This window comes from Carassius carassius, chromosome 34, assembly GCF_963082965.1.
Source record: "Carassius carassius chromosome 34, fCarCar2.1, whole genome shotgun sequence".
Taxonomy (NCBI): Eukaryota; Metazoa; Chordata; class Actinopteri; order Cypriniformes; family Cyprinidae; genus Carassius; species Carassius carassius.
The window spans coordinates 8,481,429-8,625,178 of NC_081788.1; the positions used below are offsets into that span (position 1 = coordinate 8,481,429).

At 37.2% G+C, this 143,750-nt stretch overlaps 8 protein-coding genes and 1 non-coding gene across 11 annotated transcripts; 4 read left to right on the forward strand and 5 right to left on the reverse strand.

Moving 5' to 3' along the window:
• The first annotated feature begins 26,182 nt into the window (after positions 1 to 26,182).
• LOC132115529 (small nucleolar RNA U13) lies at positions 26,183 to 26,283 on the forward strand. Its single transcript, XR_009425511.1, has one exon. It is a non-coding gene; the product is annotated as a small nucleolar RNA U13 (small nucleolar RNA).
• A 1,493-nt stretch (positions 26,284 to 27,776) lies between these two features.
• Positions 27,777 to 31,140, forward strand: LOC132115107 (protein MAK16 homolog). Its single transcript, XM_059523508.1, has 10 exons — positions 27,777 to 27,958; positions 28,249 to 28,298; positions 28,414 to 28,523; positions 28,620 to 28,684; positions 28,757 to 28,908; positions 29,457 to 29,511; positions 29,712 to 29,786; positions 29,873 to 29,971; positions 30,477 to 30,542; positions 30,639 to 31,140. The coding sequence occupies exons 1-10, from the start codon at positions 27,944 to 27,946 to the stop codon at positions 30,849 to 30,851; spliced, it is 900 nt and encodes a 299-aa protein (XP_059379491.1). The 5' UTR covers positions 27,777 to 27,943; the 3' UTR covers positions 30,852 to 31,140.
• Positions 31,141 to 31,917: 777 nt separating this feature from the next.
• On the reverse strand, positions 31,918 to 35,557 carry tti2 (TELO2 interacting protein 2). The gene is made up of 7 exons (XM_059523509.1): positions 34,696 to 35,557; positions 34,181 to 34,367; positions 33,686 to 33,778; positions 33,419 to 33,603; positions 32,634 to 32,777; positions 32,325 to 32,481; positions 31,918 to 32,043 (listed from the first exon to the last, which is right to left on the reverse strand). The coding sequence occupies exons 1-7, from the start codon at positions 35,325 to 35,327 to the stop codon at positions 31,954 to 31,956; spliced, it is 1,488 nt and encodes a 495-aa protein (XP_059379492.1). The 5' UTR covers positions 35,328 to 35,557; the 3' UTR covers positions 31,918 to 31,953.
• A 1,176-nt stretch (positions 35,558 to 36,733) lies between these two features.
• On the reverse strand, positions 36,734 to 46,106 carry LOC132115109 (chromaffin granule amine transporter). Its single transcript, XM_059523510.1, has 16 exons — positions 45,934 to 46,106; positions 43,758 to 43,887; positions 41,929 to 42,253; positions 41,756 to 41,814; positions 40,645 to 40,728; positions 40,002 to 40,094; positions 39,762 to 39,851; positions 39,630 to 39,673; positions 39,454 to 39,514; positions 39,122 to 39,217; positions 38,663 to 38,741; positions 38,499 to 38,550; positions 37,803 to 37,866; positions 37,458 to 37,577; positions 37,173 to 37,306; positions 36,734 to 37,085 (listed from the first exon to the last, which is right to left on the reverse strand). The coding sequence occupies exons 2-16, from the start codon at positions 43,870 to 43,872 to the stop codon at positions 36,978 to 36,980; spliced, it is 1,524 nt and encodes a 507-aa protein (XP_059379493.1). The 5' UTR covers positions 43,873 to 43,887; positions 45,934 to 46,106; the 3' UTR covers positions 36,734 to 36,977.
• Positions 46,107 to 48,720: 2,614 nt separating this feature from the next.
• On the forward strand, positions 48,721 to 50,799 carry LOC132115110 (dickkopf-related protein 4-like). The gene is made up of 4 exons (XM_059523511.1): positions 48,721 to 48,857; positions 49,115 to 49,234; positions 49,364 to 49,448; positions 50,355 to 50,799. Exons 1-4 carry the CDS (start codon positions 48,753 to 48,755, stop codon positions 50,594 to 50,596), a joined length of 552 nt encoding a protein of 183 aa, XP_059379494.1. The 5' UTR covers positions 48,721 to 48,752; the 3' UTR covers positions 50,597 to 50,799.
• Positions 50,800 to 52,268: 1,469 nt separating this feature from the next.
• On the reverse strand, positions 52,269 to 55,099 carry ppiaa (peptidylprolyl isomerase Aa (cyclophilin A)). The gene is made up of 5 exons (XM_059523897.1): positions 54,942 to 55,099; positions 53,804 to 53,834; positions 53,639 to 53,727; positions 52,725 to 52,897; positions 52,269 to 52,642 (listed from the first exon to the last, which is right to left on the reverse strand). The coding sequence occupies exons 1-5, from the start codon at positions 55,008 to 55,010 to the stop codon at positions 52,510 to 52,512; spliced, it is 495 nt and encodes a 164-aa protein (XP_059379880.1). The 5' UTR covers positions 55,011 to 55,099; the 3' UTR covers positions 52,269 to 52,509.
• Positions 55,100 to 56,693: 1,594 nt separating this feature from the next.
• LOC132115426 (2-oxoglutarate dehydrogenase complex component E1-like) lies at positions 56,694 to 89,783 on the reverse strand. 2 transcript variants are annotated; one of them, XM_059523899.1, is made up of 23 exons: positions 89,667 to 89,783; positions 87,754 to 88,157; positions 82,549 to 82,737; positions 80,851 to 80,944; positions 66,101 to 66,216; positions 65,342 to 65,496; positions 65,039 to 65,185; positions 64,831 to 64,921; positions 62,047 to 62,226; positions 60,294 to 60,422; positions 60,034 to 60,213; positions 59,785 to 59,937; positions 59,593 to 59,695; positions 58,930 to 59,058; positions 58,691 to 58,841; positions 58,387 to 58,514; positions 58,121 to 58,299; positions 57,957 to 58,028; positions 57,719 to 57,844; positions 57,552 to 57,624; positions 57,160 to 57,323; positions 56,916 to 57,070; positions 56,694 to 56,827 (listed from the first exon to the last, which is right to left on the reverse strand). In XM_059523899.1, exons 2-23 carry the CDS (start codon positions 87,976 to 87,978, stop codon positions 56,707 to 56,709), a joined length of 3,060 nt encoding a protein of 1,019 aa, XP_059379882.1. In that variant the 5' UTR covers positions 87,979 to 88,157; positions 89,667 to 89,783; the 3' UTR covers positions 56,694 to 56,706. The 2 variants fall into 2 exon arrangements, with proteins under 2 accessions (XP_059379882.1, XP_059379881.1); XM_059523898.1 differs by lacking the exon at positions 80,851 to 80,944 and adding an exon at positions 80,430 to 80,532 and having other exon boundaries at positions 89,667 to 89,782.
• Positions 89,784 to 95,959: 6,176 nt separating this feature from the next.
• On the reverse strand, positions 95,960 to 137,497 carry LOC132115427 (disintegrin and metalloproteinase domain-containing protein 9-like). The gene is made up of 23 exons (XM_059523900.1): positions 137,019 to 137,497; positions 132,277 to 132,374; positions 121,486 to 121,544; positions 116,741 to 116,819; positions 109,676 to 109,752; positions 108,985 to 109,207; positions 108,682 to 108,747; positions 106,869 to 106,940; positions 106,583 to 106,752; positions 105,485 to 105,566; positions 105,184 to 105,317; positions 104,910 to 105,081; positions 104,534 to 104,626; positions 103,671 to 103,866; positions 102,556 to 102,661; positions 102,275 to 102,458; positions 101,993 to 102,073; positions 101,755 to 101,860; positions 101,477 to 101,618; positions 100,783 to 100,849; positions 99,340 to 99,369; positions 98,109 to 98,179; positions 95,960 to 97,565 (listed from the first exon to the last, which is right to left on the reverse strand). The coding sequence occupies exons 1-23, from the start codon at positions 137,098 to 137,100 to the stop codon at positions 97,505 to 97,507; spliced, it is 2,451 nt and encodes an 816-aa protein (XP_059379883.1). The 5' UTR covers positions 137,101 to 137,497; the 3' UTR covers positions 95,960 to 97,504.
• Positions 137,420 to 141,222, forward strand: nudt18 (nudix (nucleoside diphosphate linked moiety X)-type motif 18). Of its 2 annotated transcripts, none has more exons than XM_059523902.1 (4): positions 137,420 to 137,557; positions 138,342 to 138,514; positions 139,079 to 139,292; positions 140,273 to 141,222. In XM_059523902.1, exons 2-4 carry the CDS (start codon positions 138,353 to 138,355, stop codon positions 140,887 to 140,889), a joined length of 993 nt encoding a protein of 330 aa, XP_059379885.1. In that variant the 5' UTR covers positions 137,420 to 137,557; positions 138,342 to 138,352; the 3' UTR covers positions 140,890 to 141,222. The 2 variants fall into 2 exon arrangements, with proteins under 2 accessions (XP_059379885.1, XP_059379884.1); XM_059523901.1 differs by lacking the exon at positions 137,420 to 137,557 and adding an exon at positions 137,719 to 137,957.
• Positions 141,223 to 143,750: the final 2,528 nt, after the last annotated feature.

Here is a 143,750-nt window from a genome sequence, read left to right on the forward strand (position 1 = left end):
TTGTTAAAGGGCGTGTCCATGGCGCCATGACAAAATTTGATGTCTCGCCACAGCAAGAGAAGTTGTTGTAACTCAGGCATAAAATGTTCGATCTTCCCCAGACTCCGCATGTTCGATAAGAGTCCTGGCCTGAACACATCTGAAGGCCAACTTTCCACTATAATGATAGCGCCACCTGCTGGCAACAGAAAGATTGGCACATATATGGAATAAACATTGATATATTCCACTTATAATTATGAGTTTAAATGCATATTTCTCACCGTTCACCTATTTACTAAAGCCACTCGCTGCCGGTGAGCCCGGGTGCGAGGGCCCGTTCATCGCTGCTTGCAGCTTTAATTAGGGCCCGAGCACCGATGGTGCGAGGACCCTCTTGGAATTGCTCCGTTTATTATTATTATTATTATTATTATTATTATTATTATTATTATTATTATTATTATTATTATTATTATTATTATTATTATTAGGGCCCGAGCACCGATGGTGTGAGGACCCTCTTGGAATTGCTCTGTTTATTATTATTATTATTAGGGCCCGAGCACCGATGGTGTAAGGACTCTCTTGGAATTGCTCCGTTTATTATTATTATTATTATTATTATTATTATTATTATTATTATTATTATTATTATTATTATTATTATTAGGGCCCGAGCACCGATGGTGTGAGGACCCTCTTGGAATTGCTCCGTTTATTATTATTATTATTATTATTATTATTATTAGGGCCCGAGCACCGATGGTGTGAGGACCCTCTTGGAATTGCTCCGTTTATTATTATTATTATTATTATTATTATTATTATTATTATTATTATTATTATTATTATTATTATTATTATTATTATTAGGGCCCGAGCACCGATGGTGTGAGGACCCTCTTGGAATTGCTCCGTTTATTATTATTATTATTATTATTATTATTATTATTATTATTATTATTATTATTATTATTATTATTATTATTATTATTATTATTCTCCAGGATGAATCGCATTTTCGAGGGCCTAAACATACTCAAAAAGTCATGAAACTTTGCACACACCTCAGAACCGGCGAAAATGTACATCTGATATGGGTTTCAGAAGTGGGTGTGGCAAAATGGCTCGACAGCGCCACCTATACATGTTCAACGGTGTGCGCCTCGAGCTATGTTTCACGTACATGTATGAAAATCGGTACACACATGTAACTCTCCAATACCTACAAAAAAGTCTCTTAGAGCAAAATTCTAAACCCAACAGGAAGTCAGTTATTTTTAATATTATGAGCAAATTTTGTGTAATTTTTGCCATTTCCATGAGTTGTATTTTAACGAACTCCTCCTAGAAACTTATTCAGATCAACACCAAATTTGGTATGCCTAATCTAAAGGCCTTTGCGATGTTAAATTGCGAAGATTTTGAGTTTTCGTTAAAGGGCGTGTCCGTGACGGCCTGGCGAATTTCGATGATTCGCCATGAAAAATGAAGTTGCTATAACTCAGACATACAATGTCCAATGTGCCCAAAACTTCACATGTTTAATAAGACTCCTGACCTGAACATATTTATATGCCCATATTCAGTTATAGTCATAGCGCCACCTATAGGCAACAGGAAGTGACATATTTTGCACTTCGACAGACTACTCCTAGAAATTTTTTGACATCAATGTCTTTTTTATGGTCAGTATAATCTAAAGGCCTGTGCAATGTTAAATTGTGAAGATCTTGAGTTTTTGTTAAGGGGCGTGTCCATGGCGCCGTGACAAAATTCAAAGTCTCGCCATGGGAATAAAAGATGTTATAACTCAGGCATAAAATGTCCGATCTTCCCCAAACTTCACATGTGTGATAAAAGTCCTGGCCTGAACAGATCTGAAGGCCAATATTCCATCGGGTGTGGCAAAATGGCTCGATAGCGCCACCTATACACTTTCAACGGAGTGCACCTCGAGCTATGTTTCACGTACATGTACAAAAATTGGTACACACATGTAACACACCAATACCTACAAAAAAGTCTCTTGGTACGAAATCCTAATCCCAACAGGAAGTCGGTTATTTTGAATTTTCCCTGCAAAATTGGTGTTGTTTTTGCCATTTTCAGGGGTTGTACTTTAACGAACTCCTCCTAGAGATTTATTCAGATGAACACCAAACTTGGTCAGTGTAATCTAAAGCCATTTGCGATGTTAAATTGCGAAGGACTTGAGGTTTCGTTAAAGGGCGTGTCCATGGTGGCTTGACAAATTTCGATGTTTCGCCATAAAAAAGGAAGTTGCTGTAACTCAGACATACAATGTCCAATCTGCCCCAAACTTACATGTTGGATAAGATTTTTGACCTGAACAGATCTACATGCCAATATTCAGTTATAGTCATAGCGCCACCTATTGGCAACAGGAAGTGAAATATTTTACACTGCGACAAACTACTCCTAGAAATTTTATGACATCAGTGTTATTTTTGTGGTCAGTCTAATCTAAAGACCTGTGTGATGTTTAGTTGTGAAGATCTTGAGTTTTCGTTAAAAGGCGTGTCCATGGCGCCGTGACGAAGTTTGATGTGTCGCCATGGGAATAAAAGATGTTATAACTCAGGCATAAAATGTCCGATCTTGCCCAAACTTCACATATGTGATAAGGGTCCTGGCCTGAACAGATCTGAAGGCCAATATTCCATTGGGTGTGGCAAAATGGCTCGATAGCGCCACCTATACACTTTCAACTGAGTGCATATACACTTTCAATGGAGTGCGCCTCAAGCTATGTTTCACGTACATGTACAAAAATCGGTACACACATGTAACACACCAATATCTACGAAAAGGTCTCTTGGTACGAAATCCGAATCCAAACAGGAAGTCAGTTATTTAGAATGTTCTCTGCAAAATTGGTGTTGTTTTTGGCATTTTCAGGGGTTGTACTTTAACGAACTCCTCCTAGAGATTTATTCAGATCAGCATCAAACTTGGTCAGTTAAATCTAAAGGCCTTTGCGATGTTAAATTGGGAAGATCTTGAGATTTCGTTAAAGGGAGTGTCCATGGCGGCCTGACAAATTTCGATGTTTCGCCATGAAAAAGGAAGTTTCTGTAACTCAGACATACAATGTCCAATCTGCCCCAAACTTTGCATGTTAGATAAGACTTCTGCCCTTAACAGATCTACATGCCCATATTCAATTATAGTCATAGCGCCACCTGCTGGCAACAGGAAGTGACATATTTTACGCTGAGACAAACTACTCCTAGAGATTTTTTGACATTAATGTATTTTTGTGGTCAGTCTAATCTAAAGGCCTGTGTAATGTTAAATTGTGGCAATCTTGAGTTTTTGTTAAAGAGCGTGTCCATGGCAAAAATGACAAAATTTGATGTCTCGCCACAGCAAGAGAAGTTGTTGTAACTCAGGCATAAAATGTTTGATCTTCCCCAAACTTCACATGTTCGATAAGAGTGCAGCCCTGAACACATCTGAAGGCCAATATTCCATTATAATGATAGCGCCTCCTGCTGGCAACAGAAAGATTGGCACATATATGGAATAAACTTTGATATATTCCACTTATATTTATGAGTTTAAATGCATATTTCTCACCGTTCACCTATTTACTAAAGCCACTCGCTGCCGGTGAGCCCGGGTGCGAGGGCCCGTTCATCGCTGCTTGCAGCTTTAATTATTAGGGCCCGAGCACCGATGGTGTGAGGACCCTCTTGGAATTGCTCCGTTTATTATTATTATTATTATTATTATTATTATTATTATTATTATTATTATTATTCTTCTCTAAGATGAATCGCATTTTTGAGAGCCTAAACATGCTCGAAAAGTCATGAAACTTTGCACACACCTCAGAACTGGCGAAAATTTACGTCTGATATGGGTTTCAGAAGTGGGTGTGGCAAAATGGCTCGACAGCGCCACCTATACACGTTCAACGGTGTGCGCCTCGAGCTATGTTTCACGTACATGTATGGAAATTGGTATACACATGTATCTCTCCAATACCTACAAAAAAGTCTCTTGGAGCAAAATCCGAAACCCAACAGGAAGTCGGTTATTTTTAATTTTATGAACAAATTTTGTGTCATTTTTGTCATTTCCATGCGTTGTATTTTAACGAACTCCTCCTAGAGATTAATTCAGATCAACACCAAAGTTGGTATGCCTAATCTAAAGGCCTTTGCGATGTTAAATTGCGAAGATTTTGAGTTTTTGTTAAAGGGCGTGTCCGTGGCGGCCTGGCGAATTTCTATGATTCGCCATGAGAAATGAAGTTGCTATAACTCAGACATACAATGTCCAATGTGTCCAAAACTTCACATGTTTAATAAGACTCCGGACCTGAACAGATTGACATGCCCAAATTCAGTTATAGTCATAGCGCCACCTATAGGCAACAGGAAGTGACATATTTTACACTGCGACTAACTACTCCTAGAAATTTTATGACATCAATGTCTTTTTTGTGGTCAGTCTAATCTAAAGGCCTGTGCGATGTTAAATTGTGAAGATCTTGAGTTTTCGTTAAAAGGCGTGTCCATGGCGCCATGACGAAGTTCGATGTCTCGCCAAGGGAATAAAATATGTTATAACTCAGGCATAAAATGTCCGATCTTCCCCAAACTTCACATGTGTGATAATAGTCCTGGCCTGAACACATCTGTAGGCCAATATTCCATCGGGTGTGGCAAAATGGCTCGATAGCGCCACCTATACACTTTCAACATAGCACGCCTCGAGCTCCGTTTAAAGTACATGTACAAAAATCGGTACACACATGTAACACACCAGTACCTACAAAAAAATATCTTGGTACGAAATCCTAATCCCAACAGGAAGTCGGTTATTTTGAAATTTCCCTGCAAAATTGGCGTTGTTTTTGCCATTTTCAGGGGTTGTACTTTAACGAACTCCTCCTAGAGATTTATTCGGATGAACACCAAACTTGGTCAGTGTAATCTAAAGCCATTTGCGATGTTAAATTGCGAAGGACTTGAGGTTTCGTTAAAGGGCGTGTCCATGGCGGCCTGACAAATTTCGATGTTTCGCCATGAAAAAGGAAGTTGCTGTAACTCAGACATACAATGTCCAATCTGCCCCAAACTTCACATGTTGGATAAGACTCTTGACCTGAACAGATCTACATGCCAATATTCAGTTATAGTCATAGCGCCACCTATTGGCAACAGGAAGTTAAATATTTTACACTGCGACAAACTACTCCTAGAAATTTTATGACATCAATGTTATTTTTGTGGTCAGTCTAATCTAAAGACCTGTGTGATGTTTAGTTGTGAAGATCTTGAGTTTTCGTTAAAAGGCGTGTCCATGGCGCCGTGACGAAGTTTGATGTGTCGCCATGGGAATAAAAGATGTTATAACTCAGGCATAAAATGTCCGATCTTGCCCAAACTTCACATGTGTGATAAGGGTCCTGGCCTGAACAGATCTGAAGGCCAATATTCCATTGGGTGTGGCAAAATGGCTCGATAGCGCCACCTATACATTTTCAACAGAGTGCATATACACTTTTAACGGAGTGCGCCTCAAGTTATGTTTCACGTACATGTACAAAAATCGGTACACACATGTAACAAACCAATATCTACGAAAAAGTCTCTTGGTACAAAATCCAAATCCAAACAGGAAGTCAGTTATTTAGAATTTTCTCTGCAAAATTGGTGTTGTTTTTGGCATTTTCAGGGGTTGTACTTTAACGAACTCCTCCTAGAGATTTATTCAGATCAACATCAAACTTGGTCAGTTAAATCTAAAGGCCTTTGCGATGTTAAATTGGGAAGATCTTGAGATTTCGTTAAAGGGAGTGTCCATGGCGGCCTGACAAATTTCGATGTTTCGCCATGAAAAAGGAAGTTGCTATAACTCAGACATACATTGTCCAATCTGCCCCAAACTTCGCATGTTAGATAAGACTTCTGCCCTTAACAGATCTACATGCCCATATTCAATTATAGTCATAGCGCCACCTGCTGGCAACAGGAAGTGACATATTTTACGCTGAGACAAACTACTCCTAGAGATTTTTTGACATTTATCTATGATTGTGGTCAGTCTAATCTAAAGGCCTGTGTAATGTTAAATTGTGGCAATCTTGAGTTTTTGTTAAAGAGCGTGTCCATGGCAAAAATGACAAAATTTGATGTCTCGCCACAGCAAGAGAAGTTGTTGTAACTCAGGCATAAAATGTTTGATCTTCCCCAAACTTCACATGTTCGATAAGAGTGCAGCCCTGAACACATCTGAAGGCCAATATTCCATTATAATGATAGCGCCACCTGCTTGCAACAGGAAGATTGGAACATATATGGAATAAACATTGATATATTCTACATTTATTTATGAGTTTAAATGCATATTTCTCACCGTTCACCTATTTACTAAAGCCACTTGCTGCCGGTGAGCCCGGGTGCGAGGGCCCATTCATCGCTGCTTGCAGCTTTAATTAGGGCCCGAGCACCGATGGTGTGAGGACCCTCTTGGAATTGCTCCGTTTATTATTATTATTATTATTATTATTATTATTAGGGCCCGAGCACCGATGGTGTGAGGACCCTCTTGGAATTGCTCCGTTTATTATTATTATTATTATTATTATTATTATTATTATTATTATTATTATTATTATTATTATTATTATTATTATTATTCTCCAGGATGAATCGCATTTTTGAGGGCCTAAACATACTCAAAAAGTCATGAAACTTTGCACACACCTCAGAACCGGCGAAAATGTACATCTAATATGGGTTTCAGAAGTGGGTGTGGCAAAATGGCTCGACAGCGCCACCTATACATGTTCAACGGTGTGCGCCTCGAGCTATGTTCCACGTACATGTATGAAAATCGGTACACACATGTAACTCTCCAATACCTACAAAAAAGTCTCTTAGAGCAAAATTCTAAACCCAACAGGAAGTCAGTTATTTTTAATATTATGAGCAAATTTTGTGTCATTTTTTCCATTTCCATGAGTTGTATTTTAAAGAACTCCTCCTAGAAACTTATTCAGATCAACACCAAATTTGGTATGCCTAATCTAAAGGCCTTTGCGATGTTAAATTGCGAAGATTTTGAGTTTTCGTTAAAGGGCGTGTCCGTGGCGGCCTGGCGAATTTCGATGATTCGCCATGAAAAATGAAGTTGCGATAACTCAGACATACAATGTCCAATGTGCCCAAAACTTCACATGTTTAATAAGACTCCTGACCTGAACATATTTACATGCCCATATTCAGTTATAGTCATAGCGCCACCTATAGGCAACAGGAAGTGACATATTTTACACTTCGACAGACTAATCCTAGAAATTTTTTGACATCAATGTCTTTTTTATGGTCAGTATAATCTAAAGGCCTGTGAAATGTTAAATTGTGAAGATCTTGAGTTTTCGTTAAGGGGCGTGTCCATGGCGCCGTGACAAAATTCAAAGTCTCGCCATGGGAATAAATCAGAATCAGAATCAGAAAGAGCTTTATTGCCAAGTATGCTTGCGCATACAAGGAATTTGTTTTAGTGACATAAGCTTCCAGTAAACAGAGACAACACACAGACAAAAAAAAAAAAAAAAACCTTTACAGGAGATTTACAAATTGGCAAATAAATAGGTGTATAAACAATTGTGCTATAAATGATAATGGAATAGGATTGAGTGAGATGCAGGAATGTTCTAGGATGGAGGGGTAACAAATAAATATAAGGATATTGCACATTTTTGCATAAGTTTAAGTGGGAAACATTTAACTGTTCATGAGGTAGATTGCCTGGGGGAAGAAACTATTCTTGTGCCTTGCTGTTCTTGTATTTGCGGCTCTGAGGCGCCGGCCAGATGGCAAAAGTTCAAAGATGGGGTGACTTGGATGTGAGGGATCCAGAGTGATTTTCTGAGTCCTTTTCCTCACTCTGGATGTGTACAGTTCTTGGAGGGTGGGCAGGGGAGCACCAATAATCCTTTCAGCAGTCCGAACAGTTCTCTGTAGTCTTCTGATATCTGATTTTGTAGCTGAACCAAACCAGACAGTAATTGAAGTACACAGGACTGACTCAATGACGGCTGAGTAGAACTGTTTCAGCAGCTCCTGTGGCAGGTTAAACTTCCTCAGCTGGCGAAGGAAGTACAACCTTTGTTGGGCTTTTTTCACAATGGAGCCAATGTGATTGTCCCACTTCAGGTCCTGAGAGATGGTGGTTCCCAGGAATCTGAATGACTCCACTGCAGTCACAGTGCTGTTCATGATGGTGAGTGGGGAAAGTGCAGGGGGGTTTCTCCTAAAGTCCACAGTCATCTCCACTGTTTTGAGCGTGTTCAGCTCCAGGTTGTTAAGACTGCACCAGACAGCCAGCTGCTCAACCTCCTATCTGTAAGCAGACTCGTCACCGTCCTGGATGAGGCCGATGACTGTAGTGTCGTCTGCAAACTTCAGGAGCTTGACAGAGGGGTCTTTAGAGGTGCAGTCGTTGGTGTACAGGGAGAAGAGCAGAGGGGAGAGAACACATCCCTGAGGGGCACCAGTGTTGGTGGAGCAGCTGTTTGACATGAATTTCCCCAGTCTCACTAACTGTTGCCTATCTGTCAGAAAGCTGGTGATCCACTGACAGATAGAGCTAGGAACAGAGAGCTGGGTCAGTTTGGTCTGGAGGGTTGTTGGGATGATGGTGTTGAAAGCCGAACTAAAGTCCACAAACAGGATCCTCACATAAGTCCCTGTTTTGTCCAGATGTTGCAGGATGAAGTGCAATGCCATGTTGATTGCATCATCCACGGACCTGTTTGCTCGGTACGCAAACTGCAGGGGGTCCAGTAAGGGTCCAGTGATGTCCTTCAGATAAGCCAGAACCAGTTTTTCAAACGACTTCATGACGACAGACGTTAAAGCCACAGGTCTGTAGTCGTTAAGTCCTGTTATCTTGGGTTTCTTTGGAATGGGGATTATGGTTGAGCGTTTGAAGCAGGAAGGTACTTCACACAACTCCAGAGATCTGTTGAAGATCTGTGAAAAGATGGGGGCCAGCTGGTCAGCACAGGTTTTCAGACAGGCTGGTGTAACGCCATCTGGGCCTGGTGATTTTCTTCTTTTGTTTTTCTTGAAGACCTGGCGCACATCATCTTCACAGATTTGAAGAGCAGGAGGTATGGAGAGGGGGATTGCAGGAGGTGTTAATGGTTGTGTAGGGAGATGGTCAGAGTGGGTGTTGGGGGTTTCAAATCTACAATAAAACTCATTCAGGTCGTTAGCAAGTCGTTGATTAGCCTCAGTGCAAGGGGATGGTGTCTTGTAGTTTGTGATGGCTCTCAGTCCTCTCCAAACTGAAGTAGAGTCGTTGGAAGTAAACTGGTCTTCCAACTTTTTAGCGTAGGTCTTTTTAGCCACTCTAATCTCTTTGTTCAGTGTGTTCCTGGCCTGATTGTACAAGACCCTGTCCCCATTTCTGTAGGCATCCTCTTTGGCCTGATGAAGGTGTCTGAGTTTTACTGTAAACCATGGCTTATCATTGTTGAATGTTAAATAAGTCCTGGTAGGAATGCATATATCCTCACAGAAACTAATATAGGATGTTACGGTCTCTGTGAGTTCGTCCAGATCGGTGGTAGCAGCTTCAAAAACGCTCCAGTCTGTGATGTCAAAACAAGATTGTAAATCCTGCTCTGTTTCGCTGGTCCATCTCTTCACAGTCTTTACTACAGGTTTAGCAAATTTTAGTTTCTGCCTGTAGGTCGGTATAAGATGAACCAGACAGTGATCAGAACGTCCCAAAGCTGCTCGTGGAACAGAGTGATATGCATCCTTTATTGTGGTGTAACAGTGATCCAGTATATTACTGTCTCTGGTGGGACAGGTAACATGCTGTCTGTATTTTGGCAGTTCACGGGAGAGATTGGCTTTATTAAAGTCCCCAAGAATGATTAAAACAGAGTCCGGGTGTTGTTGTTCTGTGTCTGTGATCTGATCAGCGAGTTTCTGTAAAGCCAGACTTACTTGCGCTTGAGGAGGGATGTAAACACTAACCAGAATGAACGAGTGAAACTCCCGCGGCGAATAGAATGGCTTGCAGTTGATAAACTGCGTTTCTAGATCAGGACAGCACATCTTCTTTAATACAGTTACATCTGTACACCACCGTTCATTGATGTAAAAGCATGTCCCGCTGCCGCGTGATTTCCCCGTTGATTCTGCTTCGCGGTCCGCTCTGAACAGCTGAAAGCCCGGCAGATGGAGTGCGCTGTCCGGTATGGCGTCATTCAGCCAGGTTTCCGTGAAACACAGAGCAGCAGAGTGAGAGAAATCCTAATTTGTCCGAGAGAGCAGAAGGAGTTCGTCCGTTTTGTTGGGTAGAGAGCGGAGATTTGCGTGATGGATGCTAGGCAACGGCGTTCGAATCCGCGCTTCCTGAGTCTGACGAGCGCTCCCGCTCGCTTTCCCCGTCTGCGCGTCCTGAAGCGCTTGATCAGCGCCGCTGCTCCTCCGATAACAATGTTCAGTAAAACGTCTGTATAATAGAAATCCGGAAAAATATCATGTGGTGTGTTCTGCCGAATGTTCAGCAGTTCATCCCTGGTGAAACTGATCGTGTTTGTTAAACAAAAAACAGGAAAAACGAACAAAAACAGTACAAACACTGGAGAGCCAAGCACTGAAGCAGCCATGTGCGGCGCCATCTTGGATCTGTCCAAGATGTTAAAAGATGTTATAACTCAGGCATAAAATGTCCGATCTTGCCCAAACTTCACATGTGTGATAAAAGTCCTTGCCTGAACAGATCTGAAGGCCAATATTCCATCGGGTGTGGCAAAATGGCTCGATAGCGCCACCTATACACTTTCAACGGAGAGCACCTCGAGCTATGTTTCACGTACATGTACAAGAATTGGTACACACATGTAACACACCAATACCTACAAAAAAGTATCTTGGTACGAAATCCTAATCCCAACAGGAAGTCAGTTATTTTGAAATTTCCCTGCAAAATTGGTGTTGATTATGCCATTTTCAGGGGTTGTACTTTAACGAACTCCTCCTAGAGATTTATTCAGATGAACACCAAACTTGGTCAGTGTAATCTAAAGCCATTTGCGATGTTAAATTGCGAAGGACTTGAGGTTTCGTTAAAGGGCGTGTCCATGGTGGCCTGACAAATTTCGATGTTTCGCCATGAAAAAGGAAGTTGCTGTAACTCAGACATACAATGTCCAATCTGCCCCAAACTTCACATGTTGGATAAGACTCTTGACCTGAACAGATCTACATGCCAATATTCAGTTATAGTCATAGCGCCACCTATTGGCAACAGGAAGTGAAATATTTTACACTGCGACAAACTACTCCTAGAAATTTTATGACATCAATATTATTTTTGTGGTCAGTCTAATCTAAAGACCTGTGTGATGTTTAGTTGTGAAGATCTTGAGTTTTCGTTAAAAGGCGTGTCCATGGCGCCGTGACGAAGTTCGATGTGTCGCCATGGGAATAAAAGATGTTATAACTCAGGCATAAAATGTCCGATCTTGCCCAAACTTCACATGTGTGATAAGGGTCCTGGCCTGAACAGATCTAAAGGCCAATATTCCATTGGGTGTGGCAAAATGGCTCGGTAGCGCCACCTATACACTTTCAACTGAGTGCATATACACTTTCAATGGAGTGCGCCTCAAGCTATGTTTCACGTACATGTACAAAAATCGGTACACACATGTAACACACCAATATCTACGAAAAAGTCTCTTGGTACGAAATCCGAATCCAAACAGGAAGTCAGTTATTTAGAATGTTCTCTGCAAAATTGGTGTTGTTTTTGGCATTTTCAGGGGTTGTACTTTAACAAACTCCTCCTAGAGATTTATTCAGATCAGCATCAAACTTGGTCAGTTAAATCTAAAGGCCTTTGCGATGTTAAATTGGGAAGATCTTGAGATTTCGTTAAAGGGAGTGTCCATGGCGGCCTGACAAATTTCGATGTTTCGCCATGAAAAAGGAAGTTACTGTAACTCAGACATACAATGTCCAATCTGCCCCAAACTTTGCATGTTAGATAAGACTTCTGCCCTTAACAGATCTACATGCCCATATTCAATTATAGTCATAGCGCCACCTGCTGGCAACAGGAAGTGACATATTTTACGCTGAGACAAACTACTCCTAGAGATTTTTTGACATTAATGTATTTTTGTGGTCAGTCTAATCTAAAGGCCTGTGTGATGTTTAGTTGTGAAGATCTTGAGTTTTTGTTAAAGAGCGTGTCCATGGCAAAAATGACAAAATTTGATGTCTCGCCACAGTAAGAGAAGTTGTTGTAACTCAGGCATAAAATGTTTGATCTTCCCCAAACTTCACATGTTCGATAAGAGTGCAGCCTTGAACACATCTGAAGGCCAATATTCCATTATAATGATAGCGCCACCTGCTGGCTTCAGGAAGATTGGAACATATATGGAATAAACATTGATATATTCTACTTATATTTATGAGTTTAAATGCATATTTCTCACCGTTCACCTATTTACTAAAGCCACTCGCTGCCGGTGAGCCCGGGTGCGAGGGCCCGTTCATCGCTGCTTGCAGCTTTAATTATTAGGGCCCGAGCACCGATGGTGTGAGGACCCTCTTGGAATTGCTCTGTTTATTATTATTATTATTATTATTATTATTAGGGCCCGAGCACCGATGGTGTGAGGACCCTCTTGGAATTGCTCCGTTTATTATTATTATTATTATTATTATTATTATTATTATTATTATTATTATTATTATTATTATTATTATTATTCTTCTCTAAGATGAATCGCATTTTTGAGAGCCTAAACATGCTCGAAAAGTCATGAAACTTTGCACACACCTCAGATCTGGCGAAAATTTACGTCTGATATGGGTTTCAGAAGTGGGTGTGGCAAAATGGCTCGACAGCGCCACCTATACACGTTCAACGGTGTGCGCCTTGAGCTACGTTTCACGTACATGTATGAAAATTGGTATACACATGTATCTCTCCAATACCTACAAAAAAGTCTCTTGGAGCAAAATCCGAAACCCAACAGGAAGTCGGTTATTTTTAATTTTATGAGCAAATTTTGTGTCATTTTCGTCATTTCCATGCGTTGTATTTTAACGAACTCCTCCTAGAGATTAATTCAGATCAACACCAAAGTTGGTATGCCTAATCTAAAGGCCTTTGCGATGTTAAATTGCGAAGATTTTGAGTTTTCGTTAAAGGTCGTGTCCGTGGCGGCCTGGCGAATTTCGATGATTCGCCATGAAAAATGAAGTTGCTATAACTCAGACATACAATGTCCAATGTGTCCAAAACTTCACATGTTTAATAAGACTCCTGACGTGAACAGATTGACATGCCCATATTCAGTTATAGTCATAGCGCCACCTATAGGCAACAGGAAGTGACATATTTTACACTTCGATAGACTACTCCTAGAAATTTTATGACATCAATGTCTTTTTGTAGTCAGTCTAATCTAAAGGCCTGTGCGATGTTAAATTGTGAAGATCTTGAGTTTTCGTTAAGGGGCGTGTCCATGGCGCCATGACAAAATTCAAAGTCTCGTCATGGGAATAAAAGATGTTATAACTCAGGCATAAAATGTCCGATCTTCCCCAAACTTCACATGTGTGATAAAAGTCCTGGCCTGAACAGATCTGTAGGCCAATATTCCATCGGGTGTGGCAAAATGGCTCGATAGCGCCACCTATACACTTTCAACATAGCGCGCCTCGAGCTCCGTTTCAAGTACATGTACAAAAATCGGTACACACATGTAACACACCAGTACCTACAAAAAAGTCTCTTGGTACGAAATCCTAATCCCAACAGGAAGTCGGTTATTTTGAAATTTCCCTGCAAAATTGGCGTTGTTTTTGCCATTTTCAGGGGTTGTACTTTAACGAACTCCTCCTAGAGATTTATTCGGATGAACACCAAACTTGGTCAGTGTAATCTAAAGCCATTTGCGATGTTAAATTGCGAAGGACTTGAGGTTTCGTTAAAGGGTGTGTCCATGGCGGCCTGACAAATTTCGATGTTTCGCCATGAAAAAGGAAGTTGCTGTAACTCAGACATACAATGTCCAATCTGCCCCAAACTTCACATGTTGGATAAGACTCTTGACCTGAACAGATCTACATGCCAATATTCAGTTATAGTCATAGCACCACCTATTGGCAACAGGAAGTGAAATATTTTACACTGCGACAAACTACTCCTAGAAATTTTATGACATCAATGTTATTTTTGTGGTCAGTCTAATCTAAAGACCTGTGTGATGTTTAGTTGTGAAGATCTTGAGGTTTCGTTAAAAGGCGTGTCCATGGCGCCGTGGCGAAGTTTGATGTGTCGCCATGGGAATAAAAGATGTTATAACTCAGGCATAAAATGTCCGATCTTGCCCAAACTTCACATGTGTGATAAGGGTCCTGACCTGAACAGATCTGAAGGCCAATATTCCATTGGGTGTGGCAAAATGGCTCGATAGCGCCACCTATACACTTTCAACTGAGTGCATATACACTTTCAATGGAGTGCGCCTCAAGCTATGTTTCACGTACATGTACAAAAATCGGTACACACATGTAACACACCAATATCTACGAAAAAGTCTCTTGGTACGAAATCCGAATCCAAACAGGAAGTCAGTTATTTAGAATGTTCTCTGCAAAATTGGTGTTGCTTTTGGCATTTTCAGGGGTTGTACTTTAACGAACTCCTCCTAGAGATTTATTCAGATCAGCATCAGACTTGGTCAGTTAAATCTAAAGGCCTTTGCAATGTTAAATTGGGAAGATCTTGAGATTTCGTTAAAGGGAGTGTCCATGGCGGCCTGACAAATTTCGATGTTTCGCCATGAAAGGGAAGTTGCTGTAACTCAGACATACAATTTCCAATCTGCCCCAAACTTTGCATGTTAGATAAGACTTCTGCCCTTAACAGATCTACATGCCCATATTCAATTATAGTCATAGCGCCACCTGCTGGCAACAGGAAGTGACATATTTTACCCTGAGATAAACTACTCCTAGAGATTTTTTGACATTAATGTATTTTTGTGGTCAGTCTAATCTAAAGGCCTGTGTAATGTTAAATTGTGGCAATCTTGAGTTTTTGTTAAAGAGCGTGTCCATGGCAAAAATGACAAAATTTGATGTCTCGCCACAGCAAGAGAAGCTGTTGTAACTCAGGCATAAAATGTTTGATCTTCCCCAAACTTCACATGTTCGATAAGAGTGCAGCCCTGAACACATCTGAAGGCCAATATTCCATTATAATGATAGCGCCACCTGCTGGCAACAGGAAGATTGGAACATATATGGAATAAACATTGATATACTCTACTTATATTTATGAGTTTAAATGCATATTTCTCACCGTTCACCTATTTCACCGTTCACCGGGTGCGAGGGCCCGTTCATCGCTGCTTGCAGCTTTAATTATTATTATTATTATTCTTCTCTAAGATGAATCGCATTTTTGAGAGCCTAAACATGCTCGAAAAGTCATGAAACTTTGCACACACCTCAGAACTGGTGAAAATTTACGTCTGATATGGGTTTCAGAAGTGGGTGTGGCAAAATGGCTCAACAGCGCCACCTATACACGTTCAACGGTGTGCGCCTCGAGCTACGTTTCACGTACATGTATGAAAATTGGTATACACATGTATCTCTCCAATACCTACAAAAAAGTCTCTTTGAGCAAAATCCGAAACCCAACAGGAAGTCGGTTATTTTTAATTTTATGAGCAATTTTGTGTCATTTTTGTCATTTCCATGCGTTGTATTTTAACGAACTCCTCCTAGAGATTAATTCAGATCAACACCAAAGTTGGTATGCCTAATCTAAAGGCCTTTGCGATGTTAAATTGCGAAGATTTTGAGTTTTCGTTAAAGGGCGTGTCCGTGGCGGCCTGGCGAATTTCGATGATTCGCCATGAAAAATGAAGTTGCTATAACTCAGACATACAATGTCCAATGTGTCCAAAACTTCACATGTTTAATAAGACTCCTGACCTGAACAGATTCACATGCCCATATTCAGTTATAGTCATAGCGCCACCTATAGGCAACAGGAAGTGACATATTTTACACTGCGACTAACTACTCCTAGAAATTTTATGACATCAATGTCTTTTTTGTGGTCAGTCTAATCTAAAGGCCTGTGCGATGTTAAATTGTGAAGATCTTGAGTTTTAGTTAAAAGGCGTGTCCATGGCGCCATGACGAAGTTCGATGTCTCGCCATGGGAATAAAGTATGTTATAACTCAGGCATAAAATGTCCGATCTTACCCAAACTTCACATGTGTGATAATAGTCCTGGCCTGAACACATCTGTAGGCCAATATTCAATCGGGTGTGGCAAAATGGCTCGATAGCGCCACCTATACACTTTCAACATAGCGCGCCTCGAGCTCCGTTTAAAGTCCATGTACAAAAATCGGTACACACATGTAACACACCAGTACCTACAAAAAAGTCTCTTGGTACGAAATCCTAATCACAACAGGAAGTCGGTTATTTTGAAATTTCCCTGCAAAATTGGCGTTGTTTTTGCCATTTTCAGGGGTTGTACTTTAACGAACTCCTCCTAGAGATTTATTCAGATGAACACCAAACTTGGTCAGTGTAATCTAAAGCCATTTGCGATGTTAAATTGCAAAGGACTTGAGGTTTCGTTAAAGGGCGTGTCCATGGCGGCCTGACAAATTTCGATGTTTCGCCATGAAAAAGGAAGTTGCTGTAACTCAGACATACAATGTCCAATCTGCCCCAAACTTCACATGTTGGATAAGACTCTTGACCTGAACAGATCTACATGCCAATATTCAGTTATAGTCATAGCGCCACCTATTGGCAACAGGAAGTTAAATATTTTACACTGCGACAAACTACTCCTAGAAATTTTATGACATCAATGTTATTTTTGTGGTCAGTCTAATCTAAAGACCTGTGTGATGTTTAGTTGTGAAGATCTTGAGTTTTCGTTAAAAGGCGTGTCCATGGCGCCGTGACGAAGTTTGATGTGTCGCCATGGGAATAAAAGATGTTATAACTCAGGCATAAAATGTCCGACCTTGCCCAAACTTCACATGTGTGATAAGGGTCCTGGCCTGAACAGATCTGAAGGCCAATATTCCATTGGGTGTGGCAAAATGGCTCGATAGCGCCACCTATACACTTTCAATGGAGTGCGCCTCGAGCTCCGTTTCACGTACATGTACAAAAATCGATACATACATGTAACACACCAATACCTACAAAAAAGTCTCTTGGTATGAAATCCGAATCACAACAGGAAGTCGGTTATTTAGAATTTTCTATGCAAAATTGGCGTTGTTTTTGCCATTTTCAGGGGTTGTACTTTAACGAACTCCTCCTAGAGATTTACTCAGATCATCACCAAACTTGGTCAGTTAAATCTAAAGGCCTTTGCGATGTTAAACTGCGAAGATCTTGAGGTTTCGTTAAAGGGCGTGTCCATGGCGGCCTGACAAATTTCTATGTTTCGCCATGAAAAAGGAAGTTGCTGTAACTCAGACATTCAATGTCCAATCTGCCCCAAACTTCACATGTTGGATAAGACTTCTGCCCTTAACAGATCTACATGCCCATATTCAGTTATAGTCATAGCGCCACCTATTGGAAACCGGAAGTGAAATATTTTACACTGCGACAAACTACTCCTAGAAATTTTATGACATCAATGTTATTTTTGTGGTCAGTCTAATCTAAAGACCTGTGTGATGTTTAGTTGTGAAGATCTTGAGTTTTCGTCAAAAGGCGTGTCCATGGCGCCGTGACGAAGTTCGATGTGTCGCCATGGGAATAAAAGATGTTATAACTCTGGCATAAAATGTCCGATCTTGCCCAAACTTCACATGTGTGATAAGGGTCCTGGCCTGAACAGATCTGAAGGCCAAAATTCCATTGGGTGTGGTAAAATGGCTCGATAGCTCCACCTATACACTTTCAACTGAGTGCATATACACTTTCAACGGAGTGCACCTCGAGCTATGTTTCACGTACATGTACAAAAATCGGTACACATATGTACCACACCAATATCTACAAAAAAGTCTCCTGGTACGAAATCCTAATCCCAACAGGAAGTCGGTTATTTAGAATTTTCTCTGCAAAATTGGCGTTGTTTTTGCCATTTTCAGGGGTTGTACTTTAACAAACTCCTCCTAGAGATTTATTCAGATCAACATCAAACTTGGCCAGTTAAATCTAAAGGCCTTTGTGATGTTAAATTGCAAAGATCTTGAGGTTTCGTTAAAGTGCATGTCCATGGCGGCCTGACAAATTTCGATGTTTCGCCATGAAAAAGGAAGTTGTTGTAACTTAGACATACAATGTCCAATCTGCCCCAAACTTCACATGTTGGATAAGACTTTTGACCTGAACAGATCTAAATGCCAATATTCAGTTATAGCCATAGCGCCACCTGCTGGCAACAGGAAGTGACATGTTTTACGTTGTAACAAACTACTCCTAGAAATTTAATGACAACAACATTTTATTTTGGTCAGTCTAATCTAAAGGTCTTTGCAATGTTAAATTGTGGAGATCTTGAATTTTTGTTTAAGGGCGTGTCCATGGCGCTGTGACAAATTTGATGTCTCGCCACAGCAAGAGAAGTTGTTGTAACTCAGGCATAAAATGTTCAATCTTCCCCAAACTTCACATGATTGATAAGAGTCCTGGCCTGAACACATCTGAAGGCCAATATTCCATTATAATGATAGCGCCACCTGCTGGCAATATGAAGATTGGCACATATTAATGACTTTGACATATTGCAATTATGTTTATGACATGAAATGCATATTTCTCACCGTTCATCTTTTTACTAAATCAAAGTAGTAAAACGCTGGTGGTGAGCCCGGGTGCGAGGGCCCGTTCATCGCTGCTTGCAGCTTTAATTATTTTTATTTTTTATTTAACCTTCCGGGGGTTTTTGGGGGCCTTAACATGCTCAAAAACTCTTGAAAATTGGCACACACATTGAAACCTGCGGCCATCAGGACGTCGCAGAGACTGGGACCCGGGCGTGGCAAAGGGGCTCTACAGCGCCCCCTGGAACACAGTCAGAAATATTGAACCATAGCTCACACACACTTGCATATATTTATATGAAACTCAGTACACTTATAGATCTCATTGAGCTGAACAACTTTCACGCTCTATGTCATAGGCTCCGCCCAACAGGAAGTCAGCTATTCAGGGCTGTTTAAAAAAAGCATGCTCTGGAATTTGATATACTTGTCATAGGTTTTTTACTTGATTGCCACCAAACTCGGTCAACATGATCTCAAGACATTGGGGATGAAAAATTGCCAGGGGATTTTTGATATCTCGAACGGTTTGCACGTGGCACGGCGTTGAAATTTGGGCAAAAAATGAGAAACAGGAAATCCCTTATAACATCCACATACATTGCCTGAGTTTGATCAAACTTCATCGATTTGTTCGATGTATGATACCGATCGTATATATGTGACTATTAAGTGTCAACATTATAGCGCCACCAACTGGCAGCAGGAATTGTGTCATTTTCAAAATGCTTTGAATTCAGCATCTTATTTTTACTCGATTTGCTTCAAACTTCATCAGAATAATGACAAAACATGGCCGATGTAAATCTGTTGTGGGGATATTGATATCTTATATATTGTTGCCATGGCAACGTGTCAAACTTGAAAATTCTGTTATGGTGATTTTGAGGCAGATAACAACCTCAGATTTACATGAAACTCAAAACACATATCAGTATTATTGATAGCTAGACATTGGAAAAAGCTTTTAAAAGGCAGTGGAAAAGGCACTCTATAGCGCCACCTTTTGTCAAAAGTGGGGGGGTTAGTTTTAGCTACAGACACCAAACTCGGTACGTATATTGTTCTTATCAAGACGGACAACTTTCTAATTCACAGTCATCAGCTACGACCAACAGGAAGTTGGCTATTTTGACTTGAATATGGATTTTTGGGAAAAATTCTGCTGTGAATTAATGCATACTGCTCAGAGGAGAAGTACACTTGACACACCAAACTTTGTCTACGTGTTGCAAAAACAATGAGGAACTTAAATTGCGAACGGATTTTGGTTAGCTTGAACGGTTTTGTCATGGTGATTTTTTGAAATGACAGTAAAAATGGAATCATTAATTGTCTTGTATTTTTAAATTGCAGCTTCCAAATACTTAAAAACATTTTTTCATACAGAGATCAAATCATTCTGAGGACATATGCATAGTTTCATGACTTTACAACACTGTATGATTAAAAGAAAATTAAAATACTGTCAGACATCTCAACTCACTCTGTCCCTCTGTTTGAGGAATGTATGTGTGCTGACTGAGTGTGTGTGTGTGTGTGTGTGTGTGTGTGTGAGTGGGGGATTGGCATGAGCTGAGTGGCAGACAGACAGAGAGAGAGAAAGAAAGAAAGAGAGACTTAAACATATCTTTAATCACGAGAAAAAACAAACTGTATTTTACATTTTTATTTTTTTGTTGTTGTTGCTAATTGTGCTGTTTTCATTACAGCTTAAGAAATCTCTTAGGCCTTATCCTTTTCTGACAGTTTCAGGAATTAAAAAAAAAAATCTAAAAATACTTATTTGTGCTGCAAATAATAATTTCAAACTCATTTGATACTGACCTCTGACACCCTGTGACATGACATTTATTTGAATTTACATAATCTCATTGATGTAACAGTAAACTGTTCAGCTCACAGATGAAGACTAAGCTGTAATGCAAGCAAAACTATTTCACAAATGCTTATAGGTCAATAAAATAATAACAAAACACTTTTAAATTATTTAAGGATTTGGTAACACTTTAAAATAATGTCTCATTTGTTAACATTAGCCACATCAACTCTGGGGACCCACCGGTGGGTCCAATATTGCATATGCCTAATTCTCAAAAAATCAAAATAACAGCTCAAGTGGTTAGTAAATGCATTGATAACACGTCATAATAGCTGCACTCATTAGCTAAGCATTAGTAAATAGTCAGTTAATGCTTTATATAGCCTTCTCCCAAAATTAATAGTCATTAGTAAGCATTTTATAAATACAGCTATAATTAAATTGTTCATGGTTTATATGCACATTTATTTTGAGGAGATTAAAAGCTGTAATCTTCCTAAAAAAATAAAAATAAAAATAAATAAATAAACAAACTCAGAACTCAGAAATATTTATTTCAAGATGAAATAAAAGAAAACTGTACACTTGAATTTTTATATATAAAATTGCATAAGTTTATATTTAATTTTTTTTATCAAGTGTACAGCTGTACAGTTTCATTTTTTGCATCTTGAAAAAATATTTCCGTGTTCTTTATACCTCTGTGTTGTTTAACTTTTCAGTTTGGAAGATCAATGATTTTTTAAATCTCCTTTGTGAATGCTATAAATATATAAATAGCCCTCACTTTAGATGAGCTCACAAAAATAGATTGCTGGCAATTACTAAATATTTTATTAAAAACCTGACTTTATCATGAATTACAGCTGGAATATATGTCAATAAAGCAGTTACTAGCAAACTGACCAACTACTATCATGTGTCTAAATAATAAGATTTTTAGATTAGATTAGATTCAACTTTATTGTCACTGCACATGTAGGTACAAGGCAACGAAATGCAGTATATATTTATATATTTATACTAAAATAGTTCATTAATCATTTAATTTCACTTTCTTAATGATCTCATAAACCACTGTCAACTCCTTAATAACTGGTTTGTAAATAATGCAATAATTTATGAATGATAAATTGATCCTTAAAGCATGAAAATACAATGATTGAACTTTATAGATATGCTCAAAAACAAAATATTTATAGCTGTATTTATGAGCTGCTTAATAATGCCTATTAAAGGAGTGCTATTAGGCTTTTTCAATTTTTCAACTTTAGTTAGTCTGTAATGTTGCTGTTTCGGCATAAAAACAGCAGGTGGTGCAGGGGTGGTGCTAGCGCAGTGGATAAGACACATGTCTTTGGTGTGAGAGACCCGGGTTCGAATCCACTGTGAGACACCAATGTGTCCCTGAGCAAGACACAAGTCGCTTTGGATAAAAGCGTCAGCTAAGTGAATAAATGTAAATGTAAAAAAGTCCTGCAAATTTACAAAGCTGAAATTCCAATTCAAAAGGAGATATTTTATTTAACAAAAATCACTTTTTAAAAACTACAATGAACAAATTGTTTGGACTACAAAAAGCATTTTCTGGGATTTGCGATAACACAAATATTGACGAATGGGATGTGAAAAAAGACTGGAAGAGAAAAAAAAACTCTTTATATTCAGGTCTGCAGAATTATGAGGCACTGTTTCCTTTACTAAAAAACAAAATTATTAGATCCTCATGAGAAATATTCAAAATTAGATCACTACATTGATTGCAAAGTAAAGACATGACCACTGGACAGCAAAATGCTTACTGGGTCAGAAGGGTCAGAAAAAAAACAGTTGGAGAAGAACAGAAACATGTTAGCTGCAAAAGAATTAAGAATTAAAGTGAAGAATTAGATGTGAAACTATCGTGGAGCATTTAGTCTACAGCGCCACCTTTTTCCAGAACTGCAACTTTCCTGGAGTCTACAGAATTACATGTTGTCAGTTTCTAAGAGACTTTGCTTGGGAAAAAAATCCCAAAAATGAATTAATTAGAATAGCATGAAGTATTGTGAAATACTATATATATTAAGACTTTATATATAGGCTTTATGAACAGATGGGTTTTGAGTGACTCTTGAAGGACCAACACCACCTCCTCTTGTACGACGCTTTGAGGAATATATCTTCCAGAATCTGGCATTAAGATTTAGGAGCTCATTTTTATTCCATCTCCTTTCCTGAAAAGTCTGTCTTGCAGAATTAACTAAGAATTTATCTTCAGATTAATTCTTAATTCTTTTGCAAATCTTTTTGTCATTTCTTCTCCACCTATTTTTTTTTTTTTGACCCCGCTGATCCAGTCAGCATTTTTTTTTTCAATGGTCATGTCTTAACTTTGCAGTTTTTGTATTAGGTTAGGGTTAGTGTTTGAGTCTGAGATAGAGCTCTTTTTTTGTCTCATTTCATTTGTAAAAGAAAACATGCCTAATAATTCTGCACACCAGAATATAAGGAGTTTTTCTCTTAGAGCTTTCATGGATATTTATATATCACTCATAAATGATTAAATAAAAAAATAATGGTAGTTATTAAGATTGATATGGTTTGGAATTGGTAAAATGTGCTTGGAAAAAATCACAATAAAACAATGCTTTAATGTGTAAGTTTGGAATATTAACTGACATGAATGAATTCTATATAAATATTGTTCATGTTAACATAGTTAATGTTTATAAATGAAATCTTATTGTAAAGTGTTACTAAAGTTATATAGATTGCTCTGTCAATGTGATTTCAAAGTCTAGATGATTCGGATTAACCCTTTAACTGCCATATCCCTTGACTGCCAGAGGGTTATTGTAAATGCATGTGCCCGCTGGGCACAGTTTACCTGATGCCACCGGGGTGGCGTTTGCACTGATGGCTTGAGCCCGCCATCGCTGCTTGCAGCTATATTTTTTGTTTGTTTTTTCCAATTATTAATGAAGTTTATTTTAACAAAGTTTAGGAGAAACATTTTCAGATAATCCAACCAATTAGCATCACAGGAAGTCTTTTCTCACCTCCATTCCCAGACGACAGCAGGCCAAATATGCTTATTCTCTCTATTATATAGACATATGTGACCTTGTGAATTGCTGTATAGTTCAGCTAACAAAATAACTGCCCGTTTTCATTACATTTGTATTATCATGTTATGTTTAATCATTTTAACATGTTTAAACAATAAAAAATGTACAATGTATTTATAAAAAGTATGTTTTATAATATTTTTACAGGATCCTCTTTTCCCAGACCCAACCATTCATCTGAAGGATGACAGTGGTATTGATATTTTACTGAAGATAAATATCATTTAATTACATTTAGTCTGGTAGTCAGAATTATAGCTGATTAAATAAAAATAAAGTGTTTCATGTTTGTTTTGGGATAGTGTTCCATGAGTCTTTGTCCTGAACAGTTTAAATGATCCTCCAGATCCTTCACGTTCTCAGGTTTTCTAGCATCTTTTGCATATTTGAACCCTTTCCAGCAATTAATGTATAATTTCAGATCTATTTTTTTACACTGAGGACAATTGAGGGACTCGTACACAACTGTTTCAAAAGGTAAACGCATTTATTGATTTTAAAGAAAGCAACACAATTTATTAAGAGACACATGTAAGGAACTACTTGAATTGGATCATCAGGGAAAACTTTTTTTTCTGAAAATCAGTATTAAAAAAGTATGTAGCTTCTGAAGGGCAGTACTAAATGAACAGATATGATCTTTAAACAACAACAACAAAAAAATTACTTATCCTGTTCAAAATATACACACCCAACTCTTAATGCATTGTGTTTTCTTCTGGAGCATCAGTGAACAATGTTTTCACCTTTTATTATGGTTGTGTATGAGTCCATTTTTCCTCAGAGTGAAAAGATAGAACTCAAAATTATTATTGTTGGAAAACCAAAGAATTTGTGGGACTTGGAGGATTTTTCTGAAGAACAGCAGGCAGTTGAACTGCTCTGGACTCATGTTTAAACACGAGTCAAAATGATAACACATTACATGATAATACAAATTTAATGAAAACAGGTGGTTATTTTGTTAATTCACAAGGTCACATGTCTATATAATAGAGAGAATAAGGATATTTGGCCTGCTGTCGTCTGGGAATGGAGGTGAGAAAAGACTTCCTCTGATGCTAATTGGTTGGATTATCTGAAAATGTTTCTCCTAAACTTTGTTAAAATAAATTTCATTAATAATTGGAAAAAACAAACAAAAACAAGCTAGTCAAAGTGATTTAGTAACTGAATAAAAGTTAACTTTAGTAATAGAATGGTATTCAAAAACTGTGTTCAAGTTACCTGATTGATGACTGTTCTTTAAATATTAAAAGTCAGGAAAAGTCATGTCAATAATATGTTTTTTTCTATTCAGATTTCTTGCATCTCTATTATTTTTTTTATCAGTTCAGATGAGCTTTATTGACATGAATTTTTCAAGAACAATTGTTCCCACAACATAAAAATATTTTTTTCCAAATCTTTGAACAGTATGCAATAACAGTATTATAAACATGAATTGGTATGAAGATTTATATAATTATTGTTGTATTGTACTGTATGTGTGTGCGCTCTGTGGTCACTAAGATCTTGTAAATAAGAAATTTAAAATTAGAGAGTAGAACATGTTCAACTAAATGTTCCTTATTTCATTCACTTCTTTCTCTTAGGAGTCAGTGAAGACGTTGTCCATCAAGTTCTTTCTAGTGATTCACATCATGAACAAATTATTTTTTGTGTGTGTTCAAGTTCAATTGTTGTAATATATTATTTAATAAAATATACACAATCTTAAATGTACCCCAGAGTCATCCTTGTGTCTTCCCTCTGTACTTGAAAATGTGGTTCATCTAGTGACTGAAAGACTGTCCTTGTTTATTTTACTTGAGTTATTACATTATGATACTTAGACCCAATAATTACTCAACATTCCTAGGAACCAGGTTTAATTGCAATAAAGAAAGTAGTATTTGGGTGAAATAAACCTTTATAAATCTCTAAAACTCTAGGTTGAAAATACTGCCTTGGTGGCACTTTTTTCGGTCCTCCAAATCTAGGGTCCTGGAAATGCGGTCCTGGGACTGCGGTTTTCTGACTCGGTAGGTGGCGCTATCACACAAAAAAAGGGTCCTAGAAATGCGGTCCTGCGGTCCTGAAATTGCGGCCTCCGGTATGCAGATGGATAATATTGCCTTTTACAGGCCTCCAGTAAAGGGTTAAAGAGCAACCAATGAAAAGTTCCCAGCATGCCCCTCTCATGAATATTATTAAATACTCACTAACATTGCGTTATATCATACATATTTATATACATACTCTTTTCATTACATTTATAAAAACTCACTTACATGACTCATATAGGCCATTGACAATATGCAATGAATGTTAAAAAGAAAAGTAAAGAATCGAGTTAGTCACCACCACGAGGACAGCTGTAGCGTGAACATGAACAGATCTCTGTGAAAGACAGTCGGCATTAAATGATTCTTCTGAGGAACATTACTAAATGATGATCGGTTTGTCACGAAATTTCGTGAAATGTGTTGCCGCATTGTTACGACATGAGCACATTGACCATCTGATTCAACTTGAGTCAAAAACAGTGGAGGGAATTTAACTAAATGTACACAGTGAATTATAACATTTACTTATAGAAAACTTTAGGTATTGATTGTGATGTGAAATTTTACAATCCAAACAGAACTTCTAATTAAAATGATAGACATCATGAATCGATGGCAATTCATGCACGTGTATTTGTAACATAGCCTGTCCGTCATTTCCACGTTAAGACATTACGTAGAGACGTTTTCACGTGGCAATTAACATCACGGAGTAAAGTGGTGTTCTGAACACCCAGTAAAAGGTACATAATCTGTTCATTGGGTTTTATTCGATGAAGCTTATTAATAAGTTTATTGTAATTTCCGAGTCCCAATTTGTTCAGCATTCGGCTCAGAGACAGTCATTAAGAATATAAGATAATCTGCATTAACAATATATATAGGCTGAACATGTCTTTGCACAAGTTTCACTGACTTCTCGTTTTTCAGCTCAGTACAAATCCGATCCACTCTGATCTACTGTGAAAAGATCCGATATAAAAACATCGCCGGTATCGCGAGATCGCTGCTCTCGCGAGAGAGACACAGTAGCGTATAGTGATGGGATTTATGGCTCTTTGAGGGGATCCGGATCTTCGCGATCCGTTCCTTTCAAAGAGCCGTTCAAAAGATGGCAATTCAAAAGAATTCAAAAGAACGGCTCTTTTGGCTCTTTTTTAATATTTAGTCAGTTTTAAGAAGCCAGCTTGGGGGCATCTCAGTTTATCCTGGAAATAATCACTGGGAGGAATGATGAGGTGAGATTTGTAGTCAAATAATTAAAACTCAGATATCACACACCAATATCTGAGTTTGAATTATTCAGAAATATTGATTATTACCTCATTTGTCATGTGTGGACTATATTCCATAGGGTTGCACAAATCCCTCTGCTTAGACAGTGACATCACTATTTTGGATTTACCTTTAGTACAAAGTGTGTGTAAAGCTACGTTGACTTATGTTATTCATACAATACCTACTCAAATAAACATCAAAAACAAAGCCGGCTGCAATGAATTTCTGTGCAAAACAGCTTTTACTGCAAACACTTTCACACAAGAACATTTTGATAGAAAACAAAAAATATTTAAAGTAGATAAAATTAGAATAAATAAAATGGAAATGTCTACATACTACTGTAAACTTTGCAAATAGGACATCAGCCCCTTCAAGTCAATGAACAATAACAAAGTGGGCTGCAATGAACATGCACAACTAATAACTAATATCATCACGCTATAAAGGGTTGGCCTGCGCTGGGTGCACCCCTCCCCCTATAACTGTTCTGTCTCGCGGAGGAGCTCATTTGTTTGCATCTGTGTGAAATACGCATAGGAAAAAAGAACGACAGAAAGAACGGCTCCCCTCCAGCCGCGACTCGGCTCCCATCGTTCATGTTTATGAGCCGTTCAAAAGAATCGGTTCGTTCGCGAACGTCACAACTCTAGTAGCGTAGCTCATGCATAGACAGTGAGCTCATGGTTTTAACATGGCTGCTCCCTGAAACTTCCATGCGGTATTTATTTGATCACAAAAACTTAACTGGGCTATCATAAACACTCGGTAGTTATTTATATTGTATAATTTTAGACCTGGAAGTTAAGTGATAAGTGACGACCGTCCGAAGAAGCCTGCAGAATGCAACACGACGACGTGAGTAAAGCGTGTTAAGAAAAACTCAGGAAAATAGCATATCTCTGTATTTACTGACAAACAAACAATACAGATGAATGAACTGTGATTTAGAATAAACAGGACGTGGTTGGACCAATAACAACTGAGAAGTAGTGTTAAAACAATATTCCATAGGTCCTAATGTTTCTGTTTTAGCAATAAAACACTGTCCGCTGTAAGCGTTTAGATTATATTACATTGGTCAACTACAAATGTGATGTTTTGCATATTTTCAACATCTTTGACACTGAATCATCTGTCTTCTACAGGTTATATGGGACCTCATCGGCAATAAGAGTTTTTGTTCCTACAAAGTAAAGTAAGTATATAATACTATAACATTATACACCACATTGTTCAGAGTTGTATTTTCTTCTTAAATGTATGTGGACGAACACGACAACTAACTGTTTGTTTTTTTGTCGTCGTTGAAGAACAAAAACTCAGCAGTTCTGTCGAAATGAATACAACATCACAGGCCTGTGCAATCGCAATTCATGTCCTCTCGCCAACAGCCAGTATGCCACTGTGAGAGAGGAGAAAGGTAAGGGTTTACAGCAAACATATTCTCTTCACTCAGTTTTCCAACAAAACGTCTCCGTATATTAATTTCTTGATCACTTCTGTCATGTTTCCTTAGGCCTGTGTTATCTCTACATGAAAGTTATTGAGAGAGCAGCATTCCCTGCTCGCATGTGGGAGAAGGTATGAGAAACCTAATCATTTGTTGTGATTCGCATTGAAATGTTTAATAACTCTCGGTTAACTCTTTTTCAGGTGAAACTGGATAGAAACTATGCAAAGGCTTTGGAGCAGATCGATGAGAACCTGATCTACTGGCCGAGGTTCATCAGACACAAGTGTAAACAGCGCCTGACGAAGATCACACAGTATCTCATTCGGATCCGCAAACTCACCCTCAAACGACAGTCAGTCTCTTTCTTGTTTGCTGTGATTCGGATTATTTTCTGCATTCTGTGCACTAGTGCTGTGGTAGTTGTATTCAGTAGTTGATTCCATTATGTTTTACTTTTCACATCAATTTAATTTACCTTTTTTTTTTTTTTGTAAGTAGCCTTGCTCTCACTAAGGGCTTCATTTATTTGACAAGTACAATTAAATTGTAAAATAAATGTACATTTAATATGACCGTTTTCTATTTTAATTTATTTTGAAATGTCATTTTATTCCTTTGTTAAAGCTCATTTTTCAGCCCCATTCCTCCAGTCTTCAGTGTCACGCGATCCTTCAGAAATCATTCTGATATGATGATCTGTTGCTCAAGAACATTTCTTTTTATTGATGTTGAAAACTGTTGTGCTGCTGCATACTATTTTTGTGGAAACAGACATATTGTTATGGTTAGGATTGTTTAATGAATAGAAAGTTCAAAAGAACAGCATTTATTAGATTTATTTTAATAATACCCAGCTTTCAGTATATAATCTCATGCATGGTGCTTTTTTTTCATTTCTAGGAGGAAATTGGTTCCACTCAGTAGAAAAGTAGAGAGACGAGAAAAGAGGAGAGAGGTGGGTGATGAACTGCTCATACATGCGTTCCTGAATATAACACTGCCTTTGTATTTTTTTGTTTAAGCCTTTATAGACCTACCTCTTTTTCTTTTTTGTCTTTTAGGGTTTTTTTTTCTTTAGATAACTTCACTTTGGATCAAATGTAAAGGTGAATTTTTGTGGTATTCACTCTTTTTCTGCCCCTCTCTTACCAACAGGAAAAAGCCCTTATTGCTGCTCAGCTGGAAAATGCCATAGAAAAAGAACTGCTAGACCGTCTAAAACAAGGAACAGTAAGTGCATCTTTGGCACATCTCTTTCCTGCTTTTGTATCAGATAAGTGATTTACATTTAAAGTTTTCATTTTTCCTTTATTTAGTATGGAGACATATACAACTTCCCCATCCACGCCTTTGATAAAGCTATGGAAAAACAGGAAGAGGAGACCGAATCAGAGGAAGAGGATGGTGAAGAAGAGGTATTAACTTTATTTTCCTGTCAACTTACGGTTTCCTAAAATGTCTGTTACAGGAAAAAATAATGGGGTCAGTATTCAGTAAGGTTTTTTTTTTTTTTTTTAAATGTTCAAGGCTGCATTTTTTTTGATACAGTAATATGAAATTAGCACAATGTGAATAAAATAACTTGTCTGTTTTTATATTTTAATATGCCAAAGCTGAATATTCAGCAGCTATTAATCTTCAGTGTCAAGCAATCCAGTAGAATCCCTGAAACTTTTAAATATAATTTTCAGAATAAAAGCATTTAATTTGAAATAAAAAAATCTTTTGTAACATTCTTTACTGTCAATTTATGTAATGCGCCTTTGTTGAATAAAAGTACTAAAGTATCCAAAACTGTTGAACTGTATTGTTTGTTAATTGAATAGATTTTGTGGTAAACTTCTGCAGGGTTAGATTGACCGGGTTAATATTAATAATTATTATTATTGAAATATTTATGTAGTTGGGTTTGTCTTTCAGGAATCTGGGACTAGAGAATTTGTTGCTGAGGATGAGTTTGAAGAGAGTGATCTCAGTGATTTTGAGGTAATATTTTACAACATGGTTAAAATCTAAATTACCTAGTTAAATAAGTTTTCTGTCTCAGAGTGAAATTATTTCAACCCTGACCATGCTTTACAGGATATGAACAACCTGAAGGTCAGCAGTGATGAAGACGATGAAGAGGAATCCACCGAGGAAGAGGAGTCTGAGGAAGAATTAGAGGAAGAAAAGACCAAGGCCAAATCAAAAGGAAAGGCTCCACTCAAAGGCCCAATCAGGAAAAAACGGGCCTATGTGGAGATTGAATATGAACAAGAGACTGAACCAGCTCAGAAAAGTAAGGCCACATAGAGACTGAACTGTTGATCACACAAGAGTAACTCTGCTGTGTGTGGAACATTTCCTAATCATGGAACCTGATCTTTGATATAACCCCTCTCTTCAATAACAGTGTACACTGGTGTGTGCGTCTGTACACTCCTGTCCAAATCTCTAATGTGGGATTGTGTAATGTGTACATTGACCCGTCTCATCTGTACTTATGCTGTTGCAAGCATAAGTGTTTTTTAAAAAAATGTTCCATTGTGTTCTTTTGGGTCAACTTTGACCCATGTTCATATAATAAACTTGATTTGAAATGGCATGCATGCATATTAAGTAACGTTTGTTAGTTTGACTGTCTGGTGTTCTGAAGGAAAAAACATTTTATAGTATTGATGTATTTGAATGCATGTTTTACTTGCATCGTCGTTTACATCTCATGCACCCACAATCATACACGCCAGACCCATAAAAAACATTGCTATTGTTTATAGTTCAACGGGCCTCAGTGTTAGTCACACAAATGCACATCCTTTCAAAGCACTCCAAAGAAAATCTATGGGAAAAATCCTAACCAAATGTATAAGCAAGGGTATCTTTTTTTTTTTTGTCCAAAGTGATCGTTTCATATGGCAAATGCCTCAAATATATCGGATATATACATCAGAAATGTTCTTTTAACTCAATTAATAATAAACATCCAGTGTGAATAAATCTTAACTTAATTATTGTGAGTAAAAAGCGCACTAGCACATCACCAAACATGTTCTGCTACAAGTGTCATCTGATACTAATGAAACATTTCAATTTTTTTTTCTAATGTTTGATAGCACTGGCATGTGTTACTGTAGTGAAATCAAATTGTGAGCAGACATTTTCTGATGGAGTGACAACATGCTGAAACCTTTGCTCAACTCGCTGAGCACACCTGGAGATGCTGACAGAGTAGTGAAAAAACCAAAAGAAAGAAAACCTTCATCAACACAGTTGTATGCTGTAAGCAATCTAACATGATAACTTGTATAATTTTTATTTTTGTAAAAATAAAACAAATGTCAGTTTGCCTGGATAGCCCACATACACAGTGTACAATGTTCACTTCACCTCCGAAAGTGGTAAATACTCTGACAGCTTATTGAGACAGTGGTGCTGCAGTGACTTTCTGGATACACTTCAACACAGGTTCAGAAACACAACTACTGTCAAGCTCTCTCAGAAGACTCTAGAAAAAGGTGAAATTAAACAAATGGAACAAATAGTAATTAGCTTAAAACTGCAAGCAATATGAAAGTACTGAGATGATTTTACCATTTCATAAAAGCTTTGGAAGCAAGATGAAATTCCCAATCAAGTCACTCATAAGGAGGCTTTTAAATCTGCCATTATTATAACTTTAACATTTACTTGTAAATATATAAGGTAACAGTTTTTACCCCTTTGGCAGAAATTCTTTCTTATATAACCACAAAAATCAGCAGAAAACATAGTAAGGTTCATGCTCACCTGTAGTTTTCCCTGTGAGCAGTGGTCGAGCAGCAGTAAACAGTGGGATGCTTGGGTCATGAGCTGCTCTTTCAGCTGAGTGTTTAACGACTCTGATGAGACGTCAACCAGAAACCTCAGAAGACTCTGAGCTAGTGAACTCATCCTCCTTTCCATGCTAGAAATATTCACACACACAACACACAAAGTATTAGCACGAAAACATCTGATATAAGCAAGAGAGGGGAAGCATGTAAAAACTGATGTAAAAAGTCATTTTCATGTAATTGCACTGAAGTACTGATGTCGTATAGTGCTATGAATGGTCACCGTGGCCAAACAATCTGTAGAGTTTTTTGCAGAGCATCCAGGATACTCCGTCTGGTTTCCTCCTCTGGAGCATCTGAGACCTCCAAGTATCCCACAATCACCCTCTCCAGCCTCTTCAGGTGACGAACGATTACTATACCCATCCTGTGAGATAACGACATGACAAATTGGAACATCAAAGGTGCTTATATTACAACAATTATGCTAATCAAGGTGGTTAAGACAATTCAAAATGAACAGCATGGCAATTAATATATTAACATAAAAATAATTTGTAAATGTTTATTTTTTCTGATACTCACTAAAAATAGATCCAGGCTATTGGTGAGATATTAGTTTTAAGGAAGGCTTTGCTACCCATAAGAGTAGCCCAATACAATGAAATAATGGCTGTCTGAATATTAATTAACATTAAAGGGGTAGTTAAATCAAAAATACTCAAACAGCACTCTCTCAAAAAGAAAAAAAAGAAAATATGGTAAGAAGACTTGGGTCTCTTTTACAATGTCTTTATAAACATTTTGAAGCTTGCAATATTGGTTATGTGGACTTTTCAAAGGACAAAAACGATGAGGAAATATTAAAAATACTGTGTATCGAAAGATGAACAAAAGATTTATGGGTTTGGATCGACATGAGACTGAGTAAATGATTATAATCTTTCATTTCTGGTATGCCATCAGCTGAAAATGAAAGCTATCATGAGTTGCATGTCTGATAACAAATATAAGCTAGAGTCACTGAATTTAAATCACTAATACTGACTTAAGTTACTTAGGCCTCACCTCTCAATAAATAAGACAAGATTTTTGGCATATACACGACGAAGGTCAAGCTTGTGCTCCATTTCCATGTAAGTTAAGATGTGACGCAGCACTTCGTCAAAGCGAGCTGGTTTGCGCGGTGAACCTGAGTGGACTGTAGGTTTCTCGAGGACTGACAGCAAGTCTAGAAGGCAGTGCAGCACAACCTGAAAATGACAGACAATAAGGTGAGATACATAATGAACACTAAACATCTGCATTTAGCATCTGCACAGGTGAAAGCCTCACCTGTATGAGTGCAGCTTCAGATGTGTGCAAGTGATTGAAGAGAGCATGATAGAGCACCTGAGCTCGGTTGAACTGCCTCAGATCAGCAGCTGGCTAAGAAAGAGAAGATCAAATGAACACGCATTTCAAATACAAAAAACACTGGCTTATAATGTCCTCCAGGATTTGATGTCTTTCTTATGAATATCAGGGGCACAATAAAAGTGACACAGAGAAAATGAATTCAGAGACACAATGATCTTTGAGGGCCAATGGACAATTAAAGACACAATGTTCAGGATTTAAATACAAGTATATATCAACTGCCATCAACTCATTTCATTGCACTTCAATGCATTCTGGGATTGCCCTTTGCATTCATATTAGCAGTGCATTTACGAGGTCTCATTATGCTGGTATGTAGGCAGATTTAGAGTCTGTAATTTTTTGAAGTTGTAGGAGCAAGTCTTTTGTAGACAGCTGTGGTGGACAAAATACTAAAAAAAAAATACTTACCACATTGAGAACAATGTGATGCAGGCAGTGCACTCCCAATACTTTGTTTTCTGTTTGATAATCATCAGATATCAGCAGAGATGGAGGAAACACCTTCTCCAAATACTCAGTTAAGCAGGGTCGCCCAACCTGCACCAGCACCCAGGAGAACACATGCTTCACCGCCTGGTTACGCTTCCAGCTCTCCCTGAACAAAAGACAAGCTTGAGTGCATTCAATACCAGATTTAATATCATCTTAAAGAGTGGTTTATGACCAATCAGTTGTGTAAACACTTATGTAGAAATGTTCTATTTCTGTAGTTTTTATTGCACAGAATCATTTTTATTATATATATATATATATATATATAGTCTTACATGATATTATGTCAATATATGATGTCTTAAATGTACTCCATAATAGGAGCTGACTCAGTCTACTTATAAAATAGCTTTGCAGAGCCAACTTGCTTTAAAATGTATATATTTTTTGCTAAGCTAAACAGCCAATGCTATGACTTTTTGTTAACTTACTTGGTTAGTTCTGGCTGCAGCGTGTCAAGAACTGGCCCTAGAAGTCCCTTCTGCCCCTCCTCAGGTCCCCCGGAGAGTAGCTCCTGCACGGAGCTGCAGTCTGTCAGAGACACCGCTGATGAGAGCAGCTCCCGGGCGCTTCTTCTGGAGGCGGCACTGGTCCACGGCTGGTCCTGCAGGTGCGTGATGGAGAAAACACAAAAGGTGGGGGCGAGTGTGCGAACCAGAGACCTGACAGCTGAAGTGTTTTGATCCTCCAGCGCTTTCTGAATCTGCACAGACAACGCGAGTAACACGGCACTAACAGCCCGAGCTCTGGCCGGTATGTCCGCGTAACTCTTGGCACATAAAGTGCCGCTGTCTGTGTCGCATGGTGGCAGGGCAGCGTGGCGGATGAATGAGTTCACCAAGCCCAAATACTGTTGTCGTAAGTAAGCGTCGAGCTCGGGAAAGAGGCGGTCGAGCGGAGCGCGCGCGAGCAGATCTGCGGTCTCCTCCAGGATGCGCTTGCGTCTCTCCGGCGCGTCTTCCGCCTCGAAGCGCTGCTGAACGCGTCTGAGAGCAGCGAGCACGGAGCACGAGCCAGCTGCATCTCCGATTCTCATCTCCTGAAGAGCGTGCGCCACGTCCATCGCGCTGCTTTAAAACATTCACAGACACATAAAGATCACGAGACAGAAGTGATAACAGCGGCTCCAGACCGCTGATCTCTAGAACACGGCGTTGACAGCTCTAGTCTGTTTTGGGAATCATTTAAATCATTCAGTTTTACTTTGTGAACTAAAACCATAATATTTCCTCAAAAACCTGAATTCTTCTTCCTCTTTGTTTAGTTTACCGGTGGTTTGCATCCAGGTGCACTACCGCCCTCTTCTGCTCCGGTTGATAAAAAGGTTCAAATAAAGTTTAATCTATTTCCTCTTTTTCCCACTAACTTTTATATACGTAGGCAAGGCTACCACACACACACACCATGCTCTAATTATCCATCAAATCCGGTTTTAAACTCCTGCTTCTCTTAAAAATGTCATCAATATACTACTCGGTGTCCTCTTTACTGTGCTCAGTAACCCTTTTAAGATGATCTCCTTCGCCCTGATCTCCCTATTCTTCATTGCTTGCCTCTGTGCTTCGAATCCCTTACTTAATAATAGCAATAACTATATTATATTAAAAATAAAAATCTCATGTGGCTGAAATATGAAATATGAGTTTTTTATTATTTTTTTTAATTTTTATTTATGTGTATATTATCAGTTTTTAATGCTTGAACACTTGCTATATATATATATATATATATATATATATATATATATATATATAGTATTTCAAAATTGGCCTGTCAAAAATCCTTATAAGTCATTGACCCATTCAATGTAAAGGACGTTTCCAAAGTTCACGAAGTCCAAAGTACATTTGTAAAAAAAAAAAAAATCCTTTATAATATTATTGACATAAAAGGCCACATAAGTGTACTTATAGAGAGTACACTTTCATGACTCTTTCACATACTTAACACACAAAAATGTGCTTTACAATAATTTCAAATTAAAAGTTTTACTTTTTTATACATTTTAAATAATTACTTTTTTAAATAATCTTTTGTCTTGCTTTAAAATAAGTACTGACCATCATACTGAAGCACATGTAAAGTACTTGGTTATTATTTGAACTGTAATGTATCATTTGACATTATATTATAAATAAACTTAAACAGATGGCATTCAGGTTTCAATAAAAACGGTTATTAAGTTAAATTAGGTTTCAAGTTATTGAAATAGAAGCTATATCAATTAAATCATCCATCACATGCCTTTCCCTTTGTCTGTAGAAACTAATCTTCTGCCCTGGAAATCAAAATCATTACATTCAATAATATTTGATGCATATCAAAAGGAAATTAACGTTGTGTCACAAGAGGCACAAAAGAAGTTGGCATGCACTCACAATGGATTATTTCTTCAATACTGATGCACAGTTCTTCCTTCACATGCACAAATCTTACAGCGTTTGACACATCACAATGAAAACAGTCAAATCAAGTTGATGAATTAGGCTTGTTTATTTCATTCAAACTCATTAACATGATAAGAGACAGGATAAACAACACTTTACAAGCATACAAGTACAAAGAAAATTACGTCACACTAACCACTTGTACACAAAACTGTGATCATAAGGATAGGGAAAGTAGCCATACTAGTCTTGTTAAAACTTTTAAATCAAGGCTTCTCGTAGGTCCTGATGATCTGTTGGCAAGTTCCTTTATAAGTGTGTTTGCATCACTCTTCAGTGTCCTCCTCACTTTCATCACTCAGAGGGAATTCTCTGTACTCGCGCTGTGTATTGTAGCTCTTCACATGCATTGGACACTCCTGATTTATTATAGCCTTGAGAAACAAGAGTCACGTGTCATTACAAAGCATTTATCAAACTACTGATTAAGACATCCATTTAGTCACACTTGTGTTTCTTACCATCTTCTCCTCCCGAACAGCAGGATTTTTGAGGAAAAAGCAAAGGGGTGCATACAGGATGTTGATAATGCCGATGATCACCATCAGATTGGGGAAGCCTATGGCTCTTACTATGGCCCCTCCAGTTGATGGACCTGCAGCAGGAATGCACCAAGAAGGAAAAGATTCAGTTTGTCAAGTTTTGACCAGAAAATATATTTAAATTGTGACATTTTAATACTAAATTGTACAAAACATGTCTAATAGTAAAAATGTATTCCAATAAAATGCAGTAAGAGCAGTTACCAACAGCAAATCCAATGCAGAGTGCCACATCAGCAATAGCATACACAGTTCCATAGACAGACATGTGCCGGATATCCACTAGGTATCCCATTATAGCCATCATAGATGAATCAACCATTCCTAAAAGCACAAACAATTAAAGCAGAGTTGCATATGTCATACAGTGTGTTATGCATCTGAAAGACAAAGTCCATTCCAAAAGGAAAAATCTGTCTTTTTACTCTTCTGTGGAACACAACAGAAGATCATACAAGTTTGGAAACAGCATGAGGGTGAATACATTTTTTCATTTTGAGGGGATCTTTCCTTTTAATATTGCATGATAAATAATTGAATAATATTCACCAATAGCAAATCCAAGTCCTCCATTGGGACCAATAAGCCCATAGATGTCTTTGGCAAAGGGAACCTACAACAAATTCACATAATGTTATAATCACCACAGTCCTTTTCTATATAATTTACTGATTTAAAGTTTGGGGTTGGTAGATTTATTAATTTTTTGAAAGAAGTCTCTAATGCTCACCAAGAATGCAGTTATTTGATAAAAAATACAGTAAAAACAACAATATTGTGAAATATTATTACAATTTAAAAAATAACTTTTTTTCTATTTTAATATATTTAAAAATGTAATATATTCCTGTGATGCAAAGCTGAATTTTCAGCATCATTACTCCAGTCTTCAGAGTCACATGATCCTTCAGAAATCTTTCTGATGTGATGATTTGATGCATTTCTCATTATCATTATAAATAATAATAATAATAATATTAATTGTCAGTATTATTTGATGAATAGAAAGTTCAAAATAACTGCATTTATTTGAAAAATAAAAGATTTGTAATGTTATATGTGTCTTTACTGTCACTTTTGATCAATCTAATGCATCCATGAAAAAATAAAATGATTAATTTCTCTCTTAAAGAAAAACGTACATTTTGAACCATATTGTATTTGTTTTGTACATAGTTCAAGCAAGCATAAGCCAAGCTGTAATTTGCAATGCAACATGATTTTAAGAGAGTTTGTGATACTCACACAGAGCAGACTGATGCCGACTATAAGCATGCCAATCATGGAACACAACCACCTAAATCAGAGAAACATTTCTAAATCATGTAGCCTTTTGTCTCTTTAGACACAGCTTTTGTACACATGCTTTTCAATTCATTTATTTTGGGACATGCTAGAAAATGTATTACCTTCCCATTTTATTGGCAAGTATACCAAACAGATTGGTCCCAATGAGGTAAGAAACACTGGCTGGTAGGAAAGCCATACCTGCAATACAAGTGGCCATGATCAGCTCAGTCAACAGAACCACAGAAAAGATAAGCAAATAAAACACAGTCATATTGTTTAAGAGGGTCCAAAGAACCATCAAAGAACCTCTAAGTGGCTTCTTCAGACTCAGTATCATTTGAGCAAAAAAATACACAAGTATACCACAGAACTTCTCAAGAAGCTACATGTTTTAGTCCTCCCTGAGGAGGTATCTATCTAATGACAAAACGGTTCTGAATACTTTTAAGTGAACTACTTTAACACTACATTTCTGTGACAGAGGAAACAAACAGGAATTAAATAAACTTACTCAAATAAGCAGGAAGCAAATTTGTTTCAATCACATTTTAATGACTTGGAATAATCTAGTTTCTTACCAAGCTGCCATTTTGGCGAGCACATGGTTTGCATCATCCAGATGGGAAGAGTGGGCTCTAAAATAGCCACCCCCATGTTTGCAAAGCACAACGACCCTGTAATTATAGACAGGAACCATAATCTTACTCATCATTCACTCAACACAGCCGCTCACCCGTTTCATTTACAAATCGTTTTAGCTGTTCACATCAAAACATTCGGCCGTGATTATATGGAGGCATATGTGTAATTACAGAAATAGTTACTACACCTCCACTACAAATTTTCGAACTGGTTTAACTGTGGGCAGGATTTGAGGATGTATTTGATTTTATTTGATTTACACACACACCTGCACTAATGAGTATGTAGGGATCCTTCAGCAGGGTGAGTAATGGTGTTCCTTCCACGCTCTGAACAGAAGACACACCACAATCACTCAAGCTCCTCAGAGTGACACTAACCCAAGCTTTTCTTATCCTTTATTAACTTTCAGAACTCACATTTTGTTAAATGAACACTACTCACCCCTGGAGATATTTTTGAGGGCTGAAGGATGCAGAGCTGGAGTGCTGGTGTTGAGATTGGGTATTGAAAACAGTTTGATGACTCATTGTAATGAAATGTCTCAATTAATTACATTTTTTACTAATATCTTACCTCCATCAAACAGAGCCAAGAAGGCAAGGACGAGGAAGGGAGAACTTTTCCCAACAAACTCATACATGACACTGCCGAATGGCGCTCCAACTGAAGAGAGTACATTTTGCAGCGTTAAAATTGTCATTTGTTGCACACATTTGGTTAATTTCATAGGTATTGTTGATGATTTCCTGTTGTTGATGTTATATTGTAATGTAAAGCATATTAGAGGACAAATGTAGTACTATATAAACTTACTGAGCACTCCCATGGCAAGTCCTCCCAGTGCGATTCCCATGGCAATGCCTCTCTCATTGTCATCTGTGTACACACTTGCTAACATTCCCAGACCTACAGAATCACACAGTCATTTCTATCATATATACACTACAGCTTTAAAGTTTGGGGTCAGTAAGGTTTTTCAAGATAAAATAATACTTTTATTAATCATGGATGCAATTAATTAATCAAAAGTGACCGTAAAGACATTCATACTGTTACAATAAATGCTGTTCTTTTACATTTTTTATTGGTCAAAGAATCCTGAAAAAGATATCGCAATTTGCACAAAAACTGTTTTCAACATTGATAATAATCAGAAATATTTTTTGGGAAGTGAGTCATCGTATCAGAATGATTTCTGAAGGATCATGTGACACTGAAGACTGGAGTAATGATGTTGAAAATACAGCTTTACATCACATGAATAAATTACATTTTAAAGTATATTAAAATAGAAAAAGGCTTAATGGTTATAATGAGTTGTAATAATAGTTCACATTATTCCTGTTAAAAAAAATAATAATAATGATCCCAATTATAAACACATTTTTTCAAATCTACACATCCAATATTCAGTTCATTATGTCAAGAATGCTAAATCACAATTATACCACTATACCTGCCACGGAGGAAAATGATGATCCAATTCCTTGCAAAGAGCGTGCGAAAAACAGCAGAGCGTATGTCCCGGAGAAGGCAAACACTGCAGAGAGAGCATTCAAAGTCAGGGTCTACCTCACTTCATTTCTAGCCAAATAAATTAAAACGAACAAAAATATATTGAAAATCTCACTCGGTGGCTCACAGTAATGTCTTCAATTAAATTTATGAATAATCATTTTCATATTGTTGTTACAAAATATTTAATCCTGCACAATAATGTTCATATTCAAAAGTCAACATTTGATTATATTTTGTTAACGTTTAGCATGATAAACACTGAACAATTTTCAGTTTAAAATTTGGGTCCTCAAGCAAAAATATCTGAGAACCAACATCCTGTCCTCATTCTGAATCATGTCCTCAGTTACTTTATCAAAAACACTGCATATTCATATGCATGATTTTCATATTTTAATCAGCTAGCAAAAGCATGCTAACTGAAGAGTACACGATTTGACAATTTTTTATCATTGGCACATTATTTAGTTAAATATACTGTTCATTAACTCACCTTCATGTTGTTCCAAACCTGTTTAAGTTTTTATTTTTTATTGCTGAACACAAAGAAGATATTTTAAAGAATTTGGGTAAGAAAACAGATCCCCATTGACTTTGATAGTTAAAAATACTATGGACTAAATATAATACTATAGTACTAAATATAATAAGTCAGTGGGGTCCAGAAAATGTTTGGTTACCTACATTCTTCAAATCTTTTATGTTATGCAGAGTGAAATGTACAGGGTGAGTAAATAATGAAAGAATTTTCACTTTTTTGAGTGAACGAACTTAACCCCTGTTCACTATAAGATCAATAATATGCATTTAGAAAATGGACTGGATGAATTTCAATTTCATGCAGACTTTAATAGTCATAATAAAATAGTTCAGATGAAACACATCATAAAATAATGAGGTTTCTAATCATGCATTGAATAGAGTTACCAATTTTTCACCCAGTGGCATAAATCTGGCTGGATTCAATGAGCAAACTGAGCAATGATCCCGGCCCTGAGAAAAACTGCACCAGTCACTTTTTATGATTTACACTGTATAATGTGACTTACTTATTGTGGAGATAAACATGATGACAAACCCAGCAAACATCGGTATGTGATATCCAATCCTATGAAAAAGGCATGCATCAGACAGCTGAATGAATTCATTCAATCCTTTATTTTCATTATGTATTGACTTAAGCATACTCGTTTTAGATGATCTGCTCAAAGCATGTTTGTACCTGTTAGTCAGCGGACCCACAAACGGGTTGACCATGAGCTGCACCAGTGCTTTGGAGGCAAACAGCAGGCCTACCCTCACATTCTCCTCTTCCAAAAACTCACTGTCCTCTTTACACCCGTGTGGCTCTGCAGAACTGCTGTTGAGCCCTGAACTTCCATTAGCGCCGGAGGAGACGGTGAGATTGGCAGTGCTGATGGTGTAGGTGTTGTTGTCGTACAAGGAGAAGATGGAGCTGTAGGTGGGCGGCGCCTCAGAGGAGGCAGCAGAAGGGAGCTCTTCTGTCTGGTGCTCTGTGGCATACAGGAAGGTTGGGATGATGGGAACTGGGGATGATGAGGGGTGACATAAGGATGGGAAGAGTTAGAGCTGGTACCTGTGTGCATGTTTGCGAATAAACCTTCTCCTCCGCCTGCTGCGGACTGTATGAGACAGAGGTCAGGACAAATGCAAGCAGGTAAATGTCATGGGCACTATGAGAGCAGAGTCACTTGCCTTCATACACTCATCCTGCTGTACCTTCCCTCTTAGGTTTTGATTTCTGTATTATGTTTTAGCCTATACAGAATAGACTTAAAAGGAAGTCAGTGAGGCACATAGCCAAAGTATGTGGATACCTGTAATCAACAAGCTGCACTCATTACAAACAGGTTACACTCGGTGTCCACTTTATCAGGTACAACTGGTTAATGCAAATATCTAATAAGCTAATCATCTCAATGCACTTAGGCATGAAGACATGGTCAAGATGATCCGGTGACGTTCATACGAGCATCAAAAGGGAAAAGAAAGGAGATTTAAGGGACTTTAAACGTTGCATGGTTGTTAGTGCCATACGGGCTGTGTTTTAGAAAATGCTTTGTTCGAGAATTGTTCGAAAAAAGGGAAAATATCCAGTGAGAGGCAGTTCTGTGGGTGAAAATGCCTTGTTGATGTCAGAGGTCAGAGGAGAATGGGCAGATGGTTCTGAGCTTACAGAAAGGCAATGTTAATAACTGAGGTTTGCAGAAGAGCATCTTTAAACACATAAAAAACGGGCTACAGAAGAGGAAGACACACCGGGTGCCACTCCTGTATGCTGAGAACAAGAAACTGAGGCAGCAATTCACATGGGCCAAATAGAAGACTGAAAAAGGGTTGCTTGGACTGATGAGTCTTGATTTCTGCTGTGATATTTGTAATAGGGTCAGAATTTGGTATAAATGACTTACAATTATGGATCCATTCTCCCTTGTCTCAACAGTTCAGGCTGGTGGTGGTGGTTTAATAGTTTGTGGGATGTTTTCTTGGCACACTTTTGGCCCCTTAGTACCAGTTGAGCATCATTTAAACACCACAGTCTACCTGAGGATTGTTACTGACCATGTCCATTCCTTTATGAATACAGTGTACACATCTTCTGATGGCTACTTCAGCAGGATAATGCACCATGTCACAAAGCTCAAATCATCTCAGACTGGTTTCTTGAACATGACAATGAGTTCATTTTACTCAAATGGCCTCCACAGTCACCAGATCTCAATCCAATAGAGCAGATTTGGGATGTAGTGGAACGGGAGATTTGCATCATGGATGTGCAGCCGACAAATCTGCTGCAACTGCGTGATGCTATCATGTCAATATGGACCAGAATCTCTGAGCAATGTTCCAGTTGAATCCATGCCATGAAGAATTAAGGCAGTTCTGAAGGCAAAAGTACTAGTAATGTGAACCTAACAAAGTAGCCAGTGAGCTACATTTATTGTGTCTAAATGGCAGCAAATGCTTGCATCCATGTTCCAACGTCTAGTGAAAAAATGTATTATTTGTTTAGCATAGCTTTCTACTTACCCACAACTGTTAGCAGCATGTTATCCAGCAGCAGGGCCACACACACAATGACAAGCACCAGACGAGGAGAGCCTCTGCTCTCCCTGATCCAGTCCATAGGGTTCAGCATAGCCATGATCCACCTCTGTCACTGGACACACAGTCATGGGTCACATTGGGACAGTATGTATTTTCACATCTGTTAAGTCTTATAGACTCGGTTTTGATGATCTCATGTTAATTGAGAGATTACATGGAGTATTTGTAGATTACAACAGGCACATTTTTTTTTCTTACACGAAACAGTTACTAGACTGCATTTATTGATTATATGTTAAACGGTTAGATGTTAGTTTGAGGTATAGTTGTTAATCTACACAAGCCTGGTACCAAGAGTATTACCAGTACTTATCTTTGGTCAAAAAATTCCCAAAGACAATGGAAGTCTATTCTAAACAAACACAAATTACAAGGTAACATTACCCCTTGTTTTGAAACATGTTTGAACTGGACTGAAAAATGTGCATTAACTTCTGGAAGTAATTCAAAACTACAAAAAGTACAAAAACAAAATTATATTTATATTACTCAACCACCAAAATCAACCATCTACACATTTGAAAAGGGCAGGTCAAGGGACGATAAGCATCTTGCAGCACCCTGATTTATCTGAACCCAAAAATATATCATATAAATTAAAAAATACATTGTGGTGACATTATACTTAAAAAAAAGAAATTACTTGGATGTTCATATTCGATCAGACATGGCCTAAAAAGAGAACTTACTGATTTAATTGACATCCAACAATTATCCAAAGAGACCCAAAATGTAGTCATTGTAACAGTGCTCAGGTCTCTATACAGTCTTCTGGGATGTGTAAAAGGCCTTGAGGACAGGTTTGTTCTAGATGAGCTCTTTGTTCCAGGGCAGGAATTACGTGCTGTGTGATTGAGTTTCAACAATATGATTACAGCTGCTGTAGGGCACACGAGTGTTTCAGAACGCTCCTTTTATCTTTGACAGTCAATGTCTTATCAATTTAGTTTGTGAAAATGGGCAGTATTTTGTGTTTTTGAATGGTCACGAATTTCTCTCTTGTGTACATAACTCGAATGTATGTCATGTTGCAATGAATGCTGAAGCAAATATTGTATCCATTTACACTATTGTTCAAACGTTTGAACTCATTCAGATTTTTATTTTATTTTAGAAATGTGTACATTTTATGTTAAGACATTTAATATTTTCAGCAAGGATGCATTCAATTGATCAAAAGTGACAGTAAAGACTTTTACATTGTTACAAAACATTTCCATTTCCAACACATGCTGTTCTTTCTATTCTATTCATTCGATTAACTTTTTATTCATCAAAGAATCCTGAATATATATATATATTAAGCAACAAGACAAATAATAAGAAATGTTTCTTGAGCAGCAAATTTACCAAATTAAATTGATTTCTGAAGGATCATGTGATACTGAAGACTGAGTAATGATGCTGAAATTCAGTTTTGATCACAGGAATACATTTAATGTTTAATTAAAATAGAAAATATTTGTTTAAAACTGTAATCATATTTCACAATATTACAGTTTTTACTGCATTTTTGATCAAGTAAATTTAGCACTGGGAAACACATGACTCAGAAAAAAACCTTTTGTTGGCCGAGTGAATTCAGGTTGTTGAATCATGTTTTCCTATTCAGTTCCTGAACAATCTGATGTGAATTGTGTTAGTATTTCCACTCTCATTCAATAAGAGCTGATCCACGAGTCAACACCTGTGTCAATATTGCATGTGTGCGACATACTGGCAATGTTATTATCTCCCTATTCTCTTATCCAGCTATACCTTAACCTGCCCACATCGCCATTTTTGTGTTCCCAAAATTCAAACACTTCTTAAAGAGAGGGTTTTCTGTGTGGTTTTAACTATTAGCCATTAAACTATTAGCATTTTGGAAATTACCAATCATGTTTTTGAAACAAGGCTCTGTAATATTAAATAACAAGACAAGAAAATTAATCAGAAAACACATTTGTCTGCCATCATAAAACAATATGTAGTCCTTAATCAGTCTCTCCATCATGGCATTGGATGAAAGTGGTAAATTAATACAATTATTGCTGTACAAAGTATATTCAATATATAGATTTAATGTCTTACACATTACTTTTAAAGTTTGTCTTACCTTAGGATGCATTCTCTTCTTCAGTGCACGAGTGTATGTCCAGTGCAGGTGTGCGTGATGCAGGGGTCACTTGTTTGATTGTGAGTGTTGCTGGAAGGAGGGAGGTGTCTTTGTGCACCGCTGCCTGCATGTGATTTGTTGAGGGGTCTTTAGAAATATACAGACATGCACACGTACAGCATCATAGCGAGAGTAATTGTGTGCATCTGCTGCTCTTTATTGGGTAGGTGAATGACCTGCAGGCTTCTTTTCATCACAATGAGCCTTTATCTGTGATCTCTCATCCAGACTCAACACACAAACCGCAGCCGCTGCTAATTTTCACTTGTGTGTTTACTGCTCATTTAGCATCCTAATCATTGCACTATGAATCCAATGATGATTGTTCATTGTGTGCTACACTAAAGTTTTGACAATAATATCAAAAATCTGTATATGAAAGCAATAGAGTGACAGTGCATTTCCATTACAGATGCACTGTAACTTGTGATCATAGTGAGTGATCTTAACGTTATATTTTCAGCCTGTGTCAGTTTCATTTTCTGTGTAATGTTAATCCATTTAGCCTCTGAACATCTATGGAAAATGTTAAATGACTCAACAGATTTCACCTTTGCCCTGTGCCATCTCTGGTAATTCAAATATCCCAGCACACACACACACACACACACACACACACACACACACACACACACACACACACACACACACACACACACAGTAACCTCATAAAACACTAAATATGATAAAATATTATTACTTGAAATAAAAATTACATGAACTGAAATAAAATATGAATGTATAAAAATATAAAAGTTGAAAAAAGTAACTAAACCACAAACAACATAGGCACTTGAAAAATAATAATACAAATGTCAAAAAAGCAACAAAATTGATAATACTTTAAGATGCAAATCAAAATATAAAACTAAAGTCTAATTAAAATTATTAGAAAAAACAATAATTATATGAATATGATAGGGTTTGGAGTTTGCCTATGACTCTGTCTAAACATGACTGTTTTTTTTTTTTGTAAACCAGCCTGAGGGTTTGAAGACTGGTGGCTAATCTTCCATCACCTGCCGTCTATTCAGCACAAACAAACACACACACACACACACACACACACACTTAGACAGAAAGAATACACAACCAGTTCTGACAGGAATCATTTAATTTAATTAGAGGAAATTGTATTGTTGGCTTAAAATTGAATCCTTACTTCATATAGATAGCAACAATACTGAATATAGGTGACATTTCTTGAAAAGTAAAAAGAAAGATAGACAGATACCATGTAAAACAATCCAAAATTTATTTTGTCAAATGAAATCTGTTTTAAAGGTTGAACTATGTAGAAAACAGTTGAAATTACATAAAATCAACTTTTAGGAAATTTAGTGTAATCAACATTTTATAATATTAAACAGCAAAAACTTAGAATGTCAAATCTGGTGAAGAGGCTCAGATAAACTAGCTACCCATAATCCCTTTCCACTGATTAATGTGTGTTTTTGTAAAGCTTTATGCGGACTTGTACATATTTGTTATTCATAATTAATAATGTTTAAAACAGATTTTGTTAAAAATGTGACACTTTGTTTCAAGTCACCATTTTGGTGATTAGTGTTCAGTTTGGAAAAACATGCAAATGCAGTACTTTACATTCATTTTGGTTCATTGAAGTAGGCCTAACTGTATATAAGCTTTTGGATTTGCACAACTGATAGTAATTTAATGCAAGTACTTAACAATATTAATACTCAACTTTAAAATACATTTGAGCTTATGTAACACTAACTTTAAAATGTCAAGTTGATGGAACAGTTTTGTATAATTAGTTTAGTATATATATATATATATATATATATATATATATATATATAAAATGTCTTTAAGCTGGTTGCCTTCATTTTTTGAGTTTTCCTAACTGATATAAGGCTACAGATAAATAGATAGATAGATAAGCATGAATGAATGACGTATTTACTGTTAGAGGTTTATTGTTTTGCTGTTTGCTGACTGCTGCTGTTGTCTTTAGTTATGGTTGTCAGTGTATCTGAGGTCCCTGTGCATCAATGATCCTATTGCACTTACTTTGCCTTTCCAAATTCTACAGGATTTCAGAGATCACAGTTGCATGCTCGAATTAGGCTAAGACATATTACTGCTAATTGATAATTTGCTGAACAATAAGGCTGTAGTTGACACGACAGGAATGTTTAGGCTGAACAAGACCTTTTTATTTATTGGCTAAACATATTCACATTGGTCAAACAGAGCAGTGTCACTGTTATTATCTGCCTCCCAGCCCGGTGAGAAACACAGATTTCGAGTTTCCCCTCTAAGCCAGTGTTCAAGGGGCAGATAATCACCTGTTCCGTTCCAGGAAGCAACTTACATCCGAGTCTACTGATGCGGTTAACTGATGGCTGTCATTAAAAGGATGTCATATTTTTCATCATAACAAGATTCAAAGGTGTTACATGTGTAAAGGGTCTATGTGGATTTAAGTGCCATGAAAGGTACAGCCAAGCTTTCATGTTTGTTATGAGTATGGGGCATAATTTGCCTTAATTACCACCGCAATGCACTCCACACTTCCTACATGAGCTGAGACTATAAACATTGAAACACTCAGAAAGTAATCACTAATGAAAGACCCATTCTTTCTTTTTTCTTCTTCTTTTTTTTTTGGTTAATTTGGGTATTTGCCGTAGGTCCATTAAAACACGGAGCAGGTTGCTCTTCCACAGTAGAGCTCGTCGTCTTGCTCTTGCACACAGCCTTATTGAGGTCAGGACAGTTTGGATACAACCATGCAGACAGTTTACATTATATTTTGTCTGTCTGTTGTTTCTGCTGTACAGTGCCTGGATTCCAACATTATACACTCCTCCCGAGAAATGACAAGCTCTCAAGAGGTAAGAATATTTATTCTTAAACCTTAACATTTTTTTTGTATTCATATGTTTAAGCTGGAACAATGTCAGAAACCTAATGAACACACAAGCCATTATATTGTAACATTTATTGTAATATTATGGTGCATATATTTCTTTTGTATTTATGACTGTCCGTGTGTAATTTTATCTTTAAAAACAAAGTTATTGTACTTGTTGTCATTGCTTTCGTGCTGTTTTTATCACATATTTTAAAGTCTGTTGATAACCTCTTCCAGTCAGAGCTGGATCTTCAGAGTGACACAGTTGCAAATTCCCACAATTCTGTTAGAAGAACCTCAGTTGTGCAGGGAATTAGAGAAGCTACGCCTCCTGCGCAAGACTGTACCACTGCACAGGTAAGAATTTGTTTGGTTCAGTATTGTGATCAACTGAATTTACATCCAGCCATGGATTGATATCAAACCTGCAATCCCAGTTTGTCAGAATATTTAAACTGTTTTTATTCACATTCTGTCTTTCACAAGGCAAATGAATGCAAAGGCTCAAAGAAAAAACAGCACAATGCTCCCAAGTCAAAGATTCAGCTGGATGTGCAAGGAAGTCAAAAAGGTAAGGATAGAGTTTTAGGTACTTTCAGTGTTTTTTATTTTATTATATTTTTTACTATATAAAATGTTTTTGGGTCATACTTTTGGTCAAGTATTGCTTTACACTGTCGACTATAAGTAATTTTCCCTGTGTTGAAAATTATTGAAATCATTAACAATGTGCATTCTCTGTCTGCATCAGCCGTAAAAACTCTGCACAGGTGAATTTTGCTTTGTCAGCAATAGGATATTACGGTATTAATGATATTAGGCGAAACAGAGGTTAAGAAGACAAAACATCAAAATGTGAAGTCAACCAATTTTCTTATTGAGTGTGACATAATTTTAAGAAAAAACTATCATCTAAATGTATCTTAAATCTAAAAATATAGAATATATATATATATATATATATATATATATATATATGTATATATATGGTTAAAATGACATCAACAATCTGAAAAGTGAACTCTTAAATGACAAGTTAAAACTGTTTATGCCTCTGTCTTATATTTTTTGCCAGAAGGGGATGATCTTACAGTTTCCTCTACCATGATTTTATTTAGAGAACTGATAACTGAAAAAAGGATAAGTTTTTTTAGTAGAAATGCCCTGAGTGCAAGGCTTTTAATGTCGAATTAAACGCTATTACCTTTCTGAGGACATATTTAAATGTTTGTAGCTCGGCTGAAATGGCAAAGTGCAATTTATTTACAGTTAAACACATTATTTGCTTAAAATAATGTTTAAAGGTCTTAAAAAGGTTTTTCAAACTAGAAGTTTTCTTACTGCAAAGTGTTCTAAGCCATTTTATATATATATACATGTGTCGGCATAAGCTACAGCACTGCAACTTTATAAACTCCAGTTGTTGTAGGGTTGACTAGTTTACTTACTGACCCTCATGACAACTCTTCTCCCGCAGTGCCCGAGATGTCACCGTGCGTGCGCTCGCGCGACTGTGAAGAGGGTCTGTGTTGCGCGCTCTACTTGACGGGAAGGAGATGTCAGCGCGTGCCCGCGCTGGGCGAGGTTTGCTTGCTGCGGGGACGCGCCAAATTCCGCCGGAGACTTGAGCGCTGCGACTGCGAGAAGAGCCTGCACTGCCGCGCGCAACCCGACAGTCCTCGTGGACAGGGAGTGTGTCAGCACGACCCGAGGAGCTAACCGCAGAGAAACTGGATCGAAAAATCAAGAGAAACATGACAAGGCACGTCATGGCATGTGTTTAAGGCATTTCTGAAGTGAGCTAGGATGACGAGGATGTTCTAAATAAAGTTGTTTCTATAATTCTTTTGCGTCTAAAGTGTGTAGAAGTCGTAATATATGTATTGAAACCATAGACTGTATAAAAACAGATTGAAACGCAACCGCATTGGCTTTGATTTTCTTTTCCTGCACCTGTAAAGGTTCGAGTCGCGCGCCCTCTCTCGACAAACTGTTATTTCAACAAATAAGATTGCTGTGGTGTTTCAGCACTGCACGTGTTTCTCGGTTTCTGAAGCCAAACTTACGCTGAAGCACATCTGAACAGCCTTTTAGGCGTCTTTATACCCTTTAATGCTGCTCGTTATTGCATTTACACATCAGGTACTGTGTATTTTATTCTACGAGCTGAAGTGGGTTGATCTCACTTCATTTAGTCTGGATTTATTAATGCAGCATTGAGTCTCAGACTGAATCTTGAGCTGGCACTGACCATAATTAGCTCTGCTGTGTAAAGACACCCTGTTCAGATCACGACACACACATCTAATGAACTGAATTAAAAAGTGCATTGTTTATTGGCCTCGGAGCAAGATTAGGGAGTTGTTGTAAATGTGCACATTTATGCCATTGCTACTGGAATTTAATAAATGCATTTCAACAATTCAGTATTCTTTATCTCATTGCTATTTGAATAACCTTTTTAAAAAACGCAGTGTGCACAAATAACTTTAATTTAACAATAACCTCGTTAGAACTCACCGTATCGATTTATTCAATAAAACCTGTCCCAAGGCAATTCATTTTTTAAACCTTTCATTAATCTTAATGCAACACAATGAAAAACATGCATTTGCCTCACAGGTCAAGTAGGCGCTGGTGATTGGGTTACTTTAATTTGGCACCAAATGTTCACACAGTTAAGGTTACACATTTGCCAGCTGTCCTCTTGGCTGGTATCAATTTATAAAGGCAGGATTAACATTTAATGTAGTGCATTCAGTGTATAGACAATCAAGTAACATCCCTAAAGCCACATTGTCTTTAAGTAATAGGGTGGGACAATAATCCAGAAACATGTCACTCACATGAAACCATTGCTGCTATAGTAAAACGCAATTATCCAACAATCCCAGATAAAAGAAAGTTGCACCTTGCACTACTTTTGTATAAATAAAAAGCCCTTTCACATGGATATGACTGTAGATATGAAAAGATACTGACAAATTGTCAATATTAAGTAAAACTATTAAACTTAAATAGTTCACCTAAAAACAAACTAATCTCAAACTTTTCCATTAAACAACCATTTAGCCTTTTTTGTGTGTGTGTGTGTGTGTATATATATATATACACACACACACACACACATTATATTCCAAAGCTACTGAAGTCACAATAGCCTTGATTTAACAGATTTTAAAAACTTCCCTGGAGGGCAAGACTGTTAACTCAAACTGCTGTGACTAGATTCACCGAGGGAGTTGAGATGCCTAGAGGACAAGTGAAGAAATGTAGACATTTGTGACCTGGATCAGCAAGCTCTCAAAGCACTCAAAGGAAACTCATTAACCTGAAGAAACGTAACCCAATACACACAAATAATCTTCAAGTGAATAACGAGACAAATAGGTAAAGTTTCATGTCATTGTTCCCCTTTATTTTAAGACATTGATACACAAATTATAGGCCTACATGACTTCATTTGCAAATGAAAACCGCAAAGGCAACTTGTCAAAGAGAAAGATTTGAAAGATATAGGGGAGGGGTGGTAGAACTTGAACAGGAATGTTGGGGTTAGCGGCAGGATTTATAAACGGGAGCACTGAGGGGTACTAGACTAGGGTTCAGGTGAAGGTTAGTGGTTGAGGTGTTTACAGCTGGCCACAGTCAGCGATGACGATCTTGGTACTGGTCTTTCCACTGCTGGAACCATAGCCCTCCACTTTCCTGATGACATCCATGCCCTCCACAACCTGTCCGAAGACAACGTGCTTGCCGTCCAGCCTATGAAAAAAAAATAAAAAAAAAGAGGTCAGGAGGCAGAATGGATCCAGCAGACATGCTCATTCACACTGCTTCTGCTCACCATGAAGTAGCTTCTGTACAGATGAAGAACTGGGAGCCGTTGGTGTTGGGGCCGGCGTTGGCCATGGACAGGATGCCAGGGCCGGTGTGCTTCAGGATGAAGTTCTCATCCTCAAACTTGTTGCCATAAATGGACTTTCCACCAGTTCCATTGTGTTTCGTGAAGTCGCCCCCCTGTACCCAAAGGTATCAAGATTAGAATCGAACGGCAAAACTGATAGTCCCACCAAGATCTCAGAAGACTTCAGGGCAGGGTTTGAAAAGTACTCACTAGCCAATCTGGTTAATAAAATTCAGTTACCAGCAATTCAGAAACTTCTACCAGTTTACAAATAATCCAGATTATCAGAAGTCACATCTGAGATGTAAATATTAATTGTGAATCATTGAATTTGACAGTAAACACCATGAAATAATGGAAGGTCAGAACAGTGAACCTAATCACGAATATAAAAGGAAAAAGTGGCATCAGATTTTAAACTGTTTGAATTAGTTAATTGAAAGAGAAAGGGTGATCTATATTATTTAATACAAAGCATACGCTTGCTTGATTACATTACTGGAGAAAAAAAAAGTCTTCGAGCATAGAAGTCAGTACATGCAAATATTTGACTCAAATAGTTGTAAATATAATTTAATTGAATGGATAACTATAAAGTTGCACAGCAGAATTTTTAATGGCCTCCAAAGTTGTATTTGGGCACCGCCATCAGATGCAAAATGGCATCTCCATATGCGTACACTCATCGAAAATTATTTGAGTGCTTTATTGCCCAGTGTGCGACCCTCTTTGAACTTATTTGCAAGACAAGCTTTATCAATCATAACTCACCAAATAAGCAGGTGAGTTTATTTCCACCCGAATTTGATGGGTGTCAATTTCAGATCCTGCATCTGGGACTAAATCTTACATACCTGGCACATGAAATTGGGGATGACGCGATGAAACGTGGATCCTTTGTAGCCATAGCCAGGCTGACCAGTGCACAACTGCCTGAAGTTCTCTGCAAGACAGGCAGACGGGTGATGAGCATGTCACATCACACGAGGAAAATAAATTTAAATAAAAAGTATAAATACCTGCTGTTTTAGGAACCACATCAGCTCTCAGCTGTTAAAAGAAAAAAAAACATCACATTAAAATTCGCATTTAAATCTACTGAGGCTGAAATAAGGTGTTCAAGTGCATGACTAGGTCGATGAACTGAAGGCCGCGCGGAGTGAACCATCGCTTCTCATCTAACTGCGGTTCTCAAGTCCTCGCGCCCTCAGATCTGCGTACTATCATGGACAATTCACGGATTTGCGCTGCGCAACGTCTTCACACACGGACAAATGTGACATAAGTTACCGCTGTAAATAATTACAATTTAAATTCACATCTTGCACAATTAATGCACTTTGAATGGAGCACATACGTTCGATTCGAGCTGGAATCATGGCGGAATTCCCCGTGATGTCACTCAGGGCAATAGCGTTCGAATAGAACGAACTGTAGGATGTGCTTCCCTCCGACGAGGAAACGCAAACTAACCTTAGATAAATTAATTTAGCACATAAAAGCAGAGGACGGTTTTCGTCTCACTGAAGCGTTAAAATGAAGTTTGGCCTGTGCAAAATAAAGTCGCCTTCGGGGAATCCGGGTTAAATCCATGTATTCCTCTCCCGCGTGGCGTCTCCTCGTGGCTCTCCGCAAACCAAGCGGCGCGGGCTCCTACTCTTCGCGCATTATGATGTTCTAACAAGTTAGGCCTACTCTGTATGTGAAATAAATGGTCAAATGACTTTGTTGGAAAGACTCGAGAATTAAAAAAAATATTTAAAAATCAGCAAACGTGCTTTAGGTGAAACACAGGTAAACGCGGCCTAGTGCGCGGAGCATCTTTTGTTGAGACCGAAAATATAATACGTTTATGCAAATAAGCACCTCAAAGCTTCACTATAGAAACAAACAATAATGTACAGTCCTAACGGGATTTGTTTAATGGGTATGCAAAACACTTAGGAATGTTCAAGATTGCAGCCCAGCGGGATTTAAACAACGTTATTAGGATAACGTTAGTAGCCTCGCGCGAGCGGCGGTGGCCTCCAGAAAGGCGTTTGCTCGACTTGCAGAAAAAAACATCAGTGTTATTACAAAGGCGCGCGCAAACTCGCACTCCAGAGTGGAAAATTATAGTCTGGCAAATGAAATTAAGAATACAGCGTGAAATATTACCTCTATGACCACTCTTCCGACTGCTGCGCTGCCGGCGGTGATGTCGAAGAAAACTCTGGGCCTTGCCATGGCTTTAGTCTCTCTTGCGTTTAGAAGATGCTTGGCTGAAGCGCGTGAGCCGTGCAAGCACTGGACTGGAGAAAAGATCGGATGAAGGCCGCTAAGCTATTTAATTACTAGAGAGGGGAGTCGTGAAGCCGCGCCTGTCCAATAGGAGCGCGTCGATGCTTTGAGTGACACTTCGATGAACCAATGAAATAGCGTTATTAAGAATGCGTCCTCGACACGCTTTAGGAAACGCGGCGTGGATGTTGCTTGATACTTTAAAAGGAATACTACGGACGTTTGGCCTGTAAAAGCACCCCGTGTTTGAGATTAAGCCCAACACAAATGCATTAAATCGTAGTAACTGATTTTAGTACTAAAAACAAAAATCTCTTATTGCTTGGTCTGTATTTCATGCAATACCATTACGTATCCAGTGAAGCGGTTCAACCTCATATAAGCCATATAAGTTAAGTTTTCATGTTGATTACTTCATGAATAGATTATTCAAGACAACCTATATAAGTCATTTTACAGACCTTTTTTTAAGTTTACCAAGTCCCCAATCTAGAGTCTACTAGCACAAGTTGTGTCATTCTGCATAATCAGACACAATCCAGTTTCTCAAACTAATAATAAATGAACAAATTCAAACATTTGAGAAGTTAATGACTTTATTGTATGAAGCTAAACCGTTATGAGGACAGAATCTTAATCCTCAAAAAAACCTAAATAAATAAAATTATTTGCTCTCTCTTTGAAAAAGCCAAAAAGAGGTCATCAGTTTCTATTTAAAAGAGTGACCACAAACAGGTGCAATTCTATCTCGCTTGCCATATTAAATGTTCCTGCTGCTGGGTTGGGCTGTATGGCATGCATTATCAGATGGCAAATGAGGATTTGAGTTCTGAAGGGATTCTGAAGTGAGTATACAATGCCATCTACAGACAATGGTACAGAACCAGAAGAGGCACATACAGGTAAAGGTGTCACAAAAATGTCCACAGTCCTGATTTTGACACCAAGTCTTTCCTCTTCTGAATACAAAGTCATTTTTACATAAATATAATCATACAACTGCAACATTCACTTTGGACAACTGCTTTTTCTTCTTACCAGAAAACAGTGCTAAGGTACAGATAAAGTGTCGTTTTCACCACTTAATTGACAATCTTGCCTACAAATGAGACATTGTAAATGTATGTGCCAAATTTCTCCCCAATTCTGAATTTAGCCCACAATTATCAAGAAAAACAAAAGAAAGCAAAAACATACAAATTAAAGCCATAGAGCCACTGAGAATAGGGACACCAACAACCCTACACGAAAGCTCAGGGAAATGTCTCTTTATTTTGTGAGGCTATTGATGCCGATTACTGTCCAAGGAAGTTTTTAACAAGATTGGAGCTGTGCTTTGGTTGAAAATATATTAGAGGTCTATTCAAAACAACATTTGTGCTGTAATTTCTGCTTAAAATGTTTTTTTTATCTCTTGTGGTTTATCATTTGGTGTTGTTGAACTAGGCAACAGTGCTGACTAAGGCTTGAAATTAACATTATTAACTAAAAAAATAAAAATAATAATAATAGTGAATTGATGCAGGAGAGAGTGAATCTAGGACAGAGAGTGTTTTGCAAACCTGAACACATTGGATAAACTGTATCGTTATTCTTAGTGTATTTGGTTGGGGTATGAATGGGGTGTTTCTGAAGGACAGGTTTAGATGTGGTCTTTGAGGGCATCCAGGTTGAAGGCAGTGTCAAGGAAACGTTTCAGCTCCAGAAGATGGGTGTTCTTGTTTCCTGTGGCCGGGGCGGCGACAGGATCACGTCCGGCATACCTGCACCCAGAACGAAAGAGAGTGAGAACTGGCAAAAACACAGAGCACCTGGAGTGTCACGGCTCTACAGGAGAAGACGAGAGATTACCAGACAGGCTTGGCACGGTTGATGGTGGTGCGCATGCGGGGCTTGACGTAGTCGTAGTATCCCTGGTTCTTATGCTCCTCTTGACACCAGACCAGGTCAGCATTGGGATATTTCTCAGTCTCAGCCTTCACCAGGTCAAACGGGAAAGGAGAGAGCTGTGGAGGAGCGAGAGAGAGAATCAGATCATCACACAACAATGAGAGAAAGCAAACCCTGCTGATGTTCTGCTAAAGGACGGCGGTACCTGCTCAATGCGAGTGATCGCCACAGAGTCCTCCATGCTGCGTGCTTTGCGTTCACGCGTGAGCTCGTAATAGACCTTTCCTGTACAGAAGACGATGCGCTTCACCTCTGAGGGGTTTTGAGTGACCGGTCCATCATCTGGGATCACGCGCTGGAAATGAGTGCCTGAAGAGACACACATTATATAGAGTCGTTTATTCACATGATGTTTTATTGCTGCTATGAAATCATTCATTGTGTACTCTGTGTTGAATTAGTGTTACTTCCTTGCATTGTTTTTTTTAACAGTGGATTAAACCCCGCTGTTTGTTCTGTAAAATGTGAAACGCTTTAAAATATTTAAATAAATAAATCTTCCCTCTGAAACACAGCAACAAACAAACAGTTTCTGACCTGGTAGCATCTGGTCAAAGTTAGACTTGGCCTCCGGATGACGCAGCAGAGACTTGGGAGTGAAGACAATAAGCTAACAACAAGAAAATGAATAAATCAGTTAGATTACCAATAATGCATTTGACGAATCCGTGAATGTCCAGATACTCTCAGACAGCTGAACTCACAGGTTTCCTGAAGGGAAGAAGGATCTGCCTCCTTATAACATGGAAATAGTTGGCGGGATTTGAACAGTTTACGACGATCCAGTTGCAGTCATACAGCTGACGCACCTCAAAGTCATCAGTGGCTTTCTGCAGCCAAAATAAAGGTACATTGATGTATTCATTCTGGTGAAAGACTATGAAATCTTTGTTTATAACAACACCGTATTAATGTTTAGAGACATAAGGCAGACAGTCTTACAGGACTAAAGTCCGGGTCATCATTGCACATCTGCAGGAAGCGCTCTGGACGGGCAGAGGAGTGCTCGGGACCCTGTGAAGGAACAAAATAAATCCAAATCATCTCATTTACAGCAAGTACACAGAGTAGTGTATAGAGAGAATTGTGGGTAATAATAGCCTTACCATGCCCTCCATGCCATGTGGCAGCAGTAAGACAATGCCGTTCTGGCGGACCCATTTAGCTTGGCCAGGGCAGATGAACTGGTCTATTATACACTGAGCCGTGTTATGGAAGTCTCCAAACTGGGCCTCCCACAGAACCAGAGCATTAGGACTGGCCATAGCAAAGCCCAACTCAAAACCTAAAGAAAAGCACACAGAATGAAAGAAACCATGAAAGTGTCTATGAGTGTCCTCTTCCTTTCATTTAAGTGTAAGCGTCTGAATACCTAGTACTCCGTACTCCGACAGAGAGCTGTTGCAGACAGTGTACGGGGCTTGGTTAGGGGATACGTGGTTCATGGGAATGCAGATCCTCTTGTCTACGTTCTGGTCATGGAGAACATGGTGACGGTGACTGCAAATAAAGCAAACAACAGGTCAGTGACCTCTTACACCAGCCTAAGATCCAAACTAATGCTGCCCTTGAAAGTGTCGCTTATATAAAAATGGTCTATCACACAGAAATGTTTAGACATTACTACCCAGCTACATTTAGATTCATAATATATGATAATGATTATTTGTTTATACCTGAAGGTTCCTCTCTCCACATCTTGGCCGCTGAGACGCACATGGATGCCCTCCTTGAGCAGAGAGCCAAAGGCCATGTACTCTCCCAGAGCCCAGTCCACGGTCCTGTTCTTGATCATGTCAGCACGGCCCTTCAGAATACGACTCAGACCTGTACATGAAGGGAAGACGAGTATTATTGTAACAGAATGAAATGAAATGTGTGCATATTTATGTACTATTTTTTAGATCTAGTGCACCTCCATGAATTGTGAAGTCCTCCACGGGTACTGATGACGCCACTCGTCCGATGTGGGACAGCTCCTCCTCTGGCAGACCAGTGGATGGGCAGCTCATACTCTTAGGTTGACCGTCCAGAGTGAAAAAACCTGCACACCAAACACAATGTCTGTGTTATTAGATCTAGAAACACATGAAGCAGCAGCAAAATACAGTACATTTTTAAATCAGTATTGCTTAGTCAGAATGTTTTGACCTCACAATATAAAGTCTGGCACATACTGCAATTGTCATAACCAGACAAAAAAAAAAAAAACATTTATTTTTGGTCACGTATGCATGTCTTCTCCAGTCATTGAGTCGGTTTAAACAAAAACCTTGCAAACTCATGCTCAACTGCTTCCACCACTTTTGAGCACAACACCCACATCCAAACATCAAACGATGCACAGAACCAAGTCTCCGTCCTACATTCTTTCTTTTTCGATCATTTAGTTTGTATATACATCACAATATGGAGGAAAAGATCTGTCACTACTTCTGTTTCATTGAAACATTAAATCAATATATGCAATATGTATGAAATATGCAATGAAAGATCTATTGTCTGCCTGTGGATGTACCTTTCAAGTCTGACAGTATTTCTTCAACAATTTGGGTCATAATTCAATAATATCACACACCTGGCCAGGGGGAGTCCAGCCAGTGCTTGATGTGGAGGATCTTCTCATCCTTTGAGCGAGCATAAGCTTCCTCACAGATTTTGTCATACTTGGAAATCTCTTCCTGTGGAAACAAGAAACAGGTTAAAACACTTCAGAAAGACTAGCTGAAGATACAAGGCAGCTGATTGGTTCTGGGCAGGACCGTCTGACCTCATACTCCTGTAGTGAGACGGCACCTTCGGCGATGAGCTTCTCAGCATATTTCTGCAGAACTCCCTTCTGCTTCTTGATCTGTTTGTACATCAGTGGCTGGGTGAACATTGGCTCATCCATCTCGTTGTGGCCATTACGGCGGTAACATACCTAAAGGAATGAAGTCGTATGCCTGATTGATGTCATGAACTATAACAATAATTCAGAATAACGGGTTTATAAAAGATGCAAAACACTATCACACACCAGGTCCACCACCACATCTTTGTGGAAGGTGGCTCTCCACTCTGCGGCCACGTTGCACACGTACACTACAGCTTCAGGATCATCTGCGTTGACGTGGAATATGGGGGCATTGACCACACGGGCAACATCAGTAGGATATGGAGAGGAGCGCGCCATACGAGGATCTGTGGTGAAACCGATCTGAGAAGGACATGCAGAGGGGATGTGTTAGCATGTATTGTCATGCATGGGTTTGTTTGTGGGTGTTTGTGCTCGTGTACCTGGTTGTTGACTACCACGTGCACAGTGCCATGTGTAGTGTAGGACGGCAGATCACTCAGATGGAAGGTTTCATAGACAATGCCTTGACCTGCAAAAGCAGCATCACCATGGATCAAAATGGACATCACCTGAAACAAAACACACACGGGAAAGAACATTTAAAAGCTGTTAGTTATTTAAAATACATCTTAAAGACACTAGGGATGCACCAATATTCAATTCTCATATATACATATAAGCCACATGTGACAGCATGTCACTGGTCATGTTATAACAAATAAATGATTAAATAAAGTCCAAAGAGTTTTGTTGAAAACCAATAGTGTCAATATTTTGCACAGTATGAAAATTGGATTCATTTTGAGATTGGCTAAAGAATACATTTAACAGTGTTACATGTTATTTGAATTATTCAATTTTGGTGCTTTAAATGATTAATTTTAAGTGAGCGTCAGAGGAAAAATAGCATTTTTTTTTTAAAACTAATTTAGTTGACCCGCTTCAGTAACTACACAAGGACCAAAGTATTAATGCAGTATTATGAGGAACAGGGGTGCACATAAGTGGTGCGCAGGTGCAACCAAAATAAAAAAAAAAATGTGCTGGGTAAATAAGTTCAGACCACTCATTTTATACCGACATGGTTGACAGCTCACTGTTTAAGATCAACTAACTCTAATACTGTATAATATTTCCATTCGTACTGAAAGCATGAATAGAAGTTATGTGCTGTTGGGTTCAGAGTCATTTCATTCACTGATCCAAAACAGTTCAACCCAAATATTCAGATGTGTGCAGTGCATTTTATGGAGGACTGTTTCCTGTGAGAGTAGCATACAATGCGTTTCTATAAAGTGGGGCAATTATAACTTTGCAAGAACAGTCTTGCCCTTCTGACTCACAGTCCTGAAGTATGTTTTCATATTTAAAGAATTTGCCACTGACCATTCAAACGTTTAAGCAGTGTGTCCTTTCTCAAATCACAAATACAGACATGGTTTTATATTTACGGGGTGTGATATTATATATAGGACAGTAGAAGTCATTATAATCAGAAATTATGTCCCCACTGGATGCAACAAATGCTTGGTTTATAATGGGTTTTATTGTTTTTGTCTCGTCGCACTGGGACACGGCATCACAGTATAGTATGGGGCGTAACATTTCTGGCACACGTTTGAGGTATTCAGCCAATCACAACGCACTGGACAGCTGGCCAATCAGAGCACCTTTTCAGAACGGTTTGCTTTGTAAAAATTAATGGATTTAAAAAAAAGACTGGGCAGAGAGGAGCAACAATAATGAACCTTTTTTTGAACCTTAAACCACTTAAACATATTGCATTACACAAAATAATTTTTAGCTACGTCATATGACCCCTTTAATGGGTCAAACTACGGTATGTGCAGTGTGAACACAAAACCAAACCTTCAAGTGCTCTCATGAGAACTAGACCCCAAAAAAATCCAAAAAAATGATTTCTGAAGATCATGTGACACTGAAGACTGGAGGAATTATGCTGAAAATTCAGCTTTACATCACAGGAATAAATTACATTTTAAAATACATTAAAATACAAAACATTATTTTAAATTGTCAAAAATATTGTATAATAGTGTTTTACTGTACTTTTGCTAAAAAAAAAAAAATGCAGCTTTGAAAGAAAAAAAAAAGTCTTAACCCCATTTCTTTGATTGGTAGTGTGTATAATAACACCAGCACAGCCCAAGTTTGATGCTCTTTATGTCTCACCTGATTGCCTTCTGTGTCTCCGCAGTAGAACTGCTCCGCTTTAGTCTTTCCCTGCACCACTGGGTTCACCGCTTCCAGATGGGAAGGGTTGGCCATCAATGACAAAGTAATATTTCTGTCAGTCACACGATTTATCCTCCTGTGGTACATGCCCAAGTGGTACTTGACATCTCCTGTACCCTGTAGAGGTTCAGACATATTTCATCAGTTGCAGTGGTTCCTATCAGTGATGCGCGGGTTTATCCGAAATGAGCGGGTGCCTAGGGTCACCCGCGATTACAAGTAATCCAAAAATATTTTTAATGATATTCGGGTCGCGGTCGGTCGGGTCGTTTGAAATACCACTGTAATTTATATAGTACTAGACACTATTGAGAAATACATAGGCCTACATTTTATTGGCTGAATAACTGGCACTAATAGAGTGACCACCTGTCCCGCTTTAAGTTGTACTGTACAGCAATTTTACCCTTTGTCCCGCCTCATTCAAACTGAGCATCTGTCCCGCTTTTTCATTCGACCCTGCCTAATAAATACACGGATACGTCCATAGGCGTACTGTTAACTAGGTCCAATAGTTCAGAGGAGAGAAATAAAAGCGTTAGTCGATACGTCAATCATTATTTGTGATATTTTGGGACAGGTAGTGTCTTAATCTTTTAGTCGGTGGGTTTAAAAAGGAATATAGACAATATATTACAGAAAGCTTGAAATGTCTACTTTTAAACGAAAATATTCAAACCAAAATAAATAGGCTACTCTCTGATTATGTAATCCATATGAAATGTGCATTTCTCTCTGGTGTTCATGACGAGTCCGCATCGTCAACTTCATCTTAGCAGCGAAACACCAGTTTATTACTAAACAATAAAATGAGTCCTTGCTAATTTAAACACATTTATAATCATTACTTTAACCGGTTCTTTGTGTCAAGCCTTATGTGTGCGGTCCAGAGGTGGGTAGAGTACCCAAAAACTGTACTCAAGTAAAAGTAAAAGTACTTCTAGAAATATTTACTCAAGTAAAAGTAAAAGTACTAGTCTTGAATAGTTACTTGAGTAAGAGTAAAAGAGTATCGGATAAAAAATCTACTCAAGTAGTTAGTTACTAGTTACTTTGGGTCATATATACTGAGCCTATTTTATTTAGATATATAGATAAAATGTATGTAATGTATGTGTGCATGTATAAATGTATATATTTCATCAGCCTTTACTCCAATTTATGTAATGTATTATAAAACCCTGTCTGTTTACTTAAGTAACAGATATAGGTGTCATGCCATAACATATTTTTAATACGACTGACTTTATATTAAATGTGAATTTAACATTGAAAGTTAATGTGATATAAATATTGCTACTAATCTTTCATTGTTCAGAAAGAGAGCAAATAACATTTACATTATTAAAGATCATTTTCACTGACAGTCTACATTTCAATCACTCTCAGAAACTCCCATTAAAATCACTGAAACTGTTAACACTGTGAAATCAATATCTTAATTAAAGATTCGTACACACATCTGCACTTTGTTGTTCCTGCGAGAGAATTTGCCAGAAAGAGGTATTCAGTCAGCGAGCGAGTGAAGGAAGCACCGGCATTTCAGCGATGACTCATCGGAACGCCTCTGATTGGCCAATGCTTTAATAAGCTCAAAAGAATCATGTCTGATTGGTTATAATGCGCAGCGCTGTATAAACGCATCTATCTCTGGCTAAGCGCCAGCAAACAATCACAGATCTGAATTTAGCAGCTGATAATATGACTCGCTGAACGTACTTGCACCAGTGTGATTGTATTAAAATTAATAAAATCTTAATCGGCTATTTTTTGTCTTTTGGAAGCTGCATTCAACTTGACTCCCCTCTGTTATAAGCCACACACGTACAACAAACTAATGTCACATTGTTATTGTGTACTGTAATCGAATGTAGCCCAAGTTATTACCTGTTAAACAGTAGACAGCACACGCGGTGTTCATCTAATAAGGATCTCCATCGCTAGCAAATAATAGCCTTTGCAGATTTCAATTCAGTGCAGTTCCAGCCACGTTTTCAACGCTCTTTCTGTTCTTAAACGTTACAACTCCGAGTGAACCACTTCAGACACTCAGCGCGTGCGGCAGGGAACTGAACGACTCATTCGAACTGATTCATGAACCAATTCACTCGTTTGCCAATTGGTTTGATCAAGCCTTTGAACAGAATTGACTCAAAAGAATGAATCATTCGCGAATGGGCATCGCTCATTGCCCAGAGAAAAGTAGACGGCGCGTTTGGAATAAACTGAAGCATTATAACATTTATTGCATTAAGATAAAGTAACGACAGGAGCGTCGCCCACAGTAACGAAGTAAAAGTACAGATTTTCCCCCAAAAATTTACTCAAGTAAGAGTATAAAGTACCCATCTTTAAATATACTCCGAAAAGTATTCGTTACCCCAAAAAATTACTCAAGTAAATGTAACGAAGTAAATGTAACTCGTTACTACCCACCTCTGGTGCGGTCATAACGCTTATTATCCTGTAGGCTATAGCCTATTTAAGTAATTATATTAATATAAAGGGGCGATGCATTTACTACTTTTAAAAAATGCGAGTCAGGTACAATATTTTCTTTTTCTTTTTTTGTGGTCCGAGTTGCGGGCGGGTTAGTTGAAAACATCGGTCGGGTGCGGGTTGTTTATACATTGACCCGCGCATCACTGGTTCCTATGTCTGTTCTGATGATTCATTTCACAAGGATCCAAAAAGTGCACACAGACACAAAATGTCACTGACCTCATCAGCAGCTTCCAGTTTAGAGTCAAACTGACAGAAAATTTGCTCCAGTTCCTTACGGATCACATTGGCAAGCACGTTCAGACGCCCTCTACATAGACAGACAGAAAGAGCAAGAGAGTTTCTATCTGATACCATATGTCACGGTAATATCTGTTTCCACTCCTTTATGCTCATCTGCTTTCCACATTTTAATTGCTTCTTCTACCTGTGAGGCATTCCCATGATGACAGTGTCTACTCCCTTATCGCTGGATTTATCAATGATGGTTTTGAGCGCTGGGATCAGACTCTCACATCCCTCCAGCCCAAATCGCTTCTCAGATGACCATTTCCTCTGCAGGAACTCCTCAAACCTGCAGAAATCAGCACACACATATTTGAACAAACAGTTGGTAATTTGCCCGTTCAGACTGACAGAAACATTCAGATGTTTTTGAAGAAAAGGTTTTATGCAGGTATAACCTTTGCATGTGGCCTCTGTGTGTGTGTGTGTGTGTGTGTGTGTGTACCTGGTGGAGCGGACCATGCGAGCCAGCAGTGTCCTCTTCTCCTCCAGGCTGAACTGCATCACTCCAGGACTCTCAAACTTCTGTCTGATCCACTGACACTGGTCCAGGTCATTGATGAACATAAACTCAACCCCTATATGCTGGCAATACGCCATCTGAGAAAAACATTTCATCAACTAAACCGAAAGAAAATACTGCATAAAGCGACTGCAAAAAACAACAACAACAAACACCCAATAAACTACCCAACCACTTAACAACTATGTTAGTTAATCACGTTCATAATTAATGCAATGAAGAAGACAGGTGTTTTCTCTGATAAGACACGTGTGAATGAGGAGAACTGACTTCATACATTTACATATGTAATGCAATGACATTCAAACAATCATTTATTGTTTAAGCATAACAACAGTGTCTATTTGTGTAGCAATACATTTGTTTTTGGGAAACTGTATTTAATATGTATTGTGAAGTTATGTGCATACACACACACACACACACACACACACACACACACACAGAGTAATATTGAAATATTCAGCTATGATAAACTTTCTTTGGAATAAAGAAGAGATATCTTTTTAGTTGTTTTCTCTTATTTAAGATCTTGAGGGTCATCAGTAGTTTCTGGGGGCCCCACTGGGCTCCAGGCCCCTGGTTGAGAACCACTGCATCGTGGTAGTCTTCCTAGGACACTGAGTGATAGAAACATTCAGACAGACCCGAGGCTGAAATATTCCCAGCATCCTCACTCACCTCTAAGCGGCGGATGATCTCCCTGAGGGGCAGAGCGCTCTCATTGCCCCCGATAAAGGTAGTGGTGGGCAAGTGGAACACTTTATCCAGATCAGACTCTTCCAGCCCATAGAAACCTGACAGCCAAACACACAACATGTCCAACCCATCCCAGAGAAGAAGGGCAGGGGGAGAGGGAGGGGGACAGGGTCAACAGAAAGAGAAGAAACAGTAAAGAAGGCCAGCATAGATGCCAGTGGATGGAGGAGAAATGAAAGTGACAAAGTGGAAGGAAGAGAAAACAATCCAGAGTGAGAAGGGGGAGATATAAATGACAGAAACAATGAAACAAGAAAAAATAAATAAAAACAGACAGGGAGAGAAAAAAAAAAAAAAAAAAACAAGCATGTGTGAGTTAGTTGGGGGATGAATGGAGTAAATGTGAGGATGCCATGCACAACCAGAAACACGGTGGATTGGAGTGTTATGGAAGCAGATAACAAAAAGCACCAGCAAATAGCATGATCAATGTTAAATAATGGTTACAGCAAAGCGAACAAAATATACAAAGAACATGAAGTGTAAATAGATGGATGGAAAAGGAGAAAGAATGAGAAAAAGAATGAAGACAAAAGATGGGTGGTTTAAAATAGTTGAGAGTTGGGGTGTGGGGCAAAAAAAAGAAAAGGATAAAGTGGGTTAACAGCATAATCATCGTCAATAATATTGGTGTTAATAACCCTATTATAATTGTTGCATTAAATTCATCCTGAACTTAAGATGTAAATGAGCAGCTTTGGATTGTGAGCTGCAATTAATGTATTGAACAGTGAAGGGCCCATTTAGTATTAATTCAGCAGCTCAAGTCAAAAACTGAAAGATAATGTACTTTTTCATATACAGTTATACTGTGTACACTAAAGTACATACATTATGACACAAAGTACAGCTCTGATATAAGTGTGTAAATAAACATCAACATCTGTATTAAGAATTTCATGATTATGTTTCCTAGGGCTCTAAAAATCAATAAAGAAATGAATAAAAAAATAAAAAGAGAAACAGTCATCGAAGTATAGACTACTGCTTTAACCATGGAATTTGAACTAGTATCTGTCTGTATAAGGTTCATGATTTCATGCTTTTAGATTACTACAATTTAAATTTAACCATTAAAAATGACATCTAGAAAAAATAACATGCTAAAAACTGAACCAAAAAAAAAAGATCAGAAAACTGGGGAAACCTGAATTTGGGGGAAAAAAAGTTTTAATTTAATTTAATTTATAAATTGGATTTCATAGGGCCCCAATATCCTTAAACAGGGATGATCTATGAAAAATTGCTTAGTAAATATTTACAAAATATAATATTTCAATAAACACTGATCTCACAAAACCTGTTACATTTCAAATAATAAATAATAATTCTATAACAAATAAAATGTTTTGACAATTTAAGGCCCCCCATTTCTAAAAAAACAACAACAAAAAAATAAATAATAATAATTTAAATAAAAAAGGGGTGTTCAATTGTTTCTGATTTTAGATGAAAGATGAGCTGGACATTTCATTGTTAGATTCACCATTGAACTGCACACATTCACACTCCCAAAGCATGTGAACGCAGGCTTCAGACAGATTCTCTATAATCCACAGCAGCACTACGAATTCAGATACCACAACATGCGGGTTAACAGCTTGGCAGATGTGTAGTCTTTGAGTATTAAACTGCCTACAGTTTCTCTGAAACACTTTGTATATTTGGCAACAATTTCATAAATGGATGGAAAATGAGTATTTACTGCTGTTCATTTAGTACCTTCGGCTGTACAGAGATACACACATGGAAACTGACCGGTCTCTGTTGATCATTTTGGATGTTTGGCAAGGAGTGCAAAAAGAGGCAGCCATGCACCTCGAGGCATATGAGCAGGTGTGTTAAAGACAGAGACTGACCTATAGTAGATCAGAGTGTGTTAAAGACAGAGACTGACCTATAGTAGATCAGAGTGTGTTAATGACAGAGACTGACCTATAGTAGATCAGAGTGTGTTAATGACAGAGACTGACCTATAGTAGATCAGAGTGTGTTAAAGACAGAGACTGACCTATAGTAGATCAGAGTGTGTTAAAGACAGAGACTGACCTATAGTAGATCAGAGTGTGTTAATGACAGAGACTGACCTATAGTAGATCAGAGTGTGTTAAAGACAGAGACTGACCTATAGTAGATCAGAGTGTGTTAAAGACAGAGACTGACCTATAGTAGATCAGAGTGTGTTAAAGACAGAGACTGACCTATAGTAGATCAGAGTGTGTTAAAGACAGAGACTGACCTATAGTAGATCAGAGTGTGTTAAAGACAGAGACTGACCTATAGTAGATCAGAGTGTGTTAATGACAGAGACTGACCTATAGTAGATCAGAGTGTGTTAAAGACAGAGACTGACCTATAGTAGATCAGAGTGTGTTAAAGACAGAGACTGACCTATAGTAGATCAGAGTGTGTTAAAGACAGAGACTGACCTATAGTAGATCAGAGTGTGTTAAAGACAGAGACTGACCTATAGTAGATCAGAGTGTGTTAAAGACAGAGACTGACCTATAGTAGATCAGAGTGTGTTAATGACAGAGACTGACCTATAGTAGATCAGAGTGTGTTAATGACAGAGACTGACCTATAGTAGATCAGAGTGTGTTAAAGACAGAGACTGACCTATAGTAGATCAGAGTGTGTTAATGACAGCGCTAATGAGAGCAAGACAGACGGGGCATTGGGAGAGAGAGTGAGGGAATGTTTCTAGTGTGTTTATGTGTGTGTCTGGATGTGTGAATATACAGAAGGGTGTGTGTGTGTTTGGGGGACATTACAAGAGGATACACATAGCCTTTATTAACTCCCACATACATCTTTCCTTCACCTCATCTGAAGCTAGAGGACAGCAAAGCCACCAAAATGCATTCCACATTAAAATAACCTCTCCAAAAAAGCCAGACCTTGAGCAGAAGCATTCATCACTACAATCACAATGTTCACATCTCATCCCAATAATCACTTCTTTGTTTAAATGCGTGTGTTTCCTACGATCTTTCAACAGCATTTTTTATGACTATGATCTTTTACGGCTCATTAGAAATATTCAGAGTTGTTTAGAATTTAAAGGCTGATGATTACTTGATTCATGTCTTTCTTTGTTTATAATAATAAATAGGAATTGTGTTTACGATATTACACTTATTACTGATACAGATGGGTCACGGTGGTCAACTAGTCATTTAACACCCAGCTAAACTCTACTAAAGACTAATTACAGAATTGTATTAATAGATCAGTGTTGCTATTGTTAACTAAAACTATTTAAAATAAATTCTGGTCCTTAAACTTTTTTCATCTTATATTTAATTTTAAGTAAAAATTGAAGTACTAAAACTAAAAAGACGTTTATAAAAATAAATAAAAATGACAAATACAAAAACTTAAACTACTATTAAAACTGAAAATATAAAAAAGGCAATTCAAAATAATAATAAATACTTAAATGGTATATAAAATAACAGTGTACTAGAAAAAAAAGGCATTTTTATTATATTTTCATGTACAGTATAAAGACCTATTCATAACGCGTTACTTTTGGCTTTTAGGGGATTAATTCACGTTTAAATGAAAATGTCCAGGATTCCAGGATTATTCTCCTTACAGTGGACTTCAACGGCAACCATACGGCTGAAGTCAAAATTACAGTTTCAGAGCAGCTTCAAAGGGCTCTACATGATCCCAGACGAGGAATGAGTGTCAAAATAAAAAAATAAATATGCTTTATAAACAGAAATAGCTCGCCTTGCACTGCTCTGCACGTCCATGACTTCACTTAATACATTACTACGTTTAAAAGGTAATGCGTGACATAGAAAAGAGATGTGGAAGTCATATCCCAACTTGATCCATTTAAAAAAATTTTAAGAAATAAACTTGGGCACATGCACAGATACAGGTATATGACATATAATCTGTAAAGCACCCTTTACATACTGTTGAGTTTGACAAACACATGAAGGTAATGTATATCTAAATGTTCCTCCACCTAGAAGTATGACTATTCATGTAGACTGAGCCATTCACCACTGCACCAGAATAACAAACACACATGTGCCAGCAAACACTCATGTCACAGGCAATGAAAATCAGGATCTTTGTCTTCTTGGCTATTTTAAATGCTGCTAACACAATGCTATGCAAAACAGGCATGAAATAGACATCCCTCTTACTATTTGGACAGCTGTTTAAAGCATATAAATTACCCTTTTCCCAATTACAGGTTTGAGACATTTCAGCAAAGTGAAATTCAGACTCTGTAAAGCAAGGTGAAAAATACAGATGTGTATTCAAAAGTGCCAGTAAATACTGTGATGAGTCAGCTGCCTCCTCCCTGATTGTCACCGGCACCCGGTCCTAAATCGCCGCCCTTCACCAGGCTCCCGACTGGAGTGGGTGTGTGAGAGGAGGGGCGCTGGACGAGTCAGGGCTGGTGGCGTGTGATGGGGCACACCTGAAGGAAATGGAGCCTCATCACCGCCGCTGTTTAAAAGCCCAATGCGCCCTCTCCTCAGGAGACCGGTCTCTTCCCCGTGCATGCACACTGGTGTCCTCGTGGGTCCAGGAAGGGTGCGTCGAGGGACTCCCACATCACTAGAGACGTGAGCTGCCAGACCCGCGATCCGGATGGGAACCGCACCCGTTTACACGGCCTCTAGAGGAAGCAGCCGCCCCTCTCACCCGGACCGAAGAGGGGAGCGCATGCGGTCGCCGGACTCCGCCCCTTACCTGGACCCTTCCTCCATGAACACTGCCCGACCCACACAAACCCCGCAGCCCGGTTTATTTTGGACACTCTTCCCCTTTGGCCACTTTTATCCCCTGTTTTATTTGATTTCTGTTAATAAAAGCCTCTCCGAGGCCTGACGCCACGCCCACTGTGTCTGTCTTGTGCTCCTCCCGCCACAATACATTTATAATATTAGGTATGACTTCTATTTTAAATATCTGCTGTTCTTTTAAACTTTTTAATAACTTTCTAATTTCAAAGTTTGAAATTTCAGTTTCAATTATGATAAATTTGTAAACTTCCAAACTAAAATGCTTACGGTTTTGTTTAGTTTTCTTCCTAAATTTGAAGCACAGTGTTTATGAGATTTTTTTCAGTATTATTTTTATTTTTTATTTTAATGCAGTTAATATAACTAATTCCCTGGTGTAGTGGTATCCCTCACTTGAAAGTCACTTTGAATAAATTAATACATACTAAAATATATAAATATCAGTGGTGTTAAAGGTAACAGACTATAATGTATGATTAATTACATTCATTTAATGCTGTTACATTTAAGACAATACACAATTTTTTGTGTGCCAGAATTTGTCAAAGATTATTTTTTTCCTTCTTACGAGTGAAACTAAATGTATAGGGCCCTATGATTTCCGCGATGCAGAAAACGAGGACAGAATCGCGGAACCAGTCGTAAAAACTGAATTTACAGTTTAACGCGGAATGTCACAGAATTTGTCCAATTCTGGATGAATAAATCAGAAGTAGGTCATTGCACTTACATCAAATCACGATATGGACTAATATTTGTAAATATTAAGCCGGAAAAGTCTATTTAAATATGAATCCTGCATGTTATGCATGTCTGTGTTAATGAATGGCGCAGAAGCTATTCCAAGATGGCGCCGCACATGGCTGCTTCAGTGCTTGGCTCTCCAGTGTTTGTACTGTTTTTGTTTGTTTTTCCTGTTTTTTGTTTAACAAACACGATCAGTTTCACCAGGGATGAACTGCTGAACATTCGGCAGAACACGCCACATGATATTTTTCCGGATTTCTATTATACAGACGTTTTACTGAACATTGTTATTGGAGGAGCAGCGGCGCTGATCAAGCGCTTCAGGACGCGCAGGCTGGGAAAGCGAGCGGGAGCGCTCGTCAGACTCAGGAAGCGCGGATTTCGAACGCCGTTGCCTAGCATCCATCTCGCAAATCTCCGCTCTCTACCCAACAAAACGGACGAACTCCTTCTGCTCTCTCGGACAAATAAGGATTTCTCTCACTCTGCTGCTCTGTGTTTCACGGAAACCTGGCTGAATGACGCCATACCGGACAGCGCGCTCCATCTGCCGGGCTTTCAGCTGTTCAGAGCGGATCGCGACGCAGAATCAACGGGGAAATCGCGCAATGCTTTTACATCAATGAACGGTGGTGTACAGATGTAACTGTATTAAAGAAGATGTGCTGCCCTGTCCTGATCTAGAAACGCAGTTTATCAACTGCAAGCCGTTCTATTCGCCGCGGGAGTTTCACTCGTTCATTCTGGTTAGTGTTTACATTCCTCCTCAAGCGCAAGTAAGTCTGGCTTTACAGAAACTCGCAGAGCAGATCACAGACACAGAACAACAACACCCGGACTCTGTTTTAATCATTCTGGGACTTTAATAAAGCCAATCTCTCCCGTGAACTGCCAAAATACAGACAGCACGTTACCTGTCCCACCAGAGACAGCAATATACTGGATCACTGTTACACCACAATAAAGGATGCATACCACTCTGTTCCAAGAGCAGCTTTGGGACGTTCTGATCACTGTCTGGTTCATCTTATACCGACCTACAAGCAGAAACTTAAATCTGCTAAACCTGTAGTAAAGACTGTGAAGAGATGGACCAGCGAAACAGAGCAGGACTTACAATCTTGTTTTGACATCACAGACTGGAGCGTTTTTGAAGCTGCTACCACCGATCTGGACGAACTCACAGAGACTGTAACATCCTATATTAGTTTCTGTGAGGATATATGCATTCCTACAAGGACTTATTTAACATTCAACAATGATAAACCATGGTTTACAGTAAAACTCAGACACCTTCGTCAGGCCAAAGAGGATGCCTACAGAAATGGGGACAGGGTCTTGTACAATCAGGCCAGGAACACACTGAACAAAGAGATTAGAGAGGCTTAAAAGACCTACGCTAAAAAGTTGGAAGACTAGTTTACTTCCAACGACTCTACTTCAGTTTGGAGAGGACTGAGAGCCATCACAAACTACAAGACACCATCCCCTTGCACTGAGGCTAATCAACGACTTGCTAACGACCTGAATGAGTTTTATTGTGGATTTGAAACCCCCAACACCCACTCTGACCATCTCCCTACACAACCATTAACACCTCCTGCAATCCCCTTCTCCATACCTCCTGCTCTTCAAATCTGTGAAGATGATGTGCGCCAGGTCTTCAAGAAAAACAAAAAAAGAAAAGCACCAGGCCCAGATGGCGTTACTTCAGCCTGTCTGAAAATCTGTGCTGACCAGCTGGCCCCCATCTTTTCACAGATCTTCAACAGATCTCTGGAGTTGTGTGAAGTGCCTTCCTGCTTCAAACGCTCCACCATAATCCCCATTCCAAAGAAACCCAAGATAACAGGACTTAACGACTACAGACCTGTGGCTCTAACGTCTGTCGTCATGAAGTCGTTTGAAAAACTGGTTCTGGCTTATCTGAAGGACATCACTGGACCCTTACTGGACCCCCTGCAGTTTGCGTACCGAGCAAACAGGTCCGTGGATGATGCAATCAACATGGGATTGCACTTCATCCTGCAACATCTGGACAAAACAGGGACTTATGTGAGGATCCTGTTTGTGGACTTTAGTTCGGCTTTCAACACCATCATCCCAACAACCCTCCAGACCAAACTGACCCAGCGCTCTGTTCCTAGCTTTATCTGTCAGTGGATCACCAGCTTTCTGACAGATAGGCAACAGTTAGTGAGACTGGGGAAATTCATGTCAAACAGCTGCTCCACCAACACTGGTGCCCCTCAGGGATGTGTTCTCTCCCCTCTGCTCTTCTCCCTGTACACCAACGACTGCACCTCTAAAGACCCCTCTGTCAAGCTCCTGAAGTTTGCAGACGACACTACAGTCATCGGCCTCATCCAGGACGGTGACGAGTCTGCTTACAGACAAGAGGTTGAGCAGCTGGCTGTCTGGTGCAGTCTTAACAACCTGGAGCTGAACACGCTCAAAACAGTGGAGATGATTGTGGACTTTAGGAGAAACCCCCCTGCACTTTCCCCACTCACCATCATGAACAGCACTGTGGCTGCAGTGGAGTCATTCAGATTCCTGGGAACCACCATCTCTCAGGACCTGAAGTGGGACAATCACATTGGCTCCATTGTGAAAAAAGCCCAACAAAGGTTGTACTTCCTTCGCCAGCTGAGGAAGTTTAACCTGCCACAGGAGCTGCTGAAACAGTTCTACTCAGCCCTCATTGAGTCAGTCCTGTGTACTTCAATTACTGTCTGGTTCAGCTACAAAATCAGATATCAGAAGACTACAGAGAACTGTTCGGACTGCTGAAAGGATTATTGGTGCTCCCCTGCCCACCCTCCAAGAACTGTACACATCCAGAGTGAGGAAAAGGACTCAGAAAATCACTCTGGATCCCTCACATCCAAGTCACCCCATCTTTGAACTTTTGCCATCTGGCCGGCGCCTCAGAGCCGCAAATACAAGAACAGCAAGGCACAAGAATAGTTTCTTCCCCCAGGCAATCTACCTCATGAACAGTTAAATGTTTCCCACTTAAACTTATGCTTATGCAAAAATGTGCAATATCCTTATATTTATTTGTTACCCTTCCATCCTAGAACATTCCTGCATCTCACTCAATCCTATTCCATTATCATTTATAGCACAAATGTTTATACACTTATTTATTTGCCAATTTGTAATTCTCCTGTAAGGTTTTTTTTTTTTTTTTGTCTGTGTGTTGTTGTCTCTGTGTACTGGAAGGTTATGTCACTAAAACAAATTCCTTGTATGCGCAAGCATACTTGGCAATAAAGCTCTTTCTGATTCTGATTCTGATTTCTGAAGCGCATCTTCATTCATTAAACACACGGAAGCGCGCGTGACGCTCGCGGTGATTTCAGCGTCTTTCCTCTCACTAAATAAGACGTGAACACATGAACAACATCTCCAGAACTGCCCTGAGAGTCACTTCATGAGCATCTGACAGTTTGATTTGAGTAAAACTAGCGTCATATCACATACACAGAACTGTAAAGGTATTCAAGGTAGCACGTCAAAATAAAGTATTTGCCAGAAATGTATTACTTTTGTTCAGTAGAATGTAAATAGCCTACTTCTACTACTAAAATGAAACAAACATTATTTAAGGAATAATCACACAACATTTTTAACCCCTGTTTATCAAAAAATAAAGTTAGCTTAATTTTCAATAATTAAAAGAAAAATTAAATGAATGCTTTATGCCCTCATTTGATAACCAAGAAAAATTTACAAAACGAGAATTTCTGAGTGGAAAAAAAAACATTTCATAAGGCTATTTTAAGAAAAATATGAATAAATTAAGTTGTATTTATGCATTTAAATATATTAAAATTGGGTAACAAAACATATGGTGAAGAAAAAATAAAACATTTCATAGGGCCCTAAACATGTAATTTTTGTTAAACTTTGAATAAATTGTTGTGAAAATGTGTAAGTGTTATGATTTTAATTAATTAGACATGCTTTTTGATTAATACAATTAAATGTAACCATTAAAAAGGAGTTGAGAAAAATTAAAATGAAAAAAAAAAAAAAAACGGAATTTGGGAAAAATAACAAAGTAAAAAACTCACAATGAGCAAATTCTCAAAAATGTGTTATGTTTATGTTTATTCTCCGTTATGTCATTTTAACATTTTCTCTTTGTTATTATAAATTAGAACAGATGTACAAAAAAAAACACAGAACTAATATGAAAGAAACAAATAATGCATTACCTTTTTCATTTTACAGAAAAGCATTCAAGAAAAACAAATAATCAAATGTAAAAATCCCTTTAGTGTGTTCATTACAAATAAATTGATTATTAAAATTACAAAAGAGGTTAAATCAAGCAGTGAGTGATTCTTTTATCGTTAAATTAACTAATGAGACAGACGGCATATAAATTAAGTTACGAACAGACGTAAAATAATATTACACATTACACGTTTTTCCCCAACAGTCCCCCAAATGTTCACTTAAGACATAGATTATGTTTTTGTGAACACTTAAATACTGTAATTCTGCGTATGTGTGTATATTAACCTTTACGCACGTGCTTCGAATGACAGTCAGCGTGAGAACAGAGCTGAGAAAAGGTACTCCTCTCAGAAAACATACAAAAAAAGGTAATTATACATCTGAAATTATTATTTGGTTGGGTTCGCTAGATGAGTGCTTAATGAACTAATATTTTTGAAAACCTCAAAATCGACTAAAATATTATTTTTTCGCCTGTAGCTCAAAATTAGCCTGGGCGTATTCTAGGACTGGATATCGATCAGATGTCCCGATTCGATATCGATTCACAAGCTCTCGATTCAATTCTCTTTTTTTTTTATTATTACATTAAATGAATATAGTTTTAATACAAATGCCATTGAAATTTCTTAAATTAACAGTAAACATTTTGAATTTATAAAAAGAAATTAAGAGCAACAGGCCTGTATTTTTAAATCTTTTCTCTCTTTTTTGTACAGGGTCCTTTTTTAAACCGTAATCGGGCCTTTTTTCTGGTAATCAGATGAAGGCATAAAACTATTTAATTGATCCTAATCAAATGAAAAAACCCTTTTATTTTTTTGCCAAACAAAGTGCTGCACAACAGATGTTTACTGTTAAAATTAAAAAGAAAACAAATGTGATTATTCCTATAAAATTATAGATTAATTGATATTTATTAATAGTAGTAGTAGTAGCATTGTTTTAACACTGAGTCTTAAGACTGCTTAATAGTAATATTTTCAAAATAGTTTCTTCACGTTAAAATAAATGTTTATTTTGACAGGTTGCCGTGAGGAACTTGCAGCTGCTGTGTATGTGATATGACGGTAGTTTTCTCAAACTAAAATGCTAATGAAGTGACTCTCAAAGCAGCTGGAGATGATATTCCTGTATTCATATCATCATAGTGAGATGACAGAGGCTGAAAACAACGCGGGCGTCATCTGTGCTTGTGTAAACAAAACAGTGCGTTGCACCATCCTCCATTCATGCACTCATTCATTCATTGCTGAAATTATGGGGCCTTTATGCGTGATGTCAAATGCTTCCACAGATTTGTAGTATTACTATAGAATTTTACCTGAGCATTGCAAATCACACTTTGCTCTTGGTTCCTGCCAACAGTATCTCCACCATGATAAGCACTGAATGAGTGACAGGATTTCTGTTGTGACATTGCGCAAGATAAATTAGAGGGTGACATCTAGTGGAAAAGACCAACGATAAGATTCATTTTAATACGATCTTCTTTTAAATGTTTGCTGAAATAAATACCGGAAAAGGTCGATTCATGGCTTTTGAGAATCGATATATAAGTGACGTCATTTAAAAAAAAAAAGTGACTAATCGAAAAATCGATTCGTTTTTTTTTGCCCAGCCCTAGCGCATTTAGATTCAGACTTGCCAGCACGGGCCATATATTTCCATTTAAAATCACAATCAGCAAGTTAGGAATTAGTTTAAGAGTGAACAACCCAAACTAGCCTCTAAATATGGATATTTTTCTTACACAAATGCAACGCTTCACTTCAGAAGACTTTCAGAAGGGTGACCTATCCCTTTAAGATGCCTGAAACAGTCCAGAATATACTGTATATAAAATATATAGAATGTTTCTTGGTGTTTTGATATGTTCAACACTAAAAGCTAACACAATCTACCAAATAAACATATGAATAAGTAATCAGTTTATTCTTAGTAAAGCTAAGAATAATTTTTAGGTTCACAGAGACTCTATATTCTATATTTTCTGACAGTTGTTTTTATTAATATCCTTAAACATTAGTTACAGCTGCCATTCTTGGATAATAAAAAAAAACATTTTTCAGACATACACACAAAAAGCAGCTAGAACTAATTGCCGATACTAAAACATGGCTAAATATAGCAAGAGGCACAGAACGGTTTTGACATTAAAGCCTACCTCCAATGGTTAGAGCATTTAGATGCGACTTGACATGTTTAGGGTTTGATTCCCAAACCCTCACATAGATGATCCCATTGAGAGAGACTAACAAACATTAATCTCCAGCACAGCTGCACTAATGAAATCTAAAGAGTCGCTTACTGAGGTGAACCACACATCTTATTATGGATTCCATACAAAACACAACTTTCCTTCACTAATCCCACCAGGCTCCAAACCAAGCAAATCCTTAATGGTACATCAATACAGTCATCAAGGCCCATGATACAGTAAATCACAGCCTACAGGACTGGAGAAGATCGGCTTAAATTAAAGTCCCACACACTGCCAGGCAGAGCCAACACTAGCCAAGGAGAGGCTAAACACTGTACTTTCAAAGAAAAAACTTATTTACCATAAAGATTTTATACTTGAGAGTCTTAATTTAGCTTTTAGTCCTCTCTCTGGCCCTTTTTTAAAGTTACTATTTACTTTTAGAGTGTAGTTTGTGTAAATGGTGGGAACTTGGGAAAGGGGGCTGAAAAAATGTACTAAGTAGGTATAAAGTTCAAATAAAAAGCTACTTCTAAGAGCAAAGAAAATACTGTTTTTGGAAAAAGTACACTTTGTCAGAACACCCTTTTTATATATGTATTTTACGAGCTCATACCTACATCAACATTAATCATTATACACACAAAGTACAGCAGCAGAGTGTAAAGAAATCATGAGAGGAGTACATGTTTTGAAAGTACTGGTTTAATGATGTATAGTTGTGGAAGTTTATGCATGTGAATAACTAGGGAATTATCAGACCTAGAGGGACTTTTTGTTTTGTTAATAATATACCTTATTAAAATTATACATTTAATTTGTGCTTAACATAAGTTATAAACTGTTCACATAATTATAAACATAAGGCTGATATTTTCCTGCCTCATTATGTTAATGTAATAAATATTTTAGTTAATTACATTTTTATTTATTCTGCATATTTTGCCACAAAACAAATGCAAAAAAAGTCCCTCTAGGTCTGATCGCAGGATCCTGACTTTTTTTTGTAGACACAAGATCGATCACTATATAAAATCGTCAGATTGCCCACCGCTACTGCACTCTATAACGGAAAGTTATAGAATGACACCTGCAAATTTTCAAGACTTTTACAAATCACATTAAACACAGTAAATCAGTGCAAACAGTTTTAATAAAGTTCAAATAGTTTACAGTTTCCACATCTTTTAGGCTACGTTTACACTAGTGCGTTCCATTTTAAAACAGCTTAGACAAAAATCATAATTTCTATTCATTTTCCACTGATTTACTGATGAGCATTAGCTGCTTCCAGCACTGTTTTCTGTTCAGTGATACTGGCTGTTCATATGCCAATGATATTTGTAAATCTTATGAATTGTCTTATGTAGCGTGATGCTACAGTGTGCATGAATGGTCAAGTAACAAGCATTTTTGGTCGTGTAGTGTGGATTTTTTCAGAAACGCTAGAATGAATGAGGATCATTTATTTTAATTTTAAAATGCCATTTCAAAATGAAAAATGCATTAGTGTTAGTGTAACATCTAGAGGAATTGGGACGCTACATGTCTCTGGGTGGAACCGGCATAAACTAGTGTTTTTCCTGGAGGCCTCATCAGATCTAATCACCAGCACTTGATGTAGGTACATAAAGCATGCTGCACATTTACTGACTCACTGATGTTGACGAGATTAAACCCTTAGGTATTGAAATTTGGTACCGAACGACAAGACATATTTCAATAATGGATGGTATCGAGGCAATCTGGTCAGTGCCTAGAGAATATCGAGCTCGATACCCAGCCCGAGTCATTAGACCACTGATAGCTCTTATGAGAGTTTTGCATCATATAGTGTTGGTCCATGATGGACATAGGTAGAAATGTAAAATGACAAGGCATCTGGAAACCAACAACCACTTCAAGTGTAAGCTCTCCAGCAGAATATAAGCAAACAATGTGCAGCAAATAGAAAGTTGTGTGCTTGTAACTGCAAGGTCAAATCATATAAGCAAGCCAATCTCTACAGACTGGTCTAGCAAAGAACAATCCAAGAATTACAAAAGTCAATCAAAAAAAATATATAAAAAAATAAAAATAAAAAAAGGCCAAAAATGCTTTCCAGTAAAGTTGCTCAAACAAGTTTCTTCAATCATCAATTTAACACAATACCCCATCATAGTGAATAAATGATAAAGGTGGAGTTGACATTCAATAACCAATGGTCATGGAATGTCATGGAAAGCAGTTTAACATCCTAACCAAGGTTTGGCGGACATTCACAATTCCTCACCGAGTTTATCCGATGATGTAATAATGTCATTGGGAACGCATGAATCCAGATCAGTATCCATAATCCCCAGAGGGTCCAGCTGAGCCACATGGTGACCACGTATCTACAGAAGACAAGAGGTCCCCCCACAAACATGGGAGCCGAGTGCAAAACCACCCACAAGGGAAAGATATAGAAGAGGGGAGGAAGAGGGCACAGAAGAGGATGTGTAGAGCAGCAAGAGAACAAGAAAGTTAAGATGATATAGGAGGTGTGATTGAAGATGAAATGAAGTGTCGTGTGCAGAGGGGGTTGAAAAACAGGGGAAAGAGGTATTGAGAGAAATGGGGATAGATAAAGGGAAGGGGAAAGCGACAATCACACAAAACAGGCTCATTAATGGTGGTCTGTTGAGCTGTGGGGAACAGAAAACATTTCTCACCAACATGCTGGAACCCAGTAGCTACTGGGGACTCGTCAAAATTTACACAACTGATGCCAAGTGGGTCAAGGTTTGCATTGTGATGCCCCATTACCTGGAAACAAGGCAACAGCAGTCACAAGACATGAGGAGTCCACCAAGCAGATCCCATGACTGTGAAATCTGGCCCAATCTTTCATAGTATCACAATCGTGAGATGTAAAGTAAAATTATGCAACCAAAATGAGGTATTGCACAATTTGCGTTCTTAAATCAAATGGGACTATCTGCTAGAGATCGACCAATATCTCATTTACCAATTAATCACCACCTTTATGAAACCATTTATTTGCTTTATGGAACTACTGGTTATCGGGAAAATCAACCGAGGTAGTTGCAGAATCAGATCTTTTTTTGCTGTTGTTGCTGCTACTGTTGTTAAATTCATCCGTGTTCCACCGTGGCCAGTGTGTATTTAATCAAAGTCAAAGATGGAAACTGTTCACCTTTTCTCTAAATTCAGCATTGAAAATTGAAAAATATATGACAGTTATAATTCAAGCAGATCCAGCAAGCTGCATTATGACTCCATATGATTTAAAAAGAAAATTGTCATTGTGATTTTTTTTTCAAAACATTCTCTTGTATCATAATGTTAATTTTTTAATAAAGTTCAGCACTAATTAACTTTTTAACTGAGAAGTAAATGAAAGTTTTCATTCATATCACTTATATTAAAAGCTATCGACTAAATGAATCAATTATCAGCCAGATTTTTCACTTTAGCTATCGGCAAACTCCAATACTGGTCGACCTCTGCTATCTGCTTGGTGGATGTTCTCCTGTAACCTCAAAAAGCATCTTTTTTACAAAATGAACATTGATCTCTTACCTTCACACTGCAACTCCAAGGTACCACTGAAATATCACTTTTAAGCCAGTATTTTTAAAGAAACCTCACTAGGGCTGTGGCGGTGGCTGATTTTTACCACTACGGTGGTCATGGACCAACAACTGCCGATGGCGCGGTCGCGGTGTTGCTATATATATATATATATATATTTAATGTATAAATTAAATGCGAGCGATGCAGCGTGACAAAATACGCATTATAATCAGTGATGCTACACTGGATGCAGCATGACACGACATGATAAATCCCCCATCCGTTCTATGAGGTACTGACACAGAGTTCAAATGTCCTGTGTAGACACTAGTCAGACTAAACCTGTTGGAACGCAGCGGTGTTATGTCCTCGTTTGTATTTGGTCAGTTTGAAGAAAGCCTCACCAAACCTGACCAGCCAGGCGTTTGCGATCACGGGAACTTGTGCAAACGCTGATGGGTGACATAAACGGAGATGGCTCCAGATCGGCGATGCAGTATTTGGTTTCGCAACAAGGTCCATCGCCCAACACTAAATTAATTTGCTGAATGCATAAACTATTTTCCTGCGCTAAAACCTGCCAATCTAAATGAAATGCTGTGTATGGTATGGTGTTTGAGGTAATTTGTGAATTACCGTAGACTTACCATAGAATGTGCAACTATTACTGTTATTACACTTGTATACAAAACTTTGTATTATACTTGCTATAGAGTGTGTGACGTTACATGTACTACAACTGGTGGCTGTAGACAACCGCGGTGACACAGTTGTCACGCAACCGTCACAGCCCTAAACCTCACAGGTTTTTTTTATTACATCAGCATTTGTACCTGATAGGCCCTGATGAGGGACTGGACTGCCAGATGGTCTTCCACCAGTTTCTCCACTTTCGGCTGGGCCCCCACCAGAGACTGGGCCTTAGGGAGCCCAGCCAGACTAACTCCCATTGGAGGAGGACTCTGGTAGCCTGTACCCGGGGGGGCAGCAGCATTAGCATTTCTGAAGAAAATGTCCCAAGACTGGAGAACAGAAAAAAGAGCCAGGATTTAGTCTCTTTAGGTAGAGACTTAAGCTGCAATCAATAGATAAAAACACACTGAACTGGATTTGATACTACTAAAATCATTTTAAGCAACTTCTAAAAAAGCAGGTAAGAATCCTTTAACATGGTGCCTCAGTTTGGACTGTTCTAGGGCTGTGCAATATGGACAAAAAAAACCTCTCACAATTTATTTGATCAGTTTTGCGATTTTAATCACGATTTTGACACACACAGACATGCTTTACAGTCATAAATTCATTCAGTATGAATTTGAAACATAGTTTCAAAAGAAAACCAATTAAAGCTTTATCAAAAAGTTGTAACATGTCTCTAGAACGGATATAAGTCACAATAATCACTAAGTAAAGATGTGACAAAATGTCTAGACATATGGCAAAAAAAAAAATAATTTATAATAATAATAATAATAAATGAATCCCGTTTCCAGGGATTTTTTTTCCTTTTTTGCCATGCACTGGTCATAGAGCTCATTGTAGCGGTGCCTCAGGTGTTGAAATAGATTTATTATACATTATACAGCTTCACACGTACTCCATCTGCAGTACATATACAGTATGTGTATACGGTGCAGAAGCAGAAAGCACATTAAAATAATGCGCGAGCGTGAATCTCTCCGTTCGCACGCAGATTTCCTTTGTCACAAAACCAGACACGCATGATCAGATACACGCTGCTCTCGCCAGGAGCACACTTAAAACATGTCTCCTCCTCTCGCTCAAATTGCATCATGTGCACTCACAACTCTCTCTATGCTCATGTGCTAGATATTAATTATTTTCGCACCTTCCTATTTCTAACCTTTTCTGTTCACATCTTTTACCGTGTGCAGTCTAAACGCTCTGATCCATTAACATGGGCTCGGAAAAAATACACATCATAGACAGAGCTTGTGAACCTGGCGTTACGTAGGCATATGCCTTGTCTGTTCTGTTCTCGCGCTCCACTTAGGCGCGCTGCATTCTGATTGGATCGGATAGCATACTGCGGGAGGTCGGGGCAACAGAGAATCGTGCTATTAAGCGATTTAGAAATCGCGCATGCTCAAATCTTAATTTTATGACGGTTTGGATTAACTGCACAGCCCTAGATTGTTCCACAGTGTCATTAAATTAAATGGTTAAATTATAATTGAATTTTTCTTACAAACATGCATCGATTCGCTACAGGAGGCTTTTATCCAACCCCCGGCACTGTGTGAGACTTTTTATTAATGGATTGGCGCTTTTTATTTAACTTCTTTTGGACTGAAGCACTGCAACACCAACTAAGTGCCATTAAACACCTTGAAAGCGCCAAGACAATTTTTAGTGTAACTACGACTGGATTCGTGAAAGAAGAAAGTCATATACACCTATGATGACTTGAAGGGGAGTAATTTATGGGCTAATTTTCATTTTTGGGTGACCTAAGCCTTTAAGCTCAGGGACAACTCATCCAGCAGCATTTGTGCTACAGAGAAAAATGGATGTTACAGACTTTAAATCATGTTGCTATCTGAGAAAACTAGAATCAGCTGAATTAACACAATACAATATTTCAAGGCATTTTTTAATAATTAAACCGATCCTCGCAATTAGGATAGAGACCGTTAATGCTACTTTGTGTTTTAAATGCTTCACCAATGTGAAGTTAAATAAGATGTTCAGGGATTGTGGTACTGAAGATTGATCATAAATGAGCTGGAGCTTTACAGTGCAGTAACATTCATATAAACACTGGTCTCTTTCAAAGCATGTGTGTACATTTACACATAATACTGATAATGTTCAATAATGATGGTGTTGGAGCCTTTTGAAAGGTATATAAAATGGATGTCAGTGATATTCGATACAGATTATTATGAACAAGGAATTTCAAATCTTCATTTCTTTCAAGTTTAAAGGCAGAATTTTGCTCCTAAGTGAAAGTTGTAGAATCCACATTGTTAACTGTGTTTTTAAACTACTCTTTTTGGTCAGAACATGACAAACACTTGACATTTTGCCTTAAAATAAATGCATTTATAGAAAATTAATTTCTTTGCTTCTGCATGATCTAATGAGTGATATTGTTTCAAATAATGAATCAGGTTTGTGTTGCCTGTCTTTGACGCGTATCTTCAACACAGTTTGCAGTACAGACTGTGATATTACATTTTATTTATTTATTTTTGGTCTCTTAGACATGTATGTTAAATAAACCAGTTTGATTTCCATTTGTCAGGTATCAATTTCAGGAATTAATAGATCTGGACAATTATTGGACAAGACGGCTTTTAATAAAACTTGGCTAGATCAAGGATGTAGTCCTGGCGGGCCACTGTCCTGCAGAGATTAGCTCCAACCCTGATAAAGCTCACCTGCCTGCAGTCTTCTAGTAATCCTGAAGACTTTGATTAGCTGATTCTGGTGTGTTTGATTAGGTTTGGAGCTAATTTCTGTAGGACAATAGCCTTCTATGACTGACTTTGCCCATCCCTGGGACTAGGATCAGTAATCCTCAAATCTGGCTTGCGAGATCCACTTTCCTGCAGGGTTTAGTTCTAACTCTAAGCAAACACACCTGAGTTTGCTAATCAGTGTCTTCAGGATCATTAGAAAAAACACAGGTAGGTTTGTTTGATTAGGGTTGGAGCTAAAAGTTGATCTCACGAGCCAGATTAGCAGATCACTGGACTAGATGATTTAGTGAGAACTTGAAAAAATGGCTGTGGTTTTACCTTTTGCCCAAAAAGTCGGGTACCTTCAACACCCATATAACAACAAAAAAAAACTTCAGACCCTGAGTGAATGCCTGATTCTAGATGGGTCAAGAGACCTGGTCATCATATTTGGAAGCTTAAGTATATCTTGCCACCAATGGTGTCTCTACGTTCAATTTAACTCACAATGGTTTTGAGAAATGCAGCCCTGGTCCAGTTGACTTAGGCTGTGTTTACACTGCAAATCTTAATGCACAGATCAGATTTTTTGACTATATCCGATTTTTGGCCTGCCTGTTTACATTCACTTTTGATGTGACTGGTATCCGATATCTGAGTTCACATTAATTGTGATTTAACATTTACATCATGTTGACAACTTTGTGTCTGTTGCACTTGAAATTGAATTGTAACTAGAGGATTAATAAATAAAAAGTTACTTGGCTCATGCTGTAGTTACATTTTCAAGTTGACTAGTTGAAAATCAAGAATCGTTTTGTTTAGATATTTGTATTTGAAAACTTCCCAAAATACTGAGGAAGATACTGATTTTTAGCAATGCATGACTTTATGAATTTAAGTGAATAATGACTCACTGCTCTGATTTTTCACCTTTCTAGAGCCTTACTTTGTGGAGGGGCAAATTAAGACTTTATCTATAAAAAAAATATTTAGCTCAATGCAATAACATTGTATAAATAATAACAACCACCACTTATTTTCATAATGTTGTCCAATGAGTGTTAAATGGTGAGACTTTTTTTTGTAATCAGGCTCTCAAAGTATAGAAAAATTTGGATTTAGATATATATAAAGAATTATCGGTATCGGCCAAAACGTTCATATTGGTGCATCCCTAGGACGTTGTACTTACATTTGAACTGTGAAGGTATTATAACTAAAGGTCACAAAGACACCATGTGTCACCGTGTCCTGGAGCAGTCACACTCTCATGACTGCTCTAAAAATACTACAGGGATTCCAGTAATGTGATCTTACACATACTGCAGACAGACCGAAGTTTAGTGTATATTTGTATTGGGATAGTTCTTTAAATTATGACAAAAAGCCCAAGATTTTTTGTTAGGGACTGACAAGGGAGTAGAGTTATTAGAAGTGTTTAAATTAATCGTTGCATTGATGCATCATGATAAGAATGTGCACGATGCAGTAACAGACCATAATCGATTATAGCCTACTGACATCATACGCACTTGTAACAATTATTAAAAATGCACCCACCATTTTTAAATCCAAGATCTGGGCATATTTTGGAAAAACCAAGCTTAGTGCTGGGGGAAAAATGCTCTGAATCGATACTGACAGTGTGTGCACTAGAAACAATCGCTGTGGGCTTCATTGCACAGGATATGCTCTGTGAGACACGTGCACATTGCTTGACCGTGTGCGCTTCCACCTCCCGTAATTTCAGTGTTTTCATTTAGATGTGCTGGTATTGATGCCGTTTGGAATGCAGTACGTATTAGATGCATGAAACTCATGTACTGATAGACTTTCATGAATGCTTTCGGTTTCCTTGTCCTGAAGCTTGATCGCAACTGTGTTTAAATACACTTGAATCTCTGAATAATTTTATGTAGACCTGTCACGATAACAACTTTTTGTTGTGCAATATATTGCCCCAGAAATCATTTCTATAAACGATATTATTGCAATTTTAAGAACATTTCATGCCACTGAATATTATGATTATAGATTATATACCAGCATAATAATGCAAGGCAGGTTACACACTTTCAAATGACAACAAACTTTTAATTCTTACTTTGTGTATTGAGTGTGTATTTAGATCATGGAAATTTAATGAGAACGTGCAAAAGACACAGACGCAAGTGGAATGCAAAAACATGGTAACGTTAATTTTTTTGTAAATATAATGGGCAATATATTGCATGATCAAAAATGATTGCGGTCAGTTACACATATTATGCGATAAAGCAATATATTGATTGCAACAGGCCTACTTTTATGCAACTAAATTGACGTAAACACAGACAGTTATGTTTTCAGAACAGGACAAAACATCTGATATGAAGAAACAGATCTGTGCATTAGTGTGAGTGCAGCCACTGTCTATGATCTCATCAGTAATAATCAAACAGCAATTATGCTGAGGAAAAAGAAAAAAACCCATAACGATGATTGTCTGTAAACAACGACATGTATATGGAAGATGGAAATAGCTGGAAGGTTTCAGCCATTGGCACCACAGAAGAGAGGTCTCTTAATTCCTTCTTCCCATAATCCACCTGCACATCCTCTGCTTCTTACCTTGTGCACACTCTTGGGATTCTCCAACCATGCATAGTACATCTCCTCGACATAGTTAGAGCTTGTTCCATTCAGAAACGGCTCTGCGGCCACCGGTGCCGTGTAGCACCTGAATGGCTGAAACGTCCTAGGGGTGGCAGCTGGCCTCTGCTGTGACAGATTTTTAGCAGTCTGTGAGGCCGTGATCGGCCGGAGTCGTGCCACACAAGTCCTTAAGCGGTGCATCGCAGTCTTTTGAACAAGCACCACCCACACTCAATAGTTCCTGGATGTCCCCAGTGCCACAACAGAAAAGAGAAGTGTAACCTCCTTCTTCTTCTTCAGCTCAAACGGAAAAGGAGTTTCAATTTGCTGGAGAAGAATAGATAGTCCTTGACCGTTTAATCCTATCTGCAGTTTGTACTCTGAAAAAAGGAACAGACAAGTCAGAGGTGCTTTGAAATAAATTTTATCTCAACATTTAAGAGACAAATAGATTAGATGGATAGGAGGACACGGTTCATTCTCTGGGTATCACAGATTTTTAGTGCAAAATCAACACAAACAGATATAATCAGGTACAACAGTGAGCTGGAATCTTAAATCATCAAAATGAAACATCTTCATACGGCTCAGAATGTAATCTCATTTCATATCGTTGCATTCGTTTATGCAGTTTTGTGCTTTACGTGACATAATGGCTGCTTCCAGAGAACAGACAAAGGTCAAAGAGCTAGTCAAGCTCCCGATAAAGACCATGAGCTCCAAAGGATTCATATTGTTGAGGAAAAGAACCAAATACCTTGTAAACTGTAAAAAGCTTGGTGGTTCTTAAATATACAAAGTAACTGTGGAATACAAATTGTGTCAGAATGGTTTTGGCTGGACTGACTGACATCGAGTCACACAGAAATGATAACTATACAAAGTGTTTGCTGAATGATGAAAGAAACTATGAGTGAACTTTGAATTTATTTTTCCTCCAATTGATATGATCCACTTTCCCGATCTACAACAGCATAATTCAGATAACAAGTGATGTAATGCGGTCACGATGACTTTTGATTCTTGTACATTTGCAACAAGAGAGGTTCAGTATTACATCAATACTAATGCACATGAAGGAATGAGTTTAATTTGAAATCACCCTAATACATACAACAGACTATACAACACAGAGTTAAAAGCATCCTTTATCACATGTCTGATATGTAGCCTAATTTATAACATTTATCACCAGGAGCGTAGAAAACTCCTGTGAATAACATTGATAACATTTAAAGCATATTACACTACATACCCTAAATGAAATAAACATTGACCCTTCTCTCCCTCCACACGCCTGTGTTTTGACCTTGCGTCCACGTTCCACTCCCTCCACCCACAGGACCCGCCCACCGCAGAGATTCAGAGCGCTGATTGGCTGGAGACCCCTAACCCCGCCCGCCGGACATGCCGAGTGGAAAGCTAACGAAGACTCGGAATGTCAATCATAATGTCCTTTCCCTAAACATGGGTCTTATAGAAATATAAGCAGCCCACGCTAACCGCCGAATACTTAACGTAAATCTTATTAATTTTAATGGACGTATCAGTTTCATTAATAAAGACACAATACCTAACGGCTTCTTTTTGTGAACCGCGACAACTTGAGCTAGCAACAATGAGCTAATTTAAGGTCGGTTCAGGCATGTCAGGACAGTTTACTGTTCTTTAACCAATGGGCTGACACTTAACATAAACACCTACTTGTCATAAGATATCAGGTAACTTTGTGTCACACCAAACAAGAACAAGCTGCTATGCTAATTTGAAGTATTTTTAAGTACGAAATGAGTCTCGTCGTTGGGTAATTTACCGACATTGTAATCAAACATGCATTTAACGTCGGTCGGAAGTGTGTACACAATGCAAGAAGAAGGAGGAACACTTACTTGTGCCGGCTGCCTTTGTGAACTGGTTGTGCACCGGAGTCCGCTGAGTGACAGAAAAGAACCAGACTTCCGTCACGAAGAACGTAAGCCGCCTCCGACGTCACTGCTAGATTTCGCGCGGCATTTTTACTTGCAGTGAAGTCCTATGGAATGCCAAAGCTGCCAATTTTAAAAATAAATAAATACATAAATAAATATACAAATAAATGTACATAAGAATAAATAAATACATAAATATATAAATAAATATACATAGAAAAGCAAAAAAACGAAAATAAATAATTATTTATACATTTATTTCCATATGTATATATTTATTTTTTTCCCATATTTATTTATTTATTCTTTTATTTATTTATTTATACATTTATTCATTTCTACATTTATTTATTTATACATTTATTTATTTTAACATTTATTTATTTATACATTTATTTATTTATTTCTTCCTACATTTCTTCCTGCATAGGGTAATGAGGAGGGCGTAGTTTACCTCAGACATAGCAATCGAGCTCAGAGTAAGCGAAGGCGAAGGGTTGAGGCCACAGTGACGCCTATTGTGTGGCGAAATACAATTAGTATAGCTCACTGATGTTGATACGGTCTGTGACTGCGAGTTATATGGTCAAAATCCTAAATCTTACTGAGTGACATGGATAGGCTACTCTTTATTCCGGACATGGCCGTAGAACATCGTTTGGTCTGGATTTGTAAAATGTCCTGGGCTAACAAACATGAAACGGGGACTCTGCAGTGCTTAATTTGTCAATTGCGAGGTCCCGGAACAAAGCGGGGTAACGGATCCGGCATGTGATTACAGGAGGGAGAGGTGATGGAGCACTCGTGCAATCACATTGGTCAGCAGTTTAAGTGATTGACTGCATGCATCAGTTGCTTTTAGGGTCTGTATGTTCATGAATAACATGGAAATTCCATGCAATTTTAAAACAACAATTTCCAGGCCTAAAAACGTTTTGAAAAAGTTGTGGAATTTTATTTTACAAATCTCTGTATAATAGAGTCCTAAATTTCGGTGGGGGACTGTGTAGCTATGCCGCATGGTTTTAATAATTCTCGCAGCTTTCAAGTTTATAATGAGGAAAATTCCTGCATTTATTCAACAAAGCTTGTAGGTTTGAATAATAAAATTAATCCACGCAAAATTTAAGATTAAATAATTCATTCGAAACCAGTCTTCGAATCCATGAACTCTCTCTCGCACGCTTCTCATCAGCGCATCTCGTCTGCACAGTGACCTGCTGCACACTGCGACACAAGACTTCACTCGCATCTCGGGACAGCTGACAGAACAGTCACTTGACTAATCGGGTCATTGTTGCATTGTCACAAAAATGTATAATTTGCACACATTTTTAAGTATTTTAAGCCATGGTATTCGCGCGCTCCGAAGGCTGTATTATGTGCCCCTCACAGTCACATCCAAAGTTCACGCGTATAAACCCGCCTCGCGAGTAGCCTATTATATGAGTTATTTTTCGTAGTTTGTTGAGCTTAAGCAATCAAATACACACAATATGATGTCTGTTGTGGGTGTTGACAAACAAAACAATTTCATGGCACACTCTACTTAAACACATGGGGAAAAAAATAAAGAAAAGGGGAAAAAAAATAAGTAATTAAACAACACTGAGTCGTCAGTGTTGGTATTGTATCGGACACTTGCACTTAACATGAGGCTATATGAAAAACAAGCTCAAATGGAGTAAACAGGTTTTTGCTGGCGAATGAGGAGATCGCATCTGAGGCAAGTGCATCGCATTATACGCTTTCATCAACTCTTACAGGTTATATAACATTTATTGTTGCTGCCATAGTTTGACCAAACTCCCCGCCACAATCATTCCCTTTAAATAGACTCCATAATGTTTTGATAAAAAGAAAGAATAATAATACAAATTAAAAAGTTATGTAGGCTACTAGCTATTTTTTAGTTATGTTTTTGGCAGTTTTTGGCCTACAGGAACTTTTACAAATTTTAACAATAAATAGCATCGATATTTGATCACTATGGTTGGTTACAAAGACTTTACTATTCTGAAAATAATAACGAGATACAAACCTGTAAATATTCAATCGACTTTTCTTAAATTCAAAACAAAATATTAATGTATTCGTAATTTCCATTTCTGAATAGTTGCTATATGGTCACGCAGGTTTGCGCATTAAACTCATGTCCCCGAAAAATAGTCTATCAACAATTATGTTGTTTCCCTGAACATGACCCCTCTCTGCCAACTTTTTGAATATTTGGTCATTTATTTATTATTATTATTATTATTATTTAAATAACGCATAGGCCTAAATAGAAATGATCAGGAACAAATCCAAAGCTGATCCGCTTCAACACGTCGAGTTGTTTTTGATTCAGTGTATTTTAAGGAATCAAACGAGTGGATTGAATGCACACATTAAGACACCTGGTGTCTGTTTTAGTTTCATATTAAATGTAGGTCTATCACTTCATTGATTCCACCATGTCATATTTATGTCTTCAAAATGTAAAACACTTCATAATATTTCTATGCACTTGTAGGCTAATTTCTGTGTAAATGCATTAAGATCTCTTCTGTATTGATGGCTCTGATGAAGCTCTGGTTGGATTTTAGTGGTAGGCTAACTGCCCTACAGTCTTATCCTCTAACTGAATTTATCGATGTGGATTAACGTGACGTTCATACATTTAATAAGGTTGCCCCTGGACATGAGTTTATGGAAGTAGGCTAAAGATTACCACCGCTTAATAGAATAAAAAAAATGTTCAAAAGCATTGGTCAGTATGCTTGCGTCGACTTCACTGTAGCCTAAATCTGCCCTGCTTCCTTTCCGTGAGTTCTGACCGAAAAATGGAAAATATCAAGGGCTTCAGTCTCAGAGTCCCGATCCGAAATCCGATCCGGCACCTCATTTTGGCGGATCCCCCTCCTCCAGGGGCGGCGTTTCCATATGGCAGACAGAGAATAGCCAGATGTGCCGTGAAAAACTATCCAAAATTCATATCTCTATTATAATTCGTTATTATTATTTATTTTCTTTACTCAAACACTATGTCTGTAAAGGCTAATGTTTTTGTGTGTTTGAAGACTGGTTTTTCGCAAGCCAATATAGCCTACTTTTGTACGTTTTAAATGTCCTGTGCATAAGTGCTTAATCGTTTATATCATGAGATTTTGGCCAAGTGAATTAAACAACAAGAAAAACAAATCGCCCATATAGCAACAATAAATGTTATATAACCTGTAAGAGTTGATGAAAGCGTATAATGCGATGCACTTGCCTCAGATGCGATCTCCTCATTCGCCAGCAAAAACCTGTTTACTCCATTTGAGCTTGTTTTTCATATAGCCTCATGTTAAGTGCAAGTGTCCGATACAATACCAACACTGACGACTCAGTGTTGTTTAATTATTGATTTTTTCCCCTTTTCTTTATTTTTTTCCCCATGTGTTTAAGTAGAGTGTGCCATGAAATTGTTTTATTTGTCAACACCCACAACAGACATCATATTGTGTGTATTTGATTGCTTAAGCTCAACAAACTACGAAAAATAACTCATATAATAGGCTACTCGCGAGGCGGCTTTCTACGCGTGAACTTTGGATGTGACTGTGAGGGGCACATAATACAGCCTTCGGAGCGCGCGAGTACCATATGGCTTAAAATACTTAAAAATGTGTGCAAATTATACATTTTTGTGACAATGCAACAATGACCCGATTAGTCAAGTGACTGTTCTATCAGCTGTCCCGAGATGCGAGTGAAGTCTTGTGTCGCAGTGTGCAGCAGGTCACTGTGCAGACGAGATGCGCTGTTGAGAAGCGCGAGAGAGAGTTCATGGATTCGAAGACTGGTTTCGAATGAATTATTTCATCTTAAATTTTGTGTGGATTAATTTTATTATTCAAACCTACAAGCTATGTTGAATAAATGCAGGAATTTTCCTCATTATAAACTTGAAAGCTGCGAGAATTATTAAAACCATGCGACATAGCTACACAGTCCCCCACCGAAATTTAGGACTCTATTATACAGAGATTTGTAAAATAAAATTCCACAACTTTTTCAAAACGTTTTTAGGCCTGGAAATTGTTGTTTTAAAATTGCATGGCATTTCCATGTTATTCATGAACATACAGACCCTAAAAGCAACTGATGCATGCAGTCAATCACTTAAACTGCTGACCAATGTGATTGCGCGAGTGCTCCATCACCTCTCCCTCCTGTAGTCACATGCATCCGGCATCCGTTACACCGTTTTGTTCCGGGACCTCGCAATTTACAAATTAAGCACTGCAGAGTACCCGTTTCATGTTTGTTAGCCCAGGACATTTTACAAATCCAGACCAAACAATGTTCTACGGCCATGTCCGGAATAAAGAGTAGCCTATCCATGTCACACAGTAAGATTAAGGATTTTGACCATATAACTCGCAGTCACAGACCGTATCAACATCAGTGAGCTATACTAATTGTATTTCGCCACACAATAGGCGTCACTGTGGCCTCAACCCTTCGCCTTTGCTTACTCTGAGCTCGATTGCTATGTCTGAGGTAAACCAAGCCCTCCTCATTACCCTACGCAGGACGAAATGTAGGAAGAAATAAATGAATAAATAAATAAATGTATAAATAAATGTAGAAATGAATAAATGTATAAATAAATAAAAGAATAAATAAATAAATATGGGAAAAAATAAATATATACATAAATATGGAAATAAATGTATAAATAATTATTTATTTTCGTTTTTTTGCTTTTCTATGTATATTTATTTATATATTTATGTATTTATTTATTCTTATTTACATTTATTTGTATATTTATTTATTTTTAAAATTGGCAGCTTCGGCATTCCATAAAGTCCAACTCATTCCAGCGAATCGGTTTGTTTGAACCTTATTTTCATAGAACCTTTCTTCTTCTTCTTTAATGGCGATTAACTCCAAAGGAGCATTATCGCCACCTACAGTGTTGGATGGCAAATTAACCTTGTCGTGCGTCACGCGGTGACGGATCTAGATCAGCAACTTCTTAGTATTTTTTCCAAGCGAAAAAATAAAGTTTGCTATTACAGTATTATAGACTATAGTTTCAAGTTCGTTTTTTGAAAGATTTAACACACGAAGAGTCTTCACAGAAAGAGGATAAAATCAAACCCTTCAGAGCGTTTCAACATACGTCTGTCTTGGTCGCCATCTTGTCTCGACTGATGGCAAATTAACCTTGGGTGATAAGTCTGAAGTTTAAAACTATTTCCTCTTCCTTCTTTCACAAATGGACCATTAACTATGTTTCCTCAAAGAACCTTTCAAATTGATTCAGCGGTTCTTAATTAGAACGTAATTACGTCATCGCGTGACATCTGTCGATCCTAATGTTCCAGTTATGTCAACAAACAATATTTTTCATAATTGCTGTAAACGTTTTAATAAAACCATTTAATTATTAATTACGATTTCAGGCACTTCTGGGAAGTTTCTACTGTCGGCCAGAGTAAAATAATACAATTTCACATGATGTGGAAAGTAAACGCCAAGGGCGTAACGTTACATTAGATGTGTGACTGATTATGGATTTATGGCAAATGTATTTTTGTCATGATTTTTGTAGCACAGGCCTGTCTTTTGGAGCTCCTTGGGTGTTTTCATGAACCAGTAAATATAAACAGTTTTTTTATTATTATTAAAAATTTAAATAACACTAAAATAAGATAAAAATCTAAATATTAGACGAAAGCCTTAAAAATGTTTAGAAAAAGAAACAGAAACGATGCCTTGTTAACTAACTAAAATAAGTTTCAACTACTAATTAAACTACCGAAACAATAAAAAAATGCAATAAAAAGCTAAATATAAATATGTAAAATTATTGTGTATAAATAAACACTAAAACAACACTGACAATAGTGTTTTTTTCTTGCAAGCCTTTTCACTGTTTTTGACCAGAACTACATACTGGTACCATCATCTATTTTTTTTTTTTTTATGATCAATAATTTGCTTGCTCTATAAATTTCCAAAAGCATGGCTGACTAGTTCATGACACCGATTCACTGAAAAGTTCAGGCTCAAAAAATAATTGGGTATGAGTTTGATAGAGTTCACTAGTCTCAAGATAGATTTTGAATAATATGCTTAAGTATATATGTTTTTGCTTATTTATATGGTTATATACACGTATGTATGATGAAATTACTGTAGTATCATGCCAGTAGCTCTCCAGTACATATTTGCAATGCTATGTAAATGATATTTAAAATACACTTAACAGCGAATTAAAAACATACCAGTGATTTTTATTTTCATATGCAAAACCCGAAATCATCATCCATCACACTGAAGGTAGAGAATATTCTTGATCAATAAAACATGAATAATCCAGAATCCACAACTGCTACCAGCTGCTTGACCTGTCATTACACACAAATGGAAATGCAGTGCAAGAAGAGGGGAATCTATCATTCATTCTGTCAATCATACACATTAACATAATACACAGATGTAAAATAACTCTTATTGTTATCAGACATGTATTGTATGGCACTTGGCTGACTTTGTGATGAAAAATGTCCTAGTATGAGGATACTGTCCAATGTACTCTACAACAGACATGTCTGTGTGTTTGTTTGAGGTGCATGACTGTATACACATACTCTACCTCTTGTGGTATTACAACCATCACAAACAAAGAGGTCTATATGAAACATGCAGAAAAAATGTTCTTTTTGTTATTACTTAACTGTTCCAGCAAGGAAGAGACTTTGTGTTTATGGCATAGTATGTGATATCATGCATAAAGTCATGTAGCCCTTGAAAACAATAGGAGAAAAGCTTCTATTTTGCTTTCATTGTTATTGTTGTCTGTAGTTAAAAAACAAAAAAGGTAACACCACACTAAAACCAGCAGTCAAGCATAAAATGTCACAAATCAGTCAGTTTTCATGTTTACCTGATTTTTTAGCTCAGCGGGGACAGAATTTCACTTGGCAAATAAAGTAAAAAATAGATTTGCTATAAACGTTGTGTATAAATAAAAGTATGTCAATAAAGCTATGTATAAATGGTAAAATTATAGATTTAAATCACTGTGTCGGGTAAAAACAACTTCAAATGTTAAAAACAAAATCACTTCGTCTTGCACTGCCATTTTAGAAAACCTAATTTAGGAATATTTTGCACCACAGTGCAAAAGAAAACGATTTGCAGTTACCATGAGCCGTTTAGATACTACTAATGACTTGATAACCTTGCAAAATATTAAGGATGCCTCATAAACTAAATTAATCACATTCAGGTTTTATATAACACGTTTTTTTAGGGGGGAAATGACTAAATGTGATGTTCAGAATAAAATTTGCACCAAAAAGTGTAAAAAAGCGGGAAGGAATAAACATGATAGCCTATGATAAAAGGGTCTCTGTACATTCCTATAAACAGTGGATATTACTGAAGTGCAATCAGTCGCAGTGGTCCTATATAGCACATAAGAAACATTAACACAATTAAGGAGATCGGTGTGTTGCCATTGACATCTTTTGTCGGGTGACAGGTGGGAGGTGTTTAATTGGCTGAAGAGTTTTCTCGCCCACATCACACACAAACTCTGTGGTGTATTGTTGAGTGGAGGTTTCATTCGCAACAGTGACCATCTCTGTTTGATTGACAGTTAACAGCTGTTTGCAGACGGAGGGGGAGAATAAGTGGGAGAGAGGTTGGGACCACCTGATTTGTCCGTCCTAGACTCTTCCCACTGCACATTTCACACGTGGCCCGTCCATCCCAGACAGAAATACAACTGTCAGTTGGACGTGTGTTGTGTGTTATACTGGGGGTGCAGGCGCTGGTCTCTGAGGCATCAGATGTTGGGTTGGAGCAGGTGGTCTGTGGAGTACAGGACTGAAGTCAGGAGTAAGCTCTATAGAAACTGGATTCATGAGCATTTGATGCTTTCAAAATGTTGCTGCCTTTGTAGAACGTCACATATCAGCGCCTTATGAGGCTTTATGATTAGGATGCTACTAAGACGCCTGTCTATGTAGGCAGCTACGTTTTGGTAAGATTTTTGAATTTCTTCAAGGCTGCATTTATTTGATCAAACATACAGTAAAAAGTAATATTTTGAAAAAATTATTACAATTTAAAAAAAAAAGTTTCCTTTTTTTTTTTTACTTTTTTTTCCTGTCATGCAAAGCTGAATTCTTAGCATCATTACTTAATGCTTAATATTTGTTCGGAAACTGTGATGCATTTTTTTTCCTTAAGGATTCTTCAAAAGAACAGTATTTATCATTTATTTGAAACAGAATCATGTGTAACATTATTAATGTATTTACAGTCACATTTTTCAACAGTTTAATATGTGTCCTTGGTGAATAAAATATAAATAATAAAAAAAAGCTTTTGAACAATACTGTGTATTATTACCGTGCAAATGGAGGTGGTGGCGGTCTGCCAGCATAAGACGGCACAGAGGCTGATTTATTAGTCTGAACCACCTTTGAAGTGAAAGAAACTCATGTTACCGCTGAACAAGCATATGGGTGACAGGTAACTTAAACGTCTTCAAATGAATTAACATCATTCAGAGTTAAAGGAATAGTTCAACCAAAATTTAAAATTCTGTCATTTTTTTAATTCACCCTTAAGTTGATAGCTCCATTGACTTCCATAGTATTTATTTTCGTTCTACGGAAGTCGATGGGAACCACCAACTGTCTGATTACCAGCAATCTTCAAAATATCTTCTTTAATGTTCAGCATAAGAAAGTAAGTCATACAGGTTTGGAACGGCATAAGGGTGAATAAACGATTACAGAATTTTAATTTGTGGGTGAACTATCCCTTCATAGGACTCAATAATGTACCATTAGCCATTGTCCATAAATAATGCCCAAATAATCAAATTTTGCACTTGCCTGGCCATTATAATTATTCAGTACATCACAGTACAGTAATTTCAGTAGCACTTTATTTTACAGTCCTGTTCCTCGTGTACATACTATGTACTTATAATAGTAATTACAATAACTATGTAATAACTAGGTACTAACCCTGAACCTACCCCTAAACCTAACTCTACCCCATGTAGTTACCTTGTATTACCAGAACTTTCTTAGATAAATACACTGTAAGTACACTATAAGTACATGTAAGTACACGTACTGTAAAATAAAGTGCAACCGTAATTTCTTATGTATATTAAATAATTGGGTAATTGCACACTGATGCATTTAACCCCATTACACAAAAATAAATCTTGATATAAGCTGTAAACCATTATGAATATCCATGTTACACTACTTCAGGTCTTCCTTCTTTAGAGGACTAGAGCAGAATGATATGATATGAACCAAGAAGGTCTGAAAGAAAATTAAAAGATAAAAGCTCAATGCAACTCAGAGCTGATGTGAAAGTTATTTTTGTTTTATACATTAAGACATGGTTAGTAAGAGTAAATCAGAGATATTAATAGTTAGAATTATGGTTTTATTAAAAAAATAGTTAAATATTATTATTCATGTGCAAGATACTGCTTTGACAGTATACAGGGGTTTTGTTCTTCTTTCAAAAGACAAAGTGCAGGGAGAGACAGAAAGCAGCAGCAGAGATGCCCCACAGTACAAATACAGAAAAACCCTCATAAATTAATATTTACCTCTGCTGGTGGCAATAACTGAGCCTGGTGCTTTATCATAGAAGAGAAAAAGAGAGGAGCCTGGTCATTATCTTTATATCAGCAGTAGATGAGCTCAAAACAGAGACATTCTGTTATTGTCTAGGGCTCTGTTTACACGTTTTGGTCGATCGGTTTACAAGGATTCCCGTTCACACCTGGTGTTTTAATCCATCTCTTCTGTCCACTTTTGACCACTTCTGTCCTGACTTCATTTGAGGGCAGGGTCTATGGGCCACTGTATGCAGGCTAATATTGTGAAATAAGCTCACTCAATTCACTGAGCTGTGGGATTTATTTTTTGTCCAAAACTAAAAAATGTTTGCTGCATATTATAAATTCTGCTACACATTTCAGTAATAACTGAACCGAGAACAAAAAATAAATAAATAGACACCTATAAGTTATTAGCAAATTTCTTACATTTAACCAGTAATCAGAACATATAAGTAGCTATTCAATTATATAAAATGATATATACAATTCTAAAATAAAACTAATTTAATATGGTATTCAATATAAACAGTACAGGCAGTGTTATAAATGATATGTTGTGAGCACACGAGAGGCTCTGGCATGATCAGGGACATTGTCCTCATCACTGCGGAAAAAACTAAAATAATTCTGACATACTTGGTCATACAGATAGGAGTAAAATATCATTTGAAGTGGTTTACTTCTATTCATGTACTGTAATGTATACTCATAATATGAAAAAACTATGCCTTTGTAAAATAAATAAAACACACAGGATGCACTTTCAGCCGTCTCAGTTTCCTTTGAACCTGTGGTGCTGTCATAAAAATTAAACAAAACAGATCTCTCTTTTTTTTATTTGTTAATTATTTAACTGAAACATGTTTTATGTAGGCCTATTTATTTAATTCCTATCATGTGTCATTTAATTCAATTTTTGCGACCACATGAGCGTTCACACTACGAGCGCAATCCGTTCAGATGTGTTTTCGACTCCCTATTGAAGTGGTTAAAAGTGAACAAGCTCAAAAGCTCATTTTGGGACCCCGTTCACACCTGTATTTAGTGATGTCCACTTGTGGTCAGATCAATAATAATACCAGATGTAAACATTTCACAGATAATTTCTCAGAATTTCCCATAATTTGTTCTTTACAAATATCTGTCAAACTGAAAATATAAATGTCAAACAAAGAATGTTTCACATCGGTATTCCCTCTTCACGCACTAATGAACTGATTTACTAGCTGGTTAAGTTTGTTTTGTCATTCCTCAGGTGTTCAATGGGACGGTCATGTTATGTTCAGGCACATAAGCTGAAAAAATGTCTCAAATCTAAAGGTGCAGTACATTAGGTTAGTTATAATAGTTCTACTGTTAGACTGATGTTAGCACTACATTGAGTGAGTTAAACGCTGACAGTGTGGTAGTCAGTAAAGAGCCACTCACCCCATCCTTCACTATACTGCTGGGGTTTCCCCGCTGGGACACCGTAGTCTGCGGTCTGCTGTCAGCTCTGAGGAACAACCAGAGACAGATGATCAGTATTACTACTACAAATGTCTAGGTTATACTGATCACACTGAACATCATTAGTTTAAAACATTTTAACAACAACAACAACAACAACAACAACAACAACTGAATGAGCAGTAACATGAGAAAAGCGGCTGTGGTGAAAACAGGTAGGACTACAACACCCATAAAGCACTGCACTCAATCAGACTATCCATGAGCAGGATACAAAAATGCTGGAAATACGATCTGTAGTTTTCAAAAAAGCACACACACACACACACACACACACACACACACACACACACACACACAATATATACTATAATATAAACTGTTTTAACTCTATGCTTTTAATTCATTATTTAGCTATTAAGTTTGTTCTAAGATTTGATTATTCATTACGATTCCATAACAAATGATCAGAAATTCAAAAATAAAATAAAATAAAATAAAATAAAAAATAAAATTAAATTAAATTAAAACTTGCTTCATTTTATTGGGTTATGCATCAATTTCAATAAGTCGTTCACTGTTGTAATTATCATAAAATATCAGTTAAACATAACTTACTTAACATACTGGGTTTGTTGATGACATTATTACAGTGCAGTGAAACTCTACTCACTCGTAGCCCTGAGAGCGTTTCTTTCTGAAAAAGCGGCGCTTCAGCTCATTCCTCTTGAAGAACACGTACAAGCCCAACATCAGGAGAGGAAGAACCAGGAAAAAGAACACAAGCAGACCATCCCTTGTTGAAGTATCTTTTTCTGTGTGAAATTCAGAGAAAGGGGAAGACTTTAATTTACCATAGCAGATTTGGGCGATTCCACTGGAGGTTATGACATGAAAGGACTGATAATTCTCTGTGGAGCTCTAGCTGTGCTGTTGTTTAAGCAGTCTTACCGTTCCAGGTGGGGCCACTGTCGACACTTCCTCCATAACCAGAGGCCTCACAGAACGGAGGAGCCCAGCCGTATTCACAGTGGCAGTTTTTATTGCTGTTACACACCTGAAGCACAAATATACACACTCAGCAAACATTTTATGAAGCTGAACTCTAGGTATTTAGGATCTGAAAACAGGTGTACTGTATGTAAAAGGTTATATTTAAAGGGTGGTACGGAAGTGAATGCATATGTACCCCATGGCCGTGGCATTTCTTTTCTACATCACAGTCATAATTCAGCTCGTCTGCACTTTTGCACTCAAAATTCAGACAAACCTGCAACACATACACATGTAAGTGGTAAGTTTTCCAAAGTCAAAAATGTTCACATAGTTTATAGATGAAATTGTAAAATCTTGAGAAAAAAATACGTAAAAGTGGCTAAACACTTCAATAAACATGTTTTGCCAATCTGCGCACATAATAAAGCAAGATATATGGTTCAGTAAGTTGGTCAATGTTTCTTTTCCCCATCACCTTATTTTCATCACACTTGGTGCCCTCATTGACCATGCCGGGATCAGGCACGTCCGAGCCCAGGAGGAAGTCCACGCCCCAGCAGGTAGTGTCAGCGATGGGGGTCTGGATGATGGACGGCTTGATGCCAAATATGACCGACGACTGAACGTTCTCGCACTGCAGCTTCCCGCAGATGGCGTTCCTGAGAGTAAGACAGTGTGTGTGTTCTTATGAGGGTCGGGCAAAATGGGTGTGAATTTGAACTGAACTGTAATGCTGTGTTTCTTGCCGTGCTGTACCTGCTCTCACACTTCCTGAATCCGCTGGAATTGTAACCACAGTTTCCAAACCGATCGCCTTTAGAGTTGACATCCATAAAACACAGCTTAGGAGCAGCTTTAGCCCCTACACACACACACACACACACACACACACACGCACACACACACACAAAGATTTACAGAACATCAATTAACTTCTTTATTGTCTTTCATTTGAAACAAAAACTAAACTACACTATATATGTATATACACAAATTTTTTTTTTCTTTTTCTGTTTTAGTTATTTTGTTGTGTTTTTATTAGTTAAATGTGTCAATATATTTTTATTAACTTTTATTAAAATGTTACTTTTAGTTATTTAGCACATCAAATAAAAAAATTAAAAATTGACTACACAGAGTTTCTATTTGTGATAATGTGTGATAACCACTGATATATAATAGAGATATATAGATCAGTTGTGACAACATATCTTCTTACTGTTCAAATGTTTGGTGTCAGAATGATTTCTGAAGGATCATGTGACACTGAAGACTGGAGTAACGATGCTGAAAATTCAGCTTTGCATCACAGGAATAAATGATTTATATTCAAATAGAAACTTTTATTTTAAATTGTAATGCTACTTCACAATATTACTGTTTTTACTGTATTTTGTGCAGTTTTTTCAGCCTTAATGAGCAAAAGAGACTTTTGAACAGTATTGTCTGCGCTGTTGGTGGAGCCGCAGGTCAGTTAGTTTATCAACAGAGGCCACCACTGAGTCATTTCCAATACATTAAACATATTACTGCTCTGCTGTTAGTTTTAATATCTATCTGTTCTATTGTGTGCATTTTTAAAAGTCCAGAATATTTAAAAATATCATAATTATGATATCAGTCAGACCCTCATTAATTTAATCTCATATACTATACTAAAGAAATATGTAAAAGATCAGAATTTGTAGATGCGTCACTATGTCAATCTATTTATTTCCTTTTTATGTCCCATAATCATTTTGAAACCTGGTTTGTGATTTTAAATCAGGGCAGAATATAACATTATTCTGTGTCTAGTAATCAATATTCGATAAACGCTATTCGTAATACTTGTATCGCCCACACCAACAAGTACAACATCGTATACTCACTCGTGCCGAATATGGCCTGACACTGGGTGTCGTAGTGCTGGCACTGGCCGTTGTAACAGTAAGCCTGGCCTTGTTTGCAGGGATGGCCATCTTGTTTAAAGACGTCGTTCTGACAGAGGGCAGATGAGCCATTACAGTACTCCGGCAAGTCGCATTCATCAGTGCTGCTTCTGCACACTGTACCACCAGGCATAAACTGACAGACAGAGAGAGAAAATATTACATTTAAAAAATCTGACCACCTAAGCAAAAAGTACTACTGCATATTGTCAGATGGCATATTCATGTATATATTAGCTCTGTCCTAGTAAGCTGAGATGTAAAATTTGATGCAGTGGTAGAAAATAAATATATATCCTAACTAGCCAAATTTTTACTCACTGTGTAAAGGTCACATGCAATATTCCCTTACAATTTGGCCAGAGCGAAGTATCTTATAAAACAGCAAGTTTTTTTACAAAACTGGATGTTTTATTTTAGTATTATTTATATACTATCATAGTCTTTTAAATGAGCTTTTATTTTTATATTTTCAGTATTCATTTTCATTTTAGTTTAAATATTAGCAATTTTGTTATAAATTAGTTTTTTTATTATTATTACTATATCTTGATGTTTTTTTTAGATTAGATTTATTTATTTTAGCTTAAGTCATTTTTGCATGTCAACATAAACTCATTTTATTTAGGTTATTTTTCAAGTCAGCATTTCGAATTAAAATGTTTAACTTAACTAATATTTATATTTAATATCAGCTCTATTTCAGTTACCAGAAAGGATTTTTAATAGTTTTAGCTAACAATGGCAACACTGCATCTCTGGGGCTGGAGCAGCGCTGTAGTGTTAGAAAAGGTTGTAATTACCCTGCAGTTCTTGCAGCAGACCCCGTACGCACACTGAGCACCTGACCTCAGCTTACACGTCTTCGGCTCACAGCACAGTTCCTTCTCACACTCCTGGAACATTCACATTAACAACCTTCAGAAATTCTTTTTAGTCTTTATTACGACTGCAACAAACTATTATTATAACTACATTCATTAGTATTAGCACTGATTTTATTGATTAGTTGTTGCAACTCTGGTCTTCATCATAAACTTTACCATCACTGGATCAAGTTACTAAATCAGCTGTTACTAAAGTTATTAAATCATCTTCAAAAAAAGTGAAATCAGGATGAGCTCTCTTCATCCAATAACTAAACAAATCACAAAACGGATCTAGAAGCAGCCGACTCACTTCCTCTGACCCGCAGTCGCACTCTTCTCCCACGTCTACCAGCTTGTTCCCGCAGAAGGGGGTGCTGTATGCCTCGTCCGGCCGCGGTATGTTCAGCAGACAGCGGCCACCTGAGTTCAAGATCATCTTCTCAAAGTCATCAGCACTACAGCTGCTGAAGTTCTGAGAACCACTGAGAGAAAAAGAGAAAGAAACCAAGGACAAAAAGACAGATCATTGAATAACATTTACAAAAATCTCACTGCATATGAAATTTTTTTACAGAAACACTCACGTTGCCCCTGAGTTCATAATGCAGTGTGTGTCATCGCATTTACAGTTTCGGCCATCATCATGGTTCATCCCGAGATTGTGACCCAGCTCATGAGCCACGATGGAGGCGAACGGCATCACATTATTATTGGTGAACTGAGGGGAAAACACAAACACACACACACACACACACACACACACACACACACACACACACACACATAAACACAGATACTGGTGAAAGTCACTGTTCAGCAGACACTGAAACAGCGGGTGTGAGTGAGTATCTGTAGCATATGAGGAGTGGATCACAGGCATCATACCGAATTAATTCCACCACCATGACTTCTGGAACAAGCCGTGCCAACAAAAGCCATGCCTGCTGTTCCACCAAATCCTTTATTTCTGTGAAGAGAGAGAGAGAATCAGACTGCCAAAACTGTATATCATTGTTCACAGAACAATTAATACGACCAGTCTGGAAAACAGGATTTTACTTGACGTTCAATGCAAAGGAAATTTTTCTTTCGGCACAGATTTATGAACACTCAGATCTAGAGGTTATTGAGGATTCACATTCTTAACATAGCTACTAGTGCAAAAACTTAATCTGGAGGTTTTTCAAAGCACTTGGAGTAACAGTGTTTCCAGCTATGAGCAAGTCCTGAAAACTGCAAGATGTGCATACTTTGACAGGCTTATAGAAAGCAGTGCTGTCCCGGTAACAAAATTTCAGTAGTCGGAAACCAATACCTATAAAATAACGCATTTCTAGATGCCAATTTCGGTACCATTGCAAAAACTATTTTTAACAATTTTATTCGAATAGTTCTTTTTTAACTGGCTTGAAATATTTGAAAATAAAATGATCAAATAAATAAAACTCGTTAATTATTTTTGCTACTAAAAATGCATTAAAACATTAGCATGTAGCCTTCAAAAAATATTAAATTATGTAAGCACTGCTTTAAAAAATATAAAATAAGAATTTAGTTATTAAACAAAGAAACACAATACAGGTAACAGAACAAGTGACAGGTCTATTGCACTTACACAGCAAGACTTAATGCACAGATTTTCATATCTAATTAATCATATCCTTTTTGATTGGCTTTAAAATTAGGCTGGCATTCGTGGACAAGTCCTAAGTCTTGTTAAAATCCTTCATCTCAGATTGTTACCATTTTGATTATGTAAATAAATTGACATCTGATATTGTGATGGTTTCATTGGTTATTGATGGTTTTATAATTTATGGTGTGCAGCAAGGCTATGTATTAAGTCCTTTTCCTTGTTCTCTCTGTAAATGCTCCCTTTGGGTGATATTTTAAAAAATTAATGCTTTATAATAAAATGTTCTCCTGACACACTTAAAACCACTTCCATCATCTGATAAAGGTCGTAACAGAGAAAGCTCGTACATGATGAGCTGTGCACTGTCGTGGCGACGACGGTGAACTAGCTCTTTCTCTCTCCACTGAGTAAAGCGGCCCAGCACTTCTCCAGCACTGCCATCAGTATTGATGAAGTTCTGCTGAGACCAGATCTCCAGCCCCACCAACACAATACGGATGTTCAGAGCCATGTACATCTAAGGGAAAGCAGGACAAAGAGATCAAGACAGGAAATTACTAGGCCTCTTAATAATCACAATTTAGTGACATAATTGGATGCCATCTTTGCATTCATTTTAAAACATGTACTTACACTATCAACATAGTTAGCGATCTGAACCATCTCCTCACGGACTGCTGTTTGATTCTTTTTTTTGTAGTTATACTGTAAAAAAGAGGAAATAGAAAAACTAGGAAGGGTTTCAGAAATTGGACATAATTCTCACATCAATGCTTAAATTACCCAGGTAGAGGCAAGCACACATTTTCATCCCACAAATCTCCAAATGTTCAATAACTCTCTCCTCACTTCCTCTCAGACTAAGTTTAAGAGCTACTGATTGACATTTCCCTGAGTGCAACATAACCATCAGACAATGGGAAAAGAGAAGATGGTGCAAGACAGGGGTGGCACTAGGGGTGGGCTAAAGGGGCTAAAGCCCTGAATGTTTTCAGTAAAACCCTGAATGTTTTTATTACTATGCCTTGTACGCATCATAATGGAGCTTTCATGCAAAATAAAATAATTTCTATTCGAAACACACATCTCTGCACATCTAACAGTGTCTACTTACATTGTCATTAACTCCTGACAAGATCCACCCACTGAGGATCGTACTTCTGACCGACATGTAAACCGGCCAGCCATCATTAAGAAGTAATAGGGTCTATGCGATCCAGCCAATGAGATGAGAGCTTTTGGAGCCAGGCAGTTCGATGGCGTGTACTTTACTAGATCTATTAAACGGCAAGATGCAGCTGTTTCAGGTATCTGTAACTTATCGCTATAAAACTGATCTAGCAATCTGTCAAATTAGGTTTTTGTTACTAAGCCCTGTCATTATGAAGCAACAAATATAGATTTTTTTAATCATATTATATGCACATTCTTCCTAGGACACACACATTTAGAGCGATAAACAGTTTGGTTAGCCTGGTCTGTGGAAGACTTTTCTTTATGTCAAGGCAACAATGTAATAAACAAGAAGTTAATATTAAATTACTTCAATTGTAGAGACAGTTTTGTCTTGCTCTATTTCCCTAACAAGCATGGATCCAAACAAAGCCATGAAAATTAACCATGGATTTACTACAAAAAAAACAACAACAAAAAACATGGTTACTATAGTTAAACCATGGTAACTACAAATTAACCATGGTTTTGCCACACTATCCATCGTTTAATCATGGTATTTGTATTAAAACTGTGGTCATATAAATGAGCCATTAGCCATTCGAGTGTGCACGGATCCACGCTTCAAAAATCTACCTGAAATATTGGACCATCCGGGGACTTTTGGCATACTCTTTTCCAAATACTTTGCTTTGGGACAAATTTAGGCTTTTCTAATCGCATATACTATTTTGGATAGATAGTATGAACATTGGGACTCAGGGAGTTTCTTACTTCGTCACTGAATGGATCTACATTTTTGAACGAGTTGGGTGAGTCAGTGATTCAATGACCCATTCATAAAACAGCTTCACTTGGCTCCTGAATGAATCAGCCTTTTGAAGGAATCGATTGAATAAATTACTCAATGAGTCATTCATGACACAGTGACTTGCTGCCACTTACTGGAAATTTTTGTTCTATATGCCTATTTAAACAAAAATCATATTTTCCTATTTATATTTCTGTATTCCAATTTTTTATATTTAAAACACGGATCTTATAACATTATTTATGCAATTTGTAAGTGCAATGTATATGCATGTAGAAGATATCCTTAAAAATATAAGTGTACAGAGCCCTGCGTGTTTAATTATACTTGGGTCTTTTAAACAATAAAAACACTTAGCCAATGTAGCTTATAAACATATTTTTGGCTTGGATGTCTCTGAGCTAAGCCCCAAATATCCTCTTATCCTAGAACCATCCCTGGTGCAAGAGCTAGATAACTTACTCTCTCATGATCCACCACCAGCAGCAGTTCCACATAGTGTGTCTGGTGCAGCACTGCTCTCTTTTTCTGTTTGGACAGACAAGACATTTAGTTTTATTTTCAGCCTTGTTTGCCAACACAAGCATTGCTAATATTATGACTTGACAATTTAAATTATTATAATTAATTCTAACATTAAACCACAGGCTAACTTAAGGAACATAAATACAGAATTAAACTACTATAAAATGACTGTGGTGTAGCCTAAAGGGCCAGGTATACTTCACTATCCATATTTCAATCCGTCTCGATAGAGTAACTCACCCTAATTAGATGGCTGCCAGCTTGACCAAATGTGATGTTATGGACGTGGCTGTCTGTAGGCTGACTTGTTGAAGCTTCGTCATCATGGTTATGTAAGTGAGGGGTTCCACAGCTGAGAGTTTCGGTCTTGACATCCTCCAAACGATACACCAAGTGTTCATCACTCGTGGAACCTTCCAACGGTTCAATACCGAAACTGGTGCCGTCCGTGTGGATAACACCCCTAAGGTACATACGCATCACACACACTTACATATAAATATATAACAGACTTTGATAGGAACAGCTATGGCTGATGCATAAACTGATGATTTCTTTCCATGACCTTTTAAGATTTTATTAAATTTCCATGACTTTTAAAAGTTAAAATAACAAATTTCAAATACTCTAAAGTTTCTATGTTTTCCAGGACTGTGAGCATTGAGAGTATTGAGCAACTTCGACATTTACGCTGCAGTGAAAGACTTTGCACACTAAAACACACAGAGAGCGCAAAGGATGGTGGTAGTCAGTTCATAAAAAGTCACCAGAAATGAGTCTGTTGTTGCACTGGAAGATTGAGGAATGACTTTGTGCACCTTTAGGCTAAAGACAAAGTAAATTCCAAAGTGTGTCTGCAGCTGTAAAGGTGTTACAGTCTGCTTCAAATGAAACATTTCAGTCTATCCATTTAGAGCTACTATGATCTCACCTTAACCCAGAGCACAGGCTGAGTGCTGCAGAAGAGCCCTCCACATCCTCTATATAACCACTGTAATGACAATGACCCTGAGAGAGAGAAACAGACTTTAAAAGAAGCCACAATAAACACCATCAAGACAAAAAAAAAGGTAATTTTAAAGCCTTGACTAATAACCATCAAAATTATTTCATATTTTAATTCAACCCATCAACATTTTTTTCTTTTTTGATTCTTTAAAGAACCAGGATTCCCATAATCTTGAAAAACTGATTTCTAGACCTGGAAAAGTCATGTAAATTAATTACATCTTTGGATTTTGTTGTGGACAATGAGGGGCCTTGGAGTCAAATAGGTTGAGAACCACTGCTGTAGAGCATATGTGAAAGAGCAGAACTGATCAGATTATATAAGCATGTGAACTATACGTTAAGACATTGTCCTGCGCTGAGGGGCTCTGTTAATACTGTGTCAAGCTGATTTACAGGGATTTCAAGGGGCTTTACACACTTAAATTTAGACTGTTTTCGCTTTCACAGCCACTTTGTCATCAATGATTAGCATTTTCTGAAAGCATAACACACATTAGCATGCGTGCATATGTATAACAATGTGTGAGGGTTGTGCTTTTGAGTGTGTGTGTGTGCGTGTGTGTGTACGGCCACACAGTCTCAGCAGACCGGATGAATCAGTTTGTGTCATCAGACACTGAGCTGCTCTAATGAATCACTATTTAAAAAAAAAAAAACAAGAGCAGAAAAGGCTTATTAAAATATCTGCTAACAAAAATGTGTTTTTGTATATATATATCTCACAGTTCTCTGGAGCGGTTTAACCTCTGCATAAACCCTTATAAGACAAACATCTCTAGTAATATTGCACATACTTAGAATTAGTGATATTAACTAGGGCTGGACGATTATGGCCTAAAATCAAAACCTCGATTAATTGAACATTTTACCTCGATTACGATTAATGAACGATTATTGTGTTTCGGTTTTGTTTTTTTGCCCTCATAGTTCACTGACAAGGTTTGTACTGTAAATATGATTGACTATCAGCAGTTATTTTATCTCGTAACATTTCTTACTAGGGTTGGGTATTGTTTGAATTTTATCGATTCCTAGTTTCGATTCCAATAAGATAAAAAATCCAATATAAAAAAAATTAAGCCAAACATTTAGATGTCAAACATTTTTACAAAGCATTCTGTTGCAGCTGAATAACGAGCAAAAATAAGCAGCCTACAAAACACAGCAAGAGGAATTTTGCCTGTGAAAAAAAAAATATAACCATAGCAAAAACAACTATATTAATATAAATTTCAAATAAGTAATCAGTAATAAGAAAGGAACAAACAAATCAATTAGCAATATCATAAATAAATACAACTAAACTAAATTTCAGGTACAGAAACTGTAATTAAAAGTTTAAAAACACTGCAATAGTTTTCTTTTTATAAATAAAATAAAAATTAATCAAGTAAAGTTATTAAATATTTTCAGTAAAGATCAGTGAATGATTTTCTTTTGTTCTTTGATTAACATTAATGATAGCCAGTGCGTTTATTAGGCTGTTGTCTCTTTAAGCAAAAATACTGTACATGTGTGTTTTCTTTCTCATCTGTTTATGTTCACGTAAGACATAAACGGCTGCGATTATGATGATATACTGATGTAGTTTTCTGCATCGTAGTTTCGACTCGGAACAACCGTTTCTACAGTTAAAATACACAAAACAGTCCAAGAACGGACACAAACCGGGAACCCGCAGCGCGTCCGCCGACCGCTGCTCTCTGTGCACGCGCTTGTGCTTCATGTGCGCTGCACACAAACATGCTATATTAAGTTTTGCGATTCTAAGCTATTTAGTGATATATCACAGGAAAGCGCTGGCAACTAGTTTCTGCGTTCCTCTGTGCGCGCGATCTTCATAGCTATGTTTATATGAGTGTCCGTGCCACAATTCAGCTGCGCGAACATGGTAGCTAGATATAAGAATACACATCCGTTCATCTAATCGCTTGAATGTCCAAACCATAAAACAAATACAACTGACAAATTTTAGTAAAGACGCAAGGCTCACCGCTCACGCGCCATCAGTATATGTTGAACCCACGTTCACCTCCGTGTTTTGCTTTTATGCCACTGACTGGAGAGCAGAGTCACGTGGCTACACACGCTCTAGTATGCTTTTAAGGGGGAAGTATTAACAGGATTAAAAAACCGAAATAACCGACATGGGAAAATTACGTCGGTTAGAGGTTATGAATTTCGGTTTTGATTATTTTTCGATTAATCGTCCAGCCCTAATATTAACCTCCTATACCAACTCCTAATCCTAAGTATTTTTGTACATGTCCGTTTGTACTAAACTCAGGAATGATACCTCAACCCACAAGCAGCATACCAGTGATGTTACTGTTAACTACATTAATTAAACATCATTTTTGTTAGTTGATATAGAAATTTCGAGTGGGAAAGCCACCACTCACATTTATATCCGGAAATATAACATGCATGTTTGTTAATGCTAATGCTTAGCATGCTGTTCTAGAGGCGCTGGAGTCACAGTCTGTAGTCATGATCTGTAACTGTAGTTTTTATGCATAGGATGTCAACTCCCATGGCTTTCATTCAGTAGCAGTGTCATTATCTACATAATTAATACTAATTACTTTGTTTCCCAACCTTATGCCATGAGAGTGATTAAGTTAAACAGCAGAGGCATCTGTTCTCTTGTATGTGCGCTGATTTGAGAAAAGAAATCTAGTCTACCTAATTTACACCTTACATAATTTTGATAATAATCAGGAACATCTCATTTGATCTGATGGAGGCTTTTATACAGAATGTTTTATTAACTGATAGTGTATGTCTGACATAAGAATCAGAAAACACATGCTTTAGAAATCCCACCAGATATCATACACAAGTGAGGGTCAGTCGAGCCGCTGATTCACAGCCACTGCTTTCTGAACGGATGTTTCTTCTCTTCTTAACTCTCTATATCTGCTTGTGAAAATACAGTGTGCTAGTATTAACTGTATTGAATGTGCATGGTAAGCGTTTCAAATCTTAAAAACAAAAAAAGTTAAACTGTACTTGTAGATAACTTAATATTCATGATATAAAAGGCCACTTAAGTGTACTTAAGAGTACACTTTCATGACTGTTTCTTAACACACTTAACTACACTTTGTAAGGATTTTAAAGTTTTACTTTCAAGTATGTTTTAAATCATGTTTTAATAATCTTTGGTCAAGATTTAAAAAACGTACAATTACTTTAATGTGTTGATTAACATACTGAAGCACATGTAAAGTACCTGTTTACAACTTAAGTGTGTTATTTGATGACTGATTTGAATTTTAAAAGCAAGCTTCAGCATTACAAATTTAACTAAATAGCAAACAAGTTTCAGTAGAAATTTTAAGAAATTTAAATATATCTCAGTTTACTATTAATATTTGTCAGTACATTCTACAGTACACTTTAACCATATTTTAAAGACATTACAATTAATGTGTATTTCTGTATTTCTTTATCACAAGGGTCGCCTGTCTGAGGCAGCAAAACAAATCTTCAAAATAACCTTACAAATTTACTCTGACCTCAACTGAAAGTTGGGAGTCAGTCTCTCCAGACTAATGTACAAAAATAATTTGTTTAATACACTGAGGCATCTATAAATAAATCATTCTATGGTTCATTTCTTAGTCATATAAACATTGTGTCTCTGTGGTGCAATCAAACCACTGACCCATATGTTTGAACGTTGAGGCATTATTTCTACAATTCAGTTTGGTGACGTAGAAATTACACTTAAAGCAGTTTTTATATTGACCAAAAAAGAGAAGGATTTAATATTGCTTAAACCATTTTGTTTGATGCACCAGATGTCTATATGGGGAAGAAAGCTATAAAACCCATGACGAGGAAATAATCACTGTGCTGTGTTTCCTGTTCTCTAACAAGGAACAGTGTCATCAGACTACAGTCTCAAATCAGCATTTCACTAAAGATCTAACTACAAGACATTTCAAGCAAATCCCAAGAGGATAGCATAAGATTTCTTCCTCTTAAAAGACAGTTTTATACAAATACTACTGGCTCCACTCTTTCGGTTTACAACTTTTCAACCGTTTTTCATGCTGCTAAGAGGAGCACCGGCCTCATGTCCACTGCAAGGTTTCTGACGTGACAACTGCGTTTAGTTGTGGGAGTGAATCCACAATATGACTGTGGCTCTTTAAATCATTCCTGAAATTGCAATTATTGACATAGTGATACCCACAGCAAGCCAGAGTTAATCATAAACTTGGATTTGCCTTCTAAAACAGGTTGGGCATGTTTGGTTTTGTCAACTTTGAATTCAACTTACATCATGAAATGAGATAGACTAGAAAAATTACAAACAGAGGCATTAGAGCGATGCTGGTGCCACAAAGCCACTATTACATTGCTCAGGAAAATCAATCTGTTACTTAGTCACCTCTGCATATTAAACTGAAATCGGAGAGAGTATTTCAACATTTAACAATTGCAGTGGGCCTATAATTATTTATATTAAAGAAAAGGATATGCATTCACCTGGGGCATCATAAATGAGAAATAACACACTAGCTCACATAACACTATTTGGTTTCTTGTTCTGTTCAGACGGGCTTTTGTGCATGAGTATGTGTACACTGGTGTGTTGTCCCTTTGTTACATCGAGAGGGTACAACAGATAAGAAATAAAGCTGAGCTATTTTTAGACCAGTCCGATGACAATAATTTGTTGAACTATTTCCCATCATGCATGTGGCAATGGCAAACCCAGCACTTTTTCCCTGATAAAACCTACCCTCGAACCAGAAAACCACCAATTTAAACTCTTCTTTCCCTTGTTGCACTGGCAATATATTTTTACAAGATCCTAGAATATTCAGTTTAAATTATGCCATGATCTAAGACAGTTATCTAAAACAATATGTGCATTTAAGTCTTTTTTCTATTTTGTAATAGAGCTCTCAAAGCAATAACAGCAACTCCGATACAGATTCAGATAAACTCTTTCAATCTGAGATTTACAAGATAGATACGTTTGACATAAAGAGAAAAAAGAGACATACACAGTGGTTCTGAAAAAACAGATCAGTTTGCATGAATTTCACTGCATTAAGTAATATAATCAAACCAAATTGACATTTATTTTATATGAACTATAGTAGACTTTTCAATTAATTTGTATTTTAGTTTAATATAATTATGTTATGCCTAAATTCACTAAGTTCAGCATTTAAAATGATTAATTCTAGTGTTTAGTGATTACTTGTTAATTCATTTAAATGGGAAAATGTATTTATTTAAAATTATCAGTTTATCAGCCAGAATTTTAAAATGAAGTCCATCCATTTTTCAACTTTCAAAAAATATCATAGAAAGAAACAGATTTAAGCCCCGTTCACACCAAGAACGATAACTATAAAGATAACTATAAAGATAACGATATCGTCTGTGTATTCTGAGCGCACGTGCGTCTGCCGCTTTAAATCCTCGAGCTCGTTATAGCAGGATGGATTCTGATTGGATGTCAATGTTTATATCGTTCATCAGCTGGAAAAAAATCGCTCGGAAAATGATTCCATCGATACCGTTTCTCTATGCCTTTATCGTTATAGTTGTAGTGTGGACTCTGCTATTCTTTAATATTGAGAACGATTTTTAGAACTATATCTTTATTGTTATATTTATAGTTATCGTGCTTGGTGTGAACGGGCCTTTACAGTTTAAAATTAAGATAGAAAGTGTTTTTACCCTTCATGCTTGTGAAACATTAGTGCCCTGTGTTCATAGTTAATGCGATAAACTGAATTTGAGCAGAACTGACTACATTCATCAATTAAATATCTTTTTTTCAGATTTCACTTAGTTTGATATTTTGATATCTAGTGTGATGACTGACATTCAGATAGTTTTATGTGTAGTATAAAAGTTCAAATCCTTTTTTGGGGCGATTGTACCGTATATGAAGAATTTCTGTGTGTGTTAAACACTGTGCAAAAAATAATTTATAGTGAGTCTAGTAAGACTGGTACTACAACATCCAAAGGTTGTTGTTCATCTAAGGACAACATGAAGCAGAACTGACTGCAGGATCTGCTGTGGCTGTCTGACACACTCTTACTCAATCCATCATACGTGAACTGAGAGAGCGAGAGAAATCTCAATGGCATGAAGCAAACAGTAAGTGACTTCATTCAGGTCAGGGCCGATGACTCAAGTTACATCTCTCAGCAGACAATCATCTCTGTATGTGAAGAGCTTCACTGGGAATGTCCTTCTAACTATCCTTTCACTGTTTACATACACCTCTTTCTATGTTCTTTTTCTATGAAGTTTGTGCCTCTTTCACTTTAATACTCGTGTAAAATTTGATTCCAGTTCGTGTGAGTAATGCAGCTCTTCCCAGAACTGCTCCAGTGCTCTTGGCTTCAGACGCTGTGTGAGTGTTGGTCGAGGGGCTTGAGGAAATCTCATCAACAAGTATAACAGCAGACAACACCACATGATGATACACGGCAGCTGTTCTCACTTCACCTGTGCCATTCTGTGCACAGAAACATCTCTTGCAAAGTGGAAATAACATACAGCTTACGAGCCGAATGCAGTGGTACGTTTCGTTTTTGGTTTATGAAACTAGCTGGTTAAAATGTGAAAAAATAATAAAATAAAATTCTAACTGGTTTCTGTGTTTTGTCTAAACCACAGTATTTTCGTTTCTGCAATCACATCCTGTGTGTCTGAGCTCTGCATTAAGCCAAATATAGATAAACCAATCCTCAAGCTCTCAGCACAGGCTGAGGGTGATGCTGGGTCGCCATTCAGTAAACAAGAGTGAAAAATAGCAAAAGCATCTGACAGACAGGTGACATGGCTTGTTGAAGACGTGCTAAAACTGCCTGGTTTTACATGCTTTCCCTTGTTTTATAAAAACCAGGTGCTGGTGTCATGTAACTTTTCTGAAAACTGAAAAAAAAAAAAACCCGGGCAAAAACATACTTTCAGTTCTTGTAAGTGTTTGTTGACTTACCATCATGTTTGGTCTCTCGGTGACCAGCGAGCCATCTTTGGCATAAGAGTACACAGTGAAATCCTCTGGAAAAAGCAATCTGAGGGGGAAAAAAAACACAACGTAAGGATTCAATATTGCAGGTATTTAATATAGTCTAGCATCATACACAAGTTATCAGTACATAGAATGGAATAGATTATCTGTACATCACTAAAATTGTTAACATACATTCCAATTTGACGTCATAACGTTTTTTATTATATTATATTACCCTGAGCTGTCCTACGTCATCCACTAGACATCACTCTATCGTGAACGCATGCATGACAGTTAGCGGAAGCTAGAGATTATTACAAAAACGTATCAATTTGCTTCAGGAGGCCTTTATTCACCCCCCGAAGCACTTTTTATGATGGATGGATGGATGCACTTTATTGGACTTCTTTTGGATTATTGAAAACTACCATCCATTCACTGCCATTATAAAGCTTGGACGAGCCAGGACATTTTTTTATATAACTATGAGTAAATCATGGGGTACTTAAATTTTTGGGGTGAACTATCCCTTTAATAATGGCCAATCAATCCTGTTTTGGGTAAAAATAGGAAAAAAATAATACTTCTCTCAAAAAATTTTTGAAGTAGACATATGGCAATCCATGTTTTCTCCAGTGTACAGGAGTTTTTTTGTTTGTTTTAAAAATCACATTTTACATTGAAAATCGCAAAACATCACCAGAAGCCACCAGAACCAAACATTAATAATAATAATGATAAATAATAATAAAATTATAAAATAATAATAAAACCTGTAGTTTTCACACAGTATGTATAGAACCGTTGGCTAGCTCTATTGCTGCAGCCCTACCAAGAATACTGACTACTTTACTGTTATACTGTATTGTTATTTAGTGTTAAATTATTGTAGATGGGATAGGTGGCTTAGGTTTTATTGTGAATTTATGTAAATTTGTTGTGTTTTGTATTTAATTATATTTATATTTACGTATAATTTACAAATTCATTTGTTTTTGTTCTAAAAAAATTTTTTTTTTCTTTTTAATATCCGTAAAGGCATTGTTTAAGCACCGTTACCATTTTAAAAGTATCGATTTGGCACCAGTATCATAAAAAACCCAAACACAAAAACCCAAACGAACCAGCCCTAATATTATTTTATATTATTGCAAGTATTTAATTGGAATAATTTGTTTAAAAGTGACAGTAAATACATTTACATTATATAATAATAATACAATACATTTGTAATATAACAAAAGATTTTTATTTAAAAAAATACTGAAAAAGGTATCATTGTTTCCACAAAGATATTAAGCAGCAACTGTTTAAAGCAACTGTTTTAAACATTGATAATAGTCAGAAATCAGCATATTAGAATGATTTCTGAAGTATCATGTGACATTGAAGACTGGAGAATTGATGCTGAAAATTTAGCTTTGATCACAGGAATAAATTACATTTTAAAATATATCAAACTGTAATTTTTTTCACCATATTACATTTTTTTTACTGTATTGATCAAATAAATGCAGCCTTGGAGAGACTCTTACTGACCTGCTTTATAATGTCTTATAATGATCCTATCAAACAAATATTTAGTTGGTTCATGTAAAACCCCATGTCTCAGGAAAGCTGAACAGATCAAGATCAGATATGAGCATGAGCGAATGTGGAAAACATGACCAAAGGCATTAGAGGGCAACAGCACCATGACCCTGGGATCTTTAGTCACAAACAGAAGCAGGAAAGAGAGCTGAGAGGAAGTGCTAAGTAAAGTAGTGTGTGGAGCTCTGAAAGTGAGAAGATTATGAAAAAATATTGTGTAAAAATATTTCAGAGCAAAAACCCGTGTCATATTCGCTAACCTCCTACAATCCAGTTCACCGTTGGCGTTAAATCTGTGTGAGTTTTTAAATTAAGTGAAGATCATGTTCAGCCTAAACATACCTCTTTGCATGTTATCATTTGTGCTTCAGCGCTAAATGCCTAGTGGATTTTACACTGTGCTTTTAGTGCCTATAGAATGTAGGTGGTAAAAAAATTATCATAAAAAGAGATGTGTTCAGGTTGCTTGACTGCAGTGGCAGTGCGATGCTGTTTGCATAATTCTTTCGGTGTACTAAAACAATGCAGATAGCATATGCAAATAAACAATGCTCAATCACTGAACGCAATCTATTCTGCATTCCCCCCAGGAAAGACAAAATGAGAGCAGAGGAGAGCGGATGGAAGGTAAAGGAAAGTAAAGAACAGATCTGACCACCCCAGAGCCAATCTGTCTGTGGGTTTGGTTATATTGGGTGTGTGTGTGTCGGAGTATCAAGGTGGCTAGCGGCCCATTGAATATGCACACTCTCTCTCTCGTAATCACTCCCTCTGTGTATATGGAGGTATAAATCGAGGGCAGGGTAGGTGGGGTGCTGTTTTTGCTGCAAGGCAGCTGTGGGGGATTAAAGCATCGTCCTGGAGCCACATAAAGAGAAAGGAGCAATGGAGAAACTCTTACTAAAGATTACATCATTTAAAATCACGTACTCCTTCTGGAAGAATCATTTAATGTCTGATCTAAATTGATGAAGATTCGAAAGAGAGCAAATTACTCTGTGTAGAAATTCTCTCAATTATTCAGTGATATTTTTGTTTCATTTATATAGAAGAATTTATTAATGTTTTGACTTCTTTTCATTTTAGTTTAAGTTTTGGTCATTTTGTGTTTGTTTTTTAATTATTTCTATTCCATTTCTTACATTTATTTCCATTTTATTGATTCGATTTTTTTGCAATATAGAACATTAAAATAAAACTGTAGTGCCAACTTTGGCCATTGAGGCACTGAAAGCAATTAAAAATACATTAAATATAAAAAAAGAGCAAAAACATTTTTCTTAAAGGATGCACAAATTTGAGGGAAAGCCTACTTCAAATATGAGCAATATTAATAGCAATACTTTTATTTAAACACCAAAGTTAATAATTTCATAGACTAAATTTCCAAGAAATTCCCATCACACACATTATTTCCTGAACACAGTTTTATCATATCTCTAAATATTGTTTATCTTACATCAAAATGCGAAGCAATTCGCCTTTGTTAATGGTGCACAACTTTTTTTTTTTACTTCGAAGGCACATTTCCAAAACATCTCCCAACTCCGGCCCTTCAAAAAACCAACAAACTGTCAAGCTGTAAGAAAAATTAATGTGTTTGCTGCTTGAGTATCTAAATATTAAAATGAAGAGCACAGAATGTTCTAGATCTGTAATAGGGGAGTAGGTTTCATCCAGCATTCATTGGACGCTTTATGTGAGGTAACATTCTCAAACAGGAGAAGTAAAACATACACATATGACAAATCTGATAGTATAAAGGGACTTTATCTGTTTGCCAATGATGTAGTGGTCGTCCAAAAAAGTCTGCCTACATGTCGCAATATTTCAAATAACTTAAGTAATACATAAAGAGCAGATATTTTTTACATTCTGAGAACCTCAAGTGCACACAATGTACAACAGTGAACAAGGCAAGATGTCTTTTAGGAAGTCATGACACAAGGAAAATTAAGATTCATCAACGCATTCAAGCATTAACTTGAATGAGGCTCAAATGCTGACAGAGGTGAAAAGGCTAAAGGTTTTAAAACACGTTTGCATTCTGTACAGGCTTCTGATTTACAACAAACACAGAAATAATACAACTAAACAATATACTAAGTGACCAAAATGTAATTACGGTAAGGAATGAGGTAAAGATATTAGGAATTAGGAAACTTCTCAGCCGGATACAGACACTTTTAACCTGTTTCACACTTACATTATAGAAACGTAATAGGTTTGACCAATACCTACTGTGTTCTTTTAGTCAAATTTTACAGGAATGCTAGTGGCAAAAAACAGTATAAGGAAACAGTATAAAATGTAATTTTAAGAAATTAAAATAAAAAAAAAAACATTTAAAATCTTGCATATAAAGAATTAAAAAACATGTTTTGTTTTTGCTGTCTAATGAGGATTTATTTATTATTGTGACAAACAGAAAAAAAAACAGCTCTAAGGAATTGGTTCAGCATAAGGCTTGTGTCCTGAAAAATTGTAATACATTAGTCTACATCTAGTTATCAAGCCCTGCTTCAGAGAGCCTCAATTCATGCTAAATGCACTGTGAATTACCAACCCAGGGTAAAGTATGTAAAGTAAGTGTTCCTATTCGTGGAGGCACACCAACAAGAGCAATTTCAACCTCTTTTTAAACACACCAGGCCACTAGTAGAGACTACAGAAGATCAGTGGATGAGCCAGATAAAGGTGTTTGTGTGTGTCAAGGATCACTGATCAGAAACACTGTGTTAAATCAATGTACAACTTTGGCTTCACCATTCTTGGCCACAAGATCGAACACTGTAAACATAGTCTATATGTGTTATTGGTTTACCCCGCCTGTACAGATAAAACATACATACTATGAAAATTAACCATGGTTTTATTGTAGTGAAAGTCTTTTTCTGGCTTATTGATTACCATTTGTATAACCACAGTTTTTCTATAAATATCTCGGTTAAACTATGGTTAGTGTAGCAAAACCAAATTTGTGGGTACCATGGTTTAACTATAGTAACCATGTTTTGTATTGTTGTTGTTGTGTTTTGTAGTAAAACCATGTTTCATTTTTGTAAGCGGAATTTTTGGCCAAGTGTATGAATTGACTTTAGGAGAGAAAGTGAGAGAAGCAGAAGGAAAATACTCACTCATTTCTCTCCAGGATGATGACATGTTCTTTTCCTTGAGCTTGGATTATGTATGACACCTTAAAAAAAAGAAAGAAAAAAAATAGACAGAAACCATCAAATCGCTATACTCTTTTACAGGTTAAGAAAACAAGCATTACAAAGAGGATATAAAAAGGGCCAAAATTATTTTCCTTTTTTGAGAAAGCACTAAACCAATAATATGCTTGTTTATTTCTGAGAAAAATACATATACAGCAAATGTATCTGGTCAGAGAGAGACACCGCTGTTTTTTTGAACAGTTAGGAAAACATTTCTCCAAATGCAGTGACATTTGAATAACAGTGTCAAGGTCCTGTTAAGTACAAAAGACATCTTCAGAATAGTCCATCTGCCATCAGTGGTCCAACTGTAATGTTATAAAGCGACGAGAATACTTTTTGTATGCGAATAGAATATTCTGACAATGTCTTTCATACTTTTCTGGGGTAAGTGATTAATGACAAAATTAGCATTTTGCGGTGGAGCATCCCTTTAACCCTCTGAAGTCGATTAACGATTTGCAGTTATGAGTCATTTTCTCCTGATAACCCCGAAAAGAACTTAAATTACACTTTCAGTTTTGATCGTACAGATAAGAGCAATACATCAATCGAAACTGTAAAGGGTCTACTTTTTTTGTATACAGAAATAACAGAACTTTGTGCACTTATAAAATAAAGATAACAAACAAGGTGTGCTGTCTGCAGCCTTTGTCTGCGCTGATCTTCATTTACAAACGTGTCATTAAAATGAACTGTAACTCCGTGAAAACTCAACGAAGATACATGAGATATCTATAGAAAGCCTGACATGTCTACTTTTAGACTAAACAAGTGCTGCCGAAAACAGATATTCTGTGATAAAGTAATCCATATAAAGACAACGCAATGTTCTTTTTTCACGTCTCTCTTCATCATCTTCTAATGAGACCACACCCCCGCGCTGAACGCTGTGTGGTTGAGGATTTGAGAAATGGATTTCCTCAGAAAAAAAAGAATGAAGTACTTTATTCAGCAGAGATCATAAACATGAGTAAGTCTCTTTTTATTTATTTATATACTTGAACTAGTTTTCACATAACGTGTAAACATTTTACTAGTTAGACTTTTTCCAAAGACTTTTTCCAAACTATAATTCCTGACTAAATGTATAATCAAGTGAAATATTATGAAGTTTCAATAACAATATACAATACCATTTAAAAGCTTGATGTAAATAATATAAATATAACAAATAAAGATAACTGTAACTAATGTAACAAACAATGCTGTTCTTTCAATTTATCCCCCCTAAAAAAACAGAAAAATATTCTCCGCTCTTTTCAACATTAATAATAATAATAATGATAATAATAATAACAATAAATGTTTTTTTTGTAGAAAATAAGATTGTTAAAAGGATTTCTTAAGGATTGTGTGACTGGAGTAATGATGCCAAAAAATTAGTTTGAAAGTCAGCTTTGATTGTTCCTAATAAACTGTTTAATTGCTCCCCCAAGTGGATATTAAATTATGTTGTGGGACAATTAAATATATTCTAAATAAACTACAAACATTAAATTATATAGATTTATTTTGTCCTCACATTCTTTCTTGTAACTCTTCCCTCTCAATGACACAGATGACTGAAAGGCTCATTATGCAGTAGGGCTGTCAACGAATATTCTAAATTCGAATATGTATTTGAATAGTTTAAAAAAAAACGAATTTCGAAGGTGAAAATTAATATTCGAATAAAAAAAAAATGTGGAAAAAACGCCCGCGGTAGTAGAGGCGTGGTTGTCTGCTTTGCGAGTGGACGCGCTAGCGCGCCTGAGGGTTCAGGGACAGGTCACAGCCTCGCAGGAGTCGCACTGTCTGGCACAGCATCACTGCTGAAAGTTGACGCGTCTTCATTGAAGATGACAGCAAGTGCAGAGCCCAACTCGACCGCAGCAGAGAAAGTGAGGTAAAATTGTTGACCTGCGAGATTGTTGTATGCAAGCTATTTAAGATACAGTTAGCATACCATTCGACAACTAGCAACATGAGGTCACATCTAAAAAATGTGCACCCAAATGAGCTTGCCATAATGTGTGGAACTCCAGCTAAACAGTCACGTCTTGACACTTAACGTTACTTTGCATCGCCCGCCGCAAGCACTTTGTCTGCAACACGACAAGAGGCCATAATGGATAAAATCATTTCGTTCATTTGTAAGGACATGAGACTGATCAGTATCGCGGATGGGGCACGCTTCGGGGAGTTCTGTCAAGCAATGCATCCGAGGTTTGATTATTTATCGTTTCATGTCAAGGAAAAGTTCCATGTTTACCACAGCACAGCTCGCTCGGAGCATTCAATGTCAGTTCTATTTGCTGTAAAACTTCAATTAATATTAATAATATGTGTTTCAATCACTGAATGAAGCCTGCTATATTTGGGACAACAGTCTCGACCTTAAATTGCTTGCACAAAAATTTGTTTGTTCATTTAAACCATTATGCGCAGAGAACGTGAGGGTGAGAGAGCATGAGGTCTGCAGTCTTGGCCATTAGTTGATTTCCTTGTTTTTGTGTAGGTAATACGTTGTCATATATGTTTAAACTTAAATAGACTATCTATAAAAGTAGTTATGTCTCTTTGTATTATTTTTGCCTGTTATTGACGTAATGCGCATCATTGACAACATGCGCAACCAGATGTTCGAATAGTTCAAATATTCGTGTATTTTTTAGAGGGAATATTCGAACGTCAATTTTGAGCTATTTTGACAGCCCTATTATGCAGCTCATTATGCAGGCCTTTGTCTTCTCAGGTGTAAATCACAATGATATTCATGATAGTTAACGCCTACTCGCATATGACTTTTACCAACAAAAATTGTCTTATAAAATTTAAATCAATATATTATATTCTGTTTTCTGTGAGTAAACAAGATGCTATTCACATCATTTAGAAAGAAAAATTCTAGGCTACAAGCTCCAGTTCTCAAAAGTCCCGGGAACCAATGTTCTTTATGTGTTTTTTTGCCTTATTCAAGTGATTTAACATTTTTAGTTTTTCACTAACCATGCATAACATTTTTTTTCTCAAAAACACAATCATGTACATTAGGGGTGTGCACGGATAGTCGAACATTCGAATATTCGTTCTGCTCTAATTATTCGATAAATAAAAATGATATTCGAATTTCGCTATATTTTTGCTTGCCATAAAAAAAAAGAAAAAAAAGTCCACAATAAAACCTAATTCCGTCACTTTCTGTGATTCTCCACGGCATATTTGAAGATGTAAGCAAGCAAAAGATAATCAATGAATGAATAAGAACTGCGGTCTTCTACAGTACTTCAGATATGCCGTGGATAATCACAGAAAGTGACCAGAATTCAAGAACTTTGTTGCGGCATCTCTCAAGCAACGAATAAACACCGCTTCTTAGAGAATGCAGTGAAAACTCCTCTTCTCGCGTCCACCCTAGACACTCGGCACAAACATCTCAGGTTTCTCGATGAAAACATGAGAGAAGTAAGAAAAAAAAACTTTTTGGAATATTATCAGAACATTTTCCTTGATGCGAGTGGTGCGTCACCAACGATGAAGAGGATGCAATGCTCACTCGTCGGAAAAGGCTGAGCCAGTTCTTCAGCGATGATTACAGAGAGTCCAGCCGAGACGAGTGGGAACAGTTCTTGCTGGAGCCATGTATTCCACCAGATGAGGATCCCATTCAGTGGTGAAATGAAAACATGAAGCGCTTCACAAAACTTATTCGCTTAGCACACTGTTATTTGTGAGTCCCGCCAACATCTGTGTCGTCAGAGCGCGTTTTCTCCGCGGCCAGCCTTATTGTTAACAGACTAAGGAGCCGACTTTCCCCCTATCATGTTTACATGCCCGTGTTTCTTAACAAGAACATATACAACAATAGGGAAAAAAAGCAAAAAAAGATTTGCTGACAGTTTCAAAGTTTCAACAATAAGTGTAAGCTACATTCTGTATAAAAGCCTATTTGCAGCAGGCTGCTTTACGTTTTTTCTTTGTTCACCTTTTTTTTTTTGCTTTTAATCTGTACTTTTGTTTGTTTGCACGCATTGTTAAAGGTTTTCAGCTACAAAACATGATGTGTAATGTGTAAGCTTATTGTGTGTAATCTCAAAAATGCAAAACAATAAATGTTGCAGAAAAATAACGTCTGTCTCATTAAACTTAATTTAAATAAACGAATATTCGAATATTCGTTTTTTGTGAGCTCAAATATTCGAATGTGATATTTGCGGAAAACGCCCACCCCAAATGTACATACATGCTGCTCACATATTATTATAGCCCAGTTTGTGCTGATTACAGTAAGATTAGACTTTTGCCATTTAGATGTGTATAAGAAACTGAAAAAAGCACAAATGTCAGGGCATGACAAAACTTCTCCAGGCCCCAAAAATACCCTTAGACTCCAGAGGGTTAATAATAGTATAGCTTAATATGACAAAAATTATGTATCTTACTGAAATATGCGATATAAAACCCATGAAGCATTTGGGTTATTTATAAAACTCACATCGTTTTATACATATTGTGGACTATGGGGGGGGGGGGGGGTTATTTTGATGACATCAAATGGTTGCACTTGGTGGCACTAACTGCTGTTGTTATATTTTTACTGCAACAACACAACTGGAATACACCACTCAGAAAATAAAACTACATATTTCAGTGAGAGACATCATTTACTTTATTAAGCCCATATAATTCTTAATACCTCAGAGTTCCCTTTAAAAAAATTCAATAGAAGGAAAAAACTAATGTAATTTGTACACCTAACCCCAAAAATATATATATATATTAATATGGAAATTTTTTAAAAGTTTATGTTTAGTGTAAACATAATTTCAGGGAAACCAGTGTGGTGAGACTAACTGCTTACAGGAAGTGGTGGATGAATCAACATAGATTTTTCTTTGAACTCAATTTTGCACCTGCCCTAACATGCCAAACAAACAAACAGACTCTTCCTCTTGCTCTTTGTCTCTCTCTAAGATTATGGAAAGAGATACTGAGAGAAAACTGCATTTTCTTCACTCTTTTTGAGTTTCAAAAGTCACTACATGGAAAAAAAAAAAAAAAAACCCCCACCACAGAAATAGTCCCAGACAATGTTGTTATTGTTAACTAAAACTAAAACCAGAACCATTGTTGTTAAAGTGGATTAAAGATCAAATAAATATAACAAATAAACTTAATTTAAATTAGTAATGTTGCCATGGCATCTAACCGAAATAAAACAAGTATAAGCTGAAGTACAAAAAAATTACTAAAACTGAAATAAATGTAAATAAAAGCTAAACATAAATAAAAAACTAATACACTAATAACTACTATAATATTATATAAGTGGAGTAATAAATAAAGAATAAAATATATATACACTAAAATGACAATGACAAAAGTCAAAAACGATCAATAAAGTAAAAATCATTATGGAGTGAATAAAAAATGTGTCTGTTTGCAGAAAACCATCATATGGCTTCAAAAAGACTCATTGTTTTGCTTTTCATCCTCTCCTTTTAGTTTTTTTCTGGAAAACCGGTTGGACATTCTCCCTAAGAGTTCCTTTTGTGTTTCACAGAATAATAATAATAATAATAAAAATAAAATAATGTCTTAATAATCATAGCTTTATTAACATTATAAGAGCAATTCAGGATAAAGTAACAAAAGTGCAGCAAATGGCCATTTTATGTCACAAACAAATAAACATGTTTTTCATTAAAAATGTCATTAAATAAATTATGCCGAAACTTTTTTTCAACAAAAAGATTCAGTGTGAATGTTGCTTCTTTATGTCTATAGGTGTTAAGGGTTTCAAGGCTATGCCAGCACAAACACACTCTGTCATCGAGCAAACTGTTTCTCAATGACACAGAGGTGAGAGGAGCGTTGTGTGTTTGTTTGTGCCATGCGTCTCTCAGCGTGGTTCTGGCAGAAGCAGACTTTTAATAACTACGCCCACGCTGCTGGGCATGTGTGCCGGCCAGATGGTTCCTGTGGCATTATCTCTGAAGCACCGCTGGCTTAGATATGAGCAGATACAAAACCATTCACAAAAAATGGAAAAAGAGAGGACACGGGGAGAATGAGAGGGACCTGCTAAAGATCATACCCACACAGTTAATGGCCAGTGAGTGGGAGCTCATTAAAAGATACAAGAAAAAATCTATTAAGACTTTTTTGATGGAAAAAAAAATGACAGGATTTCTGGAGTCTTGAAAACAGTTTAAGTTGTCTTCTACTGAACTGACTATTATGTTAAATATAACTGCATCTTCTCTACTGCATACAGTATTTACACTTTTCATTCACATTTATTTTAAAGAAAAACATAAGGTGCATTCATATTATTGATAATAATAAACCTTGTTCTAACAAGTGCTGATTTGACCTTTTCATGTAAAATGTCTTAATTCTCAAACTTTCTTGCACTTCCATGTCATTCTTAATAATAAGTGAACCATATAATACAGAAATATCCTCTTCTTTGTTACACACATTACAAATACACATAATACACTAATAAAAATAGACTGTGTTTTGCAGGTACAATAGTATTTAGCAGTAGCATTCAAAAAATTTAATGAACAAGTAAAAATGAAACAATTATTATTTACAAATTACAATTGTACCTAGACAGTCGCCTATGGCTTTGATTTTACTAATACAGTTGTCTGTTTGATTTTATAGTCTCAAGCATTCAGAAATGACACACAAGACAATTTTACTTCAATAAAAACAAGGATTCGTTTTTATAAGGGTTGTGATGTCCATATGTTTTTGTTGAAGAAATTATAGAGGCGAGCATTTCTAAAGCAAAAAGGTGGGCAAAAATGAAAGATTAAGTGGATATTTTAATTGAATTAATTAAACATTGAAACACGTTATTAACTTAATGTTATCAAAATCCAAAAAAGATTAACAGGATTATAAAAGTACCTAAAAGTGATGCCCGGGCCTCATCTCTGGCTTTTTTTCTTTTCCTTATCTCGGCGCCGGACTACTGTTGTCTTTTCCAGGGCAAAGTCGTCCATCAGTTATGATCATTTACAGTCAGCCGAATGCCGCAGACATGAGGTGAGAGCGAGCACACGTGCGGCTGCAGGAAGGACGAGTCACGTGTGCTTTGCCTATCCACTGTCTTCACTGTGAAACGTATTTTTTATAATTCTGTTTACATCTTTATTTACGTAACAAATTTTTTTTTTTTTTTGAGCAACTGGGATGGTGCCCCCCTGGGAGTTGGTGCCCTACTGCGTATACTCTGTGTGGGAGCGGCGGTACTGGACATGGACATAAACACCTATGTGTATGGTACTGGATATGTTGGCTGTCCCAGTATATTTATTCCATGGATAGAATGTGCGCTGCAGCATAATACAATGATATTTCTTCAAAAGCAGATTGTGGAAACATTTTTATCGTCCAAGATCAAAAGTATTCATATTGCACACCTCTTCCGGAAGAAATCGCCGACCGAGGGCAGACCGGGCCGCAAGTGCACTTTATTAACTCTGATACTCATAATTGGCTACTACTGTTATCACGTGACAGGCTGCACGGTTAACTGGATGTCACAGCAAGAGAAATGCTAGTATTCAAGCATTTAGGTGATGCTTTAAGCTAGATTTTCCCATGGTTTGTGTTGGATAGGTATCGGACATAGGTATCGGATCATATTTTTTTCTCCCCTCCGATCTGATCTAGCATTCTGGGCCAGTATCTGCATGATACAGATGTCGTGGATCGGATCGGGACATCCCTAATCCATAGCAAACAAGGAAAAGGATAAAAAGAAGGTAAAAAAGGAAACACATCAAATGCCACATCCCCATCTCAACAGACTTCCCCTTACAAGTTATTGATATGTTCAACAGAATAAAAAACACCAAATATACCAACATCTACAACTTTTCTTAACTTCTTGCATCTCATCATCTTTGTGATTCAAAGTAACAGTAACAATACAGCCATTAGACACTCCTTCTTCATTCTTATTCTCAATATTATCAGCAGCATTAATATTCACTTCGATTTGGTCACCATCATCACTATCTTCTTTCATTTGCGCTTCCTCTCTATGTTGCTTAGCAGCCTTGTTTCCACCATATTCGTTCCACTATTCTCACCCGACAATTCTGATGTCCCTGCAACTTCTTCTGCTCGTTGTTTATGAGGGCAGGAAATTCTCTTGTGGCCAATGTCACCACACTTGTAACAACGCAAATTATCAGTACTCTCATAAACCACATACGTCACTCGAAATTGAACATCCAGTGTTTTAGTAGGAGATGACAAAAACATGAAAACTTGTCCTCTGAAAGACAAGACATGTTTAAGTTTGGCGGATTTACAACCCAAAGGAATCATTTTCACAGCACTTGCCATATTTCCAAAACATTTTAATTCTCATACGATCACATCATCATCTATCAAACATAGGCACACTGGAAATTGTCACTTTTGTAGCTGGAGCATGCAGCAGTGTAATGGACAGAAAACTTTCTTTCACCCAAACCCCGCTTTTAATTAATCGACTAACCAGTTGTTCATTTTTTAGGAAAATAACAACTGCTTTATTCATGTGAGATGCAGAAACAATATTATCGTGGCCTTTCAGTCCATCCAGGATATCACAATTTTTTGTGTGTGATTTTTGCGATCAAATTAACTGATTTTTTGGTGGTAATTTCCATAAATTTGTGACAAATTTTCTTTTTTTTTATTATATCACATTTACCAAATTGACTCAAGTCAAGTCACAGGATTGAACAGGATTGAAAACCGCTACTTTAAAGCATTGATTTTTAAACTTGTGAATCCATTAGAATCATTAGAAGACAGAATCGTGATTTATATATAAATAGATTTTTATGTGCACCTCTAGTTTTCTCTGCCTCTTCTCTAAAGCCTCGCCCCCTTTGCTGCCTTTTCTCAGTGGCGGGGTTTATCTGGGTTTGTGACATCATGAGCCCAGGAAGTAACTTGTAGTCCATACCAGCCGTTTTTGTAGGCATTAAACTGCCAGAATTTTTAAAAGACGATATGTCCGTTTGCACTGAACTTTCAGCTTCGTAACTTTGCAGATATTGTTTATGCAAAAACAGCAACATTACACACTAACGTTTAAAAAGTGAAATTGCAATGAACCACCCCTTTAACATATGTGACCTGTCACGGAAACCAGTGACACAAGTCGGCAGTACAAAATTGGTGATTTCCGTTTTTTTTTGCAGAATCTGTTAGTTGAGATCGTGTTTGAGATAGCAGTATTGGTATATTTAAAAGCGTACATTTTGAGGTTGAAATCTGCTTGTTTACCCGAGATTCTAGCACGTAGTAGGGGCGTGTCATTGTCTGTGTATATTTCCATACTGGATAAGCCGGCTTTGGTTTCTTTTGTTATTGCCCACGCTCTCCAAGGCATGGATTTCAATAAAATCCATGCAAAAGTTCAAATCAGATCATTTTAGAAAAAAGGCATAGGATGTACCGAAACATAAATATGACAAATAGAATATCAGACTTCTGTCATATGGCCAAAAATAAATGCAAAAAAAAAAAAAAGCTTTTTGCATAGTTGTGTTTGACACATGAAAACTGTAACAATGTATTTTACAAGGTAAACCGATGTAACCTTGCTCTCACTCGAAATGTGTCCCTACATTAAGTCCTTGAATTTGAGGGTATTGAACCTGGAAAGTCCTTGAAAGATTCTTGAATTTGAAGTTAACCAAGCTGTGGGAACGTTGTATTAACAACTATCCAAACTGTTTTAGACCTAAAAGAGTCTTTGTAGGCCTATGTTCCCCTTAAATGTCAGAGAATAGTTTTTGGCCTTTACAGGGGGTATGGCTTATCTAAATGAGATAGATGAGAAATGAGACAGGTGAGAACTGCACAATCTTTAGAGGCCATTTTCTCCCATTTGAGCTTTTTTGAGTGCCTACCTTCAAGTGGCCACAACTTCTCCAAATATTATCAGATTTCCATGTGTTACACATCGTTGGAAAGCTTGGAGACTACATCAAAATGCCCCAGAACCGACTTGTTTCCCTACTTTCTGTGATTGGTCACATATATAGGAAAATCTTTCAGAAATCTAATTTGAAATGTGTGTGCCAAGTTTTAGAAATGCATTCTTGGAAATAAAGTTGGTTTTAATAATTTTTCACCATTTTCAAGAAACATTTAAAGAGTGAATTTGTCCCAAAAAATTTTTTTATTAAAAAATAAAAATTAATGTGAACATTTTTTTTTACAATTTGAATCTTAATGATTATTTTCAAAAACATTTTTAAATATATTTAAGGTACAAATAAATATTTTATTTTAATTATTAATAATAATTTATAATGACATCAGGACAGTTGTACCACACATTTTTTACTTTATACAGGAATTAAAAAAATAATATTAATACTAATTCAGAGATCATAAACATATTCATTAAATAAGATGTGTATTTAAGCAATTTTTTGTAAGAATAAAAATTTTGTTCAATAATTTGATAGAACTAAAGTTTTGGGTTTCTCTACATTTGAAACCTAAACTTCTGGTCAGAAAGGTCAAGGTCAATTTAACCAGATTTTCCTTTAATTTAATTGATTTTCCACATGCTGACACTTGTGATTAAAAAGCAAATGTGTGTGTGTGTGTGTGTGTGTGTGTGTGTGTGTGTGTGTGTGTGTGTGTGTGTGTGTGTGTGTGTGTGTGTGTGTGTGAGAGAGTTAGTTTGTTTACCTTATCTGCACTGTCCTGGTTTCTCTTCTGTCTGCTGATGTGTTTCGGTACCGTCACCTCATATGAGGAGAGCCGAGACGTCTGCTGGTTTACCGAGTCTATGAACAGAGACAGTCCCGTCACAACATTGTCTATAAATCACCATCAATACAAACACAATGAATTATACAAGCTATGCAGGAAAACAGTGAGACTTCAATATCTTTCACTGGATTTACAGGCAACTTTCATTCATTTCTCCATCTACTTTCCTCTATTATTCCTCTCACTGCAACAAAAATTGTTTTAGAAATAACTGCTATTGTGATCATCACAGGTAATTAGATTGTTTGCAATTGACTGGTCAGCAATCAAGTGCCCAATGTTTCCTGTACGTGGAAATAGTGCTGAGCTAGCAAGGGTATCATGGAGATAGAGAAAGAGCTCAGGAAGGTGAGGCATCCCACCCGCTCCTGAGTCATCGGACCACAAGTTAGATGAAACTTCCAGCACTGTTTTCCCGAAAAGGATGAAGTGCAGATAAGCCAGAACAATTCATAATGCTTCCTCTTTACTGAACAGTCACAAAGAAATCTCAGATTTATCTCGATGCCCTTCAATAATTCACATCATTCTCAGCTCAAAACATGTCATCAAAAACTCAATGCTAAAATATATGTTTAAGTAAGCAGTCATTTAAGATACACTTTTAACTCAATTTACTGGACTTAATGTAGCCAGTGTTGACAGAACTGTCACATGCCCCATCAGACAACGGCTGCACTGTTGTGTGCATGTGTGAAATGGAAACTTACAAAAAAAAATTGTTGCAACTGTGAGAATAATATATTATCTATATCTTTATGTATCTGTCATGAAGTTACATTATAATAGATGTATAATTGCCAGTTATAAGCAACAGCAAATGAATACACACACATTTAAATAAACTCAAAAACATAACATCTACCTTAAATGGATTTATAGGAGTCTAAAATATTCATCAATTAATTAACCTAAATATATTACTATATACTAAAACAAAAAAGTACTTGTTATTTAATGGGTTAAATCAGGTAGAAATAGATGATGGTAACAATGGCAGGCTACCTTTTTTTTCAAGAAAATTAACGATTTAACGGAAAAAAAAGAGAAAGAAATATATTTAAAAATTGCTATGATTAATCATTTTATTTATTTATTATTTTCCTCTATTATCCTGCTGTACTAGGTATGTTTCACTGAAGACTTGTTTTGGTTATCCTTAACTATATGTGTTCATTTGTTAACATTAATAAACATGAACAAACAACAAAGAATACATTATTTATTTACCTTAGTTAAAAGGTACATAACATACACAGTTTCACCTAATCTCATGTTAATCTTGAGTACCTATAGAGTAGTATTGCATCCTTCATATCTCCAAAAAATCATAAGTTTTATTATATTTATAAAAGAAAAATACAGCTTTCCGAAATTTCTCCGGAAAAAGCCGAGCTCCTGGAGGCGTGTCGCCACTGAAATGACCAGACGACACAAACACACTTGCTACACTCCAGTTGCTGCCCCGGTAAAACAAACTGCTTCCACTGTTCATGTAACGCTGGGTTCTTTGGGAAGCTGAACACGGTAAACTTTCCTTCACATCAGAAAAACATCGTTATTTGGAAACTATTTTGTGATGAAGCGTGTTGATGTGCGCTGTTTCGCTCTCCTCTGGTCTTTTCTGAGAGAATGCTTATAAGGAGTTCCACCATCGTTTATGTCATTAGATCCATGATCGAAAAAAAAACAGCGGAAACTTGTGCCAACCCGGAAGTAATTTTCAGCACAGGAATTTTTTTAAACTTTGGCCATGTTTAGCACGAGAATCCATCTCTTTAACACTGTGAACAACTCTGAATACATGAAACACCATTGTAGCCCCCCTTAAATGTGAATTTAATAATGTTTACGCATGGTGAGCTAACATTTTTAACCAAAATTAACAAAGGTTAATAAATTCTGTAAAACTATATTGCTCATAGTTAGTTTATGTTAATTAAAGCATTAACTAATGTTAACAAATTGTAAAGTGTTACCCTTATTTTCACATAGGGAGACATGTTTTTTGACAGTTTAAAAACTTTTGAGAGTTCAATCAACCGAGACAATGTCCTTGTCCTATTCAAATTATGGGTTTTGTTGAATGAGTTTATTTTTGTTTATGAGTGCAGTTAAATAAATCAATGAGATGTCCATCTACTGGATCTACAAGATCTACTTCCACAAACTACCTCTTACGTGTGGCAGAAATGACTTGAATGCATTTCATACAGATCTTAAAGTAAGAGCCTGTACGACTCAAGGGCGAGGAGACGCCCATAAATTCGGAATTAGCCCAAATACGCTATTATTGAACTGCTTAAGCTTCTTAAACCTTTACACAGCCAGGCAGAGATGAAGGTATGTGTAGACCAGACTTGACATTGTTTCCTATCAAAATAAAACTCTAAATCTCTGTAGGAAAGACAAGCACCACTGCAAAACCTGAAAGGCTCAAACAAACACTGATGCAATAGTGCATAATGAAGTGAAACTTCATTCCAATATTGTCATATTATGTGCATGTCTTTTTGGCCAGCTGATTTCACTTCAAGTAAAATAAATGTAAATGTAAACAAATAAAGAGCATTAGGTCTATGGCAAGCATTTTTAACGTTTATTCTTTGAAACTGAATAGCCCTTATTTTTATGTTACTGTTGAAAGAATTTTAATCACAAGTTGTCCAACAGTGACTAGCATGTTTTTCAACATTTAACAAAGTATTCGCATTATTTATTACAAAAGTAAAGAGTATAAAAATAACTTAATCATGAGAACATAATCATAACATACTAGTAATTACTGCTTTAATATACTGTTGTATTGTTACTAGGGATGGTTATCGAAAACCGGTTCCATTTTAGAACCGGTTCCAAATTTCTACTGCATTTTGATTCTGCTTAATGATTCCTGTGTTCACATTTCAATTTGATCTAAAAAGAGTTAGTGCAGGAACGGAAAGAACTTGTGCCCAGTTTTTGTGCAGCGCACATGATTCGAAGCGCATGCACAGAGAGCAGCGGACGCGCTGCGGGTTCCCGGTTTGTGTCCGTTCTCGGACCATTCTGTGTATTTCAACTGTAGAAAAGGTTGTTCCGAGCTGAAACTGACTTTTCATATTTGTTGACCAATATACATAAAACTACATCAGTATATCATCATAAACACAGCCGTTTTTGTCTTATGTGAATGTAAACAGGTGAGAAAGAGAACACACATGTAGGCTACAGTATTTTTGCTTAAAGAGACAACAGCCTCATTCACTAATCTTGACTGAATATATTTAATCTTTATTTTATTTATAAAAAGAAAACTATTAACTTTTAATTTGTTTCTGTACCTGAAATTTTGTTTAGTTGTATTTATGATATTGCTAATTGATTTGTTTGTTCCTATTTTATTACTGACTGTTTACTTGTCTTTAACACTTTAATATTTGAAATTTATTTGAATCTAGTTGTTTTTGCTATGGTATATCTTTTAAAGCACAGGCAAAATTCCTCTTGCAGTGTTTTTAGGCTGCTGATTTTTACTCATGTTATTCAGCTGCAACAGAATGCTTACTAAAAAGACAGAATACATGTTTGACATCTAAATGTTTGACTGAATTTGTTTTTTGCAGTATGCTGTGTATATACTGTGAATAGTAAGTGAATGTTCTGTATGCATGAAATGCCCAGATTATCTGCTACATTTGCTGAAATTTGATGTATGCATCTGAAGACACTGCATGGGATACTGTTTCCCAGAATGCAACGTGCTCCATTTAATGTTTCATCTTCATACGTGTGAGTGAACCGGAGGCAGGGAATTATACATATAACACTTTTTTATACATAAATGTTACTGTAACCTAAAAACTATCGCTGTGTATCTAAAAACAATATCGTAAGTAGGACATAAATTGTACTGTAATATCTACAGCACATTTCCGATCATGTCAAATGACGTCACCTTTGTCTCTATAGTGCTTTATACAGTAAAAATTACTTCAAAGATATTGAATAATAAAAAAATTGCAGAAATATAATAAGTAACATAAAATTTAAATAATATTTCAATTATGCAAACAGAATTCAGTTCTGCTGTGTTATTAGGTGGTATAGGGAGGTTTCTGTCCCAATAAAATGGCATTCATTTAATAATATTTTAAGTATGATAATTTAAACTCAATATGTTATTGCATACTTTTTTATAACGTACTACAGTAGTGAATTATAAATATCTACCTAACTACTGTTTGCACAAGTATTATTAGGTCTGTTAAATATGTAAAATTCATTAATTATGAAATGAGTTCAAGTGGGCATTATAGCATTATTTACTAGAATGAATCATTAATTAACAAGCCTTTGTCATGTGGCAACACTTGGATACTACTCTGGAACATTTGTTGCTTATTGTATACGGTTTCAAACACTATTCTTTAAAAAAATTAGTTGGAATTATACACAGAGTGTACTGGGCACAGTAAGCAAATATTCCATTTCAAACACAGCCATACAGAGAGCAGCGGGATTAAAAACCAAAATGCAAGTATAATTAAAGTGCAAGTGAAATTAAAGTAAATGTAAAGTATATTTCAAGTGCTCATTAATGGCTCAGATCAAAGGGTCAACACTAATAAGTGTTGTGGACATTAGGAGACTCGCAATGGTCTCGCGATTTCTCTCACCTTCACTGCAGTCGATGAGCGCGTGCAGCATCAGACACAAAAAGGCGCTTTTCGCGAGACGACAACAAACTGCATTAAACATGTCTGTGAAGTATCCGTGATGAACTGCCGTCCCGAAGTAACCTCAAATTTTGCCCTCTCTTCCTTATCCAGGCGTTGTCCTCCACGCAATGGCTATGAGCTCTCTCCACATAACGCTCCCGTGGAGAAAAAATAGATTCGCTGTTTCAGCTACCTGCTCATTTTGTTTCACTTTATCCTTCTGTAATAAGTTTGTTATGAAGTTCGTCGCAGCTCGCGGATCCCGATGTGTTGGTATAACAGAAACTGGTGCTGTTTCAGTTCTCGTTTCCTAATCTTTGGATTATGTTATTCGCTCGGACTCGCGTCGCCAAAGAGCCCCGTTTGTAGAGGGCGAAACCGAGCATGCGTCAACACACGGGACGAGTTAACCCTTCATCTCGACCTGCTGTAACAAAAACCCGCTGAACACGAATACATATATGTATGTAATTACTTTCGTCCGCTAGCAAATGTAGGTACGTTACTAAGGACAGGAAAACAGAAAAAAACGTGTTTTGAAGTAGTACGTTAGTCTGTTATTGATGCTTTTTTGTTTAGTTAGGGATAGTCTAAAAACTACATACATTATAACTTGTTCTGACCAAACTAAACTGCGACGTTTCCTCTTTTTAAAACAACTGTTGTTTATTTATAACTGAGTTCGGGTAATCTTTTCATTGTCACCAAAGAAAAAGACTCAAAAAAACTCTAAAATATCAAGTTTCAAAACGAAACTACAAATACTATACTTTGACTCGGCTCCCTAAGTAAGTCAAGCGTGTTATCGCGAGAGTTCCAACAACTGATGCTTTGAGTCATACCTATGCTTTGCTTTCAGTATATATTCATCTTCTCTTTCATTGCCGGAGTTTTGAGGTTAGTATATATGTAAATAAAAAGAATGGACCTGTATGAATAAGATTTTAATAACAATACTTAATTATCTCGGTTGACTTTACTTGTTTCACAGTATGTTTATGCTGCTTTGCTAACTTTTAAGTGACAAACGCGAGGTTACATTCATTTCTTAATAGATCATTATGAAACGATAGCGAGGTCAAGCCAATCCGCAATAACTGACATTCCAGGTACATTTTTGGTCAGCGTTTTGTCAAGGTTTTTCAGTGACACTGACAAATAAAATAATGTAATAATGCCTAAAAATGCTGCCCCCCCCCCCCCCCCCCCGTTGGCAATCACTGTATCTGAAGCCGCCATAATTTGATAATCATATTCATTATGTTGTATAGTGTTATCAAGGCAACCCCAGGATGGACTCAAAGGCAGATATTCTGGAGGAGACCTTAGAGACGCTTTTGAAGGGTGAGGGACTCGAGATGAGAGAGTTTGATTCAGTCCCTGAACAAGTGAAGCCTGTCATACTGAGGAAAAGTGTGTGTTACATTGTCAGCGGAGTTATCTTCAACTCAAAGGTGAAGATGTTGTCATTCTTGCATGTCTTTTAGAGTCTGTCCAGTGTGCATTCATTACTGACAGCCCCCATTAATGAGCTGTACAGTTTCACTTGGAGGAGCATGACCTTGCTCTCTTTTCACTAGTTTGGTAACAAGGTACAAAATTAAAGGCAACAGAGTCAAAGTGGTTTTCGTGAGGTGGTCTTACACCTCACAAAATACTTCAATTTCAAATAACTCTCTAAATGGACATCTTCCTAGACATGATACAGATGTTGAGAGATCTGTCTTTGTATTTTTTTAATCTAAAATGTTGAAGTAAATTGTTTTGGTGGCTTTCGTTTTCCTCACGTCTATCTCTCAATCACAACTGTACCTCATGTTAAAAATCTAACCAACTGACACTGATCTTACAACGTTCTCCCAGTTGTATATGTTGAATACAAAATTTAAAATGCATGCCTCATCAACATATTCAGATACTTCATCTGTGATAAATATTTCTCGATGTTTCACTACCCCTGATTAGTCAACTTGTCTAGACACAGAAGTTGTGCATGTGTGTTGGTTTGTGTCATACAGGATGAGGTGTTAATGGTTCAGGAGGCAAAGAGGGAGTGTTATGGCAGATGGTATCTCCCTGCGGGACGCATGGAGGAGCGTGAAAGCATTCTAGAAGCGCTGCAGAGGGAGGTCAAGGAGGAGGCAGGAATAGACTGCCAGCCAATCACACTGCTGATGGTTCAAGAACAAGGGTCAAAGTGGGTTCGCTTCGTCATCCTTGCAGAGGAAAAAGGTTAGAATGAGTGTCTGATTTTATCAAAATTATATATATATATATATATATATATATATAAATGGTCTCAGAAAGACCTGGCCCTTTTACTGTGAATTAAGCCCTTTCGAAATGCTCAACAATGTAAATACAGCCTAAAACCAGCAGCGCAAATGTTATCTGCAGGCAAAAGCTTGATGGTATACCATTTGAAAAAAGATTTGAATATTAGTATTGTAATCTTACATTAAAATAAAGTTTATTATTATTATTTAATATTTTATAGTCATATTGAATTGGTCAAAAACAATGGGAAAGTGGTATAAGAAAACTCGAGTGGAAAGAGATTTTTATTTATTTGTTTTTAATATAAAACTTGGTTTACTTAAAGTAGGGTTTTTTTTGTAAAGAGTAATCCCAATTTTTTTTCCTCCAAATCATTCAGCCCTAAAAGGATTTAGCACTTAAAAAAAAAAAATGTTTAAAGTAAAAAAAGCAAATGAAAGTAAATTAAGATAAAAAAATCTTTGCAAATGCAATCTCCAACAAAATCATTTTAATCATTCTAGAATGTCTAATTCTTTCCAGATAACCTTTTAAGTCATCTGCCATCTGGTGTAAAAAAAAAATTCATTTCGCAATATAAATTATAGAAAAATTTAATATTGCAGAATTATTTTTTCTGATTTGCTATGTGTTTCCCATCCTCTACCTTTAAAGGGGTCATGAACTGAGCAGGGTTAAACAGGCAGTGATGTAGAAGCAGGTGTTGATGAGCTTCTGCGGAGGCAGGGTTTAGCCACACTATTATCTCATGAAGTGGCACATTCAACCTGTCATTTTCGCAGATTGGCTTCAATATAAAACTGTTTTTAAACTAATGAGAATGTTTTGGGTTCTGAAACTTACAGGGTGGTTTTATATCACAATGACCTCTTATATCAAGGGAATTTTAAGTTTGTTAAAAGCCAACACTTTGTTTTGTTCTTTTGTGCAACCAGGAGGCTCTCTAAAGACAACGGCAGAAGCAGATTCTGAATCCCTTCAAGCTCAGTGGTGGGACCGCGAGTCGCCACTTCCTCTTCGCGCACCTGACGTACTGCCCCTCATTGAAGCTGGAATCAAATATCGCCGAAATCCCTCATTCCCTACATTACAACCTGTTGACCTCCCATGTCACGTTATCTGCCAAAGACTTTTCGTCACATTCATCTCCAGCAACGGTAACAATGAGCCCAGTCTTTGGCTGCTGCTGAGCAGCAATGATGCCTCTCCTCATCCCAGTCTTCCTATAGCAGTATCAGTTGATACATACAACACAATCCCATGGGCTGCACACAGGCTGATTAAGGAGTGCATCCCTTCGTCATCCATACATGTTCAAACATGTGGCATTCTTGGAGTGCAGCACAATGGGAGAATTCCAGGGAAAACAGACGGCATCTGCTTCAACATGCTTGTGCTGTTGGAAAATTTAGAGGATGGGGCTGAAATCAGCAGCCCACCACCATTGGAGGGTGATGCTTACAGATGGCATGACGTGACCAATCCGAGTCTGAAGGCAAAGATAATACAGAGAATTAAAGAAAAATCTGTTCTGCCTGTTCAGAGTCTATAGTGATGCTCTGTCACCCTAGCAGAGGATCAGGACATAACGAAGGCCAGAACTGAACCTGCATTTTCCACTAGAGCACCAAGGCTCAGTGTGTATAAAGCATGTTCAGTGGCCATACACACCTCTTTGGTGTCTGCTCTTTGTTTCGGTGTAATGTTACTAAGAATTAATTCTAATATACACTGATACACATCCACTATACAGTCACAATATAATCTATTAAAAAAAAACAAAAGTAGTTCTGAATTTGTAACCCTTTGTGAAAAGGAAGTGTGCTTAATTGTATTGATTGCACATTGTTGTGTACTTCAAATATTAAAACACATACTAATACTACATACTAAAACTTACTTTTAATTAAGTGTACAGCAGTGGGTTAATTATTCTTATTATATTTAAAGTTAATATATTCTAAATGTACTAAATTGCAACATTAAAAATGTGCGTTTAAATAAATCAAGTATATTGTCAAGTAAAAAGTATATTGTCAAGTACACTTTCAAAAAAGGTACACAAAATCTTAAACTATAATACTGTTTCATTAGAATGTAAATTACATGCAATGAAGTGTCCGAAAACATTACGTTTAGTTCGCACAAGTATATTATTATAAAGTATATTATTTCTGTAATAGGTACTCTTTTTTTTTAAAGTATGCTGAAGTGTATTTCTTTTTCACAAAGAACTCTCATACTTAGGCAGGGACTATAGCTGTAGGTCAGCACAATCTGAATATAGTGCCGTCATAGCACTGCACCTCAGTCATCATCATATGAACAATTTAAAAGAATTAATGCAGTAAGGAAAAAGTCATGAAAATAGGTGTATGTTTGATGATAATGTAAGTTTAGCAATATTTCTTAAGTCCATATTTGAAGGGTATTGCAGCATCAAAGTATGTTTTTATATTTGCACATTACAAAATTAGCTAGTACAGGAAATCTTTTCACTTTTCACATTATAGTACAGCTATTACAGTGTGGATGTATAGCAGTGGTTTTCAAGTCTTGGGTCACGAGAAAAATGTGTATATGTACCAAGTTCAAGACTCAGGGAAGAAGGAAAGAAACGTTACTGGTGTTGTGCTCAATTTTGAACAAACATCGTTTCCCCTAAACATACGCCTTAACATACCAATTGGGAACAACACCGGCCCTATCCTACTTCACTATATATAATGTGTTTTCCAATATGGGTTGCGTCACTTTTAAAGAGAACAAAAATAGGGTTGCTCTTAAAACAGTTTGAAAACCAATGACTTATAGTTACCTCTGTGAAAAGAGCTCTTTCTTCATCTCAGTTTGGGTCATATTTTATCAAATCAACTATATAATCTATTCTAAGTTATAGCCTATTATTGATTATAAAATTAATCTATGATTTTGCATAATGTGGATTATAATGTGCATGAGGGAAAGGATCTTCCAGGGTTTTCTGGGTTTGTTTGCCTGCTTGAAAAGTGTTTAAAATTAAAATGTGTCAAAGTGATACATGTTCAAAGTATAGCCTATATATCTTACAATACTTTATAAAAACATGTCTAAACCACTATTTTGGGAAAAAATAACTATTAAGATCTTTGCTTTATACGATATGTGACCATCCTGCTGTATATTTTTTTATAAATATTATTGGAGTAATGTTGATGGGAGTTTTTATTACTAATTAAATCAGTTTGTTGAAAGAGTGTTTGAAATATTTTAAAGTGTCTGAAGCCCTTATACCATCACACCATTTCATTGACCAATAGCTCTTTAGCACCGCCCCGTGCATACATCATGTTTGCTTACATTAGCATGCTGTGTGCTATTTCATCAGATTTTACATGACGAAGGAAGCACCATCAAAGGGAACAAAACACCTGCATCACTTGCATCACCTGCAAAACCACAAAACACCAGGAGAGGACCATCCTGCTGCAACACAAACATCTTCCATCAAAGACCCTTTAAAGAAGGCCTGAGAAGAAGCTTTTGCTCTAGTTGAATGAACACCCACCCCTAGAGGCAAAGTCAACCCACGTGCCTCATAGGCCAAAGAGATAACTTCCACTGTCCAATGTGGCATCCTCTGTTTGGTGACAGCAGATCCTCTGCTCTTACCACCAAAAAAAACAAAAACAACTGTTTAGATCCACGCGACTGTGCTGTGCGGTCAACATTGATCATCAGGTCCCTCACCGGACAGAGACTACCTGATCCCACAATAGCAGGAGAGAAATCCTCTAAAACCACTTGCTGAGAGTGAAACAGAGTCGAAGCGGCCTTAGGAACATAATCAGGCCTAGGTCACAGTAAGAATTTAACCAGCACGGGGCAAAATCCATACGTACACCAAGGGCTGATAGAAAGAACCTGCAGATCCACTACTTTCTTAAGGGAGGATAAAGTCACCAAAAAAAAAACAATTTGAGGGTTAACATTTACAATTGTCCCCAATGGCTCTGGATCGGGGGAAAAGCATTAAGACTGGTTTTGGGCCATTCGTGGGCCAGGACATCCACTCCCAGAGTTGACAGGGGAGACGAGGAAAACCAGAGCAGGCAATGTGTAGTCATGCTCAAAGCAAACAAGTCCACTTCCACTTGGCCAAACCTCTTCCATATGAAAATCACCACCTGGGGGTTTAGTCTCCACTCCCCAGCCTCGAAAGCAAGTCTGCTCCAGAGTTCAGACGACCTGGGACATGGACTGCTCTTATCAACAGAAACTTGGTTTCTTCTCTGAAGAATAAGCCTTGCCTTCCAACCTGCACAAGGTTGCAGGTTGCCCCTTTCTCTAAAAGCAACAATAGAACGCCCCCACCTGAACTCCTTTCTGAAGGAAATGGGGTCTCATCTTTTGGCTGAGAGTGTAAAAGCCTCT

Excerpts from the sequence above, each read along its gene's own strand:
- LOC132115107 (XM_059523508.1), top strand. Across the intron at positions 28,685-28,756 it reads CTGCTCGCATGTGGGAGAAG|GTGAAACTGGATAGAAACTA; the intron begins GTATGAGAAACC and ends ACTCTTTTTCAG. Across the intron at positions 29,787-29,872 it reads ACCGTCTAAAACAAGGAACA|TATGGAGACATATACAACTT; the intron begins GTAAGTGCATCT and ends TCCTTTATTTAG.
- tti2 (XM_059523509.1), bottom strand. The coding sequence starts at position 35,327 with ATGGACGTGGCGCACGCTCTTCAGGAGATGAGAATCGGAGATGCAGCT. Across the intron at positions 33,604-33,685 it reads CTGAAGCTGCACTCATACAG|GTTGTGCTGCACTGCCTTCT; the intron begins GTGAGGCTTTCA and ends TGTCATTTTCAG. Across the intron at positions 32,482-32,633 it reads CTACAGATTGTTTGGCCACG|CATGGAAAGGAGGATGAGTT; the intron begins GTGACCATTCAT and ends GAATATTTCTAG.
- LOC132115109 (XM_059523510.1), bottom strand. The coding sequence starts at position 43,872 with ATGGCTATGCTGAACCCTATGGACTGGATCAGGGAGAGCAGAGGCTCT. Across the intron at positions 41,815-41,928 it reads GTGGGTCCGCTGACTAACAG|GATTGGATATCACATACCGA; the intron begins GTACAAACATGC and ends CCTTTTTCATAG. Across the intron at positions 38,742-39,121 it reads CTCGCCAAAATGGCAGCTTG|GTATGGCTTTCCTACCAGCC; the intron begins GTAAGAAACTAG and ends CTTGTATTGCAG.
- LOC132115110 (XM_059523511.1), top strand. The coding sequence starts at position 48,753 with ATGCAGACAGTTTACATTATATTTTGTCTGTCTGTTGTTTCTGCTGTA. Across the intron at positions 49,235-49,363 it reads AAGACTGTACCACTGCACAG|GCAAATGAATGCAAAGGCTC; the intron begins GTAAGAATTTGT and ends GTCTTTCACAAG. Across the intron at positions 49,449-50,354 it reads TGTGCAAGGAAGTCAAAAAG|TGCCCGAGATGTCACCGTGC; the intron begins GTAAGGATAGAG and ends CTTCTCCCGCAG.
- ppiaa (XM_059523897.1), bottom strand. The coding sequence starts at position 55,010 with ATGGCAAGGCCCAGAGTTTTCTTCGACATCACCGCCGGCAGCGCAGCA. Across the intron at positions 53,835-54,941 it reads TCGGAAGAGTGGTCATAGAG|CTGAGAGCTGATGTGGTTCC; the intron begins GTAATATTTCAC and ends TTCTTTTAACAG. Across the intron at positions 52,898-53,638 it reads TCCCCAATTTCATGTGCCAG|GGGGGCGACTTCACGAAACA; the intron begins GTATGTAAGATT and ends CTTTGGGTACAG.
- LOC132115426 (XM_059523898.1), bottom strand. The coding sequence starts at position 87,978 with ATGCACCGCTTAAGGACTTGTGTGGCACGACTCCGGCCGATCACGGCC. Across the intron at positions 82,738-87,753 it reads ATCCCAAGAGTGTGCACAAG|TCTTGGGACATTTTCTTCAG; the intron begins GTAAGAAGCAGA and ends TCTGTTCTCCAG. Across the intron at positions 59,696-59,784 it reads TCTCACTACAGGAGTATGAG|GAAGAGATTTCCAAGTATGA; the intron begins GTCAGACGGTCC and ends TTGTTTCCACAG.
- LOC132115427 (XM_059523900.1), bottom strand. The coding sequence starts at position 137,100 with ATGTTTAATGCAGTTTGTTGTCGTCTCGCGAAAAGCGCCTTTTTGTGT. Across the intron at positions 105,318-105,484 it reads ATGGTGGTGGAATTAATTCG|TTCACCAATAATAATGTGAT; the intron begins GTATGATGCCTG and ends TTTTCCCCTCAG. Across the intron at positions 102,459-102,555 it reads TTCAGGAAGTGTGAGAGCAG|GAACGCCATCTGCGGGAAGC; the intron begins GTACAGCACGGC and ends TCTTACTCTCAG.
- nudt18 (XM_059523902.1), top strand. The coding sequence starts at position 138,353 with ATGGACTCAAAGGCAGATATTCTGGAGGAGACCTTAGAGACGCTTTTG. Across the intron at positions 138,515-139,078 it reads GAGTTATCTTCAACTCAAAG|GATGAGGTGTTAATGGTTCA; the intron begins GTGAAGATGTTG and ends TGTGTCATACAG. Across the intron at positions 139,293-140,272 it reads CATCCTTGCAGAGGAAAAAG|GAGGCTCTCTAAAGACAACG; the intron begins GTTAGAATGAGT and ends TTGTGCAACCAG.